This window comes from Periplaneta americana, unplaced genomic scaffold, assembly GCF_040183065.1.
Source record: "Periplaneta americana isolate PAMFEO1 unplaced genomic scaffold, P.americana_PAMFEO1_priV1 scaffold_29, whole genome shotgun sequence".
NCBI classification, from domain to species: Eukaryota; Metazoa; Arthropoda; class Insecta; order Blattodea; family Blattidae; genus Periplaneta; species Periplaneta americana.
The window spans coordinates 1394-145572 of record NW_027185510.1 but is presented as its reverse complement, the minus strand read 5'-3'; the positions used below and the strand labels follow the sequence as shown (position 1 = coordinate 145572).

General features: G+C 35.3%; 1 protein-coding gene across 6 annotated transcripts; it reads right to left on the bottom strand.

Annotated features, from left to right (window-relative positions):
* Positions 1-43481: 43481 nt before the first annotated feature.
* On the bottom strand, positions 43482-143428 carry LOC138693971 (putative polypeptide N-acetylgalactosaminyltransferase 10). Of its 6 annotated transcripts, XR_011330654.1 has the most exons (6): positions 142720-143428; positions 138744-138890; positions 112253-112395; positions 77477-77620; positions 49669-49814; positions 43482-44163 (listed from the first exon to the last, which is right to left on the bottom strand). XR_011330654.1 is itself a non-coding variant. In XM_069817716.1 (5 exons), exons 1-5 carry the CDS (start codon positions 142812-142814, stop codon positions 72408-72410), a joined length of 579 nt encoding a protein of 192 aa, XP_069673817.1. In that variant the 5' UTR covers positions 142815-143427; the 3' UTR covers positions 72166-72407. The 6 variants fall into 6 exon arrangements, 2 of the variants coding, with proteins under 2 accessions (XP_069673815.1, XP_069673817.1); XM_069817716.1 differs by lacking the exons at positions 43482-44163; positions 49669-49814 and adding an exon at positions 72166-72457 and having other exon boundaries at positions 142720-143427; XR_011330655.1 differs by lacking the exons at positions 112253-112395; positions 138744-138890; positions 142720-143428 and adding an exon at positions 93864-94225.
* Positions 143429-144179: the final 751 nt, after the last annotated feature.

The window sequence follows — 144179 nt, the reverse complement described above, 5'->3', positions numbered from 1 at the left end:
CGAAATTGGCTTCATGGATTTGGTATAGGCCCCGGTATAAATCCCACCATTTTACAATTATTAAAAGTAAAGTCTGGAATGTTGCCACTAAATGAAAAGGTAGTAACAATTATTGTAGATGAAATGTATTTGAAGGAAAATATAACGTACAATGCTAAAGTGGACATTTTTTAGGGATTCATTGAATTGGGTATACACAGCCCTAACCAACAATCTCCAACTAACGTAAAAGATTCAGAGGTACCACTTGCAAACCAAGCAATGGTTTTTATGATTCGAGGAATGTGTAAAAATTTTAAGCAAACCATTGGTTATTTTCTATCGAAAGATGCCATGCCTGCAGAGATTTTAAAATCACATCTGCTTGAAATGAAATAAATGAAATAAAAGATACGGGATTTATCCCTAAAGCAATTGTTTCAGACCAAGGATCAAACAACACTAAATTGACAAGACTGCTTGGATGTAATGAAGTACAGCCTTATTTTGAACACGATGGTGAAAAAAATTTATTTGTTTCATGATACACCACATTTGATTAAGAGCGTAAGGAATAATTTAAAACATTATAATTTTAAGCTATTTGATAAATTAATTAAGTGGGAATACCTAGAAAAACTTTATTTTATAGATAAAGACATGAATCCCCGACTTTGTCCTAAAGTAAAACTTAATCACTTGAATCTACCACCATTCACACCGATGCGAGTGTGCCTTGCTACACAGTTATTAAGTCATTCTGTAGGAAAAGCTATGGCAACACTCATAAAATTCAAACAGTTACCAGAGGAGGCTCAACCTACTGCAGACTTCATCCTGTTCATGGATAAAGCTTTTGATTGTTTTAACTCTTCTAGTTTCCAAACTAGTAAAGCCTTAAATAGGCCACTAAGTGAAAATTCCACACACTGGAATTTTTTTAATGAAATAGAAAAAAACATTTAGAAATATTCAGGTAATAAACAATAGGAAAATGAACCCAAAATGTATAAATGGCTGGCTAGAAAATTTACAATCTTTAAAACTGCTATGGAAAGAATTGCATTATAATTATGGATTTAAATTTTTAATAACAAGAAGATTAACACAAGACTGCATAGAAAATCTCTTTTCTATTATTCGATCTAAAGGTGGAAACAACGTAACTCCAGACTAATCGAAGTTTAGAGCTACAATTCGGGCAATCATGACGAATCAATTCCTAAGTCCTCCTGAAACAAGCAACTGTGAAGCTGACGTTTGTTCTTTCTTACTCAAGAAAGGAGATATCGAGGCAGCTAAATTGAATTTTTGCAGTCCAGGCATTACAGATGTCTCCGATTTGGATGTAACTGTTGATGACAAAAATGTACAGCATACAAATGAAGAAACCGTGTTGCAAGAAAATGCAAGAGCTTATGTTGCAGGTTGGGTGTGTAGCAGAATAAATCACGAAATTTGTCGAAGAAATTTATCTTGTAAAGAAAACCCCAACAATGACGTAACAACGCACATCGCAAATAAAAAATACTGTAAAGATTCAAAAATTTTTTCCTAATGATGTTTCTCTAATGCTCAGCCAATTGTGTTCTGATGTTTTCAAAGAAACTGATCATGTTATTTATAAAACTAGAATTGGTGTAAAAAAAGAACTAGTTAAAATGGTAGTGCTCCCTGTTAACATGTCCATTTGCAGTGACTGTGCCAATGTCTTCATTGATAAATATTTCAATGTGTTAATAAATTGTTACAGCAAAAATAAAATGGACAACCATACAGCTAAAAAAGAAAACAAGCGATGTATGAAAGCTGCTAAAGTCATGCACAACTAAATTTCATCAAATTTGAAAATATGAGAATTTATCAATTCATTTCTATTCTAATAACTTTGTAATTTGTTATTAATTAAAAATGTCATGAAGAAAGTGACTCTAAAGTATACTATTTACTGCTTTGCAGCTTCTTATTGAAATTAAATGCACACCTCTCCTCTTTTCCTCACGTAACCCAGCACGACGCACGGAGTGTGCGAACGTTTCAAGCCACTAGATGGCAGCACTGTTTCTTTTCGCCGCCGCTTGCAATGCTAAACAGGAAAGCTTTCCGGTATTAATGTTAGAGAGTATTTGTTGGTATTCAAAGTCCACAAGCTTCTTACTCTCCATAAGAAATATCCCAACCAAACTGTAGATAAGAAAGCACAATTATAGGCTATTATGGCATTTTGCCAACATCTTTGGTTTCTCTCTGAGCATCTAGTTGCTTTTTGATGACCAAGTGACCACAGAGAAAAAGAAAAATCATCACAATCATCATCATCATTTACTAAACAGGCTTTAAATAATGTGGTCTGTTGCGGACTCAATTCGTTTAACCAGCAAAAAAGGAAAATATAGTAACAAACTTGCAGCCTCCACAGAAACCTGATACTCCTCAATGACTACAGAACATGGCTAAATTGGAAAACCTGAAATTGGAGAATCCTATAACATTGAGAACCAGTTATTTATTTGAAGACTGAAATAGGAAGAGACAAATCTCAATCTTTCCTGCACAGACTTCCTACAGAGTGGTTTTCAAGGAACTTCGTGATTGCTCCTCTTAGACGAAAGTAGTAAATGACACGACAGAACGCACTATCAACCTGTTCCAAAAGTACAATGAGACATTGACGAAGATGAATAGTAACAGTTTCTTTTATAACTTTTATCCAAACACCGATAAGAGTTTTCTACTCCTTCAAAAGCTGCCCTGACTTTTTTCTTTCACTATGTTACACATTATAAACTTCTCAGCTCTGGAGCGACTTGTAAATGGTAATATTTTAATGAAATTTTTTGTGCTTGTTTTACACATTAATGCATAATATTAGCCTTGTGGGAATTTGAATTTTTGAAAGTTCGGTTTTTTGCACCACACTACCATGTCAAGACACTGGAGGAATTTCTGTTAGCTACTAGCAAACACATGTAATTTTTAAGTGAAGAGTTCTCTTTTAGATCTCTTATGTCAGATTCTAGAATATTGACATAACTAAGTACTTGACTGAGAGTATCGAATGTATTTTGCATGTTTAATCTTACTGTTTCTAGTTGGACTGTAAGAGATTCGGTATCATGTACGTATCTCTGGCAGACTTAGTGTTCTCTCAGAAGATAAAATTTTCTTGGTAGGCGATCTATTGCAGACTCCATCCTGTTGTTCTCTCACCAGTGATAGCTTGGTTGAAACATGATGTGAACTGACATGAACTTTTGTACTGTCACCTCTTGACAATCTTTCTGATGATAAACATTTCTTGCATGGAAAGATGAAGGACCCACCTCATGTAAAAGCCTCATACTCAGGATTGCCGAATTTGAGACAATCATGGTGGAACGCACTTCTGACCGTGCACCTCTTAGCTTTACAAACCACTCACTATTGCTCGTATAGTGTGGTCTCTCACCTCGCATGCATCAGATCTTAAAAAAACAAGCCTTTTGAAGACTTGATTGCTGTGTGGATTTAGATTCAAACATGAGCACAGCTTAAATGTTATTGACTACTAACGACCCAGCAACCATAAAACATTCTGAATCGTTAGAGACTGGAATTTTTTGTTGAGTTCAAAGTGCAAAATGTGGGATTTTCAAATGGGAAAATCGGTGCTTTCAATTGAATTTTTCAGTATTTTCGCATTGTTCGTTTTCGAGCTTGGAAATTGGTATGTTCGTTTTTATAAAGTCTTTCCAACACTTTTTCCCAGATATTCGCAATTTTTCTTTTTGTTTTGCACACTGCAAAAACAAGTGGCAATAGAAGTCAGCACAAGAGATTGTTCATCTTCCTTGCGAAAATTAATTGCCGATGCATGTTTTACCGACTTCAAATCTTTCTCAACAGTATCTCTTCTTTCCCACGAGACCTCACAATTACAAAATTTACACATGACTGTACTTTTGTCTGTGCAATAAAACCCATGCCTTATATACTGGAAAGCTCTATTGGAGCTATTTTATTATTAAGCATTCTTGTAGCCTCACTTGCACGGGAACACAATAATGTTATTTCGCCTATGTGTGACACTATAAACAAATAAAACAAACACACTCAACACGTCCAAAATAATATGGCATTCAGCAGGCTCACAATGCTCACAATACGATTCTCGCACATCGCTACATATATCAGATATGATGTCAGGAGTGTGTTTAGACCAGGTATTTGAATTAAAACCTTCTAGCTCGTTGACCGTTGACTAAAACAGATTCAGTATCGAATGTGCAATACTAGCGACCATAAATATCGACCTTATCTGTGCGACAGCTATCGATTATCGATTGTAGTAAAAAAAATTAAAAATTGAAAATTCGCGCACATAATTCGCTAATTGCTTAAAAAATCGCATTCCCGACTTGATACGGATTTCGCGATGTTTCACGAATTCAAATCAGGCATAAATGAATTGAATAATGTATATTTACTGTAATTAGATGTTGAGAAATATTTTTTTCCAAAATTCGAGAAATATTCCATTCCTTATGAATTGTCAATACTTTAAAAGAAGGAAATAATATATTTCATTCAAATGGAATAACAAATTGTAGAAGAGAGGAAAACGAAGTAGGGTAAATCTTGTAAATATTGTGATAAGAGTAATATCGTGCTACTGTGTTTGATAGCTTATCATGCTTTTACAGAGCGAGAGAAGGACCGATTTGATGCAGCAACTTGTCCACGAACTTGTCCTTAATACATTGTCAAAAAAAACAGATTTTTGTCTCGATAAGTAAAATTGTAATAAATTCTCATACCAACTATTACGATATTACTCATATCACGATTTTACCAACCTTTACCCTATCTTATTAATGTGCTTAATAATGTATTTTGTAGCTGAAAATATATTTATTTATTTAAATTATGTTTTTGAATAATGAATTATGGTTCATAATTGTGTATGCGATATTAGCACTCAAAGAGAAAGGGATATTGGTAGACGGCTGCCAAAGTAATTGCAGATCAGTCTCAAGCCTGCAAGCATAGTAATATCGACAGGCCAGTTCTAAAGAGAAACAACTCAAAATTTAAAGTTGTGAGAAAAATGAAGTTTAAAGCTTCAACCATACATAAAACATGATTAATTGAATTTGGATTAAGTTAAACGATCCTCTGATTCTTCACAGCAACATAAAGCTTCAAAATGCAGCTTTCTTTAAACTTTAAATTTTGAGTTGTTTCCCTTTCAAGCTGGGCCATCGATTTTGTATTCCTGTTTTGACTGCCTGCACACTTGGATAAGAAACAATAATTTAATAATATGACACGATTATATTTAATGTCAAATTAAAAAAGTAGATAATTTCGTGTTAAAATGTTAAATTAATATTCTTCCTTTTATGTCAAGAACCTAATTTGTTTTAACTACAAACATTTAAGAACAGGTTCTATGAACTAAGGCAAATTGAACAAGTGAATCCACTGGATAAATGCCCTATTCCCTACCAGTAAGAATCCAAGTCTCCTGAACTTGTTCACAGAGTATGTGGATATCCAGAGTACCGCAATCCTTTGCGCTGGAAATGCCGACAAATCAGCCATTTTTATTACAGCGCTTGCTATTTGCCGTACACATTTGTAAAGGGAATGAATGTAGCCTAAATCAGAATCAAATATTTTTAATTTTAAGGGCCATGGCCTAAATTGAGTTTTACTTTAAATGTTCCCATCCCAAGCATGTTGAAATGGAATAACAATAGTGGCCGACTAGTTGATTGCACTGCTCTGGGATTCTGCTTGTGCATAGCTGAAAGAGCATCTACTTCAGGATATAAACAGTTACTGTACCTGAGTACATAGAGAAGTCGAAAAGACGAATCGCCACTCTCTGCAGATGCTGCAGCTCCTCCAGCCTGACTTCCTCCTCCCACTCAGCGTACCATCTGCTGGCTTCCTCGAAGTGGTCGCTGCTCGAGGTCTGGGTGGCAGCGTCCAGCATCACCAGCTCGCCAGTTGTATCATGTCGAGCTAAAGGGCAGTGTAATTCTGAACTGAAATCTTCGTAATACACTGATTGCTAACTATGAAGAGAATAAATAGGTACTGTCCAGCTGAAAGGTTATGTCTCATCCCAGTTCGTCCCACTCGTTTCTCCTGTCCTCTCTGTAAGGGCTAGTGGCTGAGCTGTTAAGTTCTTCTCTGCAAATATTTGCTGTACGGAATTGGAAGTTTACATAATATTATACAACTGTTTAAAATAATTTAAAGAAAAGGGCCCCGTTAAGTAAATAACTGTCATATCATTTCCCCTGTTTTGACGACTGTGTGACATAACCACTTGGATGGAGAGTAGCATGACAACATGTACATCACCAAATTAAACTATTAACTATAAGTGAATCATAAAAGTAAAATCTGAAAAGGAATCAAAAGATGAAGCACGTAGTAATGGCATAACCTCTAAGAAAAATAAATTCAGAGAACTGAAATGAAGTTTAGACTTTTATTAAAAAATGAAATTAAATCATCCATATTCTTTTATTTACAGATGGCTCCTAAATGTTATGTTTCTGTGTGTACCAAAAATTACTAGAGTGCTTTAAGTGAGTGTGTTACATTACAGTTCTCAAATTTCCAACTGAAAAGATAAGTTATGTGGCTGGAAGCTACTCGTATACTATGAAATATTTTCACGCCAACAAAGCATTCAGTTGTGTGTATTAAACACTTTGAAGTAAACGATTTGTATCTAGTACATGTTTCTAGAGACAGAGAAGGAAATGTGCAAGAATAGTCCTAAAGCAGATCTCTTATAACTATTTCCAGGTTTACGGGAACAAATATATAATCTTATTCCTCAACAAGAATGGACCCTGCTAACAAGTGCATTCAAAGATTTGAGCAGCAACAAATTAAGTGCTTGCAAATGGACAACATTAATTCGTTTGATGACCTATGTAACATAGATACTTTAAAAAAGATAGCAGGTGGATCATTAATCTCAATCCAGTGTTTCTGTACTTTTTCTTGGTTAATTTTGAGGGTGTGTCACAAATATATTGATGTATTAAAATATATGAAAATTTATCAGTGCAATTGTGTGTAAATAATCAAAATGATATTCATTGCATCACAGAGTTGGTAAGTGCACACATGAAATTAGAAATGTGGTCTCAATTGGAGAGCATTCTTCTGAAGTACGTAAATTATAATAATTATTACGGTGTAATGATGTTTAGTGTTAACACGACAGCATGTTGGCCACGTTTGTATGTTTACTTAAGTATAATGCTTTATTGTAGGAAGTATTCGAAAGATGCTTGTTATGTTTATTGGAACAAATTTCAAACACATTAAATATAATGCCAAAATACTTATGTGATGTATTATAAGTGCATCTTTGTTGTACAAACAGTCATCTTCCTCCTGCAATGTTATTAGAAACTGTCCATTTTATACGCTAATATAATACTGAAATCTTTTAACAAATGCAGTAAATCAATAATAATGAAGTAATTTTTCACTTTTTTGAACCCGTGTGCTAGTAATCTTTTCTCATGCGTTAATTTACGACTCTTTATCAAATGCTATTATTATCTAGCATCTGAATAAAATAATTAAGTGCAAAAACAAGCGTGATAAAGACACATTTGCTCTATGTGGGTTGAGGGAAAACTGCAGAGAAAACCTCAACATTGACATTCCTTAATTTGAGGATCAGCCAGCAAGCCTTGAGAAACTGCTATAGAAGCAGCACTTTCTCTATCAATACTGTCTTTACTTGTGCAATACAATATGCTAACTGCGAGCACTGCGGCTGCAGTATTTGTTCTGTTGCATTGAATGAGGGACAATCACATCACACACGTGATCAGAAGTTAAGGTTGTTGCAACCATAAGGCAAATTCCTGCATGACGCAATCTGCAGTAGGTTCTGGAATGTAAACTATGATTACACCGTCAAAAAGGTTCTTTCTAAACAATAGGGCAATAATGCAACAGAAAGTAGAACATTTCCTAAAAACAATAAAATACCAAATAGTGCAAATAAATGCAAAATAAAAGTAGGCTATATTGGTCTCTATTGAAGTGTAAAGAGTTTATATTGTATCCTGCATTGTCTCTGAAGTATAAGAAAAAATATGATATTTCATCAACTTCCGAGCCCTATTCATCACTCATCAACTCATCACTTTTTCCCACCTCACTTCTGACATTCCCATCACATCCACTCTGTTTCTTCTCATTGCTTCCTTCATGTTTTCCAACTCACCCGGTAGAACTGGTGTCTTCTCATCCCTCGCAGTCGTTGATCTTCTTTTCTTCTCTTCTGTGTCTTGTGTCATGACATGTCCTTCCCCAGTATCCCCCACCCGGACATCTGATTGGGGGGATAGTTTACGTCCGGAGTTTTTTACCAGGGAAAGACTCATCATGGCATTTTCAACATATCTTCTTGGGATATATAAATGCGGTAGGTTCCCATTGCTATCCGCACACCACTCTCTCTTTCGCATCTTGAAAGATCCCAGGGGGCCCCAGCGTGGAGGTGAGGAGAGTGGATTTGACTAATTAGGCCCTCCGGACTTCACCGAAATTTACCACTAGGGTTAAATATCAGTTCCATCAGGGTTTTTGACCCAATCAGAGACTGGGAAATCCCAATTAGTCTTTGCCCCCCTTATTGAGTCTAAAACATTACAAAGGTTATCAATGTGAAAAGATAACTAAGATACTTATCGAGCATGACACCAAGAAAGCTGGTCTTCTTATTTTAAAATGTAGTCAACCGACCGCAAGGAAATTTAAATATTGTCGTTTTCATATTTTATATTTAAAACGTATTTTTAATTTTTCTAAAGAAATTGATATAACGTACATTTTATGAAGCAGTTATGTATTACATTATTGTTAGGTTACTTGATTTTATCGACAGTAATCTCACTAGATAATGTCCGACTTTGTGTCAAGAAGAGATTAAAGAAATTCAATATTACCACTCAGGTTGGGCTCACAGAATAATAATATGGTACAGTCACGGATGATAAATTACTATCTTGGAAATTTCAAGCTCATAGGGAACTTGTACTCTAAATATCATGCAGTCGAATACAGGGGCGTTTTAAATGAAAATAATACTAATTGATCTTATTTCTCATTACGAATGTCATAACAATAGAAACTTGTTAAAACTAGGGTTGCCATAATGAAGAAACAAAGAAACCAGTACATGATTCACAAGTCAATTTGATCGACAGGAAAAAACGCAGGAATTTATAAGAAACTTGTATATATCATTTATTTTTCACATTAATATCACTTGTTTACTTAATGTGGATGAGACTGGCCACTTCAGTGATACACTTTACCTTATCTAGCACACTATTTGGCATGCAATTTACATTATTACCATTTATTTTAGCACCACACCATTCATGTCTGTAGATCACAGTCACAGAACCTTTCATACTTCTCAGAACTGTGAAGAGAAGGAAGGATGAGTTGTGAAGCTAACTGCAGTTTACATTATACTCTATCTGCAGATGCGTTTACTAACTTAAGTGATAATTTGTTTCTTTCTTGTATCCACTGGCCATTCATCAAAGAAAATGATCTTTGAACGTTGGTATTATATCCACGTAGAGAGAAATAACAATTCTACCATTTGCAGCAGTTCTAAGTAGGCTACTGCACCACGGAAATACAACTGCGACAAAAATTTACCGAGATTTCGTGTGAAATCATATTTTTTAGAAATTTCCTCTTTGTTGTGCAGTAGGAAAAAATTAAATTTTATCACCTAGTCAGACAGAAGGCTCTTACTGAGTTCGTAAGATGTATTATCTTGCACCCATTTGAGTATCATTTGAACACTATCTTACAAATTACTGCATTTTTCCAGATTTCTGTCCGACTTCATTCAAAATCGTGGACATCAGTCTTTTCTCCTTACTATAAAGCCATGGACTGTCCGAGGCATATGGCAGCCCTTTGTTACAACCCAATGCCAATTAAATTTAATGCATTTTCTCAATTCTCTTCATCAGATCATTTTGAAGGGATATGTGTTTACATTCACAAAAATATACAAGTAAGCTCTTGAAGGATGTTTAAGTTACATTCAAACAATATAATTTATTGTCAACAATAAATACATAATATTCTAAATTGTAAAACTTTAATTAATAATATAATTTGTTTATATCTACATTTTATACGGTTATATTACTGAATCATCAATCAATGCAGAGAACTTAAATTGTACAACGAGAGAGTGAACTGGGCATCAGCAGAAATATTTAAATGATCCTTATTAATGTTTGAATATGTCTTGAAATGTTTATGAGATGCCACAGAAACTAGTAAAATGTCATAAGTACGCCTCAAAATTGATGTTTCTATTTCGATAAATAAGATGATGAAATCAAGAAACTGCTGTAATGGAATTGAAAACTGGCAAAGCTATAGGAAGTTTTACAGGTTTTCCCGATTGCAAGGTCATGCGGATTGTGTCAGTCTTCAGTCTGGGCATTGCACACACGTACTCCGTGCCAAAGGTGAGTGTAAGCTCACGTCTATCACGTGTGTTGTGGGGGAAAGGCGTCATATGACACAGCTTCTCTCTGGTGCTGACCAGCCTGTACAGCTACCACATTGCCCCTGATGTATGGGACGATCCCCAGCCAGAGTGAGGATTTTGATTACTTAAAAAATTATCTATAAAAGACCCAAAAAGTTATATTATAATGGCTAGAACCCGGAATTTTAGGTGCTAAAAGTTAATATTGTTCCTCGCTATAGTTTAATATAAAAACCATGCCCCCACTTCTTTGAGATGCCATTCTTGTCATTCAGTATTTTCCCTTCGGTACTGCTAAAGGTCTCTAATCTTCTTAACCACCACTTACAAACTAGCGCACGATTTACAAGATCATTGCCATACCTCCACTTCATTGAAATGCCATTCTTGTCATTCAGTATTTTCCCTTTGGTATCGTTAAAGGTCTTTAATCCTCTTAACATCACTTACAAATTAGCACATGGTTTACAAGATCCATTGCTCAGTCCTTCTGACTCTGTTGTCTATTATTACATAACGGACTCTTGTGAACTAAGCTTAAAACTCTCCTCACGGGCACTAGGCCTACTTCTATTCATCTACACTCAGTGACATTCTTAACTTTTAGGACATAAAATTTCGGGCTGTAATAATGACCTGAAATGCTGAAAAAACAGACCTAAAAACAAACAATACTATGCATAAGTAGTCAAAATACTACCTTAAATTAACAGCTCTTCAGACTGTCTACTATGGTATTCCCATATAAAAGTATAAAAATTTCCCACACGAACACAAATTTTCCCACAACTTACAGTGTGAGCTACAATAAAATAATTAATTAGGTCATAATTAAACATTCAGCTACAATAAAAGAGAAGGGTGGATGTACCAACCACCAAATCTCCTCCACATCTAGCACATGTATCCCAATAACGGAAACTAAAATGGATGCTGGTGACTTCAAAGGTGCTCTAGTTCAATTCTTTTATTTGGAAGAAAAGCGTACAACTTAGCTGAGAGCTTCATGTGCTATTCTATTCTCCTCTTCCTTTTGACATGACTATCGAAAAAATCCTCCCAAGTTCTGCGTTTGAATGAAGTAGTGTCAGTATTTTTCTATATTGGGAAATTTTACTTCGTCATTGTAGACTAGCTTAAATTAGGCCTACTAAAAAAAATCATTTTAAAATTGAAAAATGATAAAATAAGCTCTCTAAATTTAAAAAATGACTTCAAAGAATTAAAACAGCGAAAAATGACCTAAGAATGACAAAAACTCTACATTTCTGTAACCAGCAGCTCATATCCAAAATGTATTTATTTACAGGCATTGCAAAGAATGTAAAAAAAAAGAAAGATGACATGTCATCAAAATCCGCGCCCTGATCGTAACCATAACCATTTATTACATGCACTAGATCATGGGCTGTTCGATCAAATGACCAGTTGTCACAGAAATGCCTACCTACCACACAGCTTCTACAATGTACTTTGCAAGGTCCATAAAACCAATAACTTTTTCTTAATGTGGAATGTTCTATAGTAAAGCATGCGGGAATCTCAGCCCTATTGTTCTCGTTTTCTAAAAAAAGTCTCCTCCGAGTAGCCAATTTGGATGTTCTTTTCTTTAACATTTTATTGGGCTCTAGCATCCATATGCTCGAGGGTAAAGGGTGTTGTTTTGACTGCAGTTAGAATTTGGTGACCTCTCTGCTCTACTTACATCAGCTTTCTTCTCGCTGCACATTCGGCAGAGTTATGGTGGTGAGAATCTTCACAGATGGATAGATTACAACCTTGGACTTGTTTCGAAAATAAACTTCTATTTGGGATTCCGATTTTGCTGCTCCTGCGTCCGATGTGAGTCACGGGTGAATGCAACACCGCGCCCCATTCCTCTATTGCGTCATTAGGCCTATATACCTACGTCGTCCATTTTCCTACAACTCCGACCACATAGTCCCTCATACATGCACTTCTTCCCTGAAGATGGCAGAGCTAGCCGTCGAAAGATTGGAATCTAATCTCCAACTCACCTGGCTGAGAACCCGAGAAGAGTTATTCTATATCAAACGCCGGGAAAGCCTCAAGTCATACTAATTTATTTGTTGGTTCACTGCCCAGTATCTTATTCACTCACTCAAGCGCCCACTAGTACACTTTCTCATCCACTTTCCTACAAATCCAACCACACAGTCCCTCATACATGCACTTCCTCGTCCAGCCAGTAGGATACTAATTTATTTGTTGGTTCACTACCCAGTATCTTATTCACCTACTCAAGCGCTCACTAGTACACTTTCTCGTCAATGTTTTTCCTGTACCATCTGACAATTTCGAAATGTGTTGCAGGGAAGCGTGTGTGTGTGTGTGTGTGTGTGTGTGTGTATGTGTGTGTGTGTGTGTGTGTGTGTGTGTGTGTGTGTGTGTGTGTGTGTGTGTGTGTGTGTGTGTGTGTGTGTGTGTGTGTGTGAGACATTTGGCTGCAGAACATGTGGTTGATCCTTAGTGTCCTGCTGCAGAACTTCACCTTCAAGCCGGCACCAAACCAGAAGCTTCCAGACCTAATCAAAGTGCATGGTTTCCATCACACATCACCAGATTTCTGGTTTTGTCCAGTGCCACGGGTGTGAACCTTTGCACAAGTGATTCTCAAACGACAACCTGTAGGCAATCCTCTCAGAGCTTTTCACTTAGGACACATGGATATGAAATTTAGCAGAGGAATCCTCGTCATTACTGATTACTTTCCAAATTAATGTGAAGTTTAGCTGGGTGCGAAATCACGAACTTTGAATATTTGATTTACATTTGTTGGAATAGAAGCAGTCCTGCAGAACAGAAGGATAACTTCCATGGGTTGGAGTTTGAGAAACTGTTCACTGCGGGAAAGCCACGTTACACCTGTGTTTAAACATAGCTACAAGCTTCAAACACAGATAGCTGCAAAAATAATAAGAATGTGTTTTATGCTGTTTATATGAAGAGGCTAGCAGTAACTAGAGAGTATTGCTATTTATTGAAGGTAAATGTTCTGTGAAGTTCTAATTGGATACAGATAAACAGATTGTTTCATAATTAAGACTAACAATTTTGGGATATAATACAGAGCAGTGCCTTACAAGAGGTGTCGGTATGCAGCTGAGTAAATACAGGGAGGCTGATGCTGACGACTTCAAGAGAAACAATTATCATTTCGAAAGATTAACATTTCTCAGAAATAATTATTTTTTAGACATTCGTTTCATGGTGATGACTTTTCGATTCTCATTTTAGCATAAAAAATTCATTGAATTCTGCATCCATATATTAGCGTGCTTAAAAAGTAAATTTCCATGCCTGAAGTACTTTTAAGCACACTAATTAGAAATACTGAAAACATAAATTCCAATTATTTATTTATTATAAATATTCTCAACACAATTATTTAAAATTGAAATTACATTTGGAGATTTGATATATAAATTATTCACTTCCAAATCACTCACTTTTCTAATTACATTTATCACTTTCGTTGTAATAATTGTATATTCCAAATTACATAACAAGCAGAAAACAACTTCATAACAACCAGCAAAACAATCACTACATATCCAAAGGCCATGAAATCTATCTCTTTTTACATGAATATAATACTCTTTCGTCTTCAACATCATAAGTTCGCCATTGCAAGATAACGAATCAACACTTTCATTCTCTTTAAAATATAAATACATTTAGGATTCTCGAGTGACTGTTCAAAATATTTTGCACGAAATACATGCGGAACCAGTGTTTTAAGAACTTGCCGTGTTGGACAATCTTCACTTGTCATGCTTAAAATGCTATTATTTCGCAACTTGTTGCATAAATAGCAATTATAATTGTGATTATTTTTATCCCTTTATCTTTTAAACACATTTACAAACACCCATTTTGTAAACATGTTCACATTATTATTTTCAGTTGCAACAAATAATTTTGCATAATGTTTTTATTACATTTATGGTTCAAGAGTATTTTAATGCTTTAATTAATAATAAATCAGTTTAAGTGATGTATATTTTGCAAGACGCATGCTTCACCCTAAGCCTGAACACTGCGGGGACAGCATGACTGTTATCAGGGAAGACTATACAGGTTCTAACAAACTTAATTACCATTCAGCTCATGCAATCTGTGATTTTTTTTCGAAACTAATTTTGAAGCTAATGATGTTACTGACGTAACACTCTTTAATTATCAACTTCAAATATCAAGGTTTAGGACAACATCCTCCAAAATCTTCTGCTGAAAAGGTTAGAAAATACAGGGAGAAGCTAAGTGACGAAAAAATTAAAGAAATCAAAGAAAAGAATGCACAGCAGAAACCACTTTAAGATAGAAATGGTCTAGAGTGCAGAAGAAAAACTAACTGAAAATAATAGTAAATTACGAATGAGAAAGTACAGAGAGAAATTAAAGGCTGAAGCAATGTTAAGAGATGTTGGATATGATTCACCATCAAAGTCTCAGTCATTGGGGAAGACAGTACATCGAGCACAAAGGTCATTACCAACATCTCCAAGAAAGAAACGTGCTGTTGTGAAGAAACTTGCTGAAAAGTTTGGAGTCATAGAAACTTGCGAAATTAAGCAGAAGGAAGGTGAAAACTCTCATGATTATTCAGCTGTTTCACAATTTTACGAAAGTGGTCTAGAGTCTACTGTATTTCCAGAGCACAAAGATTTTGTCACTTTCATCATTAAAGATCCAGAAAAAGAAAGAAAACAGAAGAGAGTGTTTATGATGACAGCAATGGAAGCATATAGTTATTAAAAGTGAATATGCAATGTTCAATTAAAAAATCTAAGTTTGCTAGTTTACGACCAAAATACAGTATATACTTCCAGTTTCTGAAAAAGATAAAAATGTTTGCTGTTGTCAAATGTGGACCTTCTTACTGACGGATTATGCAAGTGCACTGGAATATCCTTTCTACTAATAAATTATTAGAAATGTCCACATGTGACTAGAATATCGCATGCTACTTGGAAAGCCAAATGTAGTAATACTGAACAGTTTATAACAAATCTATTCCCAGATAGTACAGGTGGACAGACACATAAAATGGAGGCAGTCACCTGTCCTCCTGAAACTGCAAGAAATATATTGATCAGACATCTTAAGGGTTTATGCAAACTATGTTTCTATGCAAAAACACAACTGCAAGAAATAAAATATCTGAAAGGAAATCTTACAACCTAACATGCTGTAGGCTATTACAAAAAGATTTTGCAGAAAATGTTGGAATAAAACACAAGGATGAAATGTCCACACATTGAGTGAACAAGGGTATTATCACATTTTCAGCTGTTTTGAATACTTTAAACAGTACAAAATCATATGCATTGGTCACTGATGATGTGTAACATGTAAAAGGTGCAGCATTAACATTCAACAGAACCATATTGGAAGATGCCATGCACAGCGAAGAACAGAATACTTCCACATTCCGTTTGTCAAAAAAGTGTACAATATCGTCTTGGAAAACTCTACAATATCTACTAAGTCCAGGAGAATCGTCCATTTATATTCTAATACTTATTTTTACAGTTCTGATCGTAATTTAAATACGATAAATTTCTTCCATAAGTTAAACAGAGATAAATGTAATTTGCAGTGATTATGTCAGTAACAAGTGAATGTTACATCAGTAATATTATTTGAAATGTCTGTTTTGCATGTTATTTACATTTAACAAAAGTGTTAATGATTATAAAAAAGGTAACCTACTGTATATCAGATTCATAAATTATACAGTATTCATATTGCCTTTTTACTATGTAACTTCACAGAAATTCATCATTAAACATTTATTATAAAATCTATGTCCATATCATGTTACGTCAATAATAATAATTCATTATGAGCTGTTTTAAAACTCATTATAGAAAACCCATCAAACAGAAGAGCACGAAGGGTTTTTTAAACTACAGGGGCAATCCTGCATGAAATCAATGTGAACACGATTGTCCCTGGTTTAGATCCATGACTAAATATACTGAAAGAGATTTGTAGCTTGTAATTATTGTGATCATAGACACCTGCAAAATTAAGGGTCATAAAAACTTTTCTAAAAACGTATGCTACATGGTTGTGAAACTTGGACTCTCACTGTGAGAGAGGAACAGAGGTTAAGGTTGTTTGAGAATAATGTGCTTAGGAAAATATTTGGGGCTAAGAAGGATGAAGTTGTAGGAGAATGCAGAAAATTACACAATGCAGAACTGCACACATTGTATTCGTCACCTGACATAATTAGGAACTTTAAATCCAAATGTTTGAGATGGACAGGGCATGTAGCACATATGGGCAAATCCAGAAATGCATATAGAGTGTTAGTTGGGAGGCCGAAGGGAGAAAGACTTTTGGAGAGACCGAGACATAGGTGGGAGGATAATATAAAGATGGATTTGAGGGAGGTGGGATATGATGGTATGTATGTTCAACTATGTAAGCAAGTTTTAATCCTTGAGTGTAAGAGAAGGCCTTAACTCTGCCAGGTTAAATAAAGCCATTATTATTATTATTATTATTATTATTATTATTATTATTATTATGAAGTTTATTAAGTATGACGTTATTTAATTTATTATTAGTGTAGAAGGCAATATTCATATTGTGTTTTTTGAGGAAGTTGTTCAATTGGTTAGAAACTGGTCCAAAGTACGTCATGCTTGTTCATGTTTTTAGGGGTTATCGGTTCAAGGAAAGTGTGTTGAGTTCTTACGTTTTTGGAGGAGGCTGTCTACTGTATGTTTTTAGAAACCATTATCTTGGGCTAAACAGATAATATAAATATATTCTTTATTATAATTAGATTTACTTAGTGGAATAGTTAATAATCTATCAATGAGGAAACAAAATTTACTAATTTTATGAGTTTCTGGGTAGTTAGAAAGCTGTGTATAGAATGATTATTGGAGGTTGGTTTCCATTACATGTCAAAATTAAAACGGAAATGTTTTATAAAAGTTTTGAGGTCTAGAAAGTTTATTGATCAGTTAACAGCTGACTGGGAGGTGACTGGGGCGTAACCTTTGATAATAAGTTATTCTGGAAACAACAAGTGGAGAAAATTAGCTCCCAAACTTCAAACCAACTGAGGATCCTAAAACGCCTTCCAGGATGCAAATGGGGATGTGCTCGCTCAACTTTAAGCACTACATATCAAAAGTATGTTCTTCCTGGAATGTAAAACACACAATTGGTCGACTCTAAGACTGTAAAAATAACTGCTGTGGATGCCATGTTGACCCTCAGAGAGATCCATGCTGTTGTATGAAGAGCTAATCAGACTATCGGATGGTCAATACTGGTACAAATACGAAAATAAGAAAGAAACCCCAAAACACAACATGGATTTGTGAAGAAAGTACGTAAGCTAAAAGAACAATATTCAATTATATCCAATGAACCCCAACCCATGATACAGAATCCAACTGAAATAGAATCCCATGACTGCTTCACAGACCTAAACCAAAGTGTTTTTAAAAAAGGAATGGACACAATGAGTCTAAAGCTTTTGGCCTTGGAGACTATCAACAGTAAATACCCAGAACCCGAATGGCTCAAAATATACAGCTACATCTTCACTTTTTATAAATTTAAATTTAACAGAAGAAATACTGAAATCAGAAGTAAACACTGAAATACTGAAACAATTGTCTTTAGAGACAATTAATATTAGGTACAGTACCCTCCACAAAACTGACTTCATTTATACACCGATGGATCCTTGATCTCCAGAGAACAAGGTGCCGGTGCTGGTGTTATGTGCTGTCTCTTCTCACTTTATAGATCTCTTGGGTATGGAACAACAAGTTTTGATGGAGAAATCATTGCAATAAGTGAAAGTCTCAGGAATCTTCTATGCCACATCAATAAATTTAAAAATGCAGTTATATTGTCAGACTCCAAAGCAGCTATTCTATCAATCGTCTCTAAACACACACTTTCATCTCAAACAGCAGAAATAACTAAAATGCTCTCTCAATTAATATCACTCAATAAACGAATTGTATCCCAATGGATACCATCCCATTGTGGAATCCTGGGAAACTAGAATGCGGATGCTTTAGCAAAGAAGGGCAGCACTGCTACTTACATACCTGTTACTAAATCTACGTATTACTCTGTGAAAAGATTTATTAAATCTACATACTTAGACTTCAACAAACAAAATTTGATAACACAATCTCAAGGGAAAAAATGGAACTCTCTGCATCATAATCCACAGTTAATTCCCGATTTACCACGAAAATCGTCTGTAGCTGCATTTAGATTGGCAACAGGCCATGACTGTTTGGCCAAACACCTGCATAGAATTGGAATATATCAGTCCCCTAACTGCCCTTTGTGCAACTCAAACCAAGAAATGGATTCGTAACACCTCAAAATCTGTGCTTCAGTGGCTGGCCATGATAATACCTTTGAAAAATATTGGAGTGCAAGAAGTCAAATGACTTTATTGTCAAATGCCTGGCATTAGAAAACAACAACAACTATTTACAAATCCATCGGATCATTCAAAACAGCGTTCGATGGAGAAATCAAGCCATTCAAACAGCATTAAACCAACTTCTACTGCATCTTGGAAAATTCTCCAAGACTGTCATCCTGAGTGATTCAAGATCTGCCATAGAATCCATTGAGCTGCTGCATCAGTGGAGATTCATGACTGCTGCGAGACACTGAGGAAACTCAAATTAGCTCCTGTGGATCCCTGGACACTGTCACATTTCTGGCAATGAACAGGCAGATACATTAGGAAAAAAGCTGCCATGTTCACTAGTTGCTTCAAATCAGTATCATACCACTGCTCTAAACTCTACAAATGAAGGAACAATACCTCATGAGTTTAGAATGAAACTGGAAGACTTCCTTACATGGCCAAGACAAGAACCTGTATCAGTTTGGGTTACTTCAAACGCCCACCTGCATGCTCTGTAATCTGGATGAAGATATGGACAAGGACCACTAATGCGATGCCTGGCTCTTCGCAGAACAGAAACTATTGGGAAGCCAGGATTAAGATAATGAATCAGATGGACAATTGATGACTATTTGTTAATGTTCCATGCCATTAGAGAAATAAATAAATATCACCAATTCCTTTCATGACTTACACCCTATCATAAAGTTCACCTCCGAGTCAGCTGTTAACCAATCAATAAACTTTTTAGACGTCAAAATTTTTATAAAACATTTCCGTTTTAATTTTGACATATAATGGAAACCAACGTTCACTAATCATTCTATACACAGCCTTTCTAACCACCCAGAAACTCATAAAATTAGTAAGTTTCGTTTCCTCATTGATAGATTATTAACTATTCCACTAAGTAAATCTAATTATAATAAAGAATATAATTATATTATCTCTTTAGCCCAAGATAATGGTTTCCATAAACATACAGTAGACAGCCTCCTCCAAAAACGTAAGAACAAATTACAAAAAACTCAACACACTTTTCTTGAACCGATAACCCCTAAAAACATGGACAAGCATGACCTACTTTGGACCGATTTCTAACCAATTGAACAACTTCTTCAAAAAACACAATATGAATATAGCCTTCTGCACTAATAATAAATTAAATAACGTCATACCTAATAAAAAATTTCATAATAGAGATCGACTTCAAAATAGTGGCATATATGTGCTACAATGGAAAAATTGGCCTAGCAAATACATTGGTCAAACTCACAGAAATTACCAACCCAGTTTAATGAAAATGTTTCCGATTTCAAATACAGTAAACGAATGTCAAAGTTTGCAACCCATCTGACAGAACAAGGTCATGAATTAACCAATATAAATAATACACTACAGGTCATTCATCCTATGGATGACAATGGTAATATGTATAGCTCAACTGATGAATTGTTTATGATTATAAATTGAATTAATCTACTTGATATTAATTGCACAAATTTGTATAGCTTAATGAAAGTATGCTACTTTGTATTGTATATATTTGTATAGTTTTGGCCGATGAATTGTATATGCTTTAAATTGAATAGTAATCTATATAGCTCTACTGATAAATTGTTTGTGTTTGTAATTTGAAGTAGTTTGCATGATATGTATTATCAATTTCTGTATATCACAACTGGTTGAATTGTTTATGCCTTAAATTTAATTAAATTGTTTTGTATTATAATATAGCTCAACTGATGAATGATCGCTTGCGTTTGTAAATTTAATAATCTGATTGGCTATGTATTGTATACTTTTAGTAGAGCCATCGATGTAGCTCAGTCGGCAGACTCGCTGGGCTGCTGTTCCGGAGCTGCGTTCGGGCTTGGGTTGGATCCCCCTTTGGACTTTGGTTTCTTCCGAGGTTTTCCACAGCCGTGGGACTGAAGCCAGATGGTGTATGGCGAGTCTGGCATCAACACCTTTGATTTGATTACCTGGTTGGGTTTTTCCGAGGTTTCCCCCACCGAAAAGGCAAATGCCGGGTAATATTTTGGCGAATCCTCGGACCTCATTTCATCTCACTACATCTCGCCAAAATGTAAAAAAAATTGTACAACATTGTAAAAATTGTAGAAAATTACTAAATTGTAAAACTATAAAAATTTGTAAAAATTGTAATTGTAATATTGTAAAATGTTGACATGTTCCACATCTTAAAGCTTCATTGCTCATGTAAGATCTATGGAATAAAATAAATGAATGAATGAATGAATGAATCCACGTATACATATTGCTGAAGAATTTTATATTTCACAAGCATTAAATAATGGTTTATCCCTTCTGAATGAGCAATTCCCAAACATACATAGTCTGCTTTATAATTTAAATTCTCCTTACACACGTGACTTCCGATACTCCAATATGCTTCTCCCCCCCCCCCCCCTTCAATTTGATGTTACTTAGTCATTTTGTAAGCGTAACGTTCGTCAACATTTGTGGCTGAACTTTATACAACAAAGGATATATTTTCTTCTGCTCCATCTAGGTAAGTAATTTCTTTATTTAATTGGTTGCCCCCCTTCTTTTCGTGCTTCGTGAATTAACATCATTTGGTTACAAATCATAAATAATTTTCATTATTAATCCTTTCAATATAGTAAATAAGAATTTGTACATACTTTCAGATTACAAGACCACGCATGTCTCAAGTGTTACTCCAGTCTTACCACACATGAAGCTGCATATTCACCTCTCTTCACTACTCTGCCAATTCGCATCAGCATATCGATCTGACATTTGTAAATGCAGCCTTCATGTTAATCTTGTTATGCAGTCACATTGAATGGTGCTTATGCTATTTATATAGCTTAATCTTATACTCATTAAACTGGACTGATCATTTACTTTTTAACAATTCTAATCTTGTACATACAGTTTTTACTGTTTTATGGTACTATTATGAATTTTACTCATTTACTTGTGACTCCATATGTGATATCATAATTCATTATGTATCCGAATCTATTTTATAAAACCCATGGTTTCACCGATTGTTTATAATACTTTGTTCATAAGATTTTGTAGGTTAATTGGGGATCTGATGATGGTTCCTTGAACCGAAAACATTCATCAAAATGTTAAAATAAAACATTTATGTTATTGTAATATAATTGGATAAGTTTGATAGCCATATTAATAAAACTTTTGGAATTTCTCACAGCTTATCGGACCCAACATGGTCTTTAAATATACTTTCCAACAAAATACCACATAATCTTTAAAAATTCTAGAACATTCGTAATTACTAACTATATTCAAGAAAACAAAGGAAATGCATGAGTTTAGCTTGCAGTAAGTCTGTTGCCATTCACAGATTAATTTCAGTGCACTTTAGTGGCAGCAAAAGAAAAGAAATTTCTTGGGACGAAGTATTAAAACAAGAAGAACCAAGAAAAACGTACACCCCTTTCCTGTTGCATGGCCATAAAAATATGATTAATTTATAATACGCCCACAGCTCCAAACATTTCTAAGCATGTTGTGCCTATCGGAAAACGAAGGAATTAAATGGAAAATGCGACCACATGTGCTTAATTATCGCAGCATTGAGTGGAACCAAGGGATGGAGCATGAGATTCAGACATTTTTAGCACATAAAGAGAGAGATCGCCAAACAAAATGAAAGATTTAATGGTTGGTAACATTAAGGAGTGCACATAATTCACTACTACTGTAACAGCTCAACTTTGAACAAGTGGGGAGGGAAATATAAGAACAGGCTGAGGGCGATCTATCTGAAAAATGGCTTTAGACATACAATTTATAACTACTTACACATAAAACGACTACAAAGCCCACAAAATATATATCTCAAACATGAACAGCAGCAACTCTTCGTTGTTTCCTCCTCCTCCTCATCTTCTGCAGATGTGGGAGCTGCGGGATAACACACAAGGCCTCGAATGGTCCTGGGTAGCCTGCAAGCAAAATTAACTGCATTCACAGGCTTTCATTGAATGGCATATTAATAGGGTGAGGAGTCATATGCAACTGCATATTTTACTGTCCATTTGCAAGTGATGTAAAATCATTTTAAACAGCTGTAATGCAGAATGTTCAAAATCAATTCTACATATTTTTGCATATTTCAGGTGTTCCTGTATATAAGAGACTGCTGAGCATGTAATGTAGCACATTTTCAGGTATAAAGCCCCAAATTAAGATATTTTGTAAAACAATAATATTCTGAAATGTTTGTCAGCATATAATATTTTTCTCTTAAATTGTACCCAATGGCGGTAAATTCCTTGCATATGCAGTGTGGGTGTGGAAAAACCAAAACCACCACACTATGCTTTTGCTACAAGAAGCATTCCCAAACACCTCTACTTCATCATCATCCATACAAGTTGTAGGCCATTACAATCTCATAATAAAGAGGAATTTTCTCCCCAGCTCTTTTTGGGACGTACCAGAGATCTCTTCCAATGAGACTGATAGTGAAGCACAGCTTTTGGGATTCTAGGGGATCTCATACATCGCAAATGGCTCATCCAGTTGTTCTCATATTTCTATGTGAAATGGAGTATTGATTCCAGACCAAGAGGACTTAAATATAATAGAGGAGTTCAATTTCCATTAACTCTTTTAACCAACACTACGATCACTACCATCATTTCTTACCAACATTCCGGCACTGAATTCAGACTCCAAGATATGGACAATGAGCATGCGTGCTTTTGGTTTAAGTTGTCAGTCCTGTTAAGGTAGGAAGGCGAAAGAAAAAACCGAAGGAGAAGGAAGACATGTTGGTTTGTCTTGTATCTGTTGTGTACTGTGAAAGATGCCATCATATGTGAAGTGTGAATATTTGAATTATAGAAATAAGAAGGACAGCCACCCAAATAATGTTTCTTCAAAATATCGGGAGATAGTGAACGGTGAGTTTTCATTTACAATAATAGTAATTTTATCACTTAAACAAATTTGATGTACTGTAGATTTTTCTAGTTACGTGCATCATTATAAATTATATAAGATACCGGATACTAATATATATATATATATATATATATATATATATATATATATATATATATATATATACACACACACACACACACATCTATACATATATATATATATATATATATATATATATATATATATATGTATTATATTTAATTTCTGTATTATGTATTCTTCTAAATTAACAATACCACGTGGTGGATATTTTTCAAGAGAAGGATCTATTGCAGTTATTCTTTGTATTGAAACTCCGGTCCCTGCTGCACACGACAATGATGTTTGATTTATCTGGTTTGCTATAATTTTAGAAGTTATTTTCAGTGATTTAAGTAACTTTATTCTGTCATGTGTGATGAGGCAAAGTACCGAATGATAATCACAGGAATGCTTGTTCGTATCTCTTTATAAAATCACTCAGATAAAGCAGAAAATCGAAAGGATCAGATGCACTGAGACATGGTAGTTTATACTTAAACCGTTTTACTACAAATGTTCAACATATAAAAACGCTAAACAAAAAAGTATTACAAATGGAGGAATAATTTATATTTTACCTCTAAGGACACTGGAGCAATTTATTTTCATTTTCTAGCATATCCCAGTGATTTTACAAGGTACCACGAAATAGTGTTCCTGTGCTCATCAGTTATATTTATATAATATTACATTGTACTATAGATACATTACATTATTTATATTTATCCTATTATTTTTATTTCCCTTTTTTATTTCAGATACAAGGGATGGCTAGAAGCAATGGGCAGAGAAGACCTAAAGGTGAATCTGCCCAAGAAATTGCACAACAACTTTCAGTGTGTGCGGACCATTTTGAAGATAAGTACTTCACAAGTACCCTCGGCACACATTTGAATAGAGAAGCCATACCTTGCAAAGTTCAGGCTATCTCCATCGGTCAAGGTAACTTATTTAACCATATACTTCTTAGGTATCATCGGCTTACTTCTAAAGCCAAGTCCAAATTTATTATTTAAAAAAATGCGTCTCCTGATAACACCTCGTTAGTATGAAAATGCTTCTACATTGTGTATACAACAAACGCATAACAACTGTTAGCTGGGTATAAAAATAAAAACTTCTTATGTGCAATTTTCTGAAATGCAGTTACAAAATATTTAAAGTAAGCCAATGATATGCAATTTCAATGCTTCAGAACTACACACATACAGTATATTCTGTCAAAATTGGAGATTATGTAATTGTTATTTATAGGAAAAGATAAGTAGCCTGTATTGGGCTTAGTAGACCCCATAACTGCAACCTCTATTCGTGGTGTTATAGGCCTGCTTACTCTTACTGTTAGTTTATAATTATATATTTTCTGTTGTTTTGTTTTATACAGATTCTGCGGGACCTAACACCAAAGAGGAGAAAGATTCGCAGTCTTCGAGTACAATTGCATCGTCTGAGAGGAAGAGTTCTCAAGACTACGCAGAAAGAACCGAAGATACACACTGCCCTTGCATGTAACGTTCCTGGGCCAGTAAGAAATTGTATCTCTTCAGATGCACGGTGTGTACAAAGGAATTGGTGGTCATTGGAAATGAAAACAAAGGTTCTTAACATTTATTTACAGAGCCCAAGTTCCTATAGGATGATTAGGAAGTTATTAAATTTCCCTTCAAAGCCTCCATTGCTTGGAGTATTGCAAAAGTAATAATAATAATAGTAATAATAATAATAATAATAATAATAATAATAATAATAATACTAAAAATAATAATTTATTTATTTAATCTGGCAGAGCTAAAGCCAGTAGGCCTTCTCTTCTGCCCAGCCAGACTCTAATTCTAATTGAATACAATTGCTTACATAGTTATTACATTAATATCTAGATCATAAAACAACATGAAAGTAAATAATGAAAGTTGGATAAGTAATGTTAGTGTGACAATAATAAACATTGGTAAGAAATAGTTATAATAATAATAATAATAATAATGATAATAATAATAATAATAATAATAATAATAATGAGATAATTTAGATATCTATCAGTGATATATATATAACCATTAAACATTGAGAAATCTGAAACAGCTATTATTGTTAACAAGAATTGTTAGAAAAATATTTTGTTAGCCTATTCTTAAATTGGTTTGATGTCTGAGAGTCCCTGACATTACTCGGTAGGGAATTCCAAAGTCGAGGAACAGCCACAGTGAAAGAAGATGAATATGAGGATGTTCGGTGGGAGGGAATGGATAATATTGAGGAGTGTCCGTGTGTCTAGGTTATGATGGGTGGATAAATTTTGAAAACGAGACGCAAGATAGACAGGAGTGGAGAAATGCAATATTTGAAAGAGAAGGGAAAGACAGTGGATTTTCCTACAATCTTCTAGACAGAGCCAGGACAACATTTCGAGGGATGGTGTTACGTGATCAGCCCAGCGAATATTGCAGACGAAACGGACGCACATATTATGAACATGTTGTAGTCTCTGCGCCGAAGTAATGCTTAGGTCAGTAAACTATATCACAGTAATCGAAGTGGGGCATCACGAGTGTTTGCACTAACATTTTTTTCATGGAAAAGTGTAGAAAATTCTTCAATCGCCTAAACGAGTAGATTAATGAGAATAATTTTTTGCAGGTTTCTGCAACTTGAATGTTCCAATTTAAACTTTTATCCATATAGCCTAAATGCCTAGATTCTTTACTGATTCACTGAACGGAATTTTGGTGCCGTATATTTTAATCGGGGACAAATTTGGTATGATAATAGTGCTTAACAAATGTGAATGGCCCACAATGATTGACTATGATTTTTCTGGATTTAGTTTAAGTCGGAATTTCCATGTCCATGTCCAGATTGAGTCCAGATCGTCATTAATTTTAGTTACCACTGATGTTGGTTTTAGTGATAAACTATTTGACATACTAAGGAATGCCTGTAGTAAGATGACTGAGACAGACAAACTGTGTTGTCTTATGTGGGATGAAATGTCTTTAAAAGCAAACTTGTGCTACAATAGTAATGAAGACATCGTAGATGGCTTCGAGAGATATTCTGGCAACCATTCATCAGATAGAATTGCCAACCAAGGTCTTGTGTTTATGGTTAGAGATATTTGAAGTAATTACAAACAAGTTCTGGGCTATTTCTTAGCACATTCAAGCACCCCTAGCAATACATGAGTTGAACTCATTGTCAAAGAAATAGAGAAGCTGAGTAGCATTGGTTTAAAAGTAGTAGCTACTGTTTGTGATCAGGGCTCTAACAATCAAAAGGTGTATCATTTATTGGGAGTTACTACAGATCAGCCCTCCTTTACAGTAAATGACTGGAAAATTGTGGCATTTTTTGACACTCCACACTTGATTAAAAGTACACGAAACATGTTCAAAAAGTATTCTGCTAAGTTTTATGATAATTGCATTTCAAAATGGGAGCACATAGTGCGGTTATATAACTCAGATAAAGATAATGAGTTTCGTGCGACTAAACTAACTGATAAAGATGTTTATGTGTCTGGTCTCAGAGTTACGAGGGTGCGCACAGCAGCAAGAGTTTTAAGTCATTTGTTTGCTGCAGTCATTCTTTTGGGATGCTTGAAGGAGGAGTACACACTGGAAAATTCGTAGGTTATGTGGATAAAGCTTTTGGCAGAGTGATGACTGGCAATACGTGGTGCAGTGAAGGAAGGTACCAGCCACCATCAAGTCTGGGAGGAAATGGCGAGCTTTTTCAGTCCGTCCAATTTATAAATACTGAAGGAAAGACAATACATGCACCATCCACATATGGTTGATACAACAACATTTTTATGCTACAAAATTGTTGTGGGAGGTTGCTAAGAAAGAGGGCATGCACTCACTTTTGATGGGGAGGATAAATCAAAATTGTTTGGAAAATACATTTTGTATAATCAGAAGGAAAGGTGGTAATAGAGACAACCCTTCGTGTAACGACTTTTGTTATGCTTTCCGAGCAGTTGCTGCCCAGAATATGCTAATATGTAGTGACAAGGGAAATTGTGAAATTGACTATGATGTTGTCCTAGCATCTATAGAGTCAACAGGTACTAGTTGCTGATGTAGTACAGAGATTTACTAGCCTCATTCTGGATGAAGTTTGTTTTCATTTCCTTGCATCTACTTATAATTCTGACTGTAAAAGATAATATTTAGTTTCATTGTTCACAAGAGTGCTGATTCATGCAAGATTACGGAGAATGAATGAAAAGCTGTCAAATGATGATAACAGAAAGGAAGAAAAGAAAATGAAAAAAGTCCTGCATCAATAAAATGGAGTTTTATGTAATATAATTTCAGATTATATTTATGCCATTTAATGTTAGCAATTTATTGGTGCAAGATGATTTTTGTTTTCTTATTTTTTTTTTTTTGACATTCAGTTTTCTGAGTCTTGCATTGATTTAACATTATAGTGAGAAAAAAATAATTTTTGCACTCAAAGTTACAGTGTGAAAGAAAATCAAAATTAACACTATTATGAATCAAGCTCATTAAATTGTTATTAGATCATTCTCTGACAGCAGATTTTCTAAGCTGTTATGAAACATTTTGGTCATCAGTGTTACACATTCTAATAAATGCGCTGATGGCAAATGAGGATCTTCGTTTACTTTTTCATATTCTTTGAACATGAATGTTATGCCCTCTTGTAAGTATTTTTCATTGTCTGCAAGAGCTGTACAACAATAAAGACACTGTTTAGCATCACATGCCTTCTTAGCAATATAACCAAGAATATATTATAATGCATTTGCATTCACGAGCTCATTACCAACATCAGAGAAATTAAAAGATTCCCTCATTGCATTTGTTACTACAACATAACATTATTTTCAGCAGCAATGCTCGATTACTGTTCTGAATATCATTGCAGGAAGAGTTATCTGGATTGTTCTACCATCCTTATTTCTAATTACACAAAAGTAAATCTGTAAATAATCTTGATTAATACTCCAAAATAAATTTCAAATACAAATGATACTCAAGAGGAAATTAAACACAGACTAAATATGGGAAATGCCTGTTATTATTCGGTTGAGAAGCTTTTATCATTCAGTCTGCTGTCAAAAAATCTGAAAGTTAGAATTTATAAAACAGTTATATTATCGGTTGTTCTTTATGGTTGTGAAACTTGGACTCTCACTTTGAGAGAGGAACATAGATTAAGGGTGTTTGAGAATAAGGTGCTTAGGAAAATATTTGGGGGTAAGAGGGATGAAGTTACAGGAGAATGGAGAAAGTTACACAACACAGAACTGCACGCATTGTATTCTTCACCTGACATAATTAGGAACATTAAATCCAGACGTTTGAGATGGGCAGGACATGTAGCACGTATGGGCAAATCCAGAAATGCATGGAGAGTGTTAGTTGGGCGGCCGAAGGGAAAAAGACCTTTAGGGAGGCCGAGACGTAGATGGGAAGACAATATTAAAATGGATTTGAGGGAAGTGGGATATGATGATAGAGAATGGATTAATCTTGCTCAGGATAGGGACCGATGGCGGGCTTATGTGAGGGCGGCAATGAACCTCCAGGTTTGTTAAAAGCCAGTAAGTAAATAATACTCCAAATTAAGAGTGAATGCATATCAGTGTAAATTTTTAACAACTTCCCATAGTAATTTTGCTCCATTTAAGTCATAAATCCAACCAGATGTGGATGGCACATGCACAGTTTGTCACTATTTACAAATTTGACAGTACTAAAAATTCAACATTTCATTCTAGGTGAATACATGCATAGACTTTTCTTTCACCGCCACACATACTGTCTTCCTATTCTCGAAAACTGTACTTCCATTCAGTGAATCAAATGTCTTGTCCATGTTGCACTGCCTGTACTGCCATTGCTGACAAGCAAGAAATGTCTGCAGCTACTGCATGGCTTAATGTCCGTCCTGCAGTTGTTACTCTCATCAGTCTCAATCCACTTGCATACACATGTTTATCATTAATTCTTCTTAACTGAAACTGGTTATCTTTATCAAATTTGTATACTATAGACGTATATGTTTCCATTTTGCTATTTTAGTCTTGAACTATTGCATTATACTTTTTTCGACATATTTCGTGTACATTTTAAGAGATGGTATGTGTGGAAAAAATTCAACAATTATCTGGCCATTTGCTGAATAAAATGTTTGATCTGGCTTTACCCCAAGCAAGATGTAAGCTTTTTGATTATTAAGCCTATGCTCATATACAGTTGCTATTACCTTAAGGCCAACATTCTGTAATGTCTGAATTGCATTGAAAATAAAGTCTACTAGATATGTATCAGGAGTACCGGAATTTGTTAAGAAGTAATTCTGTACCTGCTTGTAATCATGACAAAGACGTAAACACACACAAGCACCATGACGTCGCAGCGAGCGCTGCTGTGCTGTACAAAACTGAAACCCTTGGCACATCGTCATCATTGTGGCATTTAGCACGTGGCTGTGATAGTGATTTCGAGTGTATCCAGTGTTTATTTGATGAATATATCACAATGGTGCATTCTTGTGCGGCTTTTAACTGCACAAATCGCTCCAAGAAAGACTCCAGTATCGCTTTTCATAGGTAAATACCAATATTTAATTGTATATAATAGTTTAACATTGAATTAATGCAGGCAGTAAACAGCACTTCCATATAGATTGAATTATTCCATCAGCATGTGGCAAGACAAATAATTTAACATTAAAACTATTTCGACGAACGTATTGGTAGTAATTATTTTTAAATATGACACTTAGAGTATCATAATAATGAAATACGTGTTATTTCCAGCTTTCCTCTCAAAAAAGCAGAACTGGCTGTCTGCCATTAAAAGAGATAATTTTATTCCAACAAAGTATCATAAACTGTGTTCAGAACATTTCACAGAAGATTGCTTCTGGAAAACGCATTTAAAAAAACTTTGAAAGATGATGCAGTTCCATCTCTCTTTAACTTTCCAAAACATCTTATGAAGGTAGGTTCGTTGCTTAATCAAGTTCACTTTACATAGGCCTAATTTTCATTGACCTGAACTACATCCATTAAAAGTATTTGATGGCATATCGTGTCTTCATAGTAAAATATTACTTTCTAGGTCGAAATACCACCCAGGAGGATTTTGAATAGAAGTATTGAATTCTCAGAACCAGATAATGTAAGTGCTATCGCCAACTGTTCACATGCCCCTGATAATATTAGTTCGGAACACAATTATACACTCAGTCCGAAGAAAAGATTGAGATTAATAGAAGACGAATTACAGAAAAAGAATGAACGGATTAGAAGTTTGAAGAAAGAAAACCTAGCTTGTAAACGAAAATGTGACAGAAATGCAATTATAATATCTAACTTAAAAAGCTTGACGAAAGAACTGAAGGAAAAAAACCTGATTAATGAAAATTTGCATGATATTGTAAACAACAATTTTTCAGATCTGATGCTTGATTTGATACAGACAGCTACAATATCCCCTAATTCAGAGTACCCAGACAGTTTAAAAAAATTTGCTCTTACAATGCATTTTTATTCACCGAGTGCTTATCAGTACCTTAGGAAATGTCTGAATATGTCTTTACCACATTAAATACCTTAAGAAAGTGGCGTAATTCAGTTGATGGAAGTCCTGGGTTCACTCCTGAAGCTTTCCTGGCATTAGAGAAACGTGTATCACTTTCAAGATATCCTATTTATGCCAGTGTAACATTTGACAAAATGTCCATAAAAAAACCCATTGATTCACGGGATATGTGGATTTAGGTGATGGAATATGTCTGAGGAAGCCAAGAAGTGCTTGTTATTATGGTAGTTGCTATAAATGCTTCCTGGAAGATTCCAGTCACTTACTTCTTAATCAATGGAATGTCAGCTGATGTAAAAGGCAACATAATCAGTGAATGTATAAGCCGCTTACAAGCTATTGAAGTAAATGTTGTATCTGTCACATGTGACGGTCTGTCCAGTAACATAGTCATGGGTAATAAATTAGGTTGCAATTTCAGTGCTGAGGAGCTAAATACAGCATTTAGTATAGGAGACCATGATATACAGATTATGTTCGATGCTTGTCACATACTGAAATTAATGGGAAATTTATTTGGGGATATGAAAATTCTGAAAGATCATAACAACAGAATCATTGACTGGAAGTACATACAGGCACTTGAAGAAGTTCAGAATACTGAATCATTAGTCCTGGCCAACAAAATTACGAAGCACCGCATGCAATACAAAGAACAGAAAATGAAAGTCAGTTCAGCAGCACAAGTTTTAAGTTCTTCTGTTGGCAATGCATTGTTGTTTTGTGTTGTGATATAAAACTTAAAGAATTTGAGGGTGCAGAAGCAACTGCTGAGTTCTGTTTGTTTATTGATAAGCTCTTTGATGTTTTTAATTCAAAGAACCCACTTGCAAAGGGTTACAAAAGTGTATTTTCTAAAGCAAACAAGAATGTATTGTTGAATTTCTTAGACTAAGCTGAATCATATTTGCTTGGCCTAAAAATAGTGACAACAGACCTATTTATCAGACACCTAGGAAGATGGCTATCATTGGCTTCTTGTCTCTGTGTAGGTATGAGGAATATTTTTTATGAACTGATTGAGTCAGAAAAGCTGAATTATCTTCCAACATACAAGTTTAGCCAAGATCACATTGAACTTGTTTTCAATATGATTAGGAGCAGACTAGGATATAACAATAACCCATCTTCCTAGCAGTTCAAGGCAGCCTACAAGAACTTATTAGTTGCTAATGAAGTCAAATGTAAACGCACAGGCAATTGCACAGAAACTGGTTTCACAAAGTTGTTGTCCTGGGACATAAAAAAATTTCAGCCGATACATGATCCCCAGTGTTTTGAAAATCAGAGACATTTGGATACAATGGAAAATCCCACTGTAGATGATGTATATAGTCCACTATTCTTTTCATCTTTTCAAATATCTGAATATTGCAGGGTTTGTTGTGAAACAAATAAGTAAAAAGATGCTCTGTGACAAATGTGAAGAATCTCTCTATGGAGACAACTCCGGCAGTAATTTGACACTTTTGCTGAGAAAAAATAATGGAGGTCTTGTGATTCCATCTGATGATATAGTAAGGGTATGTAGGCTGTGTGAATCTACAATTAGACTGTTGCTGAAGCAGAACAATGGTGTGCCACCCAAAGGCCCAGTATTTTGTATTGTAAGGAAGGAGGTAATGAAACACCTCAATCTGTCCAACATGTTTTTGCATCTACATGACCATGCATTAGAAAACGAGTTTCCAGAAAATCGTATCCTGAGAATAGTTAAGTTGACCATTGACATGTACAGTTTCCCTGGAAAAGGATGAGACGATTGAATATTCCTAAGTCTCAGATGTAAGACACTGCGCATGATCGGAGACCAGAGCACTGATACACAAGATAACGAATATTGAGTTACTTAAATTCAGGCTATTTGCTTTGTTACTAGCATCGTTCTGAAATTCACTTCAAAAACTGCAAAAAAATATGATAATATTACGTAAATAAAAGATAAATATATACATAAATCGTGTAGTTAAATCGACAATGGACCTTCATGACTAGATCGACACTCCGCACAGAAAGGAAAGCTTTCATGTCGTTTCAATAGCTCAGACGGTAAGACTTCTGCGTGTTGTGTAGAAGAGTGCGAGTTCGATTCTTAGTCTACACAACGATTTTTTTATCTAAATAATGTTCAAATAGCTAAGTAACGTTGAAATAGAGTTTTACAAAGTCCTGAGATTAAGTGTTAATGATCGCAAACAATACAAAATTACAAGTTATAATACTATAAACGTTAATCTAATGAATGCATTTATACACATACATATACAATGTAAATGCATATATATTAAAAACTAACAATTAAAATGAAATTAAAAAATATATCTAATAATAGACAAACTTTTACAAAGTTTAGAGTCCTTAGGCTATGTCATTTGTTGAGTAATTATTACAATATTTTATTAATAGCTTTCCCATATGTGTAAGAAATGCACTCGCACAAAACAATTTTTGTTAAAAGTATGGCTTTTGATTATTTCATTCTCACACATTCAGTTAATTTTAACTATTTTATCTAAGTGTTTGCAATAGTGTTTAATTTAATGTGCATTCAATTTATTCTTATTATGATTGAATGAAAAAGCACTGTTGCAGTCATTGACTAATTACATATATTAATACTAATTATTAAATGCATCTGTTAAGTAACCAATTGCAGTATCTTTTGCAAAATCTTGAATGTTTAAGTTGTCAATAATATTTCTGTACTATATACTATAATACGTTAAAAGAATTTGCAATAGATTTGGGATCCTCTACTTTATAATCATTGGTTTCAATGAAAAAATATTTTCTTTCTTAGGATATCTACAAGTTTAACTTTAATAATATTCGGAATAGCTTTAATTGCATTATCTGAATTTTGTACTTTTCTATTCAAATATATTCTATTTCCCTCTTTCATAATTTTTTATAAATTACACTGTACTCCTTGCAGTATTTCAGAACATGAGGATCATTACATTGCAACTCATTACATATAGGTTCTTCTTTTTAATACATGAGATTTTGAAGTCTCTGCGTTATCTACATGATTTTACTTTTGAATTTTTTTCACAACATTGAGTGGAGAACATCCACTGAAGTGATTATGAAATTAAGTGAAAAATTCAATACATTTACTTTTAATATCAGTAGTAACAGTATCATATATGTTTTTCCAAGATTCATTTTGTAGACATAAATGTAAATAATCACTAGATACAGCATTTACGATCCTTTCTTAGTTTTTAAATTAATATTTTGAAATTGTTCAGTGACATTGGAAACACTTAGGATTTGTTTATGGTGTTCAGACAAGCCATTGATTATAGGTTCTGTCAAATAGGAATTCAGTCTAATTCTGTGTACAAAACATTTATCCTGTGCTACTTCAGCTTAGATTTAATTTGATTAGTTTCGCAACAATTGGACTTCCTGTTATATCCTGTTATTTAGATATTTAATTTAGGGTTGATTTATTAACTCTTACTATGCAAGATGCCTCTTATTTCAATAATTCTATATCACGTTAAATAGTCATTGTCTACACTATAGTATTATCGTCATCCCTCATTTCTCATCGTAATGGCGAACCGACGTGACATGAGACAGGGAGTTATAGCTCTAGTTGAGGCTGGATATGAGGCTAGATCTGCTGGCCGTTTGGTCGGTGTTCCTAGAAGTACAGCCGTGAGGTGGGTTCATCATTACCAAAATTTAGGGGAGGTCGAAAATCGCCCTATTCCTGGGCATCCGCGGATTTCTTCATTGGAAGAGGATGCTCTCTTATTCGAGACAGTTCGACAGGACCCCTTTTCTGACTGCTAACGAAATAAGAGCAGCATCTAACTTTCCCAGCTCTTCACAGACTGTGATCAGCAGGTTGAGGAACCGCAGTATTAGGAGCTGGAGGGCTGCGCAAATGGAAATATTGGGGGAAGTACAAGCTGTCGACCGTCTTGCCTTCGCTACCAATCGAGTGGATTTCGATTGGAGAAATGTAATTTTCTCTGACAAAACAACATCTCGAGTGATTACGAAGCTCATGTCCGTGTCTATCATGAGGATGGTCTCGGACATGACCAGCGCTATGTGCACCGACGTGAAAGATCGGGGCGCTTTAACATATCGTGTTGGGGGTGGATGTCTTATGATGGACCTGGCGTTATAGAACGCATCGATGGCCGGTTTAATGCGGGAACTTACGAGCACATTCTGGAAAATATATTCCTTCCCTCCACCCGAGAACGTTTTCCCGAAGGAACATTGCTGTTCCAGCAGGATAACCATCCCATGCACTATGCTGCAAGCATTCAAAGATGGTTTCAAAGGAGACCCGAGATCGAAATCATTAATTGGCCTAGGAAGTCACCTGATTTGAATGTCATCGAAAATTTATGGACGGAATTGAAAAAGAGAAGGATAGCCACCTATGCCCAACGACGCCCTCAAAATCGAGACGAATTGTGGGATCAAGTTGTTGACACCTGGGAAGATCTCGCCGGGGATCAGAACTTATTCCACAATCTCATGACATCCATGCCGGATCGACTTAGAGCTGTAATAGAAGCTGATGGCATGTGGTCAAGATTTTAAGTTAACAGGTCTCTTTTTGTTTCTTATGATTTTTGTTTGAGGAAGAATACTTTTAACTTCTACGTAAGATTTATTTTTTTGACGAGATTCAGCCCACTTGTAAGACCCAGAAAATGGGCATAAATTATTCCATATTTTTCGACAAATTAGACAGTCGAGGAACTCTGAACAAATTAATTACACCTCAATAAAAAAAAAATTTACCCGGATCGAACACGAGACATTTCGGTTATACAGTGGAACCGACACACTGCTATATGAGCTACCGAGACAAGACAGTGACAGCAGCAGTCCAGAATGTAGATCCCTTAGCAGGCATTTGCCATTCGGTACAGTGAAGCAATGATATTTTGTTACCCGAGCTATGTTGTGAAATCCTGGCCTTAAATGGCAGTCTTCTTCGTGATCCTTATTCTGGTCCTTGTCCTTGTTGTGGTCCTTGTAACAATTCTTGTACTATTTGTCATGTTATGTATCGTTACGCCGATATCGAGTGAACCGCGCTGTAGAACTTTAACTTCCGACGACCAAGAATCGTCTCATTCTTTTTAAGGGTAACTGTACATCAAGATTAGGTGTCACCATACTGCAAAGAGTTATAATGTGAGCCTGCACAAGAAAGTTGTTAGACAGCATTTAGCTACAGCCATCTTCTTTATGAATCAGTAGGTAAGATATTTTTTTCTGATTTAAGTAATAAATAATAATAATAATAATAATAATAATAATAATAATAATAATAATAATAATAATACTAATAATAATAATTATTATTATTATTATTATTATTATTACTATTATTATTATTGGAATTCCAATTTAATATATTCTGAAGTAAGATTGAGTGAATTAGCTGTACTCAACAGAATACACTTCCGACATTTTTCGAAGATAAACAGTAATCCAGTAATGTTCTTCCAAATGCCTTGATATGGTAGTGTGGTCCAAAAAAACTTAGCTTTCAAAAATTCATATCCTCACAAGGGGATTAATGTATAAAACAAGCACAAAAAATTCATTAAAAAAATATTACCATTTACATGTCGCTCCAAAGCTGAGAGGTTTATAATTTGTAACATAGTAAAACAAAAAGTCAGAGCAGCTTTTGAAGGAGTAGAGAACTCCTATCGGTGTTTGGATAAAAGATGAAGAAGAAACTGTTTCTGCTCTTCATCTTCGTCAATGTCTCATTGTACTTTTGGATTAGGTTGATAGTGCATTATGCCATGTTATTTACTACTTTCGTCTAAGAGGAGTGATCACGAAGTTCCTTGAAAACACACTGTAGGAGTTCTCTGAAGGAAAGATTGAGATTTGACTCTTCCTCTGTCAATGTTCAAATAAATAACTGGTTTTTAATGTCGCAGAATTCTCCAATTTCAGGTCTTCCGATTCATCCATAATCTCTTGTCATCCAGATTTCTGAAGATGCTGCAAAAGTTTGTCACCATATTTTCCTTTTTTTTTTTTTTGCCAGCTAAACGATGAATTGAGTTGGCAACAAATTACATTATCTAAAGCCTGTTTAGTAAATAATGATGATCATGATCATGATCATGATGATTTTTCTTTTTCTTTGTGGTTACTCTGTCATCAAAAAAGGGCTAGGGCAACCAGATGCTCAGAAGAAACCAAAGATGCTGGCAAAAGGCCATAACAGCTTGTGCTTTCTTAGCTACAGTTTGGTTGGAGTAATTCTTATGAAGTATAAGAAGCTTGATGTCATTATAAGGACTTTGAATACCAAGAGATGCTTCGTTCCAGCTATAAATACTGCTCCACGATCTGGAAGACTGACTCTATCCAAAGCACTGACTACTTTAGGTGACTCGAATATGTTTTTAGGGACACTAGACTAGACAGCATTTCGGAAGGCAGTTAGCTTCTATATGTGCCATAGCATTTCTGGTATGTGACGTCACAAGCTTGTACAGTAGAACCAATCAGAATCAGTCTATAACAAGCACTTCCCAAGTTCGTTTGTTCACGTGCGAGTGTTTCAATACATTGAATAAGTAAAACTAACATTTACTGTGTGTATGTAAGGTAAATAAATGGAAGAAGAGATTGTAAAAAGACAAGTACTACACAAGCAGGCGCAGAAGATAGTGTTTAAGGTGTATAATTATTTTAAAAACGTTAACGAGCAGAACTCTGCCGGCCATCTTGATGCTGGAATTGAGAACCGTGCAAATAATATTGTTAGTGAACGAAAGAGGCTTTGCTTGGTGCCATGCTTACAGTAATCAACTGCTAAGGTCATTATTGTCTTTTGATAATTTAAATTCTCTCCTGCACTATTTGTATTGCACGTGCTCGTGAAGTACAATGTGACTCTGCTTGTGTATAGATGAAAGTGCCACTACGTCAGGATGTACACAGTTACTGTACCTCTGTAGTTTTCGAATTGGTAGCAATACAATGCATATCCCAGCTGTTTCATCCCCCGTATGACCCTCGCCTACCACCAGGTCTGACGTACCAGCTGTCCCAGTCCACCAAGAAATCGCTCCTGAAGGTCTGGGTGGCAGCGTCCACCATCAGCTTGTCATGTCGAGCTAAAAGGCAGAAAGTTCTGAGTTGAAATCTTCGTAACACACTGATTGCCAACTATGAAGAGGATAAATAGGTACTGTCCAGCCAAATGGTTACGTCGCATCCCGGTTTGCCCCACTCGTTTCTCCTGTGAATATATAATTTATTAAAGTAATAATTATAGGATGGATAGAATTCTGAAAAAAAAAAAAAAAAAAAAAAAACTTCATTTTTTTATATTTGTGTGGAGTAGGTGGCACATAGGTAGGTATGGGGTAATTTTGATTGTGCTACGAAAGCCCCTAGAGTCTTGGTGTCCCTGAGTGAAAATATGTCTAGCAGAGCTCACATTTGACGTGAACGATAAATTGCGTGTGAAGATTATTTTATGTGCTGTGCACTTATCTATGGATGAAGGTAAGACGGTAGGCCCTATCCCGTCAATATTAAAACAAGCAAATTTGAAATCCATTTTCTCAGGAAATACTTAATGGATTTTAATGAAATTTTTACTGTATATTTTATGATGCTTTTAAAGACCACTGCACCTCAGTGAAACTTGTATCTACATACTGAGGTCCTATAGAATTTTTTCCCCACATGTCACAATTTTTTTGGAAAAAAAAAAAAAAAACCACTTAAACAATATTTTAATTGGGGATCTATGCAAGTGATCATCATGATCTGAGGTTGCATAGCTTTAGTACAACTAGTTGTACTTACTATCTGTAAAAATTTCATGCAAATATCTCTAATAGTTTCTGAGAAAATGGGGCAAATGTTTGAAAATTTTAATTTTCGAGAAAACAAGGTTTAAAGTTTACATGCATAAAAAACTTACAATTTTTTGCTTGAAGAGTGACTAGAAGCAGCCTGCTCCATAATCAGGGTCCTGATCATCTTGTAGGCCAGCCAGATCCTTCTTGCCTCCTTAGACTGTGCCATTATTCCATGTTATCACAGCATCTGGCACACCTATTTGAAGAGTCTTGAAGCCAACAAAGACAGTTATAGGAATTCGAATGCAGATGGTATTATTGAAAGCTTCATCCACATTCTGCGTTTTGCCCTGGAGACATTTCTTCAACAATTCAGGATGAGCAAAATCTTTGTAAATTGGTCTGATTTCTTGTATAACTGCCTCAGGGATGGAATGTCTATGGTTGAATTTGTCGAGGGTGCCAGCTGCTTCTGCCTTTCTGTGTTAGGTGGCCGAGGACACAGTGCATGAATTGGCTTCACATCAGTGGATATGAAGGTGGCCCAAACTGCTTGCTTCATTGCACCCAAGTCTCCAGAACTTTCCATAATTGCATTTCTATAATAATTCTGGAGTTCTTCAATAATTTTGTCGGTTAGTCTACATTTCAAAGACTTGCCATCAGAAAGTTTTTGTCTACCAAGTTTATTCTTCAAGTTTCGAAGATGTGTACCCATCCTCTTTTTCACATGAGCTACACATTCTAACTTCTTTATGGGGGACATTGTAGGGATTGCTTTGGCAAACAGCATTGAAGGCTTTACTATCACAATTGCCTAGATATTCGGTGCATCTTTCACCTCGTTCTGTCTCAGACCTATTGAAAATAGCTACTTCCATGCCCCCACTAGAACCTTCATAATTTTTCAGACATGTAGGTTCATTTGTTCATTCTTACCTACCATTGTGCACCCAAGGCAGTATTTAGTGTGAACTTGAAAATCCACCACCTTTCCCATGTCGACACTCGTTGCTGTTGAACAACCATTTTTCGAAGTGTGTCCCCTTTTCTGTCAGCTTCCATCAAATGCAATGGCAATCTCCTTGTCAGTTTCACTTATTTCTGCTGCTTCTAAAGCCGCAGATTTCATTGAATTCTCTGCTATTGTACTCATCCCATTTAATATACAATTGGTATACCTGTAACACTTTGTAGGGGGATTTGGTAAATTCATCATACCACACAGTACTTTACCACTTGCAAGCCCCTTCTCCATGCATCGAAGGCCATACACTAACCTCACATTTGTCTCATATAGGCACTATTATTACACTTTTGTGAGGTATAAAATGATTTCTCACTGTTGCAATTATTACACATAATTTTCAATTTCCAAACTAAACGTACTCTAGCACTTGCAACTTCAAAGTAACCTGACCTCCACATAAATTACAGGATACCATGTCACACAGAATTGTTTTTAGTATGCCTATACCTATTATGACATTAGTATTCACATCAGAAACATTATCTAATGTGTTTACATTGCCTGTTATCTTCCTTTTAGAGGCACTAGGAGTTCCACTAACATGAGGTCTACTGTTATTGTTTTGATTTTGAACAGCTAATGACCTGTTGATTGCCATTGAATTTCCGTTTTTTGAAGACTCCTTTTGGTTTCCTCATTATAGGAAACAAAAATAACACACTTTATAAATAACAAACTTTGTAACACGCCAAAAATTACAAGACACACGCTTTCAAGTACAACCAGCCATGCTTTCACACGAAAGAGCAAATTGTTACCAACACAAGCCAATCAGAAGCGAATATCGAGACATTCGATTATCGAAATACGCGATGACAGCGCTATCAATAAGTGGTATAGAAACTCCACTACAAGACAAAAAAAAACCCAGCTTTCTAACTGAAATAGAACCAAAGATATGGGACATTATGTGGAAGGGTGTATAATTTTATTAAAAACTGACAGCTGTCATAATTTAAAAAAAAATAAATAACGCACTTATAATTGGAATTCAGTAATAAATCATACACAGAAATGCTCAGAAAAGAACAGACAATTTAATTATGAAAAAAAAAATTGATATTTCCCCCCCTCCCAAATTTTGGCCTACCGTCTTACCTTCAAACTAAAGATAGGTAGGCCTACACATTGCACGTCTCCATGATGGTCAGCACAACACACAACTACTGCTCAGACAACACTTTCCATAGGCAATGGTTTGCAGAATTGCCCAGTGTTAGTATTCATTGACTCAAAAATTTTACAATTTCAAATTAAGGATACAGAACCTCCAGATAAAATAGGAAATTTTGTAATATAGTAGGCTGTTATCAGCAGCAAGTCATAATATCCCATGAGGAAAGGTTTTTAAATATAAACCCTTCTGGAACAGAAAACTCTCAGAATACAAAATACTTCGGGAAAACGCAAGGAAAAGGCTGAGAAGAGTAAAAACATTGGAGGAAAGCAGCAGCATCTCTTAGGAAGGAAGTAATGTATGCAAAAAAACAGTCTTTTGAAACATTTTTGAATAGAATTGATTACAGAACAGATTGATTGATTGATTGTTTATTCTATACATGGATGTACATATCAATTATATAATAAAAAACACAATAAAATTAAAAATACAAGTTCTTCTTCTTCTTCTTCTGCACTTCACGGTATAGGCAAAATGCCTGTTCCGTCCTCACAGCATATCTCTCCATCTCTTCTTTAAAATACACAATTTCATTGCTTCATTAAATAATAAAAAGAAAAGCATAAAAAAGAATCTATTACAGGCATGTCAAAACCTGCACATTGTGCAACTGTCTCTGTGCAATGTGCACTCTCTATTCCTCTACCTGAAGGGAGTGAATCACCTTGGAGGGGAACGCGACAGGGCTATACAATACCTGCAGCAGCTTTTGTTTCAGTAATACAGTTTCAGTACGAGTGCCGATTTGGCTGTTCTGTGAATGAGTTATGAGAAATAAAGTGAGGAGTTCACAGATAACGAAGAAGAGAAATTACGAATCATATAACATAATTGTTATAATATTTTCCCCAGCCAACAATAATCATTATTTTAAAATGGAAGGCTTTCATCAGCCTATGTCGAGGTAATAGTGTTGTGAGATGACAATTTAGATCAGATTAGTAAAGTTCCCAAAATATGATATTGCCAGCGCTTATTTCTTAATCAGTACTCTCATAGCAAAACGTACTTGACAATGGCGTTGTTTTGCAGTATGTACTAACACAGCCATCAAAGGTTAGACGACTTACGACTTTCATTTCATAAACTGGTAAGTGATGAGAAAATAGTGAGGAATACATGTGAGGCTCTTGAGGTTGTAAGAAGAGAAGAAAACAACTATTTGCAAGGCGGAAAAATTTTCTGGAAAAATATATAATGGCACATTTTCCATCTCACGTCACAATATTAATTCAATATACTTGTATTAATAAATCTTTAAATCTGACATAAAGAGAATATCATCGCTTCACAGCTTGTGAACTACACTTTTAATTTCTTTGAGTAACGCTCCCAACTTTTCAATACTTGCTCTCAACGTTTTCAAATTTTCTAAATTTAAATTCTAAGCTTAATTTATATTTATTAATATTTAATATTATATTAATTTATATTGACATACAGCAAAGAAATGAGTTCAATATAAAAAAACTTCACAATGTCCTACTGCATGTAATTAAGTGGGAGTATAATATTTTCTTCAACATTTGTGCACCAATGGTCACAGTAAATAATAATGCTTGACGAACAATGATAGACTAGGGTCTATTACTTTAAATTAATTAGTATCTACTACGTAAAATGAAATACTTGTTCGTTTCTTGTTGTTTCGAAATTACTGCAATTTTTTTTCTTCAAATACTGTATAAAAATTATATTAATAAATTATGCTTTACAAACCACTACTTTGTGAAGTATAACTGAGTAAGCCTAAAGTTTCTTGTATTACAATTGTCAAATGTAGACACTGATAATAACTGTTTTTTTCGTTCTTCTAACTATGTTTATAATGTCCAAATATCTATTTAATCCAACCCTAGAAGCGCAGAATAGATTATTGTGCACCCCTCCAGCTCATGACTTGTTTATTCTTATAAACTGTATTAACCTACACAGGCTGCTATGTAGGCCTACATATAATTTTGTATATCTTTTGACTTATTCTGTATCACAAAGCTATAATGCTGATCAATAAATGAAATGTAATACATTTACATCTAATATTAACTATCCACTAGCACTGCATTTTTGTCTATTTTTCTATACCTTTTCTTGAAACTGCACGCACACACCGATTTCTTTTGACGTCCTTGTATTTTTTCTGGAACCAAACAACTTCTAATGATTTATATTCATACTTTTCTCGTAACATACCTAGCATAATGTCATTTTCATTCAAAGAAAGCTCTGTTTGTGGGAAGCATCACACATTTTATTTGAGAGATCACTGGTAAAGTCATCAAGTTCAGCTGACGCACAATCTTGCAGTAAAGAGTCACCATTAAAGGATTGACGTAACTTTTTCCGCAATACTTCATACTTTCTGGTGCTCAATTTTCTTTTTACTGGAGGAGGCGGATTAGGAATATCGAATAGTGTGAACAGCATTCCACACTAACTTGTTCCTATTAGTGTTCCTAACTGCCCATCTTCGAAATGATTAGAGCACAGTTTTATGTTATTATATAAATAGTCAACACTCTTATCCATTAAATCTTTCCTTCCAAGGTTTATCAAGCACAATCTGTCCCTGAAAAAAAAAAAAAAAAAAGCATTAGATTAGATTAGTCTGCATAGACACGAGGGCTTTTCTATAGCACGTGACACTGAAATTTCCAACTTGCATTTTTCTAAGTTCTGTAGTGTGGAAATCTGTGACAGGTTAGTTCAGGCTTTTGGTATGCCTTGCATATACTAAGTGAAGTGAAATGTACGTTTTGCATTCATTTTTAAGTGTTCTACCTCTTTATTTTACATGTTAAACAGTCACTTTTAAGTTACCTACACTGATCAGTTCTTTCCAATTTTTAGTTACACTGACCAGCAAAAAAGTGGATCACCTAAGATTTTAAAGAACTATAATCATTTTATAGCTTATGCTTTAGGTTATTTTTTCTACATTCTGACTAAGGCATACATAAAATGAAAAATAAAACATGTAACCTGTGCACTTCATCCCGTCATCAAAATGCTTTTTGTTTGCAGTTTATTTTGTGCGAGATCGTGCGTATTTGCTTGGTTTCCGCACAAAACCAATCTGCAGAAAGTCAAAAATTCCACATTCAGTATTCCCAACCTAACACACACAACAATTTTCCTCTTCTTACCGCTTAAGTGACATATTGATTTTACTGCTTTAGGCTTTTAACATATTATTTTTAGAGGCGTTCAATATAGTAATAGCCTAATTATAAATTGGAAACTTACCACTGCAATTTCACCTAAATTGCACTGTTAATTATTGTTTTTAAATATTTGCAAAAATTAAGTAAACTCTACAACTCCATTAAAGTTACTGCATTCGTGATGCAAGTAACATTAAGAAAGCCGTGAAAAAAATCAACAAACTTGCCGATGTTATTACTGCAATATGTTATATAAATAATATTGTTAAAATATTAAAATGAAAAATAAATCATTACATAACCTTACCGTTTGTTTTAAATTCGCATTTATAGACTGGGGGGAAAAAAAAGACAGACGTATATCACGGCCTGCTGGAGTATAGTAACATTGTCAGATGTTTTGCAGCACTATCATTTTGACTTATAAGAACTAAATCATCAGCAAAAGCTAGCACTTATATGTTTTCAAAGTTAGGAATGATATTTTAACGATATTCTTCTACAACTTGCTTTTCACTCAATTCTTTTAAAAGAAAATCTAGTGCCATATTGAAGAGAATAGGAGAAAGAGAAGCACCTTGTGCAACTAATTTTTGCATTGACATTTGTCCTGTTTTAGATCTTCTTTTTATGGAAACACTAGTTGTATTGCCCTTAAGCAAAGCAATGATGAGATTTTTCAATTTAGAAGGAATAGGGAAAGTATGAAGAGTATGTTCTATGTGAGCATGAGAAATATTATCAAAAGCTCGTGTTATATCAAGAATACTACTGTACAATCTTTATGTTTCAATTTGGAATCAGTTAAACAACCATTCAAAATCGATGAATTAATGTAAGCTCCTGGAGTGGCCATACATCGTCGTCAGTTGGCATTAAGGCAGAGAAACATTCTAAATTTGGTGTCATTTATTCTTTCAACAATTCGGCAGATTAAGGAGAAAATTGTGATTGGGCACCAGTTTTTAACTTCGGCTGGGTCATCATTCTTAAAAATTAAAATTGTTCGACCATGCTTGAGAGGGAGTGGGACATAACCCCAACGAAGCATGTATGTAGTGAGGTAAGAAATTGCTTTATACATTTTAAGTTCTCTTATAACTTTCATCCTTACTCCATCCTCTCCCGGGCAGTATCAATGCGTATACTCCTACAAGCTTTGATGACGTCAGTATCTGTTATTAGTATACTTTCTTGGTCTAAGTTATCAAGATCAACATATAGGTTATATCTTTCCATTAGAATATCATTTGTAGATCCAAACTGGTTATTAAAATAATCGGAAACAGTTGAGGTATTGAGTTTACATTCAACTGAATTAGAAGAAGATATTACATGACGAACAATTTTCCTCCTTTGATAATAGTAATAAAATTGAGCTAGTTCAAAGTCAAATTTATTTTTTCTTCTTTCAGATTGTTTTCGACTGTTTTTTTTTTTTTAGATTAGCTAAAGTATTCACTCCAGGGCAAATAAAAATGCTTATAGCGGGGAAAGGAAGCAAAGAAGGGAAGAACAAGACATAATCCCTGCATTAGCTCAGCGAGCAATCAGTGATAAACTGTACAATCATTTGAGATCACAGGTGGGAATTCCTCTACCAAGCGTTGCTACCCTGCAGCGTTGGACAAAAAAATTGCCCTTTTCTCCTGGTATTCTTACACTGGTACTGAAAATTTTAAAAGTGCAGGGACTGTCTTTGAGCGAAATGGATAAGTTATCAGTGTTACTATTTGATGAGTAGAGTGTCAATGGTGTCATTTGTTACGACCACGAGGATGATTCGATATTGGGCCCTCACAGAAGTGCTCAAATCGTAATGATCCGAGGATTGACAGGTGGGTGGAAGCAGACCATCTATTATGATTTCGATAAAACAATGGACAGAGAGCTACTGTTTGAAATTATAACAGAAATTGAAGTGGCAGGTTTCAGAGTAGTTGCAATAGTTTCTGATCTGGGTGGCGACAACAGAAGACTGTGGAATGAGTTACAAATAAATGTAAATCAGACCTGCTTTTCAAATCCTGCTTTGGAAGAAAATATTTGCCCCATCTGATTAAGTTATTAAGGAACCATTTTATTGATAGTGGGTTTCAATTGAAAGACACAATTATAGAAAAAAATGTAATTGAACAGATTATTAAATCCGATTCTTAGGAGTTGAACTATTCCCGAAATGACATTGGGGTCACTTTACTGTGCAAGAGAATGATGGGCAAAGAGTTGCACCAGCCATGGAACTTTTTTCGCATCACACTGCTGCGCTGATTAAATATTTGGTAACCGAAAGTGAGTAAGTTCATGAATATTTTAATTCACAAATGACTTCACAGATGTAATGAATTCCGAAAGATCCAAGTAGAGAAGGAATGTAGGAAACAGTCTACCTTTTCAGAATGGCTTCCTTACCTCTATTAAGAGCTTGAAACGGTTGTATAGCGATTTAAAAGAAAAGGAATTGATTCTATAATGACCAGGAAACTCAATCAGGACACTCTGGAGAACCTATTTTCCCAAATTCGTGGGATGGGACATTTTTATAATAATCATCCGACTGTGGAAGTGAAAAATCTCTTGCGCCTATTAATATTAGGATGTCGCCTGCCCCACCCTACAAGTGCCCCAGTAGAAGATTCAGGTGGAGTAATAATAACAAAGCAAGTTTTTCAGGATCTCGTGGACATTTCTCATGAAAGCGTGAACGAAATCCTTGAGGAAATAAACTCATTAGAAGTGGATACTGATGATAGAATTGACACAACAGAGCTAATGAAAAGGGAAGAAGTAGAATTGCTCAGATATGTTGCTGGTTATATTGCTAGAAAATGTAACAACAGAAATGCTGTTTCGAATGCTAATTCCAGTCAACAATCTCCAGGATGGATAGAGGTCGTTACACGTGTTGGACTGGTTCATCCCTCTCCTCAGTGGATGGCAACAATTGAAGAGTGTGAAGTTATATTTAGAAAATTTCATAAAAAATCAGTCAAGAGAAAAAAGAATGTAATAGGCTGCTTATTTAGATTTTGAGGGCAAAGTTTCCAAATGAAGATCCGGAATTACTGAAGTTATTTAGTAGAGCACGAACATTTTTTAGAATTCGTTACCTAAATAGAAGAAAACAGGAAGAAACCGTATGAAGCAGAAGCAATGGCCGTCGCATCCTTCACAAGACTATTTGAGTCAGTTCAAATTTTGTGAAACATTCTTAAAATAAATTGTTGTATTTGTACAATCAGTGTTACAATTGGGATACTTTTACTCTCCGCTGCTATTGCAATTCATCCTCAACCATTTCACTAAAATAGGTTAATTTACAAAATTTCATTTGACAATCCTGTATAAAATTAATTATCAATTAGTTTTAGTACACACTCTACTCCACTGTTATTAAGAGAAATTTAATACATTTTGCATGCGTAATTTAAATTCTGTCCTTCACCAGTAATATAATTAATATTTTGAGGCTCGGAAACAGAAATTGCCATGTAAAATAAATTCAATATAGGCTACCTATTGTGCAATGTGTATTCGTTAATAATGTTCTTTAAAATTGGACTGAAATATTCTACAAAGATTAGAGATACAAAAGCAAGTAGGTACAATGAAGCATTCACAGTAGTTTTTATATTGCTATGAGAATTTGGAAAGTAAACGATCACTGAATTAAAAAAAAAAAAAAGGATGCGATATTGAAGTGAGAGTTCTACCTCTAAGCCTTTACTCCTCCAGTGTGTATGTAACCCAAACAAATATATAAATATAGGTCTTTAAAACACTTGGTTATCGTTAGAAAGTGCAAGCTGAGGGTTGACAATGTTGCCATGGTGACGTCACAGATTTACAACCCTCTTTAAATGCTGTTATGAAGGGACCTGTGAGAGTGATAGCAACCGACAGTTTACCGACCTTGATTTTTTGTATTAACACCATTGCCACCTGGTGAGTGAAATTATAACTACTTACTCAAGTGGAAGCTTTTGATGGGTTAGGCGCAAGACACAAGTCTAGAAAATGGATCACAGTCCTGCCATATATCCACAATATGCGGAATCCGAATCACTTAAAGTGAAGCGAGTAGACATTAGATATATAGGCTACATGCTAAGAAATAAACGTGAAGTTCTGTCTACATTAATAATAAGATTATTAGAACGACATAATTTTTAAGTTCACAAATACTATTAATTAATTTTTAGTTTGTACAATAACTAGATGCGAGACAGGAACAAGATGAAGTTAAACTTCTATCAAGATTAATCCCTTCAGGGGATATTTAAAAGTATCGAAAACATTCCAAAAAGAAAAAAAGAAACAATGTACAGTATAATGTAGGAACATCAGGCCTGAAGGGGTTAAGCAAGCTAACACTTCAATGTTATTTATTTATGCAGTGATAAGAGAAGTTGTGAAACAAATACAAAGAAAACTCGTGAACTGAATATAATTTATTAGAGTAATAACTATAGGATTGATAGAATTCTGAAAAAAAAAAAAGTTTTAACTTCAAGTTTTATATTCATATGGAGTGGAAGGCACACTGGTATGCATGGGATAACTTTGATTGTGCTGCTAAACCCCGAAAGACACAAACCCCTATAAGGAAGAACATACTGTTTTATCGTCGTTAAAATCAACATATTTTCACACAATTTGAATGCAGAAACTATCAAGAAATCTCTACTAACTAATTTCAAGAATTAAGAAGAATTGCCCGTTCAAGATGGTATGAACATGCAATAATTTAACATTAATATTTCTCAAAGCCAAAGTCTTATATTTCTAGAGGTAAATAATCTTAAACCCTTAGTTTCCTGCTACTGCAATGCGGAATATTTCTGGAGTAATAGTTTATGCTAATTCAATTATTAGACCTAATAAAGAAGATGAAAGCCGCAAGGTTTTACCTTGTTGGCGAAACGTTCAGTCCACCATCATTAATTCCATTGTCTGGAATCCTGATGTTCGACTGGGTTAGTTAAAGGGTCTCACCCATGGGCTGCAGGTCGTTGTCGGCATCGATGCCTTCCCACCACATGGGCTCCTCTTGTTCCTAGAAAATTTCAGAAATGTGGAACAATAAATGGTAAAACTTTAATCGACGATGGTGAAGTTTTAAGGGCTCTTTGTCTCACTTTAGAACAAAAATAAAGTGAGATATCCCATGATACAGATTGACGCAATTAAATTAGTCTTATTCCTGAATGAGTGGATTCTATGAAAGATTGAGAGTTCATTTTCTCTGAAAATGTTCTCTTTCAAAAAAGATGTGTCTGTAAACCTACAATACTGCAAGAAACTTCGATAATCGAATCAGTGAATTACTTGAAGATTCCTGGAATTCTTTCGAAAGTTCTGAAAGACTTGTAAACGCCGCCTAAAATTTGGAATGCAATTTAACACAGCTGGTGATAACTGGCGTAAATGGAGTAGGAAAAAGGACTCGTGTGCTGGGATGTGAGTTTGATTACACTCCGGCTGATTGATTATAATTATGTGCACATATTTTTTTTTTTCTTTTCACGCTATTGGAGGCAATGCCGAAAATGCAGTACACACAGTGCAACTTTTCACATACAAACGTGGAAAGATAAAATGTATACACTTTCCTTTTCCTTTCTGGCAGCTTGTGAGTCTGTTATTTAACGAGATCACTTAGTGTCGACTGAATTGGTGGAATGGAGGTAATATTAAGGCAAAATGAATTGATGATGAGCTACGGGATTACGTGACCCAAGCAAGTGATTAGACCAAGTGGGATGCAAGTAGTTATGGAATTCAACACATTTCAATTTCTCAGTCCACAGCGAACAGCGGATCAGTATACATGTGTGCAGAGGGAGTTCGGCAGCGAAGAAATATTGTGTAGAGGCATTGACACCGACATCGCGTAGCAGTGTAATAATGGCGAATATTGAAGATAATAGCCAAGCAGTAGTAAACATGGAAGCAAACGTTGAAGAGATCTACAAGAAGTTGGAAACTCTACAGAAGGAAAACGACCTAATGAAAAGTAAGGTGAATATCTAGAAGAAGATCAGAGAAAAAAGAACTTAATATTTTTTGGAATCGAGGAAAAGGAGGAACAGGCACTAAAAACATACGAGACTGTGATGAAAGTTTGCTGGGATCGGTTCAGGATTGATGTGAGTGATGGACAAATAAAAGAAGCATACATAATCGGGAAAAATGGAAATAGTCCTACTCTAGTTAAATTCTCAAGTGTAATGGCAAAAGAAAAAATTTTGAACAAACAAAAGGACTTAATAAACTCAAATATTAGACTGGAACATGATTTTGAATATGAAGTAAGATGCAGCAAAAGAATATTGATTTCTTTTATGAAGGCTGCAAGGAAAAATGGTCGTTTCACTAGATTATACGGAGACAAATTAAAGATAAATGGGGAGATGTTTGATGTGGAATTCTGTTTGGAAAATTTGAACCATACAGAGATAGGGACAATGAAAGAGGAGATAAGGAACATTATAATGAAACATACGAAGGGAGAACTATTTGAAAAATTAGAAGGTGGAGAGGTCATCACAGAGGAAATAATAGCAAGCGATGGAATGAATCAGTCAGCGAGTCAAATGAGCCAGGAAGAGAGGCCAGCGACCAGAGTTTGCACAGCGCAGCAACAGCAGCAGACGAGGATGTCAACAAGCGATTAAAGAAGAAACAAGAGGCTTGCACTAAAATTATGACGCCATCAGGTAGACAGGGGAGAACAGAAGGACGGCATACAGGAGCTGAGAACAGCAAAAAGAGTGCAGTGAATCCAGCTGGAAGAAAAATATGGGTGAGCAATTACAAAAGGGATCGACAGATGAAGAAGATACCTACTAAGATAAGAAGTCAAACTTCTGCAAGAACTGGAAGGGATGAAGTAATATTAGCAACACCGAACAGAGTTATGTCAGTGGGAAGAAAATAAGGGACAGAAAAGTTATAACTTAAGAGGTTGGTGCATGAGTAACAAAACATAGGAAAGTGATGAAGTGAAAATGGTGATGGTGACAGAAAAGACGGTAAGGCAAGGGGATGATAGCGAAAAAGGATAAGATACAAGTAATAACCAGAGAGTGATAATAAATATTTATTTAGTATTTTTTTAGTATTTAGTATTTATTTATTTATTTAACCTGGTAGAGAAAAGGCCGTCAGTAGTGACACAAATATAATAAAAAAAGTAGGAATGGAAATGTAATGAAACTGTAGAAACTTCTTCGTCTGAAAATATACAGAGTAGGTTAATGGGAATAAGTGGTCAGTGAACGTTAGTAATTCAAGTGAATAAATACGTTAAAAACTATGAAAGAGTTCAACTAATGTAAACAATGTTGGGAACAAGTAATAAGAGGTTGAGAGAAGTGATTGTATTGTTAAATGAGATTAGTTAGAATAAGATAGATAACTAGGAATGAGCAGGGTAAATAGAAAAAGAAGGGAGGGAAACAGAGGTGAGTGACGTAATAAAAAAGTGAGCTGAGTCATTTATATGTAATAGCCGGATGATGGCACCATATACAGAAATGTGAAGGGCCATCACTACTGATGTGGAATAAACATATCATATCATTTTAATTTCTGTCATCGTTGAGACCACTTCGATAACACTGTGTAACAAATTTTAACTATGGAATTCACAACACATTTCTAGCTTCCATCGTTCATAGCATTCTAATACTATCTTGTATACCTACATCTCAAATGGCTCAACTAACCTTATGATATCAGTTTTAAAGTCCATACTGATAATTCAAGACAAGATAGTCTAGAAAAAATATTTTAATAGTACGAGTAATTTCCACCCTGCGCATATGATTTCTTAGTTTATTTCTATGTAATGTTGTAACTTTATGAATACCACATCATTAGGCCACAAGCTTGTTCTATAGCCTACTGTAAGAAATACCTCGCATCTGGAATTCGTTACCTAATGACGTCAGAGACTGCCGGACTTTATCACAATTCAAAATTAAATTGGAAAATAATCCTGCATATGATGCAGCCATCACCAAGTAACCTAACTTGAGCTTAGTACTGGCGCGTAACTTAAACAAGGCTGCTTTTATACCCCAACCACTCTAATAATTCATTAATTCATTTAGTGTCCTGCCGAAGAGCAGGTATTTTACTGCAAACTCAGCTTTCTCCAATCTTTCTTATTTTCTGCCTAGGACTCGAGTTACGGAATGCGCGCTGGTGCGAGTCCTCATGGGGGAAGAACTTTTCTCATGAAATTACTGCCAGCATATGGATGTCCAGCATCGTGATGCACTTGGAGAGCTATGATAGGCAGCAAAATCTCCTTACTAAACGTAACGCCGCAATATGAGAACGTTATACTCATGGGGGACTTCAATTTAAATTTAGTTGACTCACATTCTAGTACGACTAAGAGACTTCAACAGAGTTGCCAGATGTCCCACTTTTCATATAAAAATCCTGAGTCCCACTTCGATTCGAGGCAGGATGCAAAAAGTCCTCCTTTAGAAAATTAACATCACTTGTATGATCTTAGTAATTATTATATTTAATTAAATTACATTTAAAATTTTTGTTTTTTAACGAATATTTTGGCAAGTGTAAGGTTTGTAGAGGTGAATTCAGTGGTGAATATGATATTTCTAAACATTTAAAAAGAGACGTTCATCAGAAATGCGTGGCACAGGGAATGGAAAGAAGCTTGTTGCAAATGCTAAACTCCAGTGATAAATATGTAGGGTCTATATAAACTCTGTAAATGTATACTGTATGTTAAATGATGGGTTTTGAGCTGTAGTATGCCAAGGCACAAAATAAAATGTCAGTTTAGATGTATGTCTTTAAAAACACAGGTAGAAATTTTTCAAATAAATTATTTAAAATTTAAGCCCTTTTAAACTTTGTCCCATACATAACACAAAATTACACCACTGGAAACATTTTCAAGCTCCCTTTCAAAATTCTGTACATTTTTGCAAAATTATCCATGGATCTAAGTAATAGAGATTTCAAGCTTTAAAATGATGTATTACACAATTGTCTTCCACTCATTTTATGTCTGGTCTCTTCTGAACAGAAATACTGTGGCTTCACCCTTAGGAAGGAAAGCTGTAGCCTTATTGCTTCTGCATTTAGCCAATGTCGGTAATTTGTTTTCATGGATATTCAGAGAATCCAGATATGAAACTGATATTACATTCCTTTTTAGAACTTTAATAGTAATAATGATATTAATAATAATGAAATTTAATTATTAATATTTCTTTTGTAATATTACGATTACCGTATATTATATTAATTGGTGAGTTTTCATGTTTTTATTGATTCGTATTTTCGTGACTTTGTATATATTTCGCAGTATTCTCCAAATTTAAATTTACGATTCACAGAATTCCAAACTTTCAGAAGCGCTGCATTGTGCGATTTATTTTGCTTGTATTTACTGATAAGGCAGGTTGGTCAAAAAAAATATCATGTATTAAAACTATAAAACCTCATTGTTCTCAGCGATTTTTAAACTGCGCCACGTGTTTGGTAGTGTTTCTAAATGTGCCTGTCCAATAGAGGCTTAATTTATTATCAGCCCCCAATAATATAGACATTTATTCCTAGAATCGCCATGGCCGCTACAAAACGTAAATGTTTTTATTCCCTACTTATTATTGCAGTTTTCAAGTAGGACTCGTAATATAACTTAGGAAGCTTACCTTTATTTGGAAGAGGTTCATCCTGGTTGTCCCATGGGAATCGAACCGAGCTCTTCAATACATGTACTCTCCATAAAACGTTATCTTTGCGTGCTTTAAATGAAATAGAAAATCATAATGGCGACCCAATATGTCATTTACATTGTTGAAGACAGCATTGTTACACGTTAAGAGATGAATGTGAATTCCATAGAGAATGAAAAAATGGATCTAGTGTAGTGAGTAGAAGCTGTACATAAGACAATAAATTGATAGTACTTGGGTCGAATACTATCGACCTGATTTTAAAATATAGTCAACTGGCCTCAAGGAAATTTAAATATTGTTTTCATATTTTATATTTAAAACATATTTTTAAATTTTTTGAAGAAATTGATATAACTTACATTTTATGAGCAGTTACAGAGCCACGCACTGCATTCGTGTTACTTGATGTTTATCACAAATCTTTACTTTTCTTGAGAATATTAATTTCAAAATTCTTTGGCTTGAAGATTTTCTTCCACTTTTATTAATTTTGTAACTGAAAGGTGAAACTCATTCTATACTATGTTGGCTGTGTTCTCATTATAGTTAGGACTGAATGCTTCTTATACTGTGGTTAGGAGATGAACCTTAATGTTGTGACTGCAGTTAACAAATTATCCATGTAATATGTACAATTCAAAATTTGTTTTGTAAATGGTGTACTGTTTAGGGAAAGTGTTTGATAATAATAACAATTGAATATAAACACAATTCTTCTCACATGCTCAGCCGTGTATTTGGTTTTTAAAAAATTATATTTCTTTGCATGTGTCTTCATTTTCTCTGGAACAAGTGAAAGAAGACAGTTGAAATTTCACAGTTTTCTCTATCATACTACATTATGTCAGTCATGTAGTAAGACCGTACTGACTGAAAATAAAGATCAGAAACCTATGTAAGGGTCAAAACTTTTTCAAATAATAATACAATAGAAATATATTACCTAATTCGACACTGGATAATTGGAATAAATGTCTGTTTCTCTAGTAATTGCTTTAAAATGAATGTTGATAATTAACGGAGTCAAGGGGATGATAAAGGTAGTACCTTTGTTTGGGGTTGACAACACTGGTCCTCATCTACCCAGGGCTAAGCGGAGGCAATTGCAAGATCTTTTTACTGAGGATGCTATAGTCAAGACCGTCCATGCATGGCGAAGCGCCACATCCTGCAAGAGGTGACCCTGCTTATACTGAACATGGCAGATGTGGAGTAATGGTCAGCACGTCTGGCCGCGAAACCAGGTGGCCCGGATTCGAATCCCAGTCGGGGCAAGTTACCTGGTTGAGTTTTTTTTTCTGGGGTTTTCCCTCAACCCAATACGAGCAAATGCGGGGTAACTTTTGGTGGTGGACCATAAAATAACCATCGTAAAATAACCCAATAAAAAAAGCATGGCGGATCTAGACTTGGCTAGTCGATAAAAAAGCCCCGACATGTAGAACAACAACACATGGTAATCCGGTGAGGTTTTGGCTGGTTGATAAACCTGTGAGATATTCTTATGCATTGGAAAGATATCTACAAAAACTCAGGTAAACATCTGAAGAACCAGCGATCTCCCCAGGGAAGTCCAAAGGCGAAAATCCGGTGCCTAATCGGGAATGGTAACCCCTACAGCAGAGTCCCTGGCCCTCCAGGTGGGGGGTTGGTCGTTAGGCCAGCTACCTATCACTGTAAAAAAGAATTTGCTAAAAAGTCTCAACAAACGAAAGTCAGAAGGAAAAATGGAATCGGACTAAGGCAAAGACAAAGGAACACGAGTAAATTAAATATTGGAACATGGAATGTAACTGCTCTTCTAAACCGGGAAAAATGCAAGAACTAGTAGATCAAATAACTCAGACCAAATTAGATATAATAGCATTGCAAGAAATTAGATGGAGTGGAAATGGCATAATAAATAAAAAAGATTTTACTCTATATTATAGTGGTTCAGATTAAAGAAAAGGCCAACCTGGTACTGGCTTTTTAGTTTTAAAAAAGTTACAAAATAACAATGGATTTTAAACATTTCAATGAAAGAATGTGTAAACTAAGAATCAGGAGCAAATATAACAAGATTACCTTAATAAGTGCATATGTACTAACAGAAGACAAGAACATTGAAAGTAAAGAACAGTTTTATGATGATTTAGAAAAGTTAGTTAAGGGAGTGCCTGGAAGTGACACTTGTGATCTTGGGAGATTTCAATGCGCAATTAGGAAGAGAATTAATATATAGACACGTCACTGGTCAACATACACTGCATGAAAAAATTAATGAAAATGATGAACTCTTATGTCAATTCGCGACAGCAAATGATTTAATAATAATGAGTACACAATTTCAGCACAAAAGGATACACAAAGGTACTTGGCTCTCACCTGACCACAATGCTGTAAACCAAATAGACCACGTTATAAATAATAATAAGAAGAAAGATCTTATAGAGGACGTAAGAAGTTTGAGGAGTCCAAATATTGATTCTGATCACTTTTTAGTTAAAGTCATCATGAATCAAAAACTGCCAAAGATATACAAGAAACAGAAAACTGATCAGATGATTAAATGGAATAAAGTTAATTTACAAAATACCAAGAAAATTAAGCAATATAGAACAAAGGTGTTTGAAAATCTTAAAGGCCTACCAGAAGAACAGGTTGTTAATAACAAATGGGAAGGAATTAAAAAAGGCAATAGATGAAGCGGCAAATGAAACAATTGGTAAGGAAGAGAAGAAACACAGAAATGAGTGGTAGGATGAAGATTGTAGGAATATTATAGCTGAAAAAATGAAGCAAGAATGAGAGCATTGCATAATAAGACAAGAGCTAGTAATGATATTTATAATCAAAAAAGGAAAGAAGCTAATAAAATATGTAGAAACAAGAAAAAAATGGTTAAATGAGAAGATCATCAAAATTTAAGAAAATTCCAGCAAGAACGAAACAAGAAAATGTTTTGAAGAGGTTAAGAATTTCAAATGTCAGCAAAGTGTGAGTCCCATGATATGTAAAAGTGCCAATGGCAACATACAAATGCAACCAAGTGAGGTACTGGATAGATGGAAGGAACACTTCCAGACACTCCTTAATATAAATAAGTTACTAATGAAACAGAAATAACACAAATTTTAGGAATGGAAATAGATATTGATCAACAAGTATCCTCACCAAGTTTTAATGAGGTATGTCATATAATTAACAATCTGAAAACAAATAAAGCTCCTGGATCAGACAACATCTCACCGAATTTGATAAAATACAGGGGAAGAATGCTCAAACAAGAACTGCATAAATTGATGACAAAGATATGGGAAGAAGAGAAGTTACCAACACAATGGAATGAAGGAATCATCTGCCCAATCTTTAAAAAAGGAGATAGATTAATGTGTATTATGTTATTAAATATAACATATAAAATATATGCCATTATATTAAACCAAAGACTTGTTAAAATAATAGACAACAAACTGGATGACTATCAAATGGGTTTCCGAGCTAACAGATCAGCTGTAGACAATATATTTATAGTTAGACAAATATTTGAGAAATGCCATGATTTTAATATTGACCTATATAACATCTTTATTGACTTCAGTAATGCTTTTGATGCAATATGTAGAAATAGAATTATTGAGTGTCTAAAATTTTATGAAGTACCTAATAAAATGATACGATTAATAGTCCTAACATTAAGAAACACTGAGGCAAAAATAAAGGTGACCAATAAGATAAGTGAAAAGTTCAGTATTCGAAACAAGGTGATCTGCACTCAGCTGCACTATTTAGTTTGGTTATAGACTTTATATTGAAGAAACTGGAAACATTACAACAAAATTAAGGCAATGTATAGCTTATGCTGATGACATAATAATAATTGCAAGAACAAACCAGCTTTGATAGAAACATTTAACAATCTAAAAGAACAGGCAATGAAATATGGATTGAAAATTCACTGTGTAACAATGATTTTGTTTAAGTTAATTTTTTTGCTGTTTCTAATTCAGTATGTTGCAAAACACAAGAAAACATCAATTTCCCATGTGTGAAATTGTTTTTAGAGATAAGGCATCGATTTTCTTAATTTCAAGAAAATATCTTCCTTTTGTACTATATAAGTGAGTTTACAATAATAGTTTTTTCTATATTAAGGCAGAAAACATATACAGGGTCTGAGCAAATGTGCAGAAGTTATGTAAGTACATTAAAACATTTACACATCATAAAAACGCATACACAGTGTCTAAAGATGTATTTTTTCCTACTCTCTCTTTTGTAGGTTAAAACACTTACACATCATGGAAAGATATTCACAGTGTCTAAAAATGTGTTTTTTTTTCTTACTTTTTCTCTCGCAGCTTACATCAGACTCTGATCAACCCCAGATGTAGTCGCCACTATACTGTACTTGGTAGTCCATCTCTTTTCTAACAGTTGTAGGTCTTGATGGAATCTTTCGCCCTGTTCCTATGAGTATGCATCCATGTGTGACTTGAAAACATCTGACTGGAGGACATGTAACTTGAGTGACTTTCTTCAACCCATTGCTTTGTAATTCTTCAGAAGACCCTACACCACCTCCCTGTAATTGTCCACTCTACGATCACCCAGGAAACCTTTCACTATATCACGGAAGCTTTTCCAGGTTCCCCTTTGTATAGGTAGAAGTTTCACAATGAATTCATCATCGTGAAGTAATTTCTTCACCAGGGTGCCCACAAAAATTCCTCCCTTGACTTCACCTCTGAGAGTTTGGGGAAGACAGATACTTGAAGATATCTGAATTTGTATCTAGTACTTTTACAAATTGCTTGATGAGGCCAACCTTAATGTGGAGCGGAGGCATCAGAATCTTGTTTTCCTTCACAGAAAGCTCCCACCTGTTTTTCTCACCAACCACAAACTCCGTCTTCAATGGCCATTCACTGGTTGAAAATGCCTGGCTATATCCCTGCTAGCCTACAGGCAGAGAAAACAGGGATATTTTGTGCTTCCACCTTGTTGTCCCATCAAAGACGCAATCATTTTTAAGTCACTAATTACATTCCACTGTTGTTCTGCATAGTTAACCATCTGCAGAAGCTGCTGGACATGGGAGTAATCTTCTTTAAGATGGGCTGAATGAGCAATTGGAATTGAGGGACACTTGTTGCCATTGTGGAGGAGGACAGCTTTCAGACTCTTGCACGAACTGTGAATGAAGAGCTGCCAGTCCTTTGGATCATAGGGAAACCCTATTTCTTTAACAGGTCCCCACATTGTGGCAATAACACAGTTTTTCAGCGAGAGTGAAGTATTGCGAGAACGTTTGGTGACACTTCCTCTTGTCCGGATACCTTGCAGCTCCAGTCCAAAATGTTCCACTGCTTTTAATCTTGATGTTAAAAGTTCTGCACAAGATTTTATTAATCCTAAGTCCCTGATTAAATTGTTTAACTCCTTTTGAGTGGGAAAGTGAGGTGTAGCCTCTGCATCCTCTGAGAAGTCCTCTTCCTCGCTGACACGATTCACTATTGGAAAAGTCAGACTACTGCCGTCCTGGAGGAGGAGAAACCAGAAGCTCCTCATTGTGTGCAATAGGCCTGAGTGATGATGGTAGGGCCTACACATTGTTTTCGTACCTCTTCTGTGATGGGATAAGTCAACAACACAGGAATAGCAGATATTCCGGTGATCTGCTGGTTCATTCTTCTGCTCTCTCCTCTGTGCCAGGCCTCAGAATGAATCTACAGCTCCTACACACAACATGTGGTGCCCAACTTTGTCTTGGTCACCCATAGGTACGCCGCAATATGACTTGCAGGCTGAGCGGGAGTTGTTGGCATACTTGATTCTGTTCTTCAGCACTCTGGAGGTCAGGAAGACCCGCACACGTAGCAAACCAGTCTGGATCATGCTTACAATCACTGGGAGACACCATCATTAATCAACCTTGTCTGTGAAGCAGTAAATTGGATTAACTCTATAAATATAAGATGAATATTACAAAAAATACAGAAAACGTGCTAAGCAAATATTACGTAAACTATTAAATTACATAATTGACCACTAGGAACAGAGAAACGATTACAAGAAGGTAGGAGTACCCAATTTATCTTATTTGTGATCTAATTTATCCAATAAATGAATAAAATTTACTTAAACCGAAAGGTTTTTTTTGTTACACAGTGTAATTAATGACAAGAAAACAAAATTCTTAAAATGTAGCACAAAAAGAGAAACTTTAGGAGATTTTAAAATAAATGATAAAATGATTCAACAAGTACCAAGTTTCAAATATCTTGGATCAACTGTTAATAACAACAACGCCATTGAGGAAGAAATAAGAGAAAGAATTGTAATGGGAAACAAAGCATACCATGCCAACCTGCAGTTATTTAGAAGTAAATTGATATCTAAACAGTCCAAATTTAAGCTATACTGTACTACAATAAGCCCTGTAGTAACTAATGCCAGCGAGACATGGGTCCTTAAAAACTCCATAAAACACAGACTACTAATTTTTGAAAGAGCAAACTAAGAAAAATGTTTGGTCCAACTAAAATGAATGATGGTACATGGAGAATTAAATGTAACAGTGAACTGAATGAACTGATGAAGAATAGGAACATAATAAATCATATAAATCATTAAGATTAGGATGGTTTGGTCATATAAATAGAATGGAGAATAATAGACTGGTCAAACAAATATACAAATGGAAACCAATAGTTAACAGAAAGCAGAGTAGACCAAGAAATAGATGGGAGGATGATGTCCTGAATGACTTGAAATTGATGAAGGTGGAAAACTGGACAAAGACAGTTGGAAGCCGTAAAGAATGGAAGAAAGTTGTTGAGAAGGCCAAAACTTTCACCTGAGAGTTGAAGAAGAAGAAGAAGAAGAAGAAGAAGAAGAAGAAGAAGAAGTTGATAATTAACACTGCATTCGAAGTTTACATTATTTGGAAAACTCATTAATTTCAACGAAAATAGTGCCCATTCTGGAATCCAAGAGGATGCTGATGAAATGCAATTATTTTTTTTTCAGCTATAATACATTGTCCTTTAGTACACTATTCATTTTATACAACTTTTAACACTAGGCCTATATCACTTAGGAATACAATAATAATTACTTTCACGTGTTAATAGCACAAGGAAAGGTTGTCAGATCGATGTCACAGTTTTGTATGGGGATTTGTTTGGTGCAAATACACAAAAAATAAAATAACCAGTGTCTCAGCTCTCTCTCCCATAGGCCCCAGTTTACACGTAAAAAATAAAGTATGAAATACTATCGGAAGTTCTTGAATTGCTATTGCATATTCATACATTCCTGTTTTCTGTGTAGACGATTTTTTATAGTATAGTGATATTTTGAATTAATAGAGAAACAGAAGAACTCCAAGTATTTCTTCACCACAAATCACACTTACATTCGCCAGAATTCGAACCTGGTTCTCCAGTGTAGAAAGGTGACACTCCAACTGTTCAGTTAAGACTAATATGTGTAGTACAGTTAGCATACTGAATATTAAACTGAAAATCTGGGTTCAAGTCCAAATTGGCATAACCTGAGAGGTTAAATTTCTTGTGGAGTTTTTCCCTGTTAACACAGGAGATATTGTGCATTATTCGCGAGCGCCTAGGCTATGATGATGGCTAATCTTAGTTTAAGATCTGTTTATATTTAACTATATTCCTGATAAATGCTGTTTAAATTTACGCAATGTACACTTCCACTCCATCGCTTACTTCATTGTTTGGTTGGATTCAATCACAGTAATAGTGTTGTTCTCTACAGAGAATCAATGAATCAATGAATCAATGAGGGCAAGACTCATCTCAAGGGGACATTATACTGAAATTACTAACTTCCATATTTGTAAAGCTAAATTCACAAGACGTTTAACACTGGTGTAGCTGGTTAATAACACATGTACAACATTTCATTCCTCTACGACAAATGGTTTGCATTTTATTAATACCTTAATGAAATATTACATCACTTCATATAATAAGTCCCTTGCGCCGCAATTCACGTTATTTTTAACTGATATTCACCTATATGATTCTTTATATACATTGGAACAAACATTATTATTGGGTTTCTCTACACAATGAATCGGTAAATTACTAGAAATTTTTTATGGTTATTAATATTTTTATTTTTTATTCTTTTATAATAAAAAAATTCTAGTAATTTACTGATTAATTTTACAGCAAAATCCTATAGTATATCCATATAAGTGAATATCAGTTAAGAATAATGTAAACTGTGAAGCAAGGGACTTTTTATATAAAGTGATTCAATATTTTAATAAAATATTATAAAATGCAAACCACTTATCACAGGTGGATGAAATGTTGTACATTTGTCATTAATAACTAGATATACCAGTGATCACAATTTGATGAATCTAGCTTGATAAATATGGAAGTTATTTATTTCACTATCGTGAATCCTTTACAATATGGAACTTGGAAATTTCAGTATAGTGGCCCATTAACATTTATGTGAGCTCCTAGCCTGAAGACAACTTGTCTCATTTCATTCACACTTAAGGGACTTGTGTAAATTTTGCAGAGAAAAAACTGAAAAAGCCATCAACTAGCATGAACATTAAATGGGGAGACAATTAAGCCAGTCAATACATTTGTCTGTAACAACATAGATAGCAACTATCACAGTCTTCGTCCAGTTACAGAGCCCAGAAAGGAAAGTAGCACTCAGCACTCAGTAAAGAGCTTTCAAATATTATTTTGCTATGTATTTTTCTCCTTGTTTGGAATTTATCTAAGGGTGTACATCAACACAACAAGTGAAAAGCTTAATAACATTTACAACAGGGAAAAGGTGCCTATCTCCACTGGGAATCCTACTCAAGAAACAACACCCCCTCCCCCAGGAAGAAAGTCTTACTTAAAAATGACGAAGACAAATATTATATTATATTTTAGTAAAGCTGTTTAATTATTTTTTATGTTTGTGGCAGCAATTGAAATGTTAATTCCTGAAAGTCTGATTTATGAGTTTTCTGGGTATTTGTAATTTTACTGTCAAAACATTATCTTTAAGTATTAAAATTATCAATACTACTATTAACTATCAACGAACATTTGTAACAAATGAACATTTTTACCACTGTTAACAACAGTTGATAATTGATAATGAATTGCAGGTGTCTACACGCTGATAATCATTTGTAAATTTTTATTTTTGGTTTTTACAACGTGAATTTTTGCTCATGACACCATTATTTTGTTTCCTTTGGAGTGACGTAGGTGTGCGACTTTTGGTGACTTTGTGATATTCCTGTGACACATGCTGTCTCCCGAGAAAATTCAGGAAATTAAACCCAGTAGCATTGCAAAGCCGGTATCACATTGTGGTCTACTTGATTTCCAGTTTATGGGTCATTTGTGCCTAAATACTGTAGTAGTATACACCCTTGATGAAGAAGAAGATATTCCTGTGATAGTGAAAGGTTTGGAGTCAGTTGGCAGCTGAATACAAAATGGAAGCATACAACCTGAGCACAAGGCGATTATTGTCAAGCAGTACTCCACTAGTGGCAATGTTATTATTGCTATCAAACATTTCCATGTGTCAAACTCACTTCCATCAATTTTAACAAGATAATACATTGTTTTTAGAGCACCATTTCGATGCAACTGTATCTTATCCAATGATAGACACTATTTCTTCAGAGTTCAACAACTGTTTACAGGGCATGAAGGCTATTGGAGCAACACACGATTTACAACCACAATGTTTGTGAACTCCAAAGAGCCAGAAAATGGGAAGAGAGCAGAAGATGATTTTTGCAAAAGATTTTCCGAAGATACATCTCCATCATTTTAATCTCAAGTGTTTTCCATCAGAACTTTCTTTAAAGACGAGCTTGAAAAAATGAAGAATGTTAAAGCATTGGCTGATTTGTTTATAATAAGTAACTTTTTGATCTATACACAGTATGTTTCATTTACTTAACAGTGACTGTACCCAAGGTGGAATGATCATTTTCGAAACTGTCTACATAGCTTACAGGGTAAGATTGTCCATTTTGCTGTCCATTAAAAATGAAAAAACAAATTTTAGCAGAACAGCAATTAATGATTTTGCATCAGCAAAAACAAGTGACAAATATTTCAAATTTTAATCACCATACAAACAATTTAATGAAGTTAGAATACCCAGTGTTCATAAATTCATTTTTTAATTTAATCAGTTTATTGTACTACAATAAATATCTACAATATTATGTACCCAAATTTATGTCAATTTATTTAGGTACCAACCTATGTTTATTATATAGAAATATACTTTCCATTAAGGTGTGCTTACTTTTATTTTATATAGGGGACCCCAATAGATTACAGTACAGCACTAATAGAAATGACACTGGCTGGTTGCCTGAAGAAAGCTCCACTTCATTTGAGCAAATGTATGAGTCGATTATGTCAGCATGGAAATCAATACCCACTAATATGGTCGTAAAAATTTCAAGGTGAAGTTCAATTCTAACGCAATGGATGAAGTGAAGACAACGCAGTCTGGTGTCAATGAGTCCAATAGCCCAAGAAAACTGATAAATGATGATAAATAATACAAGCATGCAAAAACGAAGGTACCACTAATAAAAAATATTTTCAATAAATAAAATATGTGTTTTAAGATTTCCAGTATAAGCAGCACACAAATTATACTCAATTTTCTGGAAAAAATGCAGCTTATACCAGTGGCAGATGGTGGGTTTGAAAGTTGACGAAGCCAAGACATGACTGATGAGAGTTTGCATTACATGTATTAAAAATATAAGGCCTGTCATGTACCTCATTACCAAGCGCAGAATTTATAGGTTTTAAGAAATTAAAATTAATTTTCCAATCTATGTTTTAGTACTTTTTTAGAACTTTAAATCTTATGTTTAGGAATTCATATGATTTTATGGGGAAAAGAAATAAAAAATAAACAACATACTGTTAACATATTACAATACTCTTAGAGTTACATTCAAATATTCATTATTATAGGCCTAACAATATAAATCTAAAAAGTAGCCTGCTGATTCACGTGGTGATGATGGAATGTTTTATGGAACTATTTACCAATATTAATACATATTAATAGTCTGTTATGTTTACAACACTGTATCTTTATTAAATTATTACACTCGCTAACCACTCATTTAAGTAGTGCTGCTAATATGAATTAGGTCTCTTTAGGACATTTTAAGTCCTAACCTACGAATTAGATCTTTTAGGTCATATTAAATTTAATAATGTTCTACATAAAACGAATAAGAAAAGCAATATTTCGAGAGTAACGAGATAGCAAAAAATGGTTTCGAACCTAAGAATCTGGGGCTTGCTCATTACTATTACATAGCCTAATTTTACAGCAAATTCACTCCATGATCCTCTTTCTTTGCAAACCGATCAATTAGGTCATAACATACTGAACAACTGCTACTAGAAGAAGCTAGACAAATCTGCATTTAATTAATAATTATATATAATAAATAAATAAATTTTCAGTCATATACACTTTTCAGTTTGTGAGGTCAGATAATCTGTTACATCACAATATTTAATACAAAGTCACTAATATTTTCGACTTTAAAAAGTCATCATCAGGTGCATGAGAAGCAAACAATTTTAAATTAGGTGATAGTTGATCTAACAATTAATAATATAGTAAGTAATGCACATGCTGGCATTTACAAGTATGTAAGTTTCGTGCCTCTTGAGTAAACTGTACATGGTAAAGCTGAACACTGATGCTAAATTCTCGTATGTATATAAAACAAGGAAAGGCACAGCATGATATTAACCTTATACAATTACGGCTAAATATTCTCATTAAGTCATATCATTAAAATTAATATTAACTATGTTAAAATGCTATATGTAATATATAAATTTAAAAGGGATGGAAAAAGCTGTTGTGCAAATGCTGTTGGTAGGAGAGCACGCAGTCTAATTTGTCGTGGTGAATGCCATATTTGTATAGTTGTTCAGTTGTTTACATCCAGACAAGGAGGCGTGTTTCACCCGACGTTACATGTTTTGTGATGTAACAGATTATCTGACCTCACAAACTGAAAAGTGTATATGACTGAAAATTTATTTATTTATTATATATAATTATTAATTGTATTCACACTTTTCTGAACCAACATGTCTTTTAAATCTGCATTTGTTTCTAAACTCTCGATATATTTAATATACTGTATAAATAAATATCTCGTAATACAAAAGAAAAAATAACAGGAACACCCGTACACAAGAGAAAAATCTACCAACATAAAAGAAAACTTTTACTCAGGGAGAGAAAACTAACAACACGTGACTCATTTTTCTAAAACAAAGAAGAGAGAAAAAGAGAGTGAGCTTGCCAATACAGCCGAAAGCAGCCATGACTAGCAGTACAGTTGTCAGCGATGGGTAGGACATCTCCAAATTCAGCTCCCCTTGAGAGTTCTAGTTAAGTTTAAACACTCCGCTAACCAGCTATCTTATTAGTTTAACTGCTGTTGTCATGGTTACCAGGGAGCAGAGTATCTGTCCCCTCTCTCCTGCTATCGCATGGACACTGCAGGCTGCTAGATGTCGACTATACAGGTTACAGCACTATCTGTTATTCTTCAGTACAAAATACTTGTACTATCTACAGTACAGCGAGTGAGCATGTGATCGACTTGACATAACTTCCATCTTAGTTGTAGGGAATTTGAACCTGGGCTTATAACTCAAGCGCTCTAGCACTAAGTTACCATGGTACACTAGCAATTTAGATGTGTTCAAATCTATTTTTCAGATTCTACAACTTTTCATGGGTTTCGTTACAATACAGTTTTACTCAACTCAACTGTGACTCCATCTTTTATGATACAATAAGATGATGTCGAAGAACACTGCTATTCAGATTTTTACTCTGAAAAGGACCTGAAGACTTTGAGATGATAACTGAGGGAGTCTGTGCCCTTAAAAGACAAACACTGAATGAAATCTGAATTACTCTAGAATAAGAAGCTCCGTGAAATATAGTAGAATCCCTCTTAACCGGCACCAAAGGGACCAGGCTAGTTCTAGATACAAGATATTGCCAGATAACTGAATAAATAGTTTTAAAAATCACCCGTTTGTATTTCATGATGCCAACTGTTGAAACTGCAGTCATGTGAAGCTCACTCAGTGGCGGTTCCTCAGGGGAGGGGAGGGGAGGGAGGAACGTCCTCCTCACATTTTCTTCTTTTGAAAGTAAATACCAAATAAAATATGTGCCTTGAAATTCGAGGAAGATTCGATAATTTTTAAGTTCACAGCTACAAGAAAAACTCGGCTGATCAAGTTTTAAACAACGCGCGCTCATGTGCTGTAGAAAACTGTGACAAAGATGCGAGATTGTCTGTGTAGAGGAAAGGCACTCCATTCCTCCTATACTGCAGTTAACACACATAGACAACAGCGCACTAGTGGCCAGAGAAAGAAGCAGAGTTTTAAAACAAGTAAATGTACGGAGAGGGAGGAGATCCTCCTCTGAATCAGCGCATGGGCGGGAAATAGAAACCGACTGGTCGTGCAGCAAGCTAGCTACCGCTGCCACCTAACGATGCTGCATTCAACCAGACTATAACACATCTAGAAGGAGACACAACAAAAACAGTTTTAACGCAACGCTATGAAAGACATAATGTAAACTTTTTTGTAATTATAAATCAAAAATATTATTCATTGCACTTTATATAGGCTACTATTCATGGTTTAAAACTTTCGTGGATATTTGAAAGTTAAATTCGGGTTTATGTAAAACAAAGAGGAAGTAGTTCTACGAAGTTGGCCCCTGAAATTCACTTCTATTCATTGTTTACTAGACAGGGCAACAGCCAAGTTGTCAGTTTTGAACAAATATATTTGAAACTGAAAGTAGATACTCCAAACTACATCATTTTTAACATAAAAAGTTAATCGGCCACCGGGAGATTTGAACAATAATGATAGTATGACTTTACAAGAACTGACATTCTTCAAAAGCATGTGATAATGAACTTGTAAAATGTACATGTGGCAACACAGACCACGTGGGTGGGTGCAGTGTTCTCGCTTTCCTCAGATCATTTCCCATTCCCATTTCCGTAAAACGGTTCCGGTTACGAGTTAGTAGCTAGTCTCTTCCAACATGTGTGATGCTGTAGTATGCTCGAAAAATGCTACGAGGTTGTGAATTTCATTGTAATTGTTAATTTTCGCAATTATTCAACAATGAATGGAAGTGAAAACATTATATATTTAGGACAATTATTTAGGAAACTCAGTTTACAAGAACAGATTATTGCTATACAGAAGGGAAGGCCAACCCCAACACTACCTGGTCTTACATGTATGCATGTAGGCTAATTTGTAGCATGTTTCATTCAAGAAGGTGTCATTTCGTGCTGTCAACTTCTTTCCTCCTCTTAAGAAATATGCAGGAGCTGCCACTGAGCTCATTCCTCAATCACTTAATCATAACTAAGTAAACATAAGAACTGTCGATTTTCTTCATAAAAAAGCATAAAAACGGTGTGGATTTTCCTTATAAAAATACATCACACAACATAAATAGTACACTAATTTAGGTTCGAATATTCACTGAACATGAATGTTTGCACGAACTTACTAATGTGGCAACACTGACGGCCAGGCTGTGAAATTATGGCAATTGAATAGGTTTGTTTTTAAGTGATTTTGTTTTGGTACTGGTGGTTAATTGGGTGACAGTTAAAAGGGATTTCAATATATAACCTACAAATATGAGTCATAAGCCTTGAAATATTTCAATTGTGTTACCATAAATCTGAAGCAGAGACAACCATCAAAAGTAAATGTCAGTAACTTCCTGAAACTGAAGTTTCAGGGTTTTGCAATGAACTTCACACTTTTCATGCTAAAGTGACAGGCATTATACTTCCATTGGAGCAGTGTCCAGTCCAATAAGCACACACACACACACACATATATATATATATATATATATTCCTACTTTCCCTTCATTGTTAAGCAGCAGAATGTAACCTGAGAGGAACAACTTAAATTCCTTGCCTGCAAATTAAACACTGCTTAAAAGTGTTCCCTCCACCCCTTAGCTTTATATAAATACTACCACAGGTAATCTTTAACCCTTCAGTACTCGCGTGGATTACAATAGTAATCCACTGATATTTAATCCTCTATTACGTCACTGCCTGCAGCACTGCGTAGTTGAGCGTCAATGCAATTTCTCGTCACAGTCTAAGTGAGGCATTACTGGTGTTTAGACGTATTTGTCGCAACCCTTTGGAAAGTTATACGAAGTTTTATAAAGTGATGCACAATTTTTCCGAGTGGATTACCATTGTAATCCACGCGAGTACTGACGTCAGTTTTTTGTTCAGGTAAGTGAAATAGTTTTTAATATGGTTATAAGTGATGCAATGCAGTAAGTTTATGAAAAAATGTGTGACATCGTTCCATCCTCTTCGCAGTTTGCTCCAATGGGTACGGAAACTACAAACAACATTTGCAAATGGCTGGATGAAGATATGGATGATGGCATTGAAAATGAAAGTGATGATGAAAGCAACAGGGGAAATCTTTAGAATGAAGTTCACGATTCTAATTCAGAAGAAGACAATGATGATGATGATGATGATGATGATGATGATGATGATGATGATGATGATGGTGGTGGTGGTGATGAAAGACTAATGTCTATAAATGATGGAAACTGCTATACGGATAGAAAAAAAGACTACAATTTGGCAGGCAGATCCAGGAGCTCAACGAGGGAGAAGACGAGCACAAAATATAGTGATTCATTTATCGAGCCCTAAAAGGGCTGCAAGAATTGCGCGGACCCACACAGAGAGTTTTGACTTCTTTATTGATCAGACAATAATCAATGTAATTGTAAGGGTACTAATATTTTTATTGAAAAAGTGAAGCGTAATTACGGACGTGACAGAGATTGCAAATTAACAAATGACGTAGAAATTGAGGCACTCTTGGGTATTTTGTATTTTGCTGGCGCCTTGAAATCGGGAAGACTGAACGTAAGAGAACTATGGGATAAAAATGGCACAGGAATAGAGTCAATTTACCTGACAATGACCTACAATAGATTCTAATTTTTGTTACGATGTCTACTCTTTGATAACATTTATGACAAAAGGAAAGGAAAGAAATTTATGAATTGGCTGCTATACGTGAAGTATTAGAGTTATTTGTTCAGAACTCACAAAAGTGCTGTAGTCCAAGCGAATATGTAACTATAGACGAGCAGTTGGTTGCATTCAGAGGACGATGTCCCATGAAGAGTATATACCTACTAAACCAACAAAATGTTGGATCAAAATTTTTGCTAAGGTGGATGTGAAAACATATTACACTCATAACTTGGAAATTTATGCTGGTATTCAACCAGACTGTCCATTTCACCGAAGTAACAGTGCACATGCAGTGGTGAAGAGGCTGGTTCATCCCATCAAAGGAACAGGAAGAAATGTGACCACCGATAACTGTTTCATGAGCATACCTCTGTGTTTAGATCTTCTAGAAAATGACAAAATTACACTTGTAGGAACATAGAAAGAAAACAAAAGAGAAATCCCTCCTCATTTCACAACTACTAAGACAGGCAAGTTAACAGTACATTGTTTGGATTCAATGAACGCTGCACGTATGTACCAAAGAAAAAAAACCACTGTTAGCATTATCAACCATGCATTATGATAAGGCAATGGATGAGGAAACGGGAGGCAGCTAGAAACATGAAATAATATCATTTTATAATAGAACTAAATGTGCTGTGAATGTCCTGGAACAGTTATGCTCACCCTATGATGTAAGCAGAAATTCACGACGCTGGCCTCTATTTTCTTTGACTTACTAAACATGTAATTTGTTTGAACTGTATGGAAGAAATGCGTAGGCCTACTTAGATAATTGAATCAGATGTAGATTAGGCTATCATGTGCGTTAAATCTGAACTGCAAAAACATCTGTAAAATATTATATGTGAAGTGTGAATGATTGTTACATCCCTGAATTTTTTCATTGCTACACCCCTGAGTGAGGTATTTAGTTATCAAATATGACGTAACAAAGGTCAGCAGTAGTGAACTTGCGTTTCCTGTGGGAGAGTTTACATCAAGAGATCAGGTGACCTTCAAACAGCGAATGAGCAACAATTCTAGATAACCTACATAATTATGATGATAGCGAACTAACTCATAACTATGGTGCAACAATAAATTATGACTCATAGACACGTCCAGTGTGGAAACATTATGTAAACATGTCACTTGAATGCAATTTGTGTACTATAATACGTTTCATTATTAATATTTATATTTAATACGTTCCGTTATGCGTAACATATCCATTCTCATTACTGTAATAACTGAACACAATATATTTCTTAACATTTAAATCTAATTGCAATGTTTAAACCATGTCTGCAAACAAAAACAAATGTGGATTACCATTGTAATCCAGGTGAGTACTGGCGTTACGAAATTTAACGCGAGTAACGAAGGGTTAAAAAATAACAGTCTTAACTGTTACTGTATCACAGTTCCTCATAAAAATAACAGTAACAGGCTTAGTCCGAAAGCTAAATACTATACTAACCACGTTCTAACATTTGTAATAATGTCTTTTTTTTGTTTAAAAACATCATTGTACAGTTGCTGAAACATATCGTCACTTCAGTAAGTATCAGAAAAGTATCAGCAGACTCGAAATACTGATTTCCTGATACTGCACCCTGGTATAACAATAGCACCATGACACACGAACAACCTGTGAACTCAGTTGGGCCCCGCGTTGTCCCAGTTCGAGAGGGCCTTGAAGTCCACGCTCTCAAACCTCCATTTTTGTGTAAGTGATGAGGAATCACATGCTGAGACATAAAGCATTTGTCTACCTGGATCAGAATCCAAGCATCTCGGATTGCCACCATGGACCAGCCATTGTTGCTCCTATTTATAACAAGCAACAGCTATTATCTGTTCAATACACAACACACTGTTCTCTTGAAGCAATAGAGAGAATTACTGATTCCATAAGAGTACATTTCGTATAGGAGTACTGAATTCACCTAAATGCTTACTGTGCACCAGAGAAGAGGACATGGAGATGGAGCACCTGGCTAATTGTGAAACTCTTAGGACATTTGTGGATCTTCCATCAAAATATTGGGAAGCAAGAAGGATGATCACTTCGTTGTTAAATCCAGAGCATTAGATACACACACACACACACACATTTCAAAAGAAATGAGATCTATGCGAATGGTATAAAAATTACGTTCTTACTTCACTACTCCAGTAAAACCCCTATGTAACAGACTGATATAATCCAGACAATGTTACAAAATGTGCTGTAAGGATGAAAGGTTCGATATTTTCATTAAAATTTTCATATACAGTAAAATTCAATTTTGATGATCCCATTTTTCAAGGAATGATTTCAAAAGTCTCAGAAGAATTACCATAAAAACAATAGAACTTATTTCCACATTCGAGAAACCCCACTTTAAAGAAAATCCTACTTTCAATGGATTTGATACTTTGAATAAATTTTGGAATACACAATCCGTTTTATCAAAATTCCAAAACTGTTATACGCATCTGTAGTCTATTCCTATACGAGTTATGGTCACAACAGTGTGGCAGTAGCAGCAGTACATTGCAGTTAACAGTGTGCATTGATATCTCGATTAAAAGTAGGTAGGTATCTTCTTTTTTTTTTTATCCAATGCCACCAGGTTGTCTTTTCGACATTTTTGGTCTTCTCTCCTGGCCGTGGCTTAGTTGTAACCCACTTCTGAGGTTGGGGTGCCTGGAAAGCGGAGTTACATTACCCCGATGATGTGATAGGATGATTATGATAATGTCGTGCCAGGAGAGGTCTTAAATCTAAACTTAACCTAAATTCCAGCCCATGGACGAACACAGGAATAATCCCCTTAAAGGAAAAATTCCTGTGCTCTAACCGGGAATCGATCCCGGGACCTCATGAACTATAGCCAGAAGCTCTGACCACTAGACCATGAGGCTGGCCACCTTCAGCAATATTTATAGCGCATTACTGACCTACAATACCAAACCTAATATCTGATGATCAACGGTATCGAAACTAACATAGGTATCTAATGCTCTTGATTTCACAATAGAGTTAGTTATTTTCTCTCTTGCTTCACAGTATTTAAATGTAAGACTTTCATTTTGTTTAAGTTCTTCACAGCGTGTTAAATGATTTATATCCATTTCTTCTTCTTCAAAATACAATTCATAATTTGAAGTAGACAGGATGTCAGTTCTACATAAATGTTTACCGAGACAATCATGAGCAGTAAAGAGCCTGAACATGGCTACAGCAAGCTTTTCCAGTAGATTTTTTCCAATGAGAATTTACTGTAGCATTTAAGATTTGGATATTGTAATTATTTTTTATTTTACCCCTTACTGCATAGGACAGCTTTGTACACACTGGTTTAATATTCAAATAACTTAACTAGTTCTCTCTTTCTCAACTGATGTCACATATGGTCAAATCCAGTTATTCTTCCAGTGCCATATCTGTCCCAGTATGCAGTTTCAAATATTGTATTCTTATATTATAAGTTATATGAATATAAAACCTGTATGTGCCATATCTGTCCCAGTATGCGGAAAATGGTTAATTTTTATAGCTTGTTTTATGGAATAATATGAAAAATTATAATTTTCTTTTTGTTTCATTTTAGAACCTTTCTTTGCCAGAATGTTATTTTCGCTTATACCAAAACGTGCAGGAAACCAATGAAGAACTATAATTTTATTTAAATTTTGAATTTCTTTAATCACTAAATAGATTTCTTTTATTTTTTGTTCATTTTAGATTGATTTGCTGGTACTACTGATTGTATTGTGGCTCTAGAATCACATAATATGTCTATATTCTTCCAATGATGAATCCAAAGAAATAAATTTTGAAAGAATGTATAAACAGCTTCAACTCCTCCACCAAAATTACTGGTACTTTTCCCCACATTCTTATAGAAGGAAAAGAAAAGTAAGTAAGTAGAAATGCCATATGTTTGCATACGGAAATTGTAAATTTTATTAGAGTATTCAAAAATATGTGTGATTTTGTGACAGTATCATATTATATGTTTAAGGGAATTTACTGTAAGTGTGTGTTTGCTAAAATTAAATTTAATAGGTATTAAGAATATGTAAATATACAGTGCATGAGAAATAAGGTTGTGATTGACACTGCCTGGGCAAACATGCATGCATGGAGGCTTGGCATCACTTTGCCCAATCACAATTTATAACTCTTTATGTAAGGGATCAAACACTCAGCATTGTCGAAGTTCGTATCAGATCATAAGCCTGTATTCCATGTCCAGTTCAAAATGCAGTGCACTGTGCTCTGGTTTGTTCACAGTTAAGCAACATCATACAATAACTGACTCAGTTTTATATACAGGGTGAAAGGGAATCTGTTACATTAATTCGCAGAGGTAATAGATGAAGTCATGCAAACAACTTTGTCAAACAAGTTTTTTGATACGCCGAACAGTTTGGAGAGTACGAAATGTAACAAGTTGCAACACTGTAACGCACCAGACTCAAACAACCCTGCTCACATGAAGGATTCTAAGGCACAATAAGCCTCCGGCTAGCCTTTGAGTCCCTTCTCCACATAAAGATAAAAAATAATAATATACACGTCAGTGACATTATTAACTAATCAAGGTGAGATCAGAGGCCAAATTTAAAAAAAAAAATTTAATTTGGTTTTTGTTTCAGTGAAACAAGCATCGAGGGACTTCCACTGACTTTTCACTTCTGTTGCATTCAAATAATTATAAAATACGGTAATTTGGTCCAAGGAGCATCCATTTTTGGTGCAAAGATAATTCGTTTGCCGTGTTTCTTAATTGAAATTAACCTAAGTGGGTTGGTGTCTATTCCAAAATCAGCAGAAGTCCCTCAACACTCGTTTAACCTTTGTTTCAAATAATAATTTGGAATTTTCTGTGCAATTTGGTATAATAATTTATTGAAAAAATTTGAATTGTAAGTGCTTTTAAATATGTAATACGTTTTATGTGTCAAACTACTATTTTTTTTTTTCATCGATACTACTGCATACAAATATAAATATATCTAAAATTATTTGATAAGGAAAGGTTGTGGTTTGGAGTTTCTGAAGCTGAATGATTGTTTCGTAAATTGGCGGTATTGTTGAAAACTGTAATGGCTATCTTTATTGTGAATTTTCAAAACAAGTTTAATATTCTGTGTTTTTTTTTAAATTTACGTTTTCTAACATTTGCACTACCGGTCAAAAGTTTTCGATCACCTATAAAAAAAACTATATATTTTATTTCAATGTACAAACACATTGGAAAAGCTAAATAGATCAACAAAATAAATATTTTCTCTCTCTAGCATTATGATTTAATAGAATATTCAAAACGAAATCCCTGTTTTAACCACAAATCCATAGTTGTGATAGGTGATCGAAAACTGATCGAAAACTTTTGACCGGTAATGTACTTTGTCGCTCTTTTTTATCAGGAGTTTTTTCTCTGTCTTGTATGGAAAAAACACCCAAAAGTTTCCATTGCAGCCCATGGCTTATTGTGCTTACCACTCCTATTCTGTGAATGATTGGGTAGCTTGTACAAGTACAGCACTGTGAGGCTGAGCTCTTGTACAAGGTCAGCATGCTCAACTGTGAACTTAATCTGGGCTTTCAAAATTTCCAACTTGTGTACCTATTTATCAGAAATTAAGATAGATAGAAGCATGAAATTTTTACAGCTTATTTTTAGTATTACATTGATTGTTGAGGTCTAGTTTCAGGTCATTTGCTTAAAAACTTTGTTGTGCATTCATATTAATGCAATTTCATTTTTCTTAAAAAGTAGTAGAAAGTCATAACTTATTATTTTCACAAAGTTCACTTTTTAAACAAGAGCTCAGCACTTTTAAGATAACAAAGAATCAGTTTAAAATATTCACAGACTTATCTGTAACACTTTCTGTGATAAGGGTACTTAAAGATGGTGAATTTAACACTGGTAATACAAGGTCTCTAATCTTACCTTAATGGATAGATAAATAAGTGAACTAACAAAGTAAAGAACAGAGGAAGGACTGAAGGAACTAATTAATATATAAACAAGTAGCTTGATGATCAGTCAGTTGGTAACAAATTTGGTTATGGTCATTCCAACCATCATGGATTCTATGAGTCTGGCAGTTAAAAGAATTCTGTGTATGAGACAGAAGTATCTCTTAACACCGAATTCGTTACCTACAATGATGCGTTCATGGTTGAAAATGATGACTGATAGAGCTACATTTGACGTGGGCAAGAAATGAGACCAGTAAATTTTTCGTGGAACTCTAGTAGTCAATAAAGAAATTAATGTAAAAATATATGAAGGGTTCACAACCAGAGTGGACCAAGTCCTTCTGGAATAATTTTGAGAAATTGAGTCTTAAAAGTACCTGACTCATGCTTAGCAACCTTCACTTTCCATAGGAAATGCTGCCCTCTCTGGAGTAACAAATGAGTTATTAACTTAGTTTGTTAAGGCAATGAATAAATCTAAGTTTTCTTCATCTGAGATTGCATTAATCCACAAACTGACCACTGGTAGACTTGATCCACTCTGGTTGTGAGCTCCTCATATATGACAGAAAGAATTGAATGAGGAATTTGAAAAAGGGACCAAGTCCATATTTTTTGTAAATTGAGTTTATGCCCATTTCTGGGTCTCCATACACTCTTCTTGGATTTCAGCATTAAAAGGAACGAAGTCCTTTAGAATGTACACATTTAAATTGTGTATCAACATGTTTGGACTGTTAAATATCCAGATCCATACAAAAGGTTTCTTGTCGTTTTCTTCAAATTTACTTTTCCAGACTTAGTCCCTTTTGAAAATTCCTGATTCAATTATAAAATAGAATTCGAAGGCACAATTAGCTCACCGGATTGTATCGCCACAGCTGATTTCCCTGCATGCCATGACAGGGGAATAAGTTCACTGCAGCCTTGTTCTGTACATCTGACACGTCCCAACACATGGTGCGGCCCTTGGGACGTATGTCTTTGTGCCATGTCAGTATGAAATTCTGTGCAAAACAACCACATCACATTTTCAATGCTCTATTATCATTTACCACTCTGTCATCACCTCAATGTCTCTGAATATTGTCAGTCTTTTAAATGAGACATTACACAACAATTACAATTACTGAAATTTGATTGTTTTAGTCCTTGGCCCACAGTTTTTAAGTTTCAACAAAATTTCTTTCACGATTATGAAGGGGTTTCCAAGAAACCGTGTCTCAAGTAGGTGAGCCTCTGAAGAGAAAAAATATCAACTATAAACACATCTATTGCGAAGTGTTTGATAATATTGATAACCACTTGGATGTAAGATTTCAAGATTATCCTAAACTGAAATTTTTAAATTTATTGTCACCTCAAAACTATGAAAAATATACTAACCAATTCCCAGAAAGTTGCTTTCAAAATCTCATAGATACATATGGAAAATTTTTCGACATCATTCGATTGAAAAATGAGCTGATTGTAGTGTACAGCAGTGAAGAGTTTAGAAATAAAACCATGAGTGAACTTGCAAAACTATTGAGTACTAATTCAATGCTGAAAAAAAGTTTTCAGCAGTTTAATGTGTTAGTGACATTACTGTGTACAGTCACAGAAGAAAAATCTGGCCGATGAGCAGCAAAACTCGTAATGTTACTTACGCCGGTTTTTTTGTAATTATCACAGTACAGAGTATCTAAGAGGGATACTGTTTACTCCCCCCGACGTTGCTGGTCTCGGAAGGAGAGGATTTCGGACTGTTTCTGTTCACATTCCATAAAGTTGAAACTCTTGTGTTCTTGTCGACATAGGCCTACAAAAATTTTCTTAGTAAGCATTGTAGTAGTAATTTTCAGATAAGTCAATATACAATACAATATAACATAAATATTTATTTGTTATTCAGTCTAAATGACTTATCAGTGTTTTAAAAAAAGATCAATAAAATGTATAAATATAAATATTCATTGAAGTTAAAGATTAAAATAATGCTAACGTTTTCGCCTATTACCACCTTTAGGCATTTGAGCAATATTTTATATTAGTTACTTACGATACGTATATATTATAGAACGAATTGCATCATGAACAGCTCAACTTCCTGTTGAAAGTCATACCTGCATTCTACGTTTCAACATCTGAAATTATTTCGACGTCCACTCAATATGAAGTTTAATATTGGAATCAATAAGAACCATAAGATTATATCATTATAATACATATAATTACATCAATAACAACGGCACATACCAGTAATTGGTAAAATTATACGACCAAATGTAAGCATTAATAAGACATTATAGAAGTAATCAATTTTTATTACAAGGTAATATTTTATTTAATTTGAATTCATTTTAAATCTACAATTTAATCTTTGTGTCCTATAGTTGTTTAATTATTGTCGTAAATTTAAGTAGAGATGAGGATAATTAATTCAACTATCATACATATCAAAACAATAATTAACTCAACTATAGTTTATCATTTAATTTGCACAAATGATTTTAATCTGTTAGTTTTAAGATTGATTAATGTACATATATTCAACAGCCATGCCTTTTACTGTAAATTAATGTATCACATGATATTGTTGGCTCAAGTGCCTGAAGATGCCAATAGGCGCAAAAAGTTAGCATTATTTTAACCTCAACTTCAATGAATATATATTTTATAAATTTTATTGATCTTCTTTAAAACACTGATAAGTCATTTAGTCTGAATAAAAAATAAATATTTATGTTATATTATATTCTACAGAAATTTGTTATTTCATTGTTTTTACCATTGCGGGTATGAGGAATGTTACTGATTTCATTATCATCTCCTCTGTTCGTCTCTCTTTAGTCTATAGACCAGGGATGCTCAACCTTATGAATACTGCGGGCCAATATTAAAAAAAATATATTATTGGAGGGCCACAGACATCGTCCAATAATAAATTATTTACATAAATGTCTTGCTAATTAGTGATTATTGTAATTTATATTAATTAATAATACAGGTCTGTTCAAATATTTTTTTTTAATTTTAAGTTTGAAACTTTAGTATTGGGCACAGCTGCTATAGACATACTACATTTATGCAAATCTAGTCTTTCAGGTGAAGCTCCCTGTAAAGCAGAATTGAAATTATTCAAATCTGCTTTACAGGGAGCTTCACCTGAAAGACTAGATTTGCATAATATATACGTTACTGTGTACGTTAACAGAAAACCACAATTCCAAGTCACACAGAGCTTGTGTGCACTCGTTGTGGGTCTCTGGCGTTTCGTCAGCCCATGCGAGTTGTGTGGATATAAAGGGAAAGGTTGAGACGGTGTCGGGTGGAGTTCCCGGGTAGCTCAGTGGTAGAGCGCTGGTACGTTCAACCAGAGGTCCTGGGATCGATACCCGGCCCCGGAACAATTTCCCCTTGAAATTATTCATACTACATTTATTTATGGTTTATTCTTATTTTAATATCTTCCTGGCAAAACAGACTGCCAATATGACGAAGAGTAAACAAAATTGAGAAAGATACAATACATAGGAACTTCGTTCTAAGACGATATAGAAGTCAACAGTCAGATAAACTAGAATAAATATAAATTGATTGAAGTAATCCAATACAAACGGTATAAGTGAACATTAAAATAAATTGAAATAAATATATATAAATTAATTTAGGTAAACAATTAATAATAGTGACGAAAGAGGAACATAAATAGATTTGTTAATTAGAAATAATTTTTGTGCGATTTAAGGAAACGTTTGATTATATAAGCGGTTTACTATAACTCATTTATTTATTCTATTTTTAAACCTACAGTATTTACTTTAGTTCTGAAAATAAGGGAAAATATACATTCCTGAAGTAAAATAATTAATATTGAATGTTCTTTTTATCACAAATTAAAATGTTCTTCTTTCTATGTAGCTCTAGTGATATACAATAGTTTCCTTCTGGACTTAATAATCTGTCCAGAAACCATTGGCATTGTTCACTGTATCCATTCTTCTATGTACAGAATTAACAAGGTTGTGGATATATCTATCTGACAATGCAACATCATCCCAAGCATCTGAAACGAGATCCCACAATTCGTCCGTATACCTAGGACGCCGACCCTGTAGTTGTTCATTAACACCGCGTTACACTTCCGCCCCACATTTTCTATGGGATTTAAGTCAGGACTTTTTGGCACCCATGGAACCTCTACGACATCATCCCTGTGAATGTTGAACCACCGCTACACGGCAACACATGTGTGTACGGAAGAAAAGTCGTGTTGGAATTTTATTTTGTTTTCGGGCTGAAACACACGCACACTAGGTAGCATCACATTTTCCAGTATATTGGTGTACTGATGCCCATTCATATGCTCATGAATCCTCCATAGCGCGCCGCCACCATAACCAGAAATCCATCCCCACATCGACATGGACAAACGACCAATGCGTTGCCTCTGGACCACATATTCAGGGTCAAATCTCTTGGATTGTTTCGGTCGATATACTTGCACTGGCCCTGTGCTGTGGTTCATAAACACTTTCTCATTCGAAACGATGACCTCTTGCCATGGATAGTTGTAATGCATTTGGCAAAATGCGACACGATCAATTCGATGGTCTTCAGTCAGAACTTTACCGCCACTCTTCTCGGCACAATATTGGCACTATTGAGCCTTTTAGAAGCCGTTCTGTTGGAAGCAGGAAATCCCGTGTCGGCAACAAGCATTTTAGAAGTGTGAAATGGAAAGTGCCTCGAACGTTCTATTAACATAAGATCTTGTTGTGGTGTTGATGCCTTGGGTCTTCCGCTAAAAGGTTTACGAGTTACGTATCTTTGCTCTTGATACTGCGCTCACCATCTGGACGCTATTCTAGTCGCAACTCCATAGCGTTCTCCAGCTTGCGCCGCACTAAATCCGCCTTCCTCGATCAGTGCAATTACTTTGGCTTTGACGTCCATAGCTATCGAACTGAAAAACTAATGATGATTTTCGAAGTGGTTGTGGCTATTTATAGACAAAATCTGTTGGTAAAGATGGACAGGGTCACGTGTCTAGGACTCTAGAAAAAACACGAAGTAGGCTATACAGTGGTCATAAATCATAAACGTAGTATGCCTGTAGAGTGAAGACAGACGAACATAGGGGATGAAAATTACATTAACAACATTCTTCATATCCGCAATGGCAAAACCAATGGCAAAACAACTTTCTATATGTCGACTAAAACACAACAAACATTGCAATTATACAAATACAGTATATTGTAGACTTTAAACAAAACCATTCCGAACGTCAGTCTCTCGAAGCGTAGCAGCTATGAGGGGAAGTCAATAGTGTCCCTATTAGACATTCTGAACAGAAAGAGTCCGAAAGCCTCTCCTTCCTAGCCCAGGAACTTCGAAGGGAGGTAAACACTATCCCTCTTAGACACTCTGTACTGTGATAATCACAACAAAACCGGCATAAGTAACATTATGAGTTTTGCTGCTCATCGGCCAGATTTTTCTTCCGTGACTGTACAATTCCTGTGAGTACGTCTTTAGTAGAAAGGTCGTTTTCAATGCTGAAGAGAATCAAAAGCTACTCTCGAAATTCTACTGGAGAAGAGAGACTATCTCATGTTGGAATTATTCCAATTGAAGCATGCCTACTAGGAGAACTCAGGAAGAAAAAAAGAGTTCTTTGATGAGGTGGTTACCAAATTTGCTTCCCAGGAGAGAAGGATTGAATTTCAGTTCCGTTGATCTTACTGTGAGAAGTGCCAAGGGTGAGTTTAAAGCCAGAAGCTTGTTATTTTATATCAAATGTTGTATAATGGTAGCTTTAAGAAATTTAAATTGATATTAGGTCTACTTATTTTAATATATGTTCTTTTAAATTATTATCAGTTGTGATTTTATCAAGGCAAGCCCCTTGATTTACTATTATTTATCTAACAATTATAATATTCAGTGCTTCGGCTGTCTGAATGGTCACCGCACGCCACTGTCCAAGTGTACAGTTTCATCACTTGGACAAAGACAAGCCCCTCCAACATACTTACAAATTGATCTAAGGGAGCATGCAAGGATTCCAACTCTGTGAATAGATTTGTGTGTTAAGAAACTTCCCAAACTATGATAAATATCTGGATCTAAAAAAAGAGCTAGACAGCAAGAAAGTAATGTAATGAAACAAAACACATTAAAGAGATCTGGGCAAGTTGTTTGACATATGCAATGAAAGAGATTGGAAATAAGGAGGGCCAGATGTTTCTTGAAAAGCAAAGAGAAAAGTATTTTGAAGTAGCATGGAAGGTAGTGATCTCAAACAGCTGCAAAAGAAACCAGAGCTCGGTACGAAGAAGTGAAATCTGTGTGTGTCTAATGCCTACCCACTTCACTTGCGTGATTTTGCATACCGCGGATAGATGACAGGACTGTGATCCATTTTCAAGTTGCACACCACTTCGACAGACCACAATATGCATAATGTGTATCTGTTAAGAGTTACGTCGTGTATTAGAGTGAGTATATGTGTAAGTGTAGTGTAGGAAATGATGAGGACGATGACAAAGGTGAGGAAGAAAGAAAGGGGGAAACCCGGTGCTGACACGTAGCCTACTCCTGTTGATAGCACCCAGGGGACCACCAGTCTTAATGTCCCCATCCGATGGGTGAATCTCTATCAACAGTGACATATGCCTTCTTTTCATATGCACGTGGAGAGATTTGGGATTTAATTCAGGCATACTGCTGCACAATTTATTGAGTAAAAGTTGTGCACCACCATCTCTCCTAGTCCCGAGGTAGAAATCTTACATGAAAATTTCTGAACCTGCTGAGAATCGAACCTGAGCCGGCTAGTTTGAAGGCAGTCGCATTACCACAGCACTAACTTGGTGGACATGAAGAAGTGAATTTATATCCATGAAAGGAAGAGCAACCGACCCTCTTCATCATGTTAATCACCTAGTACATCTGATAGCAAGAATGCATATCGACTGTCTGAACCATTATCTTGATTTTCAACATTATTACTTGCTTCAAAGGTTCCCTCCTCACACCTAGCGTCCCTAACAACATATTCCAGTCACCTAAAGAAGTCAGTGCCTTGGATAGAGTCAGTCTTCCAGATTGTGCAACAGTATTTGTAGCTGGAGCCATTGCTGAGACACTAGATAACATTAGAGAGTGGAACAAAGCATCTATTGGTATCAAATACTCTCTAACATTAATACTGGACAGTTCACGATAAGAGAGGCGAATGACTCATCAGTGCTATCTAGCAGCAGGGAATGTTGACAGTGAGGATAACGTGGCACATAGCATGGTAAACTGCATCTAACAAGAGTTTTGTACTTCAACACGTGGTGTAAGTCGTAAGGATTATTCTCATGGCTGTTCCACAACATGTCAGGGAAAGTGGAATTGTTTGTTCTGTGTTCTTCTGTAAAAACTACGCTTGGCAAAAAGATGCTAGATCGTTCTTCAGATTTCCGAAGTGAGTAGGTGAGTGAGTAGTCATGTAAATACAAGTAGTCTATTACTTTTCTGCCACAGGATGATGATGATTATTACAGTAGAGTCAGTAGATAACTTGTTCTGTGACCTTATCATGTGTTGTGGCTCTCACCAATGGGTATGGAGAAGGAAGATAATTAGTCTGAGATGAACTTTCGTGTCAGTAGATTCGTATAATTTTAATCATGAAACAAACTCTCTTTCTGTTAGCTCATTCTTTTCCCACTTGCACGATTCACATGACAGGTCTCGTGTCCTCACCATCATCATCATCATCATATTATTATTATTATTATTATTATTATTATTATTATTACTGTTATTTGTTTTTGTCTTATAGATGTGCCATATGGGTAAATAAATGTAAAAGACAGGACCTAGACGAAACGTTTAAAACTAGAGGAACAAAGTATCTGTACAAAAATCACAGAATATGTTCAGATCACTTTAGATTATTGGACTTCAATAACCCTAATTTGAAAAGTCAGGAGTAAGTAAAAATAAGGTGTAATTGGAAAAGTACCGAAGTTTCAAATGAGTCATAGACCTGTTAATTTTTAATATATTTTTTTTAATAACAGACTGAAGAGAACAGCTATTCCTTCACTGAATTTAACAGCGCCTTCTTCCGAAAATATGGGTCAAAGTACAATGAAAGAACCGCGAAGGTCCCCAAAGAAACGCATTAGACCTTCCATCGAGGAGGCGACAGGTTCTCCGATTCCAGACAGAAACGACGATAGTCCTCTACCAGGTACCTCATAATCAGATAGTACATTAGCAATAACATGTTCTCTGTGCTAAGTGAATCAGTTATTAAACTGCATAAAACTACTTTACTTCCATCATACCAAACACAATTTCTTTATAGTTTCTCCATACAAAATACTGAAAGTCATGACTTTTTCAAACTAAATAGACGCATATTGTGATACGCAACATAAAAATACGGATTATTGATTTTGTGAAGAAAGTGTGTGAACTCATGTTTTCTCATACAAACTGATTCAGTTAGTTATTCAGAAAATATTATTTACCTAGCCCTAGACTTTCAAGACGTTATTAATATTTCACTAAATTAAGTCCCTGTTTATTTTTTAAGATGCAAGAAATCCTAAAAGGTCAAAGATGGCTCAAGATCTTCAGATAAAGACACTTTCTAAAAAATTGATTCCAGCTCAAAAGTTGGTATCTAAACACAAAAAAATTATTCCATCTCTTCGGGCGGAAGTGAGAGCTCTGAAGACAACCAGTTCAAATACTGATTTAATCAAAATTGTTTCTAATGATGAATTCATTATGTCGCAAGTGCGTTTAAAAAGAAAGAAAAAAATGGGAAGGCGCTATTCCAGTTACGATAAAAGTTTTGCATTGCACTCCATTATTGCTCACCTCAGGGCTACAGATTTTTAAGGAGAAAATTGTGTTTGCCAACAGTCAGATCTCTCCGAAATTGGCTTCATGGATTTGGTATAGGCCCCGGTATAAATCCCACCATTTTACAATTATTAAAAGTAAAGTCTGGAATGCTGCCACTAAATGAAAAGGTAGTAACAATTATTGTAGATGAAATGTATTTGAAGGAAAATATAACGTACAATGCTAAAGTGGACATTTTTTAGGGATTCATTGAATTGGGTATACACAGCCCTAACCAACAATCTCAAACTAATGTAAAAGATTCAGAGGTACCACTTGCAAACCAAGCAATGGTTTTTATGATTCGAGGAATGTGTAAAAATTTTAAGCAAACCATTGGTTATTTTCTATCGAAAGATGCCATGCCTGCAGAGATTTTAAAATCACATCTGCTTGAAATGAAATAAATGAAATAAAAGATACGGGATTTATCCCTAAAGCAATTGTTTCAGACCAAGGATCAAACAACACTAAATTGACAAGACTGCTTGGATGTAATGAAGTACAGCCTTATTTTGAACACGATGGTGAAAAAAATTTATTTGTTTCATGATACACCACATTTGATTAAGAGCATAAGGAATAATTTAAAACATTATAATTTTAAGCTATTTGATAAATTAATTAAGTGGGAATACCTAGAAAAACTTTATTTTATAGATAAAGACATGAATCCCCGACTTTGTCCTAAAGTAAAACTTAATCACTTGAATCTACCACCATTCACACCGATGCGAGTGTGCCTTGCTACACAGTTATTAAGTCATTCTGTAGGAAAAGCTATGGCAACACTCATAAAATTCAAACAGTTACCAGAGGAGGCTCAACCTACTGCAGACTTCATCCTGTTCATGGATAAAGCTTTTGATTGTTTTAACTCTTCTAGTTTCCAAACTAGTAAAGCCTTAAATAGGCCACTAAGTGAAAATTCCACACAAATTTCTAATGAAATAGAAAAAAACATTTGGAAATATTCAGGTAATAAACAATAGGAAAATGAACCCAAGATGTATAAATGGCTGGCTAGAAAATTTACAATCTTTAATAACAAGAAGATTAACACAAGGCTGCATAGAAAATCTCTCTTCTATTATTCGATCTAAAGGTGGAAACAACGTAACTCCAGACTAATCGAAGTTTAGAGCTACAATTCGGGCAACCATGACGAAACAATTCCTAAGTCCTCCTGAAACAAGCAACTGTGAAGCTGATGTTTCTTCTTTCTTACTCAAGAAAGAAGATATCGAGGCAGCTAAATTGAATTTTTGCAGTCCAGGCATTACAGATGTCTCTGATTTGGATGTAACTGTTGATGACAAAAATGTACAGCATACAAATGAAGAAACCGTGTTGCAAGAAAATGCAAGGGCTTATGTTGCAGGTTGGGTGTGTAGCAGAATAAATCACGAAATTTGTCGAAGAAATTTATCTTGTAAAGAAAACCCCAACAATGACGTAACAACGCACATCGCAAATAAAAAATACTGTAAAGATTCAAAAATTGTTTTTCCTAATGATGTTTCTCTAATGCTCAGCCAATTGTGTTCTGATGTTTTTAAAGAAATTGATCATGTTATTTATAAAACTAGAATTGGTGTAAAAAAAGAACTAGTTAAAATGGTAGTGCTCCCTGTTAACATGTCCATTTGCAGTGACTGTGCCAATGTCTTCATTGATAAATATTTCAATGTGTTAATAAATTGTTACAGCAAAAATAAAATGGACAACCATACAGCTAAAAAACAAAACAAGCGATGTATGAAAGCTGCTAAAGTCATGCACAACTAAATTTCATCAAATTTGAAAATATGAGAATTTATCAATTCATTTCTATTCTAATAACTTTGTAATTTGTTATTAATTAAAAATGTTATGAACAAAGTGACTCTAAAGTATACTATTTATTGCTTTGCAGCTTCTTATTGAAATCAAATGCACACCTCTCCTCTTTTCTTCACGTAATCCAGTACGGCGCACAGAGTGTGTGAACGTTTCAAGCCACTAGATGGCAGCACTGTCACTTTTCGCCGCCGCTTGCAATGCTAAACAGGAAAGCTTTCCAGTATTAATGTTAGAGAGTATTTGTTGGTATTCAAAGTCCACAAGCTTCTTACTCTCCATAAGAAATATCCCAACCAAACTGTAGATAAGAAAGAACAATTATAGGCTATTACGGCATTTTGCCAACATCTTTGGTTTCTCTCTGAGCATCTAGTTGCTTTTTTGATGACCAAGTGACCACAGAGAAAAAGAAAAATCATCATCATCAACATCATCATCATTTACTAAACAGGCTTTAGATAATGTGGTCTGTTGTGGACTCAATTCGTTAAACCAGCAAAAAAGGAAAATATAGTAACAAACTTGCAGCCTCCACAGAAACCTGATACTCCTCAATGACTACAGACCATGGCTAAATTGGAAAACCTGAAATTGGAGAATCCTGTAACATTAAGAACCGGTTATTTATTTGAAGATTGAAATAGGAAGAGACAAATCTCAATCTTTCCTGCACAGACTTCCTAAAGAGTGGTTTTCAAGGAACTTCGTGATTGCTCCTCTTAGACGAAAGTAGTAAATGACACGACAGAACGCACTATCAACCTGTTCCAAAAGTACAATGAGACATTGACGAAGATGAATAGAAACAGTTTCTTCTATAACTTTTATCCAAACACTGATAAGAGTTTTCTACTCCTTCAAAAGCTGCTCTGACTTTTTTCTTTCACTATGTTACACATTATAAACTTCTCACCTCTGGAGCAACTTGTAAATGGTAATATTTTAATGAAATTTTTTGTGCTTGTTTTACACATTAATGCATAATATTAGTCTTGTGGGAATTTGAATTTTTTAAAGTTCGGTTTTTTGCACCACACTACCATGTCAAGACACTGGAGGAATTTCTGTTAGCTACTAGCAAACACATGTAATTTTTAAGTGAAGAGTTGTCTTTTAGATCTCTTATGTCAGATTCTAGAATATTGACATAACTAAGTACTTGACTGAGGGTATCGAATGTATTTTGCATGTTTAATCTTACTGTTTCTATTTGGACTGTAAGAGATTCGGTATCATGTATGTATCTCTGGCAGACTTAGTGTTCTCTCAGAAGATAAACTTTTCTTGGTAGGCGATCTATTGCAGACTCCATCCTGTTGTTCTCTCACCAGTGATAGCTTGGTTGAAACATGATGTGAACTGACATGAACTTTTGTACTGTCACCCCTTGACAATCTTTCTGATGATAAACATTTCTTGCCTGGAAAGATGAAGGACCCACCTCATGTAAAAGCCTCATACTCAGGATTGCCGAATTTGAGACAATCAAGGTGGAATGCACTTCTGACTGCGCACCTCTTAGCTTTACAAACCACTCACTATTGCTCGTATAGTGTGGTCTCTCACCTCGCATGCATCGGATCTTAAAAAACAAGCCTTTTGAAGACTTGATTGCTGTGTGGATTTAGATTCAAACATGAGCACAGCTTAAATGTTATTGACTACTAACGACCCAGCAACCATAAAGCATTCTGAATCGTTAGAGACTGGAATTTTTTGTTGAGTTCAAAGTGCAAAATGTGGGATTTTCAAATGGGAAAATCGGTGCTTTCAATTGAATTTTTCAGTATTTTCACATTGTTCGTTTTCGAGCTTGGAAATTGGTATGTTCATTTTTATAAAGTCTTTACAACACTTTTTCCCAGATATTCGCAAGTTTTCTTTTTGTTTTGCACACTGCAAAAACAAGTGGCAATAGAAGTCAGCACAAGAGATTGTTCGTCTTCCTTGCAAAAATTAATTGCCGATGCATGTTTTACCAACTTCGAATCTTTCTCAACAGTATCTCTTCTTTCCCACGAGACCTCACAATTACAAAATTTACACATGACTGTACTTTTGTCTGTGCAATAAAACCTATGCCTTATATACTGGAAAGCTCTATTGGAGCTATTTTATTATTAAGCATTCTTGTAGCCTCACTTGCACGGGAACACAATAATGTTATTTCGCCTATGTGTGACACTATAAACAAATAAAACAAACACACTCAACACGCTCCAAAGTAATATGCATTCAGCAGACTCACAACGCTCACAATACGATTCTCGCACATCGCTACATATATCAGATATGATGTCAGGAGTGTGTTTAGACCAGGTATTTGAATTAAAACCTTCTAGCTCGTTGACCGTTGACTAAAACAGATTCAGAATCGAATGTGCAATACTAGTGACCATAAATATCGACCTTATCTGTGCGACAGCTATCGATTATCGATTGCAGTAAAAAAAATTAAAAATTGAAAATTCGCGCACATAGTTCGCTAATTGCTTAAAAAACCCCATTCCCGACTTGATACGGATTTCGCGATGTTTCACGAATTCAAATCAGGCATAAATGAATTGAAGAATGTATATTTACTGTAATTAGATGTTGAGAAATATTTTTTTTCCAAAATTCGAGAAATATTCCATTCCCTATGAATTGTCAATACTTTAAAAGAAGGAAATAATATATTTCATTCAAATGGAATAACAAATTGTAGGAGAGAGGAAAACGAAGTAGGGTAAATCTTGTTAATATTGTGATAAGAGTAATATCGTGATACTGTGTTTGATAGCTTCTTATCATGCTTTTACAGAGTGAGAGAAGGACCGATTTCATGCAGCAACTTGTCCACGAACTTGTCCTTAATACATTGTCACAAAAAACAGATTTTTGTCTCGATAAGTAAAATTGTAATAAATTCTCATACCAACTATCACGATATTACTCATATCACGATATTACCAACCTTTACCCTATCTTATTAATGTGCTTAATAATGTACACATTTTTGTAACTGTTAGTTGCCGCATGCTTTAAAATATATTTTTGAGAAATAAATTAAATAAAATTTTAATTCAACTTTTATAATAAGACAAGAACAAGCTGCCTTGTTTTGTGATTGTAATTTAGGTCTACCTTCGTTATTAGTGAGACATATGCAAGAGATTTTTTACATTGACTGAACATTTTTTTACTTTCATATATTGTCTCTTCTTTACAGTCGAAACTAAAGCTTTTGCCCCCAAAATGTATTTAAGATTTTTATTGAGAACTGTCTAGACAGCGGTAATCTGTTTGGTTAAAGATTTTAGGCTAAATCATATACTAATTAATAGGCCTACAATATTTTAAAGGGAGGGGCTACTCATCAATTAGCACTGGTCAGCTTGATGAGTTAATGACTGAATTTGGTATAATTTTCCTCTATTCAATACCTAATTCCCTCTTTACCCTTTCCTATCCAGTCCTCTGACTGAACTCTTACTTTCTTCGACCCCAACGGTATTAGAGCATTCGAGGCCTTGGGGTTCATTTCCCTTTCCTTCCTCCTCTTTCTACTTTTCTGTTCCTAGTGCTGACCTGCTATGGCACTAAAATCGTCCTCCAGTGGCTTAAGGAGGGAAAGCTGGTGATCAATAAGATCTCCCAGCTAGGTCCAATGGACCCGTCGACCAACAGCAGGTGTGGCCTCCAGACATTCTGGGGGTTGTGTGTAGTCACCAAAACGTTAAAATATGGTGTTCACTTAAATCGGCTACAACTTGCCATTTAACTCCAATATGAAATGAGTACCATTAAGGTAGAATTATCCGGAGGTAAAATAGTCCCCCAATCGGATCTCTGGGGGGGGGGGGACTACTTTAATCGTACAGAATCAACTAAATATCCTACAATGGAATGCTGGTGGTATAATATCAGCTAAGAAGACTGAACTAGCCAATATACTCTCAGAAAATCAGGAAATGGATTATGAACACCTAAAAATGTGTGCTTCACTGGCTGACCATGATAATATCTTTGAAAAATATTGGAGTGCAAGAGGTCAAATGACTTTATTGTCAAACGCCTGGCATTAGAAAACAACAACAACATAATGTATTTTGTAGTTGAAAATCTATTTATTTATTTAAATTATGTTTTTGAATAATGAATAGACATCGGATTTTTAGGCACTAAAAATTGCAGTTTTAGGCGCCTAAAATAAGCTCAAAATTTGTAAAATTAGGCTCTATTTTAATGAAAATAGGCATTTTAGGCACATCAACGTATCATACTTATTTCTTTCACTGAAATTTTTAGTTATACACTAAAATACGCACAAAAAAGTATGTTTAAACATTAAAAAAGAATACTATGTTATATTTATAAACAGAGCTGCACAAATTTAATATATTGAAACTAATGAAATAATGATTATTGATATCAAGATTACTCATTTTAAGTTATTGAAATTCAGTTCCATGCTCAGACTTTATTATAATTATCTGCACTGTACACCACCAGAATTTTTTTTAAATTCTCCACAGTTTCAAGAATTGAAACAGAAAATCAATATCCCAAATTTAAAAGAAAACTTACAAATTAAACCAAACCCCTTAATTCTATTAAATATAGAATATAATCTAAATTTAACAGAAGAAATACTGAAATCAGAAGTAAACACTGAAATAATGGAACAATTGTCTTTAGAGACAATTAATATTAGGTACCCTCCACAAAACTGGCTTCATTTATACACCGACGGATCCTTGATCTCCAGAGAACAAGGTGCCAGTGCAGGTGTTACATGCTGTCTCTTCTCACTTTATAGATCTCTTGGATATGGAACAACAAGTTTTGATGGAGAAATCATTGCAATAAGTGAAAGTCTCAGGAATCTTCTATGCCACATCAATAAATTTAAAAATGCAGTTATATTGTCAGACTCCAAAGCAGCTATTCTATCAATCGTATCTAAACACACACCTTCATCTCAAACAGCAGAAATAACTAAAATGCTCTCCCAATTAATATCACTCAATAAAAGAATTGTATCCCAATGGATACCATCCCATTGTGGAATCCTGGGAAACGAGAATGCGGATGATTTAGCAAAGAAGAGCAGCACTGCTACTTACAGATCTGTTACTAAATCTACGTATTACTCTGTTAAAAGATTTATTAAATCTACATACTTAGACTTGAACAAACAAAATTTGATAACACAATCCCAAGGGAAAAAAATGGAACTCTCTGCATCAAAATCCACAGTTAATTCCCGATTTACCACGAAAATCGTCTGTAGCTGCATTTAGATTGGCAACAGGCCATGATTGTTTGGCCAAACACCTGCATAGAATTGAAATATATCAGTCCCCTAACTGCCCATTGTGCAACTCAAACCAAGAAATGGATTCGGAACACCTCAAAATCTGTGCTTCAGTGGCTGGCCATGATAATATCTTTGAAAAATATTGGAGTGGGAGAGGTCAAATGACTTTACTGTCAAACGCCTGGCATTAGAAAACAACAACAACATTATCTGGTATAGCAGAGGAGGCAAGATCTGCCCTGCGACCTTATCATGTGCAGTCACCAATGGGTATAAAGGGTCAAGACAGGTTTTAGTCTGAGATGAAATTCCATGTTGGTAGATTTGTACAGTGGCGGCTGATTGGCTGAGGCAAGTGAGGCTGGGCCTCAGTCACTTTGTTTTCTTAAACTCAAAATTTTAGTGGTTTTTAGTCGTATATATCATAGCTATTATATTAGTTCTTTCAATGAAGCATATAGAGTTGTAGAAGTAGAAAACCTTGTGATGTATATAGACCTGTCTTGCAGTAAAATTTGTTCCTGAAGCCAGGATCACTCATGCCGTGTCTGGCTTCTGCATTTCCCCGGGTTTTATGGTTGCACTGGGAAAGCTGAAACTGAGATACATTTCTTGTGGCCTCGTGGCCTAGCAGGTATTCCCCCACCCATCAGCCTTCACTTCTCCCATTCAGAACTCGGTTCTTGTCAATGCCTGTCTCAAGTGTCGGTTGGGATGAGAATAACAGTGGTGAATCGTCATATGGTCCACTGTGGTTATGTGTTTCGGGAAAATAGTAAATAGAAGTCTTATGGCCATGCCGTAATAGTTTTGAATTTTGTCTATAACTGAGTCAGTTAGCCTCCCCTTTCCTAATAAACCCTTACCATCCGATAATTTTTGTCCCTTCACACTGGTTTTCAGTCTCCTCAAAATGCCCATTCTCTTCTGTATGTGGCCTATGCACTCTAATTTGCTAATTTGTACGTCATTCCCATGTGGTTTCAATTCCTCAACAGCAAGGAATGACTTAGAGTCCCATCTCCTAAATATTTCACATATCTCACATTATATGAACTGAGTGACCGATTGAAAATGTTCGTCACACCTGCAACCTCCACTCCACCACTTGACCCACTGTAATTACATTCACAATCGGTTTCATGTTTATTTGTTGTTCTACCTTCACACCTACAATGTTTTGATAATATAGCAAAATCAATTACCTTGCCAGTGTCCACACTAGTTGCCGTCACAACGCCATTTAGTGAAATGTGACCCCTTTTCTGCCACGTCCCATCAAAGGCAGCTGATATGCCTCTGACATTATCATTTCCTGCAACTGCTTCTTCCACAGCAACCTTCATGTTATGTAATGCAACATTTTCAATCGCAGATCCAATTATTATGTTATATCTAGTAGACCTGGTTGGAGGAGGTGGCAAATTCAAAATGCCACATAAAGTCTCTCCACCTGTCTTACCTTTTCCTATAGCCCTAAGGCCATACATAGTCTAACATTTATTGTGTAGAGTTTACATGTTATTGGGTTTATCTTTGAAATATCAATAGATGAAGAGTTGTAAAAATTTACACCAAACGCACAGTATTTACATTTTAAAACTAATTCTGCAGCAAGACCAATGTGCTTTTTTACCTCAAGAGATATCCCACCTTTGCCACAGCCTTTACAGAATACATTATTTTGCAGTACACTAGATAATATGCCAACATCTATAACCCCATTGGTATCACTAACACTGTGTTCTTGTTTGAGGGTTTCATACCTGATTTTAGAATCTTCAAGTTTCTTTCCTGATGCACAGCCACTATTTACAGATTCACACTGACCACGTGTGCTAGAGGGTTGTAGGTTAGAATTCACCTTACTAACAGAGTTCTTACGTTTACCAACATTTCTTCTCTTCTTAAATACTTTCAAGCTACTTTTGTAACCCATATTGTAAGAAAATATCACAAAATGCACCTCTATAATGCAACTGAACTGTATCGTAACACAATTAATAATAGAACTCCGTACAGCACGTGTATAACATCACAACACTGTAAACAAATCCGTTGCTACGAAACAAAGCACAGACGGTAAACCAGGTGTACCAATACACATAAATTCCCTACAATGAAAAAATTTCGCACATAAGGCGCAAAATTTGAAACTAACATAGTAGTATCACAGTCTAGTATATACAGTCGCGAAGCTCAATACGTAGTAAATATGCAAACATTAGATAGTTGCTCACCACTAGGATCGCTAATATCGCCTCATTACAGGCAATACAAAATAGTACAGTCACAGTCTATTGTTTCTAGCACCCTCAAAACTCAACCTTCGTGACTGTATATAGTAGACTGTGGTAGTGTGCTAGATGAACAGGAGACAAGCCCATAGGCGGAGTAATGGGGGCCACTGCCCCCCCCCCCAACTTGTCTGATCTCTTTTTTTTTTTTTCTATTATTCTATTGAATTCAAAAGATCTTTTTTTTTTTGTTTTTGTTTATGATTAAGTTTTTGTGCTTAAATTGATGATAATGTGCCTGGACTATAATACTCTATTTATTTTAAATTTCTGAATGTATAAGAATTCCTATACTACCTCATTTGAGGAATGGAAGCACTGTAATGTTTCTTTCGTAACAGCCTGTACCATTGTCTTTGAAGTCTGCAGTTGTTGAGGCCACCACTTCGAAATGTATGAATAACATACTGCACGACAATGCAGGAAAAAGAAAAGTGATCCAGTATAATGTGTAAACTTAAAAAATGAGATTAAATAAAATAATTATTAGAATTTACATTTCATATATCTTCGGAAGGTAAGCTTCATATAAAAATATTTCTGTTAGCACTGTTACGTAGTTTTATTGATGTATGCATGTGTTTCTGCACGAGAGAGAAAAAGAGGGAGATTGTTTTAAGTTATGCCCTATTATAATTTGTAGCAGACCTACAGTTCAAGCCCTATACAACTCGGTTTGAAACATCGCCGATATGGATGTAACACTGTAAAAAACATGCCCCTCACCCCGAAAATACCTTTATTAACTGATCATATTCCAATATACTGTACCACGGTCAAGCTATAACGGAGGAGGAGGTAATTAATTATGTCTTTCTTTGCCACCCCAAGGAAATGGTCCTCTCTCCGCCTATGGACACGCCCACTTAAATGTCACTGTTCATTTAAACCGAAAAAAAAAAAACATACTTAGGAATAAGATACAAACTTAAATCATGGCTCATCTGAAAGATAAATGAAAAATGAAAAATTCAAGATTTTTTGGCTTACCAGGTCCCCTTAAATTTCAGTGTTTTTTAAAATGAACTAATCGCTGTTAGTCTTTTTTTTTTTTTTTTTTTTTTTCCAGTTCACTTTATGTTAAATGAAAGTCCTCTGAAAATGCTATAGACGGAGCCAATAAACCAATTTTTCGTAAAATTGCAATGAGCCCCATCTGCATGTATACCCTTCTTATAATAAACATTGTAACCTGGACTGTTAAAATGTGACGTCTGCTTGAAAATTTTAACATCAACTACAATTTTTGAGTTCACTGGGTCCTTTCCTTTAAAAGCCATTATTTTCGTTTTCGTCAGTGCTATATTAAATATAATAAATGACTATAATATTAAATACAAATACACAAAATCTGGAACTTAATTTTAGAAAACTATAGGCTGAGCCAACTTCAGCTAAAAGGACCATTTGCAGTGTGTAAACCAAATACTTGTAAAATTGTAGAATAGACTCTCATCTAACTACTCTGAATTATCTTGAAGACAAGATCTAAGATAGAGCAACTCTAAGAATTCATCAGTGCTATAGAGACAGTGATATAATAGCAAACTGATTTGTATAGACCTATTTATTTACTCTCATAATCCTTTATTCGTCTTTTCGTTTGACAACTCAAGTTATCAATTCTCTTACTTCTGTAACCATACACTTCTTGTCCAGTCGTTGGCTACTGCAGAATTAAGGCTGAAATATTCCCAGCCACTTTTGATAGTACCTCTGATTGAGGTTCTGGCTGATATGTACATCTATTATCAGACAGTACATCTCACTTGACAATACGTGCCAGAGGAAGAACAATTGTTTGTATCATATAATTCTGAAGTCTGATTAATGTAATATGTAGCTAGTCGGCGATGTATGCAATGGAGGGGAAAAGAAATTGGTCACCTACCCAATTATCTTCCGGCTTAGTTGCTTCATGAGTGATGACTTATTGGTGTCACTTATGAGATTCAGACCTGTCTTCGGACAGCTGACAAAGCAACAACTTTTGATAGGCTCAAAAACTTTTATCTCACGTAAAGTCTGTCAGGAATGGTGGAGAAGCTCATTTTTTTTACTGATTGCTATAGACTTATTCCACGTTAAGAAAAACGCATTGAGCATATAGGGCTGTTCGATCAAATGATCAGTTGGCACAGAAACGCCTGCCTGCCACAGCTTCCACAATGTGCTCTGCAAGGTCCATGAAACCAATGACTTTTTCTTAATGTGGAATGATTTATAGTAAAGCATGCGGGAATCTCAGCCCTTTCGTTCTCGTTTTCTAAAAAAGTCTCCTCCGAGTAGCCAATTTGGATGTTCTTTTCTTTAACATTTTATCGGGCTCTAGCATCCATATGCTCGAGGGTAAAGGGTGTTGTTTGGACTGCAGTTAGAATTTGGTGACCTCTCTGCTCTACTTACATCAGCTTTCTTCCCGCTGCACATTCGGCAGAGTTATGGTGGTGAGAATCTTCACAGATGGATAGATTATAACCTTGGACTTGTTTCGAAAATAAACTTCTATTTGGGATTCCGATTTTGCTGCTCCTGCGTCCGATGTGAGTCACGGGTGAATGCAACACCGCGCCCCATTCCTCTATTGCGTCATTAGGCCTATATACCTACGTCGTCCATTTTCCTACAACTCCAACCACATAATCCCTCATACATGCGCTTCTTCCCTGAAGAAGATGGCAGAGCTAGCCGTCGAAAGATTGGAATCTAATCTCCAACTCACCTGGCTGAGAACCCAAGAAGAGTTATTCTATATCAAACGCCGGGAAAGCCTCAAGTCATACTAATTTATTTGTTGGTTCACTACCCAGTATCTTATTCACTTACTCAAGTGCTCACTAGTACACTTTCTCGTCAATGTTTTTCCTGTACCATCTGATAATTTCGAAATGTATTGCAGGGAAGTGTGTGTGTGTGTGTGTGTGTGTGTGTGTGTGTGTGTGTGTGTGTGTGTGTGTGTGTGTGTGTGGGTCAGACATTTGGCTGCAGAACATGTGGTTGATCCTTAGTGTCCTGCTGCAGAACTTCACCTTCAAGCCGGCACCAAACCAGAAGCTTCCAGACCTCATCAAGGTGATGGTTTCCACCAGACATCACCAGATTTCTGGTTCTGTCCAGTGCCACGGGTGTGAACCTTTGCACAAGTGATTCTCAAACGACAACCTGTAGGCAATCCTCTCAGAGCTTTTCACTTAGGACATATGGATATGAAATTTAGCAGAGGAATCCTCGTCATTACTGATTACTTTCCAAATTAATGTGAAGTTTAGCTGGGTGCGAAATCACGAACTTTGAATATTTGATTTACATTTGTTGGAATAGAAGCAGTCCTGCAGAACAGAAGGATAACTTCCATGGGTTGGAGTTTGAGAAACTGTTCACTGCGGGAAAGCCACGTTACACCTGTGTTTAAACATAGCTACAAGCTTCAAACACAGATAGCTGCAAAAATAATAAGAATGTGTTTTATGCTGTTTATATGAAGAGGCTAGCAGTAACTAGAGAGTATTGCTATTTATTGAAGGTAAATGTTCTGTGAAGTTCTAATTGGATACAGATAAACAGATTGTTTCATAATTAAGACTAACAATTTTGGGATATAATACAGAGCAGTGCCTTACAAGAGGTGTCGGTATGCAACTGAGTAAATACAGGGAGGCTGATGCTGACGACTTCAAGAGAAACAATTATCATTTCGAAAGATTAACATTTCTCAGAAATAATTATTTTTTAGACATTCGTTTCATGGTGATGACTTTTCGATTCTCATTTTAGCATAAAAAATTCATTGAATTCTGCATCCATATATTAGCATGCTTAAAAAGTAAATTTCCATGCCTGAAGTACTTTTAAGCACACTAATTAGAAATACTGAAAACATAAATTCCAATTATTTATTTATTATAAATATTCTCAACACAATTATTTAAAATTGAAATTACATTTGGAGATTTGATATATAAATGATTCACTTCCGAATCACTCACTTTTCTAATTACATTTATCACTTTCATTGTAATAATTGTATATTCCAAATTACATAACAAGCAGAAAACAACTTCATAACAACCAGCAAAACAATCACTACATATCCAAAGGCCATGAAATCTATCTCTTTTTATACGAATATAATACACTTTCGTCTTCAACATCATAAGTTCGCCATTGCGTGATAACGAATCAACAATTTCATTCTCTTTAAAATATAAATACATTTAGGATTCTCGAGTGACTGTTCAAAATATTTTGCACGAAATACATGCGAAACCAGTGTTTTAAGCACTTGCCGTGTTGGACAATCTTCACTTGTCATGCTTAAAATGCTATTATTTCGCAACTTGTTGCATAAATAGCAATTATAATTATGATTATTTTTATCCCCTTATCTTTTAAACACATTTACAAACACCCATTTTGTAAACATGTCCACATTATTATTTTCAGTTGCAACAAATAATTTTGCATAATGTTTTTATTACATTTATGGTTCAAGAGTATTTTAATACTTTAATTAATAATAAATCAGTTTAAGTAATGTATATTTTGCAAGACGCATGCTTCACCCTAAGCCTGAACACTGCGGGGACAGCGTGACTGTTATCAGGGAAGACTATACAGGTTCTAACAAACTTAATTACCATTCAGCTCATGCAATCTGTGATTTTTTTTCGAAACTAATTTTGAAGCTATTGATGTTACTGACGTAACACTCTTTAATTATCAACTTCAAATATCAAGGTTTAGGACAACATCCTCCAAAATCTTCTGCTGAAAAGGTTAGAAAATACAGGGAGAAGCTAAGTGACGAAAAAATTAAGAAATCAAGAAAAGAATGCACAGCAGAAACCACTTTAAGAAAGAAATGGTCTAGAGTGCAGAAGAAAAAATAAACTGAAAATAATAGTAAATTACGAATGAGAAAGTACAGAGAGAAATTAAAGGCTGAAGCAATGTTAAGAGATGTTGGATATGATTCACATCCAAGTCTCAGTCATTGGGGAAGACAGTACATCGAGCACAAAGGTCATTACCAACATCTCCAAGAAAGAAACGTGCTGTTGTGAAGAAACTTGCTGAAAAGTTTGGAGTCATAGAAACTTGCGAAATTAAGCAGAAGGAAGGTGAAAACTCTCATGATTATTCAGCTGTTTCACAATTTTACGAAAGTGGTCTAGAGTCTACTGTATTTCCAGAGCACAAAGATTTTGTCACTTTCATCATTAAAGATCCAGAAAAAGAAAGAAAACAGAAGAGAGTGTTCATGATGACAGCAATGGAAGCATATAGTTATTAAAAGTGAATATGCAATGTTCAATTAAAAAATCTAAGTTTGCTAGTTTACGACCAAAATACAGTATATACTTCCAGTTTCTGATAAAGATAAAAATGTTTGCTGTTGTCAAATGTGGACCTTCTTACTGACGGATTATGCAAGTGCACTGGAATATCCTTTCTACTAATAAATTATTAGAAATGTCCACATGTGACTAGAATATCGCATGCTACTTGGAAAGCCAAATGTAGTAATACTGAACAGTTTATAACAAATCTATTCCCAGATAGTACAGGTGGACAGACACATAAAATGGAGGCAGTCACCTGTCCTCCTGAAACTGCAAGAAATATATTGATCAGACATCTTAAGGGTTTATGCAAACTATGTTTCTATGCAAAAACACAACTGCAAGAAATAAAATATCTGAAAGGAAATCTTACAACCTAACATGCTGTAGGCTATTACAAAAAGATTTTGCAGAAAATGTTGGAATAAAACACAAGGATGAAATGTCCACACATTGAGTGAACAAGGGTATTATCACATTTTCAGCTGTTTTGAATACTTTAAACAGTACAAAATCATATGCATTGGTCACTGATGATGTGTAACATGTAAAAGGAGCAGCATTAACATTCAACAGAACCATATTGGAAGATGCCATGCACAGCGAAGAACAGAATATTTCCACATTCTGTTTGTCAAAAAAGTGTACAATATCGTCTTGGAAAACTCTACAATATCTACTAAGTCCAGGAGAATCGTCCATTTATATTCTAATACTTATTTTTACTGTTCTGATCGTAATTTAAATACGATAAATTTCTTCCATAAGTTAAACAGAGATAAATGTAATTTGCAGTGATTATGTCAGTAACAAGTGAATGTTACATCAGTAATATTATTTGAAATGTCTGTTTTGCATGTTATTTACATTTAACAAAAGTGTTAATGATTATAAAAAAGGTAACCTACTGTATATCAGATTCATAAATTATACAGTATTCATATTGCCTTTTTACTATGTAACTTCACAGAAATTCATCATTAAACATTTATTATAAAATCTATGTCCATATCATGTTACGTCAATAATAATAATTCATTATGAGCTGTTTTAAAACTCATTATAGAAAACCCATCAAACAGAAGAGCACGAAGGGTTTTTTAAACTACAGGGGCAATGCCTGCATGAAATCAATGTGAACACGATTGTCCCTGGTTTAGATCCATGACTAAATATACTGAAAGAGATTTGTAGCTTGTAATTATTGTGATCATAGACACCTGCAAAATTAAGGGTCATAAAAACTTTTCTAAAAACGTATGCTACATGGTTGTGAAACTTGGACTCTCACTGTGAGAGAGGAACAGAGGTTAAGGTTGTTTGAGAATAATGTGCTTAGGAAAATATTTGGGGCTAAGAAGGATGAAGTCAGTGGCGTATACTGGTTAAAGGGTTTGGGCTACCGCTGACCCTATTATTACACAAAATATATCTAACAATTACTTTAATTTTAATTACTATGGTAAAACTAATAATACAAAATTATTACATTATGTTATATTATAAACTTTTTCTTTTGTAATTTCCTTGGGCTACCGCCGGTAGCCCCGGCAGCCCGCAAAATACGCCCCTGGATGAAGTTATAGGAGAATGCAGAAAATTACACAATGCAGAACTGCACACATTGTATTCTTCACCTGACATAATTAGGAACATTAAATCCAGACGTTTGAGATGGACAGGGCATGTAGCACATATGGGCGAATCCAGAAATGTATATAGAGTGTTAGTTGGGAGGCCGAAGGGAGAAAGACTTTTGGAGAGACCGAGACATAGGTGGGAGGATAATATAAAGATGGATTTGAGGGAGGTGGGTTATGATGGTAGAGACTGGATTAATCTTTCTCAGGATAGGGACTGATGACAGGCTTATGTAAATGTGGCAATGAACCTCTGGAATCCTTAAAACCAAAAGTAAGTAAGTAACAAAATAACAAATCTCTGTTACACAGAAAAGTTTCCTAATAGCCTAAGAATGTGTGTTTCAAATATCATGCATATAACATTAATAGTTCCGGAGATATAAAGTTATTAACTATTTTGTGTGAGAATAAAGCAAACAATTAAAGTTACCAGAAATTTCAAACAAAGTTTAGTGTAATTTAAAAACTATGTGCACCAGAGCTTTAAAAGTGACAGCTAAAAGGTTCATAAATGTGCATCACATTTTGTGTCATCAAACTTCTTATTGTAATCTGTTTTTAAGCTGATTTTAGTTCCTTTCTTTGCTAACATATCTGCTTTCTCGTGACCATTCAGTCCACAGTGGGCCGGGATCCATTGGAAGACCACTTTTTTATTGTAAATGTGGGGAAGCAAGAAGGATGACGACTTCATTGTGAAATCCAGAGCAAAAAAAAAAAAAAAACACACACACGTACACACACACACACACACGAGAAATGAGGGGTAGTTTGATCGGTGTTCATTATAGATGCCTGTTGCTAGTAGCCAGAGTTGGGGTGTAGTCAATATATACTGCAGGGCTGTGTCTTCTGCAACTGGTACTGATGATTTTAATTTACTTCTTTTGTGGTTTATGGACGGAAGTATAGAAGAATGTGTTCCAGATCTTCATCATGATTATTACACCACAGACAAGTAGGATTATCAGAAATGTGAAATCGGTGTAGGTATAATTGAGTGACAATGTGATCTGTTCTGGCTCTTGTTAGGGCAAGTTTTTGTACATTTCCAGGTCATTTGGTTTCTTTTGTACAGACTGTAAAATTTTTCCTTTGTCAGAAGAGAGCCAATTGTTGATCCATAGGTTTGTAAAATGAGACTTCACTGAAGCAAATGCACGGATAGAGATACCACTTGAAGAGGTCTTGGTTGTAAATACGGTATGTTGCCTGTTTTGCAATATTACCAACTTTCTCATTTCCAGGTATACCACAATGACTAGGTATCCATTGAAATGTTATTTCCTTTTGGAGTTCTTTTAGTTTACTTAGTTGTTTCCGAAGTGGAATAATTCTATGTGCACTTAGGTTTGGTACATATTTAATCATATAATTGGAGTCGGTAAGTATGCAAATAGATTTTTCAGGAATTTGAGTAACACACTGAAGAGCAGCATCAATAGCTAGCAATTCAGTGTCAAGACTGGAGGAGGATGAACATGGTATGAAATAACTTTCTTGATATTTTGGAATGCGTCTGTTTTATAATGCTTATATACGATCAAAATTGACCTGTGGATGTGAAATATGGGGAGGAGCATCAGCAACTCATCTACAAAAAATTTCTGTTCTTCAAAACTCAGCCTTAAGATTATGCCTAGGAGTACCAAAAACCACATCACTGTTGCCCTAGAAACTGAATGTAATATTCAACTAATCAGACAAAAGGCTCTAAATACATTTAAAATTTTGTGTGATGAAATTTTCAAATTTCAAAGATTATTTTAAACCAACATTTTTCATTTAAAAGTTTACTGGTTTTCCACCACATTTAACCATCCTTGCCCCTTGAAAACCTTGTGCACCAGAGCATAAATTCGTATTAAATTTTATGTAATATATATTTCTCACACATCGAAATGTATTTTACAGTAAACATATTGTTTTTAATTCACTGGTTTTTCACAATATTAAAGTCATTCTCTCTCCTTAACATCCCATGTAGCATTTGCAATGAATTTCCCTATTCCTTTCCTTTTTGTATTAAAGGTTTTCTTTTGTTATTGGTAACCTATTTTTATTTAGTTAATATTAAGCAGGAATATGAATGCTTATAGAATAATTCATTAATAGTATATGAAAAAAGAAAACATCATTATGTCCGAAGTTAATTTCACCTCCTTCCATTTCAAGTAGGGGATGGAGGTGGGAGTTGCTGGGAAATATAATTTTCCCTTATCATTGGTGAGCCGTGCCTACTACCATGGCCGTTTACCTACTACGTCACTTCATCCATCAGAGCGCTCTCAGACGTCACAGAATAGATAGCGCTATCAATCCCTTCATTTGTTCTTTCCAAATAATCCTATTGGCCGGGTCATTACGTCTCACGAGGATAGAGGGGGAGAGAGTTTACCTGTTTTAACGGAGATACACGGAACGTCACTTGGGTTCCGGTACGCGGCAGATACACTTAATAAGATTTAGGCTCTCGTACGCGGAGATATTCGGAAACAATTGCCTTAGATTCAAGCTCTCGTACACGACAGAAACATTTAACAAGACTTAGCATTTTGGTACGCGGCAGATATAGATAATGTGACTCGGGCTTTGTACATGCTGGAGATAGATCAGTGGAGTAGTTAAATTGCGTCGTGTGTGTTTGGGATTTTAGTGGATCGTAGTTTGAAATATCGCTTGCTAGTGATACGTCTTGGGGGCAAGTTTTAGTATTTGCATCGAGTAACATATTTGTGAGATATATGTGTTTGAGGTAAATTGTATTGGGAATTATGTAAGGAGATATGATTTGAAATGTGAGTTCATGTTCCGAGACGGTTAGAGTGATAAGGCAGCGATTACGGTCTCACATATGCTTTTAGTGTTTTCCCTGCTCCAGTTTGATTGTCGCTTTCCTTCGCCGCTATTTTCATATCATGTGCGTCGAGTTTAGTTGCTATTTAAATGATCCTTGAAATTGGAATTATCGTCCGTTACTTATTACGTGCATCTGTCTCCATCCCTCTCTCTCTCCGTTGGGTATTCATTTTGTAAAGTGCAGAGATTTGTGTTGGTGCTATTTGCACAGTTTATGTGACCAATATGTGCAATGGGTAATGTATAGTGATCTGTCATGCAATGCCTTATGCTGGGTAGAGATTATCTCTTATTGAGTGTACATGTATTTTTAGTTTGGTTAGTCAGACTGAGTGGTATCTATGGTCGAATGGATCATGTATTAAGTTAATGTGCTGGCTGGCTGTTGTGTTCAGATTCATACTCAGATAGTTAATATATATATATTTAGAGAGTGGTTCATGAACATATGGTTAATAGGTTAGTCACTGATGGTCGAGAGACGGCCATATTAGATGATTTAATCACTTATAAGTGTGTTGGCCTCAGTCTTGTGATACTTACATGATTTACATATCCTGGGGATATCATTTCAGATTAGTTTGTCCTATTTTCACTTATCTATTTCATGTTTCTTGTTATTTCATTTTTCATTTATGTACATTGTTACTTATTATTGTTAATTATATTTGTTTTACAAATTCACACTATTCATTCTAAAAGTCTTCCACTGCACACACCCAATCCTTTCAATGTGCCGTCCACCTGGCTAAAGCAGCCAATATAAGAAAGATAAAGAGAAGGAGTGGATGATCGTACAACCTCCCCTCCACATTGGCAACATTGTGAGGGCTCAGAAAAATGAGGTTCTATTTGACATTTTTAGCGAAATCGAGATTTTTACTGCAATGAGTAGTACTAAGTTAGCACTATCTACCATATGAATTTTATGTTGATATTGCAATTATTTTTCGTCGTACAAACAATTTGATGAAGATCTAATTGCACTTTTGTGTGTTTCATGACAGTGACGATATTTTCAATAATATGTCACATTAATGTATAAAATCAGTTATTTTGTAATATAATATAATATATTATCATTATTAGTTTTTGTGCATTATCTATCTTCGTAGGTCATCCAGCTATTTGCTGACAACACACGTGTTCCACTATGAATTTCCTCTTCTTACAAATGATAGGTAAAAAGCACGATGCTGGCTAACTAATTCACGAAACACGAAAGGAAGGGGGGCAACCAATTAAATAAAGAAATTACTTACCTAGACGGAGCAGAAGAAAATATATCCGTTGTAGAAAGTTCAGCCACAAATGTTGATGAACGTTAGGTTTACAAAATGACTAAGTAACATCAAATTGAAAGGTAGAGGTGGAGGGGGGGGGGAGGAAGGAAACGTATTGGAGTACTGGAAATCACGTGTGTAAGGAGAATTTATATTATAACGCGGACTATATATATATTCGGGAGTTGCTCACTCAAATGGGATACCTTACTTACTGGCTTTTAAGGAACCCGGAGGTTCATAGCCGCCCTCACATAAGCCCGCCATCGGTCCCTATCCTGAGCAGATTAATCCAGTCTCTATCATCATATCCCACTTCCCTCAAATCCATTTTAATATCATCTTCCCATCTACGTCTCGGCCTCCCCAAAGGTCTTTTTCCCTCCGGCCTCCCAACTAACACTCTATATGCATTTCCGGATTCGCCCATACGTGCTACATGCCCTGCTCATCTCAAACGTCTGGATTTAATGTTCCTAATTATGTCAGGTGAAGAATACAATGCGTGCAGTTCTGTGTTGTGTAACTTTCTCCATTCTCCTGTAACTTCATCCCTCTTAGCCCCAAATATTTTCCTAAGCACCGTATTTTCAAACACCCTTAACATATGTTCCTCTCTCAAAGTGAGAGTCCAAGATCACAACCATAAAGAACAACCAGTAATATAACTGTTTATAAATTCTAACTTTCAGATTTTTTAACAGCAGACTGAATGATAAAAGGTTCTCAACCGAATACTAACAGGCATTTCCCATATTTATTCTGTGTTTAATTTCCTCCCGAGTATCATTCATATTTGTTACTGTTGCTCACAGGTTTCAAATGGGATAAACCATTATTTAATGCTTGTGAAATATAACATTATTGTATACGTGGATTGTCATTCATAGGATGAATGACCTGTAGTGTATCATTTATATTGATTAATTCATGATCTTGTTCTGTCAGATGCGTTGCAAATTTTCATTTTCGTTTACTGTATTTGAAATCGGAAACATGTTCATTAAACCGGGTTCTGTAATTTCTGTGAGTTTGACCAATGTATTTGCTAGGCCAATTTTTGCATTGTAGCATATATATGCCACTTTTTTTAAATTGATCTCTATTATGTATCAGTATGTAATTACTTAATTCCGATTCAGTTGCATGTTCAACTATGTAAGCAAGTTTTAATCCTAGTTGAGTGTAAGAGAAGGCCTTACAGCCTTAACTCTGCCAGGTTAAATAAAGCCATTATTATTATTATTATTATTATTATTATTATTATTATTATTATTAAGTTTATTAGGTATGACGTTATTTAATTTATTATTAGCGCAGAAGGCAATATTCATATTGTGTTTTTTGAGGAAGTTGTTCAATTGGTTAGAAACTGGTCCAAAGTACGTCATGCTTGTTCATGTTTTTTGGGGTTATTAGTTCAAGGAAAGTGTGTTGAGTTCTTACGTTTTTGTAGGAGGCTGTCTACTGTATGTTTTTAGAAACCATTATCTTGGGCTAAACAGATAATATAAATATATTCTTTATTATAATTAGATTTACTTAGTGGAATAGTTAATAATCTATCAATGAGGAAACGAAATTTACTAATTTTATGAGTTTCTGGGTGGTTAGAAAACTGTGTTGAGAATGATTATTGGAGGTTGGTTTCCATTATATGTCAAAATTAAAACGGAAATGTTTTATAAAAGTTTTGAGGTCTAGAAAGTTTATTGATCAGTTAACAGCTGACTGGGAGGTGACTGGGGCGTAACCTTTGATAATAAGTTATCCTGGAAACAACAAGTGGAGAAAATTAGCTCCCAAACTTCAAACCAACTGAGGATCCTAAAACGCCTTCCAGGATGCAAATGGGAATGTGCTCGCTCAACTTTAAGCACTACATATCAAAAGTATGTTCTTCCTGGAATGTAAAACACACAATTGGTCGACTCTAAGACTGTAAAAATAACTGCTGTGGATGCCATGTTGACCCTCAGAGAGATCCATGCTGTTGTATGAAGAGCTAATCAGACTATCGGATGGTCAATACTGGTACAAATACGAAAATAAGAAAGAAACCCCAAAACACAACATGGATTTGCGAAGAAAGTACGTAAGCTAAAAGAACTATATTCAATTATATCCAATGAACCCCAACCCATGATACAGAATCCAACTGAAATAGAATACCATGACTGCTTCACAGACCTAAACCAAAGTGTTTTTAAAAAAGGAACAGACACAATGAGTCTAAAGCTTTTGGCCTTGGAGACTATCAACAGTAAATACCCAGAACCTCAATGGCTCAGAATATACACAGATGGCTCACAAATACATGGTTACCCAAATGCAGGAACAGGGATATACAGCTACATCTTCATTTTTTATAAATCTAAATTTAACAGAAGAAATACTGAAATCAGAAGTAAACACTGAAATACTGAAACAATTGTCTTTAGAGACAATTAATATTAGGTACCCTCCACAAAACTGGCTTCATTTATACACCGATGGATCCTTGATCTCCAGAGAACAAGGTGCCGGTGCAGGTGTTACGTGCTGTCTCTTCTCACTTTATAGATCTCTTGGGTATGGAACAACAAGTTTTGATGGAGAAATCATTGCAATAAGTGAAAGTCTCAGGAATCTTCTATGCCACATCAATAAATTTAAAAATGCAGTTATATTGTCAGACTCCAAAGCAGCTATTCTATCAATCGTATCTAAACACACACCTTCATCTCAAACAGCAGAAATAACTAAAATGCTCTCTCAATTAATATCACTCAATAAAAGAATTGTATTCCAATGGATACCATCCCATTGTGGAATCCTGGGAAACTAGAATGTGGATGCTTTAGCAAAGCACTGCTACTTACAGACCTGTTACTAAATCTACGTATTACTCTGTTAAAAGATTTATTAAATCTACATACTTAGACTTCAACAAACAAAATTTGATAACACAATCCCAAGGGAAAAAATGGAAGTCTCTGCATCATAATCCACAGTTAATTCCCGATTTACCACGAAAATCGTCTGTAGCTGCATTTAGATTGGCAACAGGTCATGACTGTTTGGCCAAACACCTGCATAGAATTGGAATATATCAGTCCCCTAACTGCCCATTGTGCAACTCAAACCAAGAAATGGATTCGTAACACCTCAAAATCTGTGCTTCAGTGGCTGGCCATGATAATATCTTTGAAAAATTTTGGAGTGCAAGAGGTCAAATGACTTTATTGTCAAATGCCTGGCATTAGAAAACGACAACTATTTATAAATCCATCAGATCATTCAAAACAGCGTTCGATGGAGAAATCAAGCCATTCAAACAGCATTAAACCAACTTCTACTGCATCTTGGAAAATTCTCCAAGACTGTCATCCTGAGTGATTCAAGATCTGCCATAGAATCCATTGAGCTGCTGCATCAGTGGAGATTCATGACTGCTGCGAGACACTGAGGAAACTCAAATTAGCTCCTGTGGATCCCTGGACACTGTCACATTTCTGGCAATGAACAGGCAGATACATTAGGAAAAAAGCTGCCATGCTCACTAGTCGCTTCAAATCAGTATCATACCACTGCTCTAAACTCTACAAATGAAGGAACAATACCTCATGAGTTTAGAATCAAACTGGAAGACTTTTTTACATGGCCAAGACAAGAAGCTCTATCAGTTTGGGTTACTTCAAACGCCCACCTGCATGCTCTGTAATCTGGATGAAGATATGGACAGGGTCCACTTAATGTGATGCCTGGCCCTTCGCAGAACAGAAACTATTGGGAAGCCTGGATTAAGATAATGAATCAGATGGACAATTGATGACTATTTGTTAATGTTCCATGCCATTAGAGAAATAAATAAATATTACCAATTCCTTTCATGATTTACACCCTATCATAAAGTTCACCTCCGAGTCAGCTGTTAACCAATCAATAAACTTTCTAGACCTCAAAACTTTTATAAAACATTTCCGTTTTAATTTTGACACATACTGGAAACCAACCTTCACTAATCATTCTATACACAGCCTTTCTAACCACCCAGAAACTCATAAAATTAGTAAATTTCGTTTCCTCATTGATAGATTATTAACTATTTCACTAAGTAAATCTAATTATAATAAAGAATATAATTATATTATCTGTTTAGCCCAAGATAATGGTTTCCAAAAACATACAGTAGACAGCCTCCTCCAAAAACGTAACAACAACTTACAAAAAACTCAACACACTTTTCTTGAACCAATAACCCCTAAAAACATGGACAAACATGACCTACTTTGGACCGATTTCTAACCAATTGAACAACTTCTTCAAAAAACACAATATGAATATAGCCTTCTGCACTAATAATAAATTAAATAACGTCATACCTAATAAAAAATTTCATAATAGAGATCGACTTCAAAATAGTGGCATATATATGCTACAATGGAAAAATTGGCCTAGCAAATACATTGGTCAAACTCACAGAAATTACCAACCCAGTTTAATGAAAATGTTTCCGATTTCAAATACAGTAAACGAATATCAAAGTTTGCAACCCATCTGACAGAACAAGGTCATGAATTAACCAATATAAATAATACACTACAGGTCATTCATCCTATGGGTGACAATCCACATATACATATTGCTGAAGAATGTTATATTTCACAAGCATTAAATAATGGTTTATCCCTTCTGAATGAGCAATTCCCAAACATACATAGTCTGCTTTATAATTTAAATTCTCCTTACACACGTGACTTCCGATACTCCAATATGTTTCTTCCCCCCCCCCCACCCTTCAATTTGATGTTACTTAGTCCTTTTGTAAGCGTAACGTTCGTCAACATTTGTGGCTGAACTTTATACAAGAACGGATATATTTTCTTCTGCTCCGTCTAGGTAAGTAATTTCTTTATTTAATTGGTTGCCCCCCTTCTTTTCGTGTTTCGTGAATTACCATCATTTGGTTACAAATCATAAATAATTTTCATTATTAATCCTTTCAATATAGTAAATAAGAATTTGTACATACTTTCAGATTACAAGACCACGCATGTCTCAAGTGTTACTCCAGTCTTACCACACATGAAGCTGCATATTCACCTCTCTTCACTACTCTGCCAATTCGCATCAGCATATCGATCTGACATTTGTAAATGCAGCCTTCATGTTAATCTTGTTATGCAGTCACATTGAATGGTGCTTATGCTATTTATATAGCTTAATCTTATACTCATAAAAGTGGACTGATCATTTACTTTTTAACAATTCTATTCTTGTACATACAGTTTTTACTGTTTTATGGTACTATTATGAATTTTACTCATTTACTTGTGACTCAATATGTGATATCATAATTCATTATGCATCCGAATCTATTTTATAAAACCCATGGTTTCACCGATTGTTTATAATACTTTGTTCATAAGATTTTGTAGGTTAATTGGGGATCTGATGATGGTTCCTTGAACCGAAAACATTCATCAAAATGTTAAAATAAAACATTTATGTTATTGTAATATAATTGGATAAGTTTGATAGCCATATTAATAAAACTTTTGGAATTTCTCACAGCTTATCGGACCCAACATGGTCTTTAAATATACTTTCCAACAAAATACCACATAATCTTTAAAAATTCTAGAACATTCGTAATTACTAACTATATTCAAGAAAACAAAGGAAATGCATGAGTTTAGCTTGCAGTAAGTCTGTTGCCATTCACAGATTAATTTCAGTGCACTTTAGTGGCAGCAAAAGAAAAGAAATTTCTTGGGACGAAGTGTTAAAACAAGAAGAACCAAGAAAAACGTACACCCCTTTCCTGTTGCATGGCCATAAAAATATGATTAATTTAGAATACGCCTACAGCTCCAAACATTTCTAAGCATGTTGTGCCTATCGGAAAACGAAGGAATTAAATGGAAAATGCGACCACATGTGCTTAATTATCGCAGCATTGAGTGGAACCAAGGGACGGAGCATGAGATTCAGACATTTTTAGCACATAAAGAAAGAGATCGCCAAACAAAATGAAAGATTTAATGGTTGGTAACATTAAGGAGTGCATATAATTCACTACTACTGTAACAGCTCAACTTTGAACAAGTGGGGAGGGAAATATAAGAACAGGCTGAGGGCGATCTATCTGAAAAATGGCTTTAGACATACAATTTATAACTACTTACGCATAAAACGACTACAAAGCCCATAAAATATATATCTCAAACATGAACAGCAGCAACTCTTCGTTGTTTCCTCCTCCTCCTCATCTTCTGCTGATGTGGGAGCTGCGGGATAACACACAAGGCCTCGAATGGTCCTGGGTAGCCTGCAAGCAAAATTAACTGCATTCACAGGCTTTCATTGAATGGCATATTAATAGGGTGAGGAGTCATATGCAACTGCATATTTTACTGTCCATTTGCAAGTGATGTAAAATCATTTTAAACAGCTGTAATGCAGAATGTTCAAAATCAATTCTACATATTTTTGCATATTTCAGGTGTTCCTGTATATAAGAGACTGCTGAGCATGTAATGTAGCACATTTTCAGGTATAAAGCCCCAAATTAAGATATTTTGTAAAACAATAATATTCTGAAATGTTTGTCAGCATATAATATTTTTCTCTTAAATTGTACCCAATGGCGATAAATTCCTTGCATATGCAGTGTGGGTGTGCAAAAACCAAAACCACCACACTATGCCTTTGCTACAAGAAGCATTCCCAAACACCTCTACTTCATCATCATCTATACAAGTTGTAGGCCATTACAATCTCATAATAAAGAGGAATTTTCTCCCCAGCTCTTTTTGGGACGTACCAGAGATCTCTTCCAATGGGACTGATAGTGAAGCATAGCTTTTGGGATTCTAGGGGATCTCATACATTGCAAATGGCTCATCCATTTGTTCTCATATTTCTATATGAAATGGAGTATTGATTCCAGACCAAGAGGACTTAAATATAATAGAGGGGTTCAATCGCCGCTAACTCTTTTAACCGACACTACGAACACTACCATCGTTTCTTACCAACATTCCGGCACTGAATTCAGATGCCAAGAAATGGACAATGAGCATGCGTGCTTTTGGTTTAAGTTGTCAGTCCTGTTAAGGTAGGAAGGTGAAAGAAAGAACCGAAGGAGAAGGAAGACATCTTGATTTGTCTTGTATCTGTTGTGTACTGTGAAAGATGCCATCGTATGTGAAGTGTGAATATTTGAATTATAGAAATAAGAAGGACAGCCACTCAAATAAGTGTTTCTTCAAAATATCGCGAGATAGTGAACGGTGAGTTTTCATTTACAATAACAGTAATTTTATCACTTAAACAAATTTGATGTACTGTAGATTTTTCTAGTCACGTGCATCATTATAAATTATATAAGATACCGGATACTATTCGTGTGTGTGTATATGTATATATATATATCTATATATAATAATAAATTTAGCTTCCCTTATGGAAAGGTTGCCAGATTTGATAAAGCGTATTACATACAATTTGGAAACACACCTAAAAGGTAAAATGATATACATTTGAAATGGTTAGGAAATCGAATATGCAAAATGTCAGAAAAATTTACACCTAAGTAGCATTTGTGATCATTTACAGTTAAGAAAGGGGGGGGAAATATCATCAGATAGGTTAGAATGATTTGAATGCCATATACCACGAGAAAAATAATAGTACGGATTGATTGGCATTGATATCTAAACCAATTAACATCCATCGGTTAAGATAACTTGAAATTTCCATTATCACTCCCATACAAATGATTTCTCAATATCTGAACTGATCCTCTGAGGGCACTAATGGCTATTTCCTTCACAATGCTGTGGTCAGCCCCAGGTTTTTACATGTGTTGGCAAAGAAGGAGGATATGGTACCTCGTGCTCCCACCATCAGAGCTATCACATCAATGTGGGACAGGCTATATTTATCTTTATAGAACGGGATTGTTGGTTCATAGATCCGTTTCTTTTCACTGTCCACCTCATGCAGTTGATCTCCATGTGTCTCAAATCTGATGGTGGGATCAAGAATATATGCCGAGTTGTTCTTAATGGCAATGATATCAATTCGCCGAACACTTCCTTGTGTGGCTAGTCCCTGCACCTCTTGATGGACTGTAAACCCTACTTCCTTCAGTGCCTCGGCCAGCATAGAACAGACAGCATGGTGACGGATGTTGCGAAGGGCCTCACTATAGGGGAAGAGTTTCAATCTCGCTGAGACAGCGCCTACAGCGGGTACCATTCCGACTTCTACCCGGTACAGCTCGGACCGGAGCGACATAGCCTATCATTTTAAGGGCGTCTATCCATTCTGAGAGCGTTAGACCTTTGTGATTTCTTATCCAGCTGTTTGCTGGGGGGAACTCTTTGTTAAGAATCACTCCTTTACCCTTTTGTTACAATGTACACCAATTTTCAAATTCTTTGTCTCTTAAAGCGTCTCTAACTTTTCGAGAGTCCACAAAATTTTCACGATTATTTAAAAAAGAATTAGCAGGAGTTAATTTAAGGCTCTTTAAACATGTTTTACTCTCCTCAATAAGGTCCCTAGTGGAAGTAATGTAAGGATCATTAGTTTTGTGTAATACCCTTAAGCCGTTAATGTGTTGTAGCATGGATTCCCAGCATACCTTAAAAAGACCAAGACCTTTATATTTACGATGTGTATATATCATAGAATCGGGTGTGTCAGCTGGTAGTTGCAAAATTTCTTTCAGAGTGCTTTTAATAATTTTATCAGCATTATCTAAAAAAGTATTGGGTATTGTTTTCAAGGGTATTGTCTGAAATGTGTAGATTAATGATGGGCAAATTGAGGAATTTAATATACAAAACTTTTGATCAGGATGTAATAAAGGAGACGAAATTAGCAAATCTAATCTAGTTTTCAGGTCGTTTAAAACGGTTTGGGAATCGAATATACAAACATCAGAAAAATTAACACCTAAGTAGCGTACATGCTCATTTGCAGTTAAGCATGTGATAGTAGTGTCATCAGAAATGTTTAGTTGATTTGGATGCAATTTACCGCGAGAAATATTAATAGCTACAGATTTATTTACATTTATATCTAAACCGTTTGAGAATAAGGTGCTTAGGAAAATATTTGGGGCTAAGCGGGATGAAGTTACAGGAGAATGGAGTAAGTTACACAACACAGAACTGCACGCATTGTATTCTTCACCTGACATAATTAGGAACATTAAATCCAGACGTTTGAGATGGGCAGGGCATGTAGCACGTATGGGCGAATCCAGAAATGCATATAGAGTGTTAGTTGGGAGATCAGAGGGAAAAAGACCTTTAGGGAGGCCGACACGTAGATGGGAGGATAATATTAAAATGGATTTGAGGGAGGTGGGGTATGATGATAGAGACTGGATTAATCTTGCACAGGATAGGGACCGCTGGCGGGCTTATGTGAGGGCGGCAATGAACCTTCGGGTTCCTTAAAAGCCATTTGTAAGTAAGTTATATCTAAACCAATAGCTTTGAAACGATCAATAGCATCCTTGTGAGTTCTAAAGCAGAGTTTTTGTTTTTAGCTATGATAACAGTATCATCTGCAAAACCAAGTACAGTAATAGGTTTTAAACCTGAAACAAGATTGAAACCTTATTTGGCAGCGATCGAGTCTTCTGACATTTCATTAAGGATGTGATCAGTACATAGATTGTATAATGCGGGTGAAAGGGGCAATCCTTGCATAACTCCTTTTCGCAAACCAATGGGATTAGTTTTTTTATGATTGTTTTCTACTCTAGTGGAATTATTTAGTTGAAGTTTCAAAATTAACGTTTTCAACAAGCTTGGAATAACCAAGCTATCTAATGTGTTTGATAGGTACAAGTGCCCGATATTATCGAATGCCTTACTAACGTCAAGGAAAACGAGAGTTGCATCACATTTTTTAGATTTTGCGGACATTGAAGTGGACCTGAGAAGGGATGTATTAACTATTGTTCCTGGAGAATGTGTAAATCCTCTCTGATGAGGATTGAATTTTATGTATTCCCGAAGGCATTTATCGAGGACACATTCAATTACCCTACGTAACACGGAACAAATAGTAATTGGTCTCCAGTTTTTAAAGTCATTTTCGTCACCAGAGTTATAAAGGAGAACACTTCTTGCGGTCTGGAAGCATGGAGGTACGTGCCCAATATGGAGCATTCTTGTAGCTATGGAGGAGATGATTTCTGCAGCAGTATCATCCTTCAGAACTCTCATCAGGACGTGGTCTGGGCCAGGAGCAGTGTCCACCGCGATTCGAGATATTGAAAGCGCAACTTCTGACTTGGTGATAGATTTCTGGAATGTTTCATCTAATTCGAGTATTTCTGCTTCGGTGTAATGGGATGGATATTCTGATCGAATATTGTTATTTGGTTGAGAAAAATTTGAACTGTAAAGTTGTTGCATCTCGCTGACATCTAATTTGCACGTTGGTTTATTTTGACTCAGTACTGTTCTTATTGCTTTCCGCCGTTGATTGAAGTAATCAAATTGTGTTTTCTCATAAAGAAATCTGTTTTTTCTTTTCTGTCGGTCTCGTTTTGTGGCTCTTTCTGGGTTAGTGGATCTGCTGTAAGTCCTCTGGTTATTTAAATTTTTCTTTAGTTTTCTTGCTTCGTAATATTTCCTGGTTGGATGTTTGGGTCCAGGTAGATAATCAATTGCTTTGGATAAGAAAATCAGGAATTGCTGTGTCACATCATCAAACACATTGTCGGATAACTGTGCGCTAAATTTATCATTCCAAGTAGAAAGATTTTGTTTGTAGAAGGATAAAGGACTTGTATTAGCAGTAGAGTCGTTTTCAGAATTATTAGTTAAATTATTGGAATTGTTCTTCCACACGGTGGTTGAACATCGGGGTTGTTTACGAATGAGACGTTCTCGATGAATATCTGGGTGGGATTTACTAATATGTATGTTGAATTTAAGAAACATTTTTCACAATAATCACACTGAATTTGATTAGAACTCTGCGTTGTGTTACAAGTATCTAAAGAAATATTATTTATGTCGGTTGACTCTTCTCCTGTTGCAGCCTCCATGTAGTAAGAAATATAAAAGATTTGCTTATACTTGACCAAGTAAGGGTCTATAAATTAATAATAATATATGGTATTTGTAAAGTCTCATATATCGCAATAGTCTCACCTACAGTATATTCCAAAACTTATATCAGACACAGCACAGAACTATAAAACTTTCATATCACGATATGCAAAACCAATAAAACCTGGACGTTGTTGATAAAATGTCTATAGCAACACACAACATTGCAGGAAACAAGGCGAAAAAGTCGCTATTTTCCAAAAGTCATTCAATAAATCATTATGCGAATACCACTTTGTTTAAAAAACAATAATTACTATGTATATCTTACATAAAATAAGTCGAAACACCTTAAATGACACTAATAAGTTCACATAAATAACGTCGAACTGTTCTGTTTCTCCGATCTCATTCCATGGCCATTCCATAATACATATATGTATTATATTTAATTTCTGTATTATGTATTCATCTAAATTAACAATACCACGTGGTGGATATTTTTCAAGAGAAGGATCTATTGCAGTTATTCTTTGTACTGAAACTCCGGTACCCTACTGCACACGACACCGATGTTTGATTTATCTGGTTTGCTACAATTTTAGAAGTTATTTTCAGTGATTTAAGTAACTTTATTCTGTCATGTGTGATGAGGCAAAGTACCGAATGATAATCACAGGAACGCTTGTTTGTATCTCTTTATAAAATCACTCAGATAAAGCAGAAAATCGAAGGGATCAGATGCACTGAGACATGGTAGTTTATACTTAAACCGTTTTACTACAAATTTTCAACATATAAAAAGGCTAACCAAAAAAGTATTACAAATGGAGGAATTATTTATATTTTATCTTTAAGGTCACTGGAGCAATTTCTTTTCATTTTCTAGCATATCCCAGTGATTTTACAAGGTACCACGAAATAGTGTTCCTGTGCTCATCATTTATATTTATATTATATTATATTGTATTATAGATACATTATATTATTTATATTTATCCTATTATTTTTATTTCCCTTTTTTATTTCAGATACAAGGGATGGCTAGAAGCAATGGGCAGAGAAGACCTAAAGGTGAATCTGCCCAAGAAATTGCATAACAGCTTTCGGTGTGTGCGGACCATTTTGAAGATAAGTACTTCACAAGTACCCTCTGCACACATTTGAATAGAGAAGCCATACCTTGCAAAGTTCAGGCTATCTCCATTGGTCAAGGTAACCATATACTTCTTAGGTATCATCAGCTTACTTCTAAAACCAAGTCAAAATTTATTATTTTTTAAAATGCGTCTCCTGATAACACCTCGTTAGTATGAAAATGCTTCTACTTTTTGTATACAACAAATGCATAACAATTGTTAGCTGGGTATAAAAATAAAAAGTTCTTATGTGCAATTTTCTGAAATGCAGTTACAAGATTTTTTAAAATAAGCCGATGATATGCAATTTCAATGCTTCAGAACTACACACATACAGTATATTCTGTCAAAATTGAAGATTATGTAATTGTTATTTATAGGAAAAGATAAGTAGCCTGTATTGGGCTTAGTAGACCCCATAACTGCACCCTCTATTCGTGGTGTTATAGGCCTGCTTACTCTTACTGTTAGTTTATAATTATATATTTTCTGTTGTTTCGTTTTATACAGATTCTGCGGGACCTAACACCAAAGAGGAGAAAGATTCGCATCTTTGAGTACAATTGCATCGTTCGAGAGGAAGAGTTCTCAAGACTACGCAGAAAGAACCGAAGATACACACTGCCCTTGCATGTATAAAGAGTAAGGTTCCTGGGCCATTATATCAACCAGTAAGAAATTGTATCTCTTCAGATGCACGGTGTGTACAGAGGAATTGGTGGTCACTAGAAATGAAAACAAAGGCTCTTAACATTTATTTACAGAGCCCAAGTTCCTATAGGATGATTAGGAAGTTATTAAATTTCCCTTCAAAGCCTCCATTGCTTAGAGTATTGCAAAAGTAATAATAATAATAATAATAATAATAATAATAATAATAATAATAATAATAATAATAATAATAATAATAATAATTTATGTATTTATTTAATCTGGCAGAGCTAAGGCCAGTAGGCCTTCTCTTCCGCCCAGCCAGACTCTAATTCTAATTGAATACAATTGCTTACATAGTTATTACATTAATATCTAGACCATAAAACAACATGAAAGTAAATAATTAAAGTTGGATAAGTAATGTTAGTGTGACAATAGTAAACATTGGTAAGAAATAGTTATAATAATAATAATAATAATAATAATAATAATAATAATAATAATAATAATAATAATAGTAATAGTAATAATAATAATAATAATGAGATAATTTAGATATTTAATTGTGATATATATATATATATATATATATATATATATAACCATTAAACATTGAGAAACCTGAAACAGCTATTATTGTTAAAAGATTTGTTAGAAAAATATTTTGTTAGCGTATTCTTAAATTGGTTTAATGTCTGACAGTCCCTGACATTACTCGGTAGGGAATTCCAAAGCTGAGGAACAGCCACAGTGAAAGAAGACGAATATGAGGATGTTCGGTGGGAGGAAATGGATAACATTGAGGAGTGTTGTGATCATGTGTCTAAGTTATGATGGGTGGATAAATTCTGAAAACGAGGCACAAGATAGACAGGAGTGGAGAAATGCAATATGTGAAAGACAAGGGAAAGACAGTGGATTTTCCTACGATCTTCTAGACGGAGCCAGGACAACATTTCGAGGGATGGTGTTATGTGATCAGCCTGGCGAATATTGCAGACGAAACGGACGCACATATTATGAACATGTTGTAGTCTCTGCGCCGAAGTAACGCTTAGGTCAGTAAACAGAATATCACAGTATTCGAAGTGGGGCATCATGAGTGTTTGCATTAATATTTTTTTCATGGAAAATGGTAGAAAATTCTTCAATCGCATAACGAGTGTATTAATTAGAATACTTTTTTGCAGGTTTCTGAAACTTGAATGTTCCAATTTAAACTTTTATCCACATAAACACCTGGATTCTTTACTGATTCACTGAACGGAATTTCGGTGCTGTATATTTTAATCGGGGACAAATTTGGTATGGTAATAGTGCTTAACAAACGTGAATGGCCCACATTGATTGACTATGATTTTTCTGGATTTAGTTTAAGTCGTAATTTCCGTGTCCATGTCCAGATTGAGTCCAGATCGTCATTAATTTTAGTTACCACTGATGATGGTTTTAGTGATAAACTATTTGACATACTAAGGAATGCCTGTAGTAAGATAACTGAGACTGACAAACTGTGTTGCCTTATGTGGGATGAAATGTCTTTAAAAGCAAACTTGTGCTACAATAGTAATGAAGACATCGTAGATGGCTTTGAGAGGTATTCTGGCAATTATTCATCAGATAGAATTGCCAACCAAGGTCTTGTGTTTATGGTTAGAGATATTTGAAGTAATTACAAACAAGTTCTGGGCTATTTCTTAGCACATTCAAGCACCCCTAGCAATACATGAGTTGAACTCATTGTCAAAGCAATAGAGAAGCTGAGAAGCATTGGTTTAAAAGTAGTAGCTACTGTTTGTGATCAGGGCTCTAACAATCAAAAGGCGTATCATTTATTGGAAGTTACTACAGATCAGCCCTCCTTTACAATAAATGACAGGAAAATTGTACCATTTTTTGACAGTCCACACTTGATTAAAAGTACACGAAACATGTTCAAAAAGTATTCTGCTAAGTTTTACGATAATTACACTGCAAAATGGGAGCACATTGTGCAGTTATATAACTCAGATAAAGATAATGAGTTTCGTGCGACTAAACTAACTGATAAAGATGTTTATGTGTCTGGTTTCAGAGTTACGAGGGTGCACACAGCAGCAAGAGTTTTAAGTCATTTGTTTGCTGCAGCCATTCTCACGATGTCATCTTTTGGGATGCTTGAAGGAGGAGTACACACTGGAAAATTCGTAGGTTATGTGGATAAAGCTTTTGATTCATTAAATGGCAGAGTGATGACGGACATTATGAAGCCATTATGTGGTGCAGTGTTCAAGGTACCAGCCGCCATGGAGTCTGGGAGGAAATGGCGAGTTTTTTTCAGTCTGTCCAATTTATAAATACTGAAGGAAAGACAATACATGCACCATCCACATATGGTTGGGTACAACATTTTTATGCTGCAAAATTGTTGTGGGAGGTTGCTAAGAAAGAGGGCATGCACTCACTTTTGATGGGGAGGATAAACCAAAATTGTTTGGAAAATACATTTTGTATAATCAGAAGGAAAGGTGGTAATAGAGACAACCCTTCGTGTAACGACTTTTGTTATGCTTTCCGAGCAGTTGCTGCCCAGAATATGCTAATATGTAGTGACAAGGGAAATTGTGAAATTGACTATGATGTTGTCCTAGCATCTATAGGGTCAACAGGTACTAGTTGTGAGATGGTGGTTAACCCACCAAACTCTGAGGTGAATCAGTTCATTGCACGCAGTTGTAATTTCTCTGACCTGAGTAATGATCTTGTTAACAGCAATGCTATGTTTTATGTTGCTGGTTATCTTGCCAAAAAGCTCTGTTCTGCAAAACAGTGCTGTAATTACTGTTGCACAGCTGTTCTTGACTCTGAAAAAGTCCTCCCAGCTGGTATAACATTTCCTATTTTTAAGGAATATGAAAAAGTTACGAATGTTCTCCAATATCCTTCAGCGAATTTACTTAAATGTGTTGAAGATATGACACATAAGTTTGATAATAACTTCAAAAACCTGATTTCTATGTCTGATGTAGTACAGAGATTTACTAGCCTCATTCAGGATGAAGTTTGTTTTGATTTCCTTGCACCTAATTGTAATTCTGATTGTAAAAGATATTTGGTTTCGTTGTTCACAAGAGTGCTGATTCATGCAAGATTACGGCGAATGAATGAAAATCTGTCAAGTGATGATTACAGAAAGGAAGGAAAGAAAATGAAAAAAGTCCTGCATCAATAAAATGGAGTTTTATGTAATATAATTTCAGATTATATTACATTTATGCTATTTAATGTTAGCAATTTATTGGTGCAAGATGAATTTTGTTTTTTTGTTTTTTTTTTTTTTTTGATATTATCAGAAGACATATTTTCATTCAGTTTTCTGAGTCTTGCATTGATTTAACATTATAGTGAGAAAAAAAATAATTTTTGCATTCGAAGTTACAGTGTGAAAGAAAATCAAAATTAACACTATCATGAATAAAGCTCATTAAATTGCTTTATTATATCATTGTCTGACAGCAGATTTTCTAAGCTGTTATGAAACATTTTGGTCATCAGTGTTACACATTCTAATAAATGCGTTGAGGGCAACTGAGGATCTTCATTTACTTTTTCATATTCTTTGAACATGAATGTTATGCCCTCTTGTAAGTATTTTTCATTGTCTGAAAGAGCTGCACGACAATAAACACACTGTTTAGCATCACATGCCTTCTTACCAATATAACCAGCAATATATTATAATGCATTTGCATTCACGATCTCATTATCAACATCGGAGAAATTAAAAGATTCCCTCACCAGCTATTAACCTCTTTCACAATTTCATTTGTTACTAGAACATAACATTATTTTAAGCAGCAATGCCCGATTACTGTACTGAATATCATTGCAGGAAGAGTTATCTGGCTTGTTCTACCATCCTTATTTCTAATTATGCAAAAGTAAATCTCTAAATAATCTTGATTAATACTCCAAATTTAGAGCGAGTGCATATCAGTGTAAATTTTTAACAACTTCCCATAGTAATTTTGCTCCATTTAAGTCATAAATTCAACGAGATGTGGATGGCACATGCACAGTTTGTCACTATTTATAAAATTGACACTACTAAAAATTCAACATTTCATTCCAGGTGAATACATGCATAGACTTTTCTTCCACAGCCGCACATACTGTCTTCCTATTCTCGAAAACTGTACTTTCATTCAGAGAATCAAATGTCTTGTCCATGTTGCCTACAAATTCTGCTCTATGTGTTGCATCTCCTGCATGTACTGCCAGTCTTGGCTAGCAGGAAATGTCTGCAGCTACTGCATGGCTTAATGTCCGTGTTTCCATTTTCCTATATTGGTCTTGAACTATTGCATTATACTTTTTCGACATATTTCGTGTACATTTTAAGAGATGGTTTGTGTAAAAAAATTAAACAATTCTTATCTGACCATTTGCTGAATAGAATGGTTGATCTGGCTTTACCCCAAGCAAGATGTAAGCTTTTTGATTATTAAGCCTATGCTCATATACAGTTGCTATTACCTTAAGGCCAACATTCTGTAATGTCTGGATTGCATTGAAAATGAAGTCTACTAGATATGTATCAGGAGTACCGGAATTTGTTAAAAACTAATTCTGTACCTGCTTGTAATTATGACAAAGACCAGTTGCCGTAAACACACACAAGCACCTGATTTGCAGTTTTACCTGATAATGAGTGTTTCCAAACCCATCAACAGTATCCTCATTATTATTGCTACAAGTTAAACTGATATTTAGTGGCATTTCATTGCATATGTGACAGCGCGGCTCACCTGGCAGTCATTTTGTCACAAGCATATTTTAGCTCATATAATATTTTCTCACAAAATCAGCATCATTTGTATATTTAGCAAACTTATGTAGAAGTATGGCTTCAGAAGGAAATTTCAATGACTTTCTGAAAATTCTGTTGCACTTGGACTTTGTAAGTAAATATTAAGGGTTTTACATTTCAATTCTGATGAGCAGTGACATCCCTGAGCAAATTGTGAACAAGAGCTGTACAATTTCTTTATTGGTTCATGTAATTGCCTAGGCACAACTTGCCTCATTGTGCACAGGGCTTGTTCTGTCTTCAGTTCTTCTCGTACCTTGTTTTCCCTTTCCATACTCTAGCGGTACAGTTGGATGCGAAGACTTCGAATTTTCCTCCTTTTTGGTGTTACTGTCTTTCCAGAAGAGAACGGGAGTGAATGTTGTTCAACTATTTCTGTCTGCATTCTAAGTGGAGAAACTTCTGGGGCAATGTCAAGCTTCTTCATCTAGGTGTTCCTCTTAGCACTGATGGTGTATCAGAATAAAAATTTCATTACGAAGATTTGAAGAGCTGTGTGCCTTTTTGACTTTACATGTGCTTGTGAAACTGGATGCAGAAAGTGATCCTGGTAATGCACTATTGTGTAATACACATTGTGGCCAGGGTTGTATACAAAACATAGGAGCTATCTTCTCGACACACTAAACAAAGCTTGTGAAAGGTACTGCATATATCATATTTAACATTTCATATAATTTAAACACAATGACAGTTACACTAGCCTTCTATGTTATCACAAGGCAAAACACACACACATTGTAACTGCTTATTTGCAACATCAATATATATTTGTATAAGACTTTAAGAATACAGCATTGCAGACTTCGATTTCTACTGAGGATGATAACACAATAACTCTAATAATATATCTAGAAATTGAAGAAAATTAAATAAACTGCCTTTACATTTTTTATGAAATAATCTCCGATTTCCAATAGACAAGTATACATATGATTTTTTTATACAACACTTCCCTGTGATGTTGTTAATTGTAATTATTATTGCACTAATAGGATCATGAAATCTTTCTGTATTGCAATAAGACTGTAGAAGTTAATTGTAACAAAATATAATATTGTATGTTTATGAAAAAAATATTGTTACCTAAATAAATTTAATGCATTCTAACCACGACAGATTTGGTAGGTCATGTCTAATTCATTTCATATTTCACAATCCTTTTCCTTCCTTCACTTCCTGGCATATCACGATCTGAAAATGCTGATGGTGTTGGCTCGAGATCTTCATTCCAACGACAAAAAATCAAAATATTAATAGGGATGGTTATATTTCAAACATTGATATAAATATTAATATAACAGAGAGGTGCAGAGTATTTATAAGTAATAAATTGTAAATAATAATAGGCTATACAGGGCAGGTGAAGAGAAGTCTTTTGAAATTCCCGCAATTTTTTGCTTGCTTGTGGCGCTCCTCTGGTAGTTGAGAGAAGCTTCTTGACAGATTACACTTAATCCGGCTTATGAACTCCTCTCATATATCAAGCCCTCTTGTTTGGCGACTGCTCTGTTGCAGGCTTCATTCCACCAAGGTGGTTTGGGAGGAGTTTTATTTCTAGCAGATTGTTTAGAGAGAGGACATTTCCGGCATTCTTCTATTAACAAGTTATGTATGTCGTCAAAATCCTTTATTGTATCCTGAAAACTCTGTAATTTAGATATTATCTCATCCACCCTGTTACTATTAATATGTCTGGGTTGTGCTGGATTAGGTTGATTGAGGAAAATGGCTTGGTTTAAGTATAAATCTATATCAAGCGGATAGTGACCACTATTCATAGTATCCAAAATTTTATTAATATTAATATGCTGTAGTAAGTCTTCGGATGACCAAATTAAGTCTGGTTGAGAATCATCCTGACCCCATCTTCCTTTTCTAGTTAAAATATGTTCAGATGCAAGTTGCCAATCATGTAATATAGCAAATTCTATGAAGGATGATGGATTTGCTGCCATCGTCTATGCATATGAAAGTTGGCTATATTAAAATCGCCACATATTAGTATTGAAAGAGTAGAAACGTTTGTTAAAATATGATTCCATTGGTGTAATGATATATTCTCCCTGGGTTTTCAGTATACACCCATGATACTTATATTGTTGACTGTGATAGAGATGATTTGTATTTTATTATTAATATTAAACATTTCATATTTCTTAGTAAGGTGAACAGACTTGTGGATATACATTGCGACACCACCTCCAATATGTTCCTGGTTGGCGGAGATTAAATGGTAGGATTTAATGTTCTGTTGTCGATAATTTTGAAACCAAGTCTCTGTAATAATGATTATATGATAAAATTTTTTGGATACCAAGTATGATATGTCATGAATCTTGTTGTTTAGACTTCTGGCATTCCAATATAGGATTTGGAGTCTATCCATGCAAAAGTAGTTTTCAAATCTTCCAACTAGGGTCTGATATAGTCAGGTGCTTCCTGTATAATGTTATTAATAAAGGCAATGAATGGAGTTTTATTTAGCTTAGTAGAGACTCGTTTTTGAGATTGAACCTCTTTTTGAGTAGTTGACAATTCCTGTGAATTGTGTTCTATCTCTTCGCTGTGGTATGCAGTTGTCCTAGAAGTAGATTGAGAAGGCTTAGGTGATGTGGGATTAGTCACATAGGGGTCAGGAGGGGTAAATATGAGACACAGAGAAAGTGGGGTAGAACAAGTTTATTATGCGTATATTTTAGTAGACAAAAATATATATTTAATTTACAACACTCTTCAGTAAGTATAGAAAGATCCTTTACAAGATAAAGAATGTAAGAAAATATTTAATGAATTTGGGGGTGGGGGGAAATGCATGCATACTAATTTTCGTAGAACAAATTCAAATTTTCCCTCCAAACTTTCCTAGTTATTTTGTATCTACACGGTTGGGTGAACTGTTACCAGGCTTTACAGCAGTCATAGTGCTTTCTGGTTAGTTTGCTGCAGAGTTGATAGAGAAATGGTGTTGTTTGAAGATTTGAAATTCAGTTTCAAAAGAAAATATTGAAGAGGGGGAAAAAGAAGACAGTCAGGTAAGAGCATGTGCAATTATTCGCAGTGATATTGTTATTGGTGCTTTTGGAACCATTGCTATTTTGGCTGCATCATTTGTTGCAGGTTGACTAGCATTGTGCACTGCCTAGGTCTAACCTATAAAAATGCCTAGGTCTTATGCGAAAAAGAATAAAATCAATGAAGATGATGCACAGAGTGCTGTGGGAGAGTGGAAAGAAAAGAAAGATTCACTGAGAAACATTGCAAAAAAGTAAAATTTAGATAAAGCATTATTAAGTAGGCGTATTTCTGGACAGATGTTGCAGAAACGTGGAAGAAAGACAGCAATAAGTTTAGAGGCTGAAGGAAAGCTGGCTTCGCATTTAAGGGATATGGCTCAGTGGGGATTTGCTTTAACCACTAAGGAAATAAAAAATGTAGTAGCTGACTATGTTTCCCAAAATAACATCAGTACACCCTTTAATAGCAACACAGGAAGGCCAGGAAAGGATTGGATGACTAATTTCTTACGAAGACATAACCTAAGCATTAGAAATTTGGAGAAATTATAGATGAACAGAAGAACAACCACTGCCGATCCATTTATCATATATTAATTTTATGATAGATTAGAAGAAGTCACTGCTTCATTAGGCATTGGGGGTAAGCCATCTCATATTTATAATTTGGATGAGACTTACATTTGCAGTAATCCTGTAAGATTGAAATGTGTTGCTGGTAAAGGTCAGAAGGCACATCAGAATGTACAAGGATCCGGCAAAGACAACACTAGCATTCTTGCTTGTTGTTCAGCAGATGGAAAAGTGCTTCCTCCATTAATAATTTTTACTGGTCAGCACTTGTGGACAACTAGGAAAGGAAAACATGACATAAAAGGAACTTTTTATGCAAGTTTTGACAAAGGGTATATGACTTCAGTCATTTTTCAAGATTGGTTTATAAAATTATGTAGTCTGGTTAAAGAAAGGCCTTTGCTATTAATATTTGATGGATATCTATCACATTTGGACCTGACAACTCTAGAAAAAGCTAGAGAGCAACATATTACCATATTAAAGCTTCCTCCACACACAACAGAAACCCTTCAGCCACTGGACAAAGCATGCTTCAAACCTCTGAAGGATATGTGGAATGAAAGACTACAAGAGTGGCAGCGCCTTAATATGAGGAAAACATCTCGATCTGAAATGGTGGATTTGTTGTGTGGAATATGGGAGGAAAGCATTTCACAAAAAACTATCCCAGCAGGGTTTAATTCAACAGGGATATTTGCTTGTAACAGAGAGAAATATCCGAAACATCGTTTAGATCCTGGTAAATTAGAAAAATATTATGCAATGACTATACAAACAGGCCATACAAATGGGGTAGTTAGTCCTACCACAACTCCATTACCTGTTAGAGAGTCAGAGCCTATGGCAGGACCTTCAAATGCATCAGAGCCTGGAACTCTTACCATAACGGTATCTCCTGTTGGAAAAGAGTCTCTTGTAGGGCCTTCGAATATATCAAATAGGCCTCCTATCACAATTGCATCACTCATTAGCAAGTCACAGCCTCTTCCAGAACCTTCAAATACATCAGATGGGCCTGAACCTATCAGTTCTCTTGAGCAAAACTGTGGAAAGAGCAGTGTCACTTTTGCAGATTTGCTGTTACAAGTTAAAAAGACTACTCCCATTCCTGAAACAAAACAACATAGTGAAGTTGTTACGTCAGAAGAGGATATGACTTTGATAAAGAACAAGTGTGGCAAACTGAAAAATGGTAGACCTAAACCTGTAGGAAACAGAAAAACTAAGTTAGGAAAGCAGAAGAGAAACATACCAAAAGATCCTGAAACTTCTGAGGATGAAGAATGGCTGGAAAGCGGTGATAGTTTACAGGACATTGATCTCTTAGAAGATGAACCTGCAGAAATATGTGAGGTGATTGAGCCAAATGAAGTGAAGATTGGAGATTATGTGTTAGTTCAGTTTAAAGGCGGTAAAAGAAAAACAGTTATTTATAAATATGTTTGTGTTGTGCAGAAAACATATCCTGTAACTGATGAGTATGATGTAATGTGTATGAATATGATATCTGGAAATAAGACTCTTTTCAAGTTGAATGAAGCAGATGTGTCACTAATTCACAAAAATGATATTATAGGCATACTTCCAGTACCATTTATGTCTTGCACTGGACAACATATGCAATATTGCTTCGCACAGCCAGTTGATGTGTGTGAAAAGTAGGCCTAATATGTGCAGGTTGTCTGGAATGTTTTTCAATCATTTTTGTTTAATACTAATACTATCTGAACTAAACTAAGATAAACATAAATCAGCGTCTAAAATGCCTCATGGGTCTGTTTATTTCTTATAAAAATGTATTTTTTTAATGAAAATTAAAAGTTTGTTCAGCATACTATACTTAAAAAAACTGCTGTGTCTTATTTTTGCACTCCCATTCCTGTAGCTCTCTTAGGTATGGAGATTGAATGCTGTCTTTTATTTACCCCCAACTGTCTTCTTTTTACCCCATTTGGTGGGTAAAAAAAAAGACACTTTTTATTTTATTGATGAAAAAATATATAAATTGAAGCAATATTACTTATAAAATTGAATTCAACATGCAGTTTACCATCATTTTAATAATTTACCAAAATTTTAACTATTTGCTTTCTGTTTAAAAACATTAAAGTTTTGATTTTGTCTCATATTTACCCCTCCTGACGCCTATGTTAGATTTTTAGATCTTGGATGATCAAAGTTGTCTTTGAGTGCCCGTTTATATTCAGCAACATTGTAGCCTGTAGTATTGTAAGGCAGTTTTCGTTACCCTCTCTTGTCAGATGTATGGGGGTTCGGGGTACTGTTAGCATTGCACGGGTTGTGAGATGATGGTTTACTATTTGGCGAGATTGGTGCTGATGTCTGAAGGGGCGGAAAGTTAGCTGCTGGGCTACCCTGAGTGTTATTGTTCGTTCTAAGGATAGTGGCATAAGTAGTGTGCCCTTTAAATATTTGTTTCGCCTGATATTTGGATACTGGGAGACTTTGTATGGTATCGGCAATATTTTTTTCTAGGTTATAATTCGGGCATTTATCCAACTCCGTATTATAATGGGCCTGTTTGCAATTTACACAACAAGGTTTCTCTGATTGACATTCAGCTGTGGTATGAGGGCCTCCGCATTTCATGCAATGAATAGCGTTGTGACAAAACTTGGACTTGTGATTTAATAATCCACAATTATTGCATTGTATAATTTGCTCCTTATATACATGCACTACACGTCTCTGATAATATAAGACCACGTATTGAGGGAGTTTCTGTGATCGAAATATAAGTTTAACTTTAGAGGAAGGTTTGTAAATCGTTTTTCCATTCTCGTCCGTGGATTTATAATTCAGGCGGTAAGCGTTTGTGACCATAAATCCTTCAGATACCGAAATATTGGTTATAATATCCGTGATTGAAATGTCTGGGTCAACTCCACCAATGATCCCATGCACCATGATATTGTAATTGGGTATGAATGACTTCGTCTGAAACAGCTCATCGAAATCAGAATCAAGGAATTTGTTAGCCTGGTCGGCTGAAGTAAAGTGTATTTCAAGTTGATTAAATCCTGACTTGAAAATTTGCAAAACGTCATAATTATTAGTGTATAGCCATTTACCGAACTTCATCGGATGCATCTTATTGATGTTCACAGTCTTGCTTCTAATAGTGACAAAGAAGGGTCCAGAATCTGAAAATATATATTGATAAGATAACTGAGGTTTCATTATATCAGACCTATCCTGGTTTTCGTTAGATCTAAGTGATGAAAGGGGCTTGGTACTGGTTAGTGATTGTTGCTCAATCGGAAATGATGTAATGGGCAGAGCTTCCTCCATGATTTCCGGAATGTTTTCCATGTATGAGTAGTAAGAGACCCCCGAAGGGGCTCTAGATTATCGAACAAAGAATAAATAATATGAAAGCGTGAAAAAAAAGGCTTAATAAAAACACTGAAACACTGTCACTGAATCTAGACACTTCTCTACTACAAACTATTACACAAAAATATAGAACCACTTGCACACGTCTAACTAGTAGCGTATCTCAAGTAGAAGTGATGTATGAGCATCAAATGGCTTCAATGACGTCACAACCCAGTTAACCACGCCAGTCTCCTTACAAATGTGTCAAGTAGCAATGATTTTCATGTGCATTGCCCTCCTTCAACATATTGTAACAGCTGGTCTGCTGTATTTGGTGTTATAGCTTAGCGAGTATAACTAGGTACTTGCGTATAATATATTGTTTCAAATTCCTGAACCAGTCATTAAGAAGGGAAGGTTGAAAGAGTCTGGCAATGAAAGGAAAAAGTTAGAGGCAGCAGGAAATCAATATATGATTCTAAATAACTTTCATTCATCTACCTGCAAAGAAACCATATTTATTAAAGGTAAATCTATGCTGTGTAGGCTGTATGTGTATGTTAATTTGAAAATTTATATGTTACCGGTAATACCGTTAAAACCCGAAATCCGTCAAAACCAGTTTCATCTAGTAAAAACTAGCTTAAATGTGTGCGTGTATCTAATGCCTACTCACTTCACTTCACAGTGGGCCAGAATCGACCCAAAATGGGACAAAATTATTTTATGTCTCTATTGTTTTCTTGGATGCATAAAATCAATAGTTATTCAATAGTTTTCACTTTTTCTTTAAGTTAAAAGCACTTTCACAACATAATAGTTTTTTATTCAATATCTGATTCCTCATCATTACATTTTCATTACTGACATTTTCTTCATGAATGGCACTTTCTTCTTCTTCCTCACTAGAGTCTTTCAATAGTTGTAATCCTTCCTTCCACAAGGAAGTTTTGTATTTTTTATGTGACTTTCTTGATATTTGAAATGAGAAGATCGGAAGATATGAGAAGGTTGTTGACTAAATCTGTCATTGTATTTTTACGAGTACTTTTCCTTGTGTGGGGCTCTCGATATATTTTGATATCTTTATTATGAGCCTCCTGAACCTCCTCAGATAACTGTGAAATTGGAAGCAGAGCTGAGTTAATAATCTGAGACTCATGGATGAGAATTTTGTGTATGCTAGCTGGGAGGTTAAACTAGGGATACTTCTGAATGAACAATTTTGCATTTTCTAGCGTATATTGATCCAAAGAATCAATTTTAATATATCTTCCGTTAGAAATTACTCGAAGAACAACTGCAAAACGTATAATTAAGTCTTTATCTATCCCAGTGATGAATATGTTAATTCGGGATTTGAGAAGAATCTTCTAGGAGTATTCCGTTGTTTGAGGTTCCACTCTCTCCTGGTTTAGGTTTGTCCACAAGAAGTCCCATCTCATTTGGAAACCGACTCTGAATTTCTTCCTATCTCCTATTCAACATGTTTTAACAGCTGTGGCTACAGCCTTGAAAGAGAGCTAATGGCAGATATTAATAAAACTGCTTGAGAGTGAGTGAGATGTATCGGACAACTCAGTGAGTGGTAAAGGGTCGAGTGAGTGATTAGTCTGAATTTCATATTAATAAATATTTTCCCCTCCTGGACATATCTCACTCGTGACTCTGAGTTGTTACTCGCATTTTATCGCCTAGACATAGCTGTGCAAGTTATCAATGTTTAGACTAGAGCTCCTTGCAGAGGGAAGTCTTCCTCACATTCGATTTGTAAATATACTTTTGTTTCTATCATAGAGGAGGAAAGTGTGCAGTTTCAAACTTCATTTGTTAATATTTTGAAACAACACCACATATTATTCACTAAATCAGTTACCGGAAATGAGAAATAGGAAGTCTTTTCCTCTTCACAAAAAAAAAAAAAAAAAAATCTTATGAATGTGTAACAATATAATGTGATGATAAACTTACCTATATGTATACGCTGTATATTTTTAGTATTTCATGTCTAATGACTCGTCTGAGTGATACAACCTGTTCGGTAATTCTACTCTATCTTCCTTCACTTCGTCCTACAGTAATGAAACTTCATAATCTTCAAATAGGTGTTTAGTTACATCGTGCGATATAAGGCAGCACAATATGATCAAAGACAATTTCCATTGTAACTCTTATTTTGCTACGGAAAATTGGAAATTGTTGCTTCACTTGGCCGAAACACCTCTATAATCGCACGTTCTTTCGTTACCGGTATATATTTATTGTAGGCTCTTTGCTGTGGAGTGATGGTAAAGTAATAAGCCAAGGAGCAATTCTGTGGCTCCAAGGCAAAATGTGTTAGGCCTCTATGTCATTTCTTTCACTTTTCAAGAGCGAGCATGTACAGATATAATTTGAATAACCTTATAAAATCGTAGGAACTGTGTTTCATAACAATGGATTAGACAAAAAAATAATAGAGATATACATGTTATCTTTTGCCACAATAAAGATTCCAGCAGGATGCACACATTATCACAAAATCTCATTTTCAACAAAAATTTAAATATCATGTTTTGCCTTGGAACCACATAATTCCATAGCCCATATCACCTAGAAGAAGTGCATTGGCATTATTGCCAATCATTACTCTAGAAACATCCGAATTTCTCCATATAGGCCTAATATAGAAATAATTATCCACGCTTGTGAATTCTTCCTTGACATTGCAGGTAGCTCGTACATTAAAGCTCGCAATACCTTTTTGTTTTGCTAAAATACTCATCGGCATGTTGATTTTTTTAAATAAAAATATTGGTATAATTCACAGCTTCAATGACGTCAGGAAATGAATACTTCCTTTTTGCATTCTGTAACTCTTGGACAGTTGTTGGAAATTGAAAGCAAATAAATGCAAACAAAGCAAATTATCACATCTCATCTCATTCAGACGCTAAATAACCTGAGATGTTGATACAGCGTCGTAAAATAACCTACTCCAGGGTAACTTACGTTAGTCGGCAAACTCGCTAGCTGCTGATCAGGAACTGCACTCGGGCTTGGGTTAGATTTTTCCTTGGACTGATTACCTGGTTGAGTTTTTTTTTTTCCGAGGTTTCCCCAAACGTAAAGCAAATGCCAAATAAACTATAGCGAATCCTCGGCCTCACTTCATCTCACCAAAGGTCTATAAAATATGCAATAATATTTCTCGACCAATAAAGAAAACCATGCATCCTATTTTCACCAACATATTATAACAGTAAACAGAAAAAAATTCAATATTGTGATGGTACGATATATTGCTGTCCTGTGCTGTGGCATCATGGTCTAAGGCATCCTGTCTAGGACTCGCGTTACGGAATGAACATGGTTCGAGTCCTCATGGGGGAAGAAATTTTGTCATAAAATTTCGGCCAGTGTATGGGACAAGTGCCCACCCAGCATCGTGATGCACTTAGGGAGCTACGATAGGTAGCAAAAATCCGGTTTCACAAACTAGCTACAACGGCTGGGAGGATCATCGTGCTAACCACACGGTACTTCTATTCTGATTGGATGATCGTCCACCTCTGCTTCGGCACGTGGACGTAAGGTCAGTAGCCGGCTGGTCGGTCTTAGCCCTTCATGGGCTGTAGCACCAAGGATTTACTTTTTTACGACATATTGCTTCGTTTTCTTTCGTAATATTATGTCAGATGGTATCACTTTTGACTAATTTCTTCTGTGGCCAACATCACATTGAGGTTTTCTATTCCCTGTGTAAAAAATCTCTGGTAAGGACACAGCTGAAATGACGTCAATAATAGGCACGACTTTGTCTTAGGCAGCAGAGTTGTGCTGAATGTGCTCGATTGCATTGTACATCCTCATGCTCACGACACATAATTTGATAATTTTTTTATAAGTAGAGACCTTTTGCTCCACCTTCAGGATCTTGGTTTCCGGGTTACAGAAACTGTGAGAGAAAACAGAATGGATGCCTTCACTCTTCAGGATACGAAATTACTACAGAATGCAGTACGAGAGTCCTGCGATTATACATTTGACACTAATAGTGAAATTCTGTTCGTGAAGTGGGATGACAACAGATGTGTACCTGTAGGATCAAACTTTGATGTAGGGGCTTCTGCAAGCAGGTGGGACAGAAATATAAGACAGAATATAAGTGTGCAGCAACAACAGGTCATATTTTTTTAGTAGGTTATTTTATGACACTTTATCAACATCTTAGGTTATTTAGCGTCTGTTTGAGATGAAGATAATAATGCCAGTGAAATGAGTCCGGGGTCCAGCACCGAAAGTTACCCAGCATTTGCTTATATTGGGCTGAGAGAAAACTCCGGAAAAATCTCAAGAAATACGGTAAGTACATGCGTGGAGTGGACCATCATGATTGGTTAGCAGGGAAATATGCCACTTCAATTCATGGAAAAAAGTGGTACTAAGATCTCTTTGTCAGAATGCTGGATATGGCTATAGTAAATGGTTGGATTGTCTACAGAGAAATACATGGACGAGACTCCCTGGACCTACTTGAATTCAATATCTCTAGATATTTTCGAACTGCAAGAGAATGGAGTGCCCTATTCCATCACCTCGATGAGTGAAATTTGGTATGAGGATAGATAGTAGAGGTCATTTCATGGCAAAACGACCCTCTCAGAAACACTGCCAGATGGAATGGTGTAAATGCAGACCAGTAACATTCCGCAAGAAGTGTGATTAAACCCTCTGTCAAAAATGCTTTGAGCCTTACCACACTCGGTAAAGACAGACATTACTGAAATAAATATGTTTCATTATTGCTGCAGCATTGTATTGTTGCATTAAATACTAAAATGTCATAAATAAATTTATTTATATTGGTGTAAATGTTTCTGGTTATACTACATTAAATACACAAAAAAATATATTTACTTTATTGCAAATGAATACGCAGATATCATAAGTGCCCAGCGGTCTATTTATAGACTGGGTGATTTTCAGCTACTTGGTGCACGGCAGAATAAACAAAACATATTCTTGGCATCTTATGGATTAAATTTATGAAATAGATATATTATTTTCGTTCTTTTTTTAATAAAAATAATTTGGGCGTTAATGGGTTAATAAAAACCTAAACTAACCAAACCTAATCTTCGTATATACAAGATGTGTAACTGGAGTACAAAGGGAACTTCATTTGATTAGGAATGTACACGCGAAAATAAATCCAGATAAGGATCACGGTGACACTACAAGAGAAGTCTGTGCATGCGCAGTTTGATCTCAGAGCCAAGTTCTTCCTGTCATGAGCCCCAATGGCGAGCATATTTGGCACTGCTGTATGGTATGCATTATCCAGTTGTTCCAAATGAATAAAAGTTTTTTTTTTTAAGTTGACTCTTCAAATGCCACAGATAGAATAATACAGAGTGGACCCCTCGAACTTTCCTGGTTTCCATTACTTCTAAAAAAGAAACAGAAAGAACAACAATAATAAAGACAATACGCCTTATATCCGCCCTTCATGTCTAAAAAGCGAAGAATCGAGGAATAGAGACTCAATATGGCATATTTGAAATTCTGATGGCATCTGCAGCAAGGCAACATGAAGAGAATGAATGCCAGATCTTCGGGAAATTTTTAGCTAAAAGACGTAGCAATGTTCATCCATAACACAGAGCAAAGTCCAAATGCTATTATAAACAGTTCTTTCTACAGTTTACCGTATACATTGTTCTCAACATTGTACTGTAATGTTCATCCATCACAATGCCTGTTACCATATTAAGAGAGTTCCTTCAATTCTCCTGACCTTGTCAAGCACTGCACTGATTACACTCAATTAAAGCTCAAATTTTTCTAGCATCAAGTACGTCCAATTGGCAAGATGTGGATATGAATTTTCAGGCTCTCTTCATTTTTAAAAATAGTGTTTTATGGTGTTACTTAACCTTTTATATATTGGTAGAAAATAAGAACACCTATCTGTAGACTTCTGACACATTACCTGTGCACTCGGCAGATGCCAAAGTGGTAATTGCCTCGCTATAACTCACTACAAAAATATAAGTTCAAGGAGGCCTACTTAGCACAGCGTAATACACAAATACACTATTACGTTATCCCACAAATTAAATAAACACAACAAAAGCAGGAAATATACCCATTTTCAGAACCACATGACAAGCAGACGTGTTCTTTACTCAGAGAGAAAAATTAAAGTTTTCTGGAAATGTAGTAGTGTAGCGCAGAGTCTTTCTCTCTATCTTTTAACACCATTTTCTCCATTAACTAATGGTCAGAAAACGCACAGAAAAAGTGTTATGCCCTCTCACTGTGAGAGTGTCACATAATAACATTAAAGAACTTATGGTATTATATTATGATATGTTAGGAAGGCAAATCTCGTTGCTCGCAATCACAAGCTTTGTGATGAACTGATGAGAACGCCGCTAACTCTGTCATAAGAGTAGCCAGTATCAACACTCAGCAATCCCCATTCAGACTTAAATTCAAAGAAAATACCGCCAGTCATTGTATCAGCCGGACGCTTGGGAGTTCAGTTTAATTTCAAACGGTAAAGGGTGCAGTTGTTTTGTACCTAGGTGATTTATATTTTAATATTCATTATAATGAGTGAAAGTCGGAAAAATCTCAGTGGTTCTCAATACTAGAAACACCTCTTATTGAGGTTCTGGCTGATATGTAAATCTATTACCAGACAGTACATCTCATTTGACGATATGTGTCAGAGGATGAACTGCATCTAAAATCTCATTAGTGTAATATGTAGCTAGTTAGCGTTGTATGCAATGGAGGGGGAAAGGAACTGGTCACCCTACCCCATTATCTCCTGGCCTAGTTGCCTTATGAGTGATGCCTTGATGGTGTCACTTGTGGGTTCCAGACCTGTCTTCGGACAGTTGACTAAACAACAATACCGGAAACTCGAGAAAGACAAGGCAATAAAAAGAGAGGAAATGGTGAGAAAAAGTGCAAAAATATGTGTTATTTAAAAAACAAACATAGCCAGCTTGTTCCAGTTCGAGTCCAGGTACATCAGAGTGTAATAATGTGGTGAACAGCAGTTACCGAAAATAGTGCAGCGTGTGGTTCATTTTAGTCAGGCGTTTCTGATATTAGAAACAGTAATAATGATGCAGAATCAATTATTTCATTTGATCCAAATGACGCATATAGGGCGAAATAAGGGGCAGAAATATTTTTCTCTGCCTAGAGGCGTCAAGTAGCTAGATTCGACCCTACATGTTAACACACCGGATGATGCAAGAAACATGATGCATGGCACATGGAGCGTGACACATAACGCCATGTTATTTGATCTAATGAGTCATTCAGTGTGGAGTCATCAGATGGAGATCTTCTGCTATTGTCAATAATAAGAATGCGAAGATAAAGGTATAGGTTTCGGATTCATTGGTTCAAAACGTTGAAAATCATGGTGCTTGTAGTGTTTTATTGGTGGAGTTAGAACAGCATCCAGACAAATTCACAGAATATTACAGAATGTCCAAAGAATCATTTGAAGATACAGCAAACTGTGAATATTCCTAATAGATGGAAAACATGTATGAGTATTACACAAGCACATGGACTTTTCACTCTGATTTCTGTTGAAGACTTGGGTAGAAATAGTGTTGGTGCTAGGGTTGCCAACTATTTTTGAAGAAAATATGGGAGACTAAGTGGTCTACAATATTTCACATAAAAAATTGAAAAATTATTAAATTCAGTTAGCGGCACTAAAAACAATTTTATTGTACATTTTGGCAGCTAGGCTTAAATTAAAGTATTTTGAGATATTTTACCTAGCATAATAGTTTCAAACAAATTGTAAAAATTTCCTACATGAGTAATTGAAGTTGACTGTGATTTGCAGTTCTGATTTGATTAAAGTGTCGCGCTCCTTTTTCGAACATCTGAGGATTGCGAGACTTCATATGTGAGTATAGGTATATATCAATGTTAACAAGCTTGTTAAAATTGGCCATAAAGTCATTTAAATATGTGCTCCTGCATATATGACTTACCGGTATATGTCTAAATTGCAGGTAGTAGGCCATTGATGATATAATGAGGAGAGTTCGGCTGGCACCGTGCATCGTGTCCCAGCATAGCTCAGTTGGAAAGAGCGCTCAGCACGCAGAGTTGAGACGTCCTGGGTTCGATTCCCGGTGCTGGAACGAATTTTTCTCAAAATTAATAGGTATCTACATGTTGACTACTAACAAAAAATAGTAGTCTTGATTATTCAATGTGGATGCGAGACCATATATACGAATGTATGTATATATCTGATTACTTAATGTTCATAACAGAAAACACTCTTTGTATAAGCTTAGCTGCACATTCCAGGGCATCTCTGGAACAAGAGAATCCATCATATAAATCACCTTCAACCACGTAAAAATTAAATGTTTCAATTAATTTTTACATTATGCAAAACTAAGGTAGGAAAAAGTTTGAAGAGAAGAGAAATGCGGAAGTCGGGAGACTGTTAAAAATTGGATGGTGCCGTATGTTCAAAAATGGGCGAACCAATGTCCATGATGAAGAGAGAACCTCGACCGAGTATCGTGAATGCAGATCTGATTTGTTTGGTTGACAAAAAGGTTAGAGCAAACCGCAGATTTCCCATGTCAGAGCTTAGTGAGGATTTTCCACAGATTAGTCGTACTCTTGTGTACAAAGTGATTACCAAAGATTTGGGCTACTGGAAACTTTCTGCCAGATGAGTGCCTAAATTCCTTTCTGAGGAACAAAAGGCTCAGTGAATGGGAGCAGCACTGTCCTTTCTTGAGCATTACGAAAGAGAAGGTGATGCTTTTCTCGATCAGATTATGAAAGGAGATGAGACTTGGGTGCGGTATGTGAATGCAGAAACAAAGCTTCAATCAATGCAGTGGGGCCATACTCACTCCCTGAAAAATTCCACAAAGTGTCGTCAAACACTTTCCACGAGGAAACTTGTGGCAACTGTCTTCTGGGACAGAAAAGGAATTTTGCTAATGGAGTTCTTGGAGAGGAATGCCACAATTAATGCTGAGCGTTACTGTAACACACTAACAAACTTGAAAAGCGCAATTTAAAACAAACGTCACAACAAATGTTGAGCTCTGGGGTGATTTTCCTGTATGACAACACCCGGCCGTATACAGCGCGTCATACTGTGACCAAACTCCGAAAGTTCAACTGGGAAGTATTGGATCACCCTCCCTATAGCCCACATTTGGTACCTAGCGATTACCATCTCTTCATGCACATGAAGACGTGACTTGGCTCGAAGTGCTTTGACAATGACGAAGAGTTGAGAATCAGCGTCGTAGGTTGGCCGAATTCTACGATTGTGGAATTTCAAAGCTCGTCAAATGCTACGACAAGTGTCTCAATGTGACTGGAAAATGTGTGGAAAAATAAATTTGAGTGTACAATTTCAAACGTATTCTAACCCAATTCTGTAACGTCATTCACAGGTTTGTAAAAAATAAATGGCTACTTTATGAATAGCCCTCGTAGAACAAAGATACATATTGCTTTCTTATACAAAAACATTCTAGCATCCCCAGAAAGAGTAAGTTACGTACTCGTGCTCAGAGGGCATTCCACATAATGTTAAGATATTTTATTACATAACAGAGTAAAAAGTAAAAAAAGAAAAAGAAAAAAGAAAAAGAAAAAAGAAGAAGAAAAACATATCAGAATAATTGAACTTTAAATTTTCTCTCTAGACAGGAATTTTTAATTGATTTTTTAAAATAAGGAGCATTAGTAAATTGTACACTATCTACCAAAAAGTAATTGCTAGAAGTCATGTTTCTACTGTGCAGTGGTATGCAGACAATAAGGTGACCAGTTGAACTGGCCTGCACAGAGTCCTGATCTCAATCACATTGAGCACCTTTAAGACGAATTGGACCGGCGATTGAGGTTTCGGGAAATTCGGCCAACTTCCATTGTCCAACTGAGTGCCATATTGCAAGAGGAATGGCGACGCATTCCAGTGGATATCCCACACAAACTAGTGGAAAACATGCCTGAAAGGGTGGCTGCTGTTATAGCAACAAGAGGTGGTACCACGAGGTTCTAAAGGGGCAAAAATAGTGCCCAATTACTTTTTTATAGATAGTGTATATTTGGGAATTTAGCTATTAAGTTACCATGTTATAAAGCCTTGCACCGAAATTGCTACTGTGATTATATGCTACAGTTATGATACATTTAGGTTCTGTTAAGCATAATATATGTTTTCTGATCTTTTGGTTTTATATTTATGTCAGTGATGTCAAAGCAAGCGCATTTTTCTGACCTTGACGTCGTGCGCGGGCATCAAGCGCTAAGTATGGAAAGAGGAAAGGTTGTGTATATGAGTAAGCAGCCTGTAGGATTAAGAAAACAGTGGTGCACAAACTTCAAACGGAACGTGACATTTTATGTCGTTATTTTTATATGGCTTCTTTCTGTTTGATATTATCTATATTGTCTGTAAAACAAAAGTACTAATACCAATTTCTTAATATTGCAGTTGTTTTTAAATGTTAATAACATAATTAAGAGTTAAGAAGGAATATTCACATAAATTCCATAGTAGTACAACTATACTGTACTAAATATCCCAAAAAAAGAGATTGAGTATGACATGACAAGTTGTAATTGATATTGATGATACCTTTAGCCCTATAAAAATAATCAATCAACTAATCAAGAAAATATTACAGTACAAAGCAAAGTTACCTAGGTGCTGTATATGTTTTAAGTGTAACTAATATTCCATAACAAAACTCTTACCACATTATGCTTTTAAGGTGATATTGGTGAGCAACTTCCTATCATCAGAATATTAAATTATTTTCTCGAAATGTGCTGAAGCTATAGAGCTGACATTTTTACAACACATGGGGATGTATCTTTTGCTTATGATGTAACAGTAGTTGCTTTGTTAGTCATTCATTTCCATGCGAATATTTTCAAAACTTTCAATACACTATCTTCAGTAATATGCATTTACAGTATATTAAATTAACGAAAACATTCTGTAAGGCTACTAAATAAATAGGCCTGTATCTGAAAATTTCACTTGTCTATAAAGAAAGTTGAGAAAATATTTCTTTTGAACAAAAAAATCAAACTTGTGAAAAATGAACATTAAAATTAAAACTTACATTCTTATAATGCAATACTTCCAGACAAATCTAAAATTTAACATGGATACAGTTTTAATAAGTTCTCTTCCCTTTATCTATTGAATTAGTGCTGACCATCCCTGAACAGGCTCTCCTGAGCTCTAAAGCACGCGCTTGCTCCTATGGGCATCAATTGACATCACTGATTTATGTGAATATAAATTAAATATATTTCGGTTTTTATGTACGAAATTCAATAATACATTGTTATAAATTTGATGGAAGTCAAATACTTTAAATCCTGAATACAACAGTTCTGAAGGGTTATCAAGAGTTTATTCAGGCATAACTTTATTATTCTTTTCTGTAGCAGAGTTGTTGGCATGGATGGAGGTACTATTAGCACTGTATTAACTTCGCACTTTCTTAAACATCAACCATAGTACACCAACTATTTACTTTTCTTACACATACTGCTACCACAACCACTAAAAAGTTTTGATCAACACTTCAACCATTAATGCTTCATTATACTACTCTGATTGCTCTCTGCAATTTTTTTAGTTGGTTATTTAACGACCCTGTATTAACTACTAGGATATTTGGCATTGATTGTATTGGTAATAGCGTGATGGTATTTGGGAAGATGAGGCTGAGGGTTCGTCATAGATTACCCGACATTCGCATTCGTCTTATGGTTGGAGAAAACCTCGGAAAAACTACCAGTAATGAGCGCAAGCTGGAATTGAACCCATGCCCGAGTGCAACTTTGGATCAGCAGGATCCTTGTCCTTGTAAGCTTTTTATTTGTTATACACATTAATGGTAACATTTTCACAATTCACTTTTTTGCTTTAAAAAGCTAACAATTATTGTGTCTACTTACTGATTGATGTCCACGTTTTTCTTCAGTGATACCGTACACCGCAGCATAGAATAATGAATCCACTGAGAACTTGATTTCTTCTTTTCACTTTTCATTTAACAATATTCAAGCATAAACTTTTCAGAAATATTCTCTACTTTTTTTTTACACACTCTTAAAACTTCTTATATTCCTCTTCATACCTCTGTCGCGATTTTGTTGGAATTAATAAATCAGTACAGCTGTTAATGCAATACCATTGACACTTATATTTATAAATAGTCATGGTGACAATACCGACAATAATAACATTCTTCAAATGTTTCTTGCACACGGCCCTCTATATGAATCGATCATCTACAAAGCAAATGTATATAGCTTCAAATGTTTCTCGTACAAGGCCCTCTATATGAATCGATCACCTACAAAACAAATGTATATAGCTAGCAATAAAAATTTTACATTTAGACAATATTCAATTTTACATTATTTTTTTTTATCAAAGCGGATGAAACTTTGTACGGTACACATGTCGTAACTTCATATTACAATAGTAGACTGGTTATCAACTCGGCCTGCAGCCTTGTTTGGTTTGTTTTGTGCATTTATAATCGTTAGTTGAGTGTTTAGTTTTGTGTTGAGGGTTTATATTCGTTTGCTGAGTGTTCCATTTACACAGAAACATTTACATAGACCTAAAAATAGTGAAATAAGTATAGTTGTAGTGTTCAGTTTATTTATCGTTGTTATATTTAGTTGGATAAGTTGTCAATTATGCCTAGGAAGAAAAGTATTAGATCTGTACTTAGTTTTGCTCTGAATGAAAGAAGATGGGGTCCTAAAACAGTGAAACAAATTGAGAAAAAATTCTCGTTTTTCATGAAATTGTTCAAAGTGACCACCAACAGCATCCAAACACTATTGATGCCGCCGAACTGTTCCACGAACTAAGTTCCGTAATGTGTCCAGTGTCATAGCTGCACATGACGTTAAATTTTGATTTGTTCTCGTAGCACATCCAGTGTAGCTGGCGTTTCCCAATAAACAACATCCTTTAGGGTCCCCCATATGTAGAAATTGGTGTTAGGTTTGGGGACTGTGCTGGGTACTCGACAGCACCTCTTCGACCTATCCATTAAGCTACAATTTCCCCGAAAATGATAATTTTATCTGAATTTGTTCTTAAGTTATTTATAAACGAACAGTGTATACTTTTTTTAGGCTAATCTGTATTTTAAGTCATGTTATGTTACATTAAAATTAAATTTCAAATGAAAATTCTGAAGAAATTTTAAGAAAACAGCAATAATAAATCTTGGTCAGTATTACTTACTGAAAAAGAATATATAAGGTATCTGATTCTTTTCGACATGATTCAGTAGCAAAATTTCGGATGCTAATCGGTCATGACTGTTTGCAGCACCCTGTTTAAAATTGAAATTTTTTGTTCACCAAAATGCATCCTGTGTAATCTAGAAGAC

What these genes read in the sequence shown, in the direction of transcription:
- LOC138693971 (XM_069817714.1), bottom strand. Translation starts at nt 94,148, where the DNA reads ATGTATGGCCTTAGGGCTATAGGAAAAGGTAAGACAGGTGGAGAGACT. An exon ending in CTAGTGTGGACACTGGCAAG is followed by an intron (nt 77,621 to 93,863) that starts GTAATTGATTTT and finishes TGTTTTGCACAG; the next exon opens with AATTTCATACTGACATGGCA. An exon ending in AGCTGTGGCGATACAATCCG is followed by an intron (nt 72,458 to 77,476) that starts GTGAGCTAATTG and finishes TGTTATAAATAG; the next exon opens with GAGCAACAATGGCTGGTCCA.